The following is a 144179-nucleotide window of genomic DNA, read 5'->3' as shown; positions in this document are numbered from 1 at the left end:
GCGCGTTGAACGGCAATTTCAGTCTGGGTGTATGTGGGTAGCAAGTATTTACAACGGCAGTTAGTTAGGGTGTGTGAAAACAACGTTGTAAAATATATTAAATAATTAAATTGAAGAGCTGTGATGAATGGGAATAGGAAATTGGTTGATAATCTTAAAAAAAATTAAATAAACAAAAGAATGTCCTATAGTAAAATTTAACATTTTTGTAACGTTGCGAGACAAACTCGAGTTAGTACCAATTTAGGCAACTTTGAGTTTGACGTAGGGTTTTTTTATATTTACGATGATTATATACTACTTTAACCTTAAACAACAAAATAGTCACTAAACTCGATAAACACGAGCTTTCGAGTTTAATCTAGATTTGTTTTTCTTATTTAAGATGATATCGTACCAACTTAACCTTAAACACAAATATGAACTCCAGTTTATGATAAACACGAGTTTAGGCTACTTTGAGTTTAACATAGTTTTTTTTTTATATTTGCGATGATAACATACTAACTTAACCTTAAACAACAAAATATTCAATAAACTCGAGTTTATGATAAACACGACTTTAGGCTAATTCGAGTTTAACACAGTTTTTTTTCTTCAACTTTGAGTTTAACATAGTTTTTTTTTATATTTGCGAAGATAATATACTACTTTGACCTTAAACACCAAAATAGTCAATAAACTCGGGTTTTTGATAAACACGAGTTTAGGCTAATTCGAGTTTAACATAGTTTTTTTTATATTTACGATGATAATATACTAACTTAACCTTAAACACCAAAACAGTCAATAAACTCGAGTTTATGATAAACAAGAGCTTAAGCAATTTTAATTTTTTTTTTTATTTACGATTATAATATACTAACTTAACATGAACACTAAAATAGTCATTAAACTCGAGTTTATGATAAACACGAGTTTAAGCAACTTTTATAACAGACAAAACAGTTAGGAAACAACAATACTAATACATTGCGGGACCAATTTTTTTTTCATAGTTTTCATAACTCTAGTTTTTGAAAAACACCAGTTCAAGCAACTTTTATAACAGAGTAAATAGTTAGTAACGAACCATAAATATCACATTCGGCTACTAAAATTTTCTTTTCCATAGTTACTATAACTCGAGTTTATGATAAACACGAATTTAAGCAACTTTTATAACAGGCAGAATAGTTAGGAAAGAACAATACTAATACATTGTGCGACCGAAACTTCTTTTCCATAGATGCGATCAAAAATTTATCCATAGTTTCCATAACTCGAGTTTATGATAAACACGAGTTTAAGCAATTTTTATAATAGTCAAAAGAATTAGTAAAGAACCACGAATAACATATTGTGCGATAAAAATTTCTTTTCCATAAACTCTCAGAATGTTTGTATTGAAAAAAAAATTTTTCTTTAATATTGTATGAGTAGTCTTTCACCTCAAACAACAAAAATAGTCGATAAACATGAGTTTATGAGAAACAAGTGTTTAAATATGTACGAAATTTTTTTTATTAACGCATATAATTGGTAAAACATATGCAACGAACCTAAAATGAGCCCAAATTTTTCCGCAGAGCGACCAAATTTTGCACTTCGATGACGTTTGATCTTCTTAAAATCTCAGAAAGGTTTTATTTAAAGCGAGTTTTCAACCGCGGGACCAAATTTTGTTATGACCATATTTCATCTCCTGAAACTCTCAAAAAGTTTGTATTTAATGCGAGTTTAACAGAAAAAAATTTGATGAAAACCATAAATTCGAGTTTAAGCAAGTTTGAGTTTAACAGCATTGAGCCAAAAATAATATTTCTTAGACACCAAAATGCTTAAAGAACTCGTATTTGGTGCAATTATTGCTTTCGTATTTTCGGATCTATAGCTAAGGTTAGCGTATAAACATTAGTTTAATTCCAATGTCAATATATTAAGTCGAACCTGAGTCGAATGTGCTGAGCTCAATTACGAAGTTTTCGAAAAATATACACAAAGCGACGATTAACAGGTTAATTTAGTTCGATTTATAGTGTTCACCTCGAGATCTTTTATGGGATGTTCCTTATTATTTTGAAATAAGTTTAATACCGTTGGAAATAATATTAAATATTAGAAAGAAAAGACCTACGTTGTTTAGATTACGTACGAACCTACAGTTTCAGAGACCTTTCTAATATTCATTTCGATAGATCTATTGCAATCCAGATGACGGAACAAGCTTATTATAACAATAGAGCTTATGTTTCAAAAATCTTTCTGCATTTCGATACATGAGATCTTTCGCAGTTCAGATGGATAACCAGGAAAGCTAGCGAAAAAATACATCTTAAATTCTAAAATTCTTTTCTACAATTCGATACATTTCAAATGATGTGGCATTTAAAGGAAAGAAGATGACCGATGGATAAATGTTATTTCTTCTTCTTCTTTAAAGGTATAGACAACGCTTCTACGGCTGTAGCAGAGTTAACGACAACTGGCACGCTCTTTTCTTCGCTATATGGTTCAATAAGAGATACCAAGTACAACGTCTGATAGTGTTTAACGTGGGATCCTGCTGGCGACAGCTTAACTCCACGGTGCTCAAAAGCACAACGGATCAATACAATGCGTCGATCAGCGTCCTGAAAACTGGGTAACGATTTTCAGTACTAATCGGCAGTGTGGCATGGATACACTAACCACCTTGGTAGGGCTCGAGGCTTGAGGTGGGTTAACAGAAGAAATTTCAGATGAAGTAGTAATCGGCGGTTGTTTCTAAAACCTCTTGTGGTATTTAAAGGAATGAAGATGACCGATGGATAAATGTCTTCTTCTTTAAAGGTATAGACAACGCTTCTACGGTTGTAGCAGAGCTAACGACAACTGGCACGCTTCTTTTCTTCGCTATATGGTCCAATAAGAGATACCAAGTACAGTCAGGTCCTTCTCCAACTGAACTCCCCAACGGAAACCTTTAAAGCTGGAGTGTTATCTTGCATCCGGGCAACATAATCTAGCCACCGCTGCCGTTGTCTTTCGATTCGTTGAACTATGTCAATGCTGCGATATTCGCCGTTGCTATTGCCTAAAGGAACATAAATTTTCCGCAAAACCTCTCTCCCGAAGACACTTAAAGCCGACTCATCAAATGATGTTATTGTGCATGCCTCTAGAACACATAGCAGGACGGGCATAATGAGAGACTTGTAGAGTCTGGTCTTTTTTCGTCGAAAGAGCACTTATTTTCTCCAACAATAGATTGAAGAAGTCACACGACAGGGAGTCTTCTTGTCAGAAGCCTGGCTTGTTATCAAACGGCCAGTTGAGGTCCTTCCCGATCCTGTCGGTTCTTTTCCTGCTGTCAAAGGCGACTTTGATATCGGCGAAAAGTTGGTGTGTATTGATTTTTCTTTCACGAGTCTTTTCCAAGACTTGACATATGATGAAAATCTGACTGATATCCGTAGTAGAGTTTCCACTTCCAAAGGCACAATGATAAGGTCCAATTGGTTTGTTGACAATGGTCTTCTGTCTTTCACATACTAAGCTCAATAAGAGATTATATGCGACATTATGGCGGCTTGTCCACGGTAATTGTGGATTGAGCAGAACACACTTGTTCCAATCATGGCGCATGCTTTCATCCGACTATGTCTTGCGAAGAAGTTGATGCATGCATTTTGTCAGTTCCTCGAAACGTATTGGAATAGCTCGTCCGGTAATGTCTCGATTATTGGTCAGTCGCTTCAAACTTGAAAAAGAAACAGTAAAATTATAATAAGAACTTGAACATTCAGAAAAATTATATCTCCACCTTCTCTTCTTACGATGCTATTATTAATGAAATAAATTCTCTTGATCACTTTCACTTTTCCCAATTCAATTAGCTTGTTAAATATCTTATGAGTTCTGCAAAAAAGTTGTTGGAGTATATCTTCAGCGTATACCTCCTCTATTCGAATGCACCTTTGCGTCTCTCACTAATTTATTGTCGTAAATCACGTAAATATCATAAATTAGCAGCCAACCAGCTAGTACATTGACCAAGCGAATGCTGCACGACCGCCAGTTTCACTTCCATCGCCCTCAACTTGCTAAGATTTTTCCACCACACAACCGAAATGCGAAATGAGTCTTTGTCGCTGGTTGTGAACCTGTTTATTAGCTGCCTAATATACAATAATATTCATTGATGTCTGAGGGTAGGAAATTATTTCCATCCTTGGGGAATACTTAAGCCAAAGTAGTTAAGACTCTCGAGTGCAGCCGAGCTGAGCGGTATTGCGGCGAGTCCACTCGCCTATTTCGCGTCACATTCAATTCACCTAAAACGCCAAACAAATGTGACCTCTGCGCCGGTATACCAACAGCAGCCACAGACGCCGCCTCGGCCTCGCTGGCGGTCTTCGTAAGTTGCGACTGTGCGAAGTCGCTTTGAGCGGCATTGAATTACAATGCACGTCTCGGCTTTCAAGCGAAAATCTGCTGCCACTTCGTTATATTCATTTGCTACAACAACAATGCGATACAAATTCATAGCACTTAAAGGCTGATTGCAGGCGCAGGAGCTCCAGCCTCAATTTGGACGGGGTTGTTTGTTTGTCCCTGTGTCGCGACGCATTGAGATAAATCACATTTGTGGACTGTAACAATCAGTTCAGTTTTTGTAGGTAATAATTTTTACTACATTTTGATTTTTGTTAACGGTAAGTGATTGGTGTTGGGTTCGGCATGGCCGTGGAAATATGAAACATGTAGCACAATGAGCTTAATTCGAGCGGCTTAAGGCAGGAACCACTTACATTCGCGTGTTGAAAGCACATTTGGTTGAACCACATCAAATAGTCAATCCAATTATGACTGATTTGTAAATTGAGCGCGAATTTTATTCAAAAGTTTTCACTTTCAAATGATATGTGTCAAGTACATGAAGGGAAAACAGTAAGAGATTAAATCTGTTGAGATTATCTCAAATTTGCGGTAGACAGTTGCATCCCGCCATCCTTTATGTGCAGTTCTTCTGGCCCCATAGTAAAGGTTGGCTTGAGATTTGGAAAAATTCCGAAGATAATCGGTGAAACAATTAACTCGAAGCGTCTAGACGTCCTTTATGAGACATTCATTGTCTATATATCAATGATAGGCTTAAGATCAAGTTTTGTCTAGAACATAATAGTTAATTTTGGACGTCTAGGCGTCATTTATGGTACATTTTCTAGAAAAATTTCAGTAAACAAAGTGATGTGAGCCAAGTTTTGAGAGTCCTTCGAGAACTTCTTCTGCAGTGACTTCAATGTCATGATGCGTGTGGAGCAACCCCAGCCCAATCAAACTATCTTGAAGAATTTTCGTCCTCAGCCACGTTTTCATGCGGCGAAATGTCGTCAAATGAAGTGTTCAGAATATGCGAAGGAAACTATGAATTATGGGGTATAGTTCTACATACATCGCAGTTCTTCAACATTTCCAATACAGTAGTCGGTAACTTGTTGTCTTTTGACTGCTGCGTCTGTCCTCAATGGCACTGCTAGAGGTCAAGTTTACCTTTCAGCTTCAAACGTCGCACGACATTGTCATCATCCAAAAGGCCTTTGAAACCAGCTATCAAGCAGTCAATACGATTTTCCATTTCTTTGGTTTTCAAAGCACATACTTTTTCTGGAAGCAGCAATCTCAGTTGAAATCCATCCAATACTTCTACAGAAAAGCGCATCTTCAAATCATTGCCGATTATATCCAATAGAGAAATGTACACTGAGACCCTGCAGTATTCTTCGCAAGTTCTCATACAGAAATTTTCGCGCTTTGTTTGGCGGCCGCAGATTCTTGGCTTTTCTTCGTAAACTTTCAGTTCTGCTCCCATTTTCTTCGTGTCTAAATAAATGAATCGAAAATGTTCTTCAGCTTTTTGTCTTCGATTTCGGAACGTTACAAACAGCATATCTATCATATTTGATGCCTTAGTCAGATCTTGATACTTTCTGAAGGTAACTTCAGAACTTGTAACTTCACTGGTATCTCAGCAGTACTTCTTATATTCAAAAATAAAGACAGTCTTTAATTTTGTTTCTGAAATGAAATAGCAAAATCCTGGATTATATTTCTGTTATTTTATATTTATTTAGAATAGTAAAATAACTAATAAGCCAAAGGGCCCTTGGGCCTTTGGGGAGGAAACTTCCCCCCTTTCCCTCCTCTGAATCCGCCACTGCATATACTTGTGATCAAATTGAAAGGTGAATTTTTGTATTAATTACTTGTTTTTCGAATCGGTACATTAACTTGAGTAAAATTGAGATATCATGATGAAACTTAGTACATCGTATTTCTTGGCTGTATAAGAAGGTTAAGTTCGAAGATGGGCAAAATCGGCCAACTGCCACGCCCCCTACAAAGTTTTTTGTACATATCTCGGAAACTACTATAGCAACCAAACTCTACAGAGTCGTTTCCTTCAGGCATTTCCATATACAGTTAAAAAATGGAAGAAATCGGATAATAACCACGCCCATTTCCCATACAAAGGTTATGTTGAAAATCACTAAAAGTGCGTTAACCGACTAACAAAAAACGTCAGAAACACTAAATTTTACAGAAGAAAATGGCAAGAAGCTGCACCCAGGCGTTTTTTAAAAATTGAAAATGGGCGCATGAGTGTCGCCCACTTATGGACCAAAAACCATATCTCAGGAACTACTCCACCGATTTCAATAAAATTCGGTATATAATATTTTCTTAACACCCTGATAACATGTGCGAAATATGGGTGAAATCGGTTCACAACCACGCCTTCTTTCAATATAACGCTATTTTTAATTCCATCTGATGCCTTCTCTGTATAATACGAGTATACATTTGGAACCAATGATGATAGCGGAATAAAACTTTACACAAATACGGTATTTGAAAAATATGTAAATGACGGATAATGAAATGGGTACTAGCGCTTTATGCGAGGAGTATAAAATGTTAGGTGACAGCCAGACTTAGGACTTGTTTCTATAAGAAATTCTGAGGACACCGTTTTGAGCTCAATTGAGAATATATACCATCGAAAAGGCTCTGACGGCGTATCACGACGGAGAATTTTCCAAAGTGCTGCGATGACTGGTGTTCGTTTGCATAAGTGTATTGCAGCCGGGAGGGGATTACTTTTGAAGGAGATTTTTAGACAAAATTCAGACTATCAATTCAAGCTATGTATATGTATTTAAAATCTGCAAACGTTTTGAAGGAGATATATTCAGTCTGATATTTTGGGGGACAAATGACAAAATTTTTGAGCCCCATAGCCAAAATAGTTCTTCAGCTAACTAAGCATCCAGGAAGCCTTAGTAAGCGTTACATATCTTCCGTTCACAAAATAGTCAATATAAATTAGCTGGGACTGCATTGTATCCCATTTCAATCACAAATCAAGAGAACGAAGGGAAAGCTTCGTAGTCTAATTCATGATCTACATCCTTGACTATTGATGCCTTGTATGCTCAATTATTTGTAGAACAGGTCACTTTGCCTTCGGTAAATAAATAAATGTGTACTTTGTATCCGTAAAACTGAAGAATCTTGCTGCATTACATAGCCTTTGAAAGCGGTTTCATTGTTCTATAATAAACGTATAACGACCTAATATATGGCTGACCTCTCTTCTACTTACGTCGTTTCAAGACGAGATTTTTAGAACAGATTGCTTCCCTGCAGCTTCTTATATGGCCTTAGAATTGTATGACTAAAAAATTAATAATAGGTTGTCAAAAAGTCTTGCGGGAATTTTATTTATATTTATTTAATTTTTTTTTATATTTTTTTAATTTTTTTTATTCTTTTTATATTTATGCTCTCGAGTTTGTATTAACGATAGTTTTCAATGTTCACATAACGGTTGTTTGTAAGTCCTAAAACTAAAAGAATCATATATAGGGTTATATATACCAAAGTGATCAGAGTAGAGTCGAAATCCGGATGTCTGTCTGTCCGTCCGTCCGTCTGTCCGTCCGTCTGGCCGTCCATCTGTCTGTCCGTCCGTGCAAGCTGTAACTTGAGTAAGTCGTTTTCTTCAGGCATTTCCATATACAGTTAAAAAATGGAAGAAATCGGATAATAACCACGCCCACCTCCCATACAAAGGTTATGTTGAAAATCACTAAAAGTGCGTTAACCGACTAACAAAAAACGTCAAACCATATCTCAGGAACTACTTAACCGATTTCAATGAAATTTGGTATATAATATTTTCTTGACACCCCGATGACATGTACGAAATATGGTTGAAATCGAATAACAACCACACCTTCTTCCAATACGAGTATAACGCTATTTTGAATTCCATCTGATGCCTTTTCTGTATAATATACATATACATACATTAGGAACCAATGATGATAGCGGAATAAAACTTTACACAAATACGGTATTTGAAAAATATGTAAATGACTGATAATGAAATCTCGATTTTATTTTTTATTTTTTTTATTTTTTTATTTTTTTTTCTACTGCTTATGCCGGTCTCTTTCGACCAATTCAGCGGTTTTATCGTGGTTTTCGACGACAGGTCTTCCGGAGCGTGGCGTATCTTCGACCACCTCTACACCAGAACGAAAACGTTGAAACCATCGTTGTGCGGTCGAAATGGAAACTGTAACGGGTCCATAAACTGCACAAATTTTATTGGCGGCTTGAGATGCATTTTTGCTTTTATCGTAGTAGTACTGTAAAATATGCCGTATTTTCTCTTATGTTTGCGACGCTATAACTCACGAACGACTTAAAAGAAACGACAATCAATCAAACACATGTTAGCGCGTGAAATGAGACTTCCAAAAAGGTATAGCATGACCCGATGCGACGAATAAAACTACAACTACGCGCTTTCAGCGCCAACTAGCGAAAATAACGCAAGACTTTTTTGACAATCCATTATTACAGGCTTTTTGTTCGATTTGTTCCGAAAGTTTAAAGAGGAACTCGATTAGGATCGGAAAATCATTCCGACTGTCATATATCTTTACGAATGCAACATTGTTATAATGAATTATCATCAGTTGCGAGCAAAGCTCTTGGTGTAAAACGTGCTCCTGAAGTAAGACTCAGACCGTATCACAATACTAAAATGCTGAAATCATTCTAATTATTTCTATTAAGTAATTTCGAATCACTTCAGCTTCACATTAAATTATTTAGGCTACCTTTCGAATACTGGTATATGAGAACTGTCCTTAGAAGCCAGCTTCACTTTTAATATGAAGAACCACCAGTAAATTATTTAGGCTACCTTTCGAATACTGGTATATGAGAACTGTCCTTAGAAGCCAAGTGTCTGAGAACCCTTCAAATTGAGTACAAAGAACCAGCATTCTTAGAAGCTAAGCATCTTTGAATCAGCTGCAAGAAAACTTCAACAAAGTATCCTCAAATACTTGAAAAACTTGTGAGAATATGAAAGTCATCTAGAAAATTAGCTCATCCATTTGCTTCCTCATTTAAATCAAGTCATAAAATCTTTATCTTCAGTGAGGGTGTGTCTGTAGTTTACAAAAACACTTCACTTTTCCATATAACAATAATGCCCCACCACCTTACCCCGACAATTGTGGGAAACGGATTTAATATTTTTCCTTTATCCAAAAATTCATAATAAGTGGTAAATATTTTCATTTCGAAAACTGCTTTGTGGAGCAAAGTAAACCCTTTTTTGCGTTGGTTATGCGGCAAATGCTGAGAAGCAACAAAGCCAAACACATGAAGTGCAACAACAAACACCGCAAAAAGTACAACAAAAGCGGACAATAACAATACTCGACAAAATACTCATAATAACAATAACAATAAAGCGGGAATAGGAAGAGCAAATACACGGTAATTGCCGAAGGTTGCACAGACTCAACCGGCGTTTACCGCCCGGTCCGTCATTTACGACTTATGACACCAAAGCGTTTAATGTGCTGCGCTTGTAGCTCGAGTTTCTGACGTCCGACGTTAGACGAATGCGATTTGAATGAAGGCGAACGATGATTGCCAGCCGTCGAGGGGTGAGCGCAAAGACGGAGCGAACGATAAGGGCAATGAGGATTGTGAACTGAGAATTGAGAAGCGAGAATTGTGCGTGAATTTCAATTGTCGCCGCGGCAGCATGCATATTCGTACCAAATTACTCCAGTGGGAATGTAGCGGCTGCTCTCAATACGCACGAGCTTCAAACCCGCGTTTGTCTCAACTCGACAACGCCGCCCCGACAAGGGTGGCAAAGCAGCAAAACACACTGACGATGATTGCACTTGATGCTGCCGTGCGGATTGTGCTGATGCACAGCGCCGTTCTATCGAGATGAGCGCTTAAAGGCCGCCGGTCGTGGTGGTGAACTGCTGTTTTGGTTGCTGTCGCTCCTGTTGCTGTTGCTGTGTGGCTGGCCACCATTGCAATTGAGACATTTTGCCAAGCAATTTGTGTGGCCATGGCTTTGTATTGGCTTGAATTGATGCATATTGGGCGCATTGGCTGTTGCGCCGTTAACGTGCTGGGCGCGTTCATTGATTAGTCGATTGCCTTTTTACAGCCGTGACGCATTTGAGAGGCGCGAGGCAAGTGTGGTTGTGTGTGGCGTGATTGTGCGTTGGAAGGGCAGGCATGTGGTGGTGTAAATAGACAAGAGGAAGGTCATGTTTTTGCAGGAGGTGGTGTGATGGCCTGCTGTGCCAACGGAAATTATTATTGCGGTTCACAATATTTGTCTTCGCTGCGTTAGTGTCGAAGAATTGAGATTTCGAGCTGGCTGGATGTAACCGTGGGTCGTTACGGTTACATACAGTCGTAGTTCTTAGTTGTTATTGTTTGAAAACCGAATTAAATAAATTTGGCAAAAATATATTTTTGGACTTAAACATGTAAAAATATGTAATGTTAGACTTCGGATTAAGTATTGAGATCCCTATATAAACCTATTAAATTGGGAACTTTCGGTCGGCGATGTTCGAAATATTTCGAAAAGAACGTTCTTCATCATATGGACGCTATGAAGCTTCACAATGTGAACATTTTGCTTAAAACCCCCTCGCCTTCTGAAACCAAAAGCCACTCTCAAACTCTTTCCAAGGTCCAACTAGGCTTAAGATCTCGTAAAACCCGGAAGATTATCGTCTAAAAAGTAAAGAAAGTAGGATCAAAGTTCTTTTTTAAAATTCGTGATTGGACCTGATATCCGGAATACATTCCTTCGTTAGTCCGAAGCGTCAAAAAAGAAAATCTGACAAGTAGCTGCCATTGTTTTCGACATCCTCTTCGTCTAGCCTTAAGTAAGACACTTCGTCTCTTCAAGTAGTTCTTTCCCATGTCTTCTCTATTTAAGTAGTTCTTACGCATGTTTCTTGCGTTCTGTTCTGTTCGGTTCTGTAGCGAGATCTGAGACTAAGATAAATTAAGTCAAATGATATTACATTAGTTCCGATTAGATTTCATTAGATTAGATGATCATGGTCAGAACAGATTCGATTAGATTTCGTAGAGTTAGACTAAATTGAATCAGTTAAGACTAGTTGAGTTCTGATTGTGTCATATTAGATCGAATTAAATTTAACCTGGTAATAAAACTCCGAATAAAGAGGCTAGAGAACTAGGATCGTAGTCCTTTTTTTTTTAATATTTTACAGCTACTCATGAACCTCTTATCCAGTTCAAAGCAAAAGAACTGAAAAGGAACTGACTTTCTTCGTCTTGTAAAGCGCTTCTTTTTCATGTTACGTGGGTTCCACACGATACGTGACACTAAGAGAAGCAGGATCATAAAATATTAGACTCAGTTATATTAAATTAGACTAGATTGGGTTCGTTTAGACTAGTTGAGACTCTAATGAATTCTTCAGAAAAAGAGAAAGTCCATTGGTTATCGAAACTGTTCAATAGTTTAGCTAATGGCGCTCCAAAAGCGACCCGAAATCGAAAAAAACGTGAAAGTCAATCAAAAACCAAGATGATGCTCATAGTCTTCTTTAATTATCGTGTTTTGATTAAGCCTGATTTCATTTCACAGAGTCAAACGATCAATAAGGAGTATCACGTGGTCCTTTTACGGCGTCTACGTGATCCAATTGGTCATAAGACCGGATATGTGGACAGAAAATTCGCGTATGACACTAAAGACCATCCCAGCCGAGGCTTATATAAAGTGTATGAAAGACTGAATTAAGCATTGGCTTCCTTTTATTGGCTCAGAAGCAGCTCATTTAAAATATGGGAATAATATTTTTTTTATTAGACCGGATCAAATGTGATTAGATGAAGCACTCTAGGTTATCTTTAGGATAATTTGTTTTTATTTGCTTCGGGGAACGCGTCATGAGTCCAATGAAGCCACTAGGAGTCATTCGCTGATGGCACTAAAAACCATTCCAGTCGAGCCTTATAAATAGTCTATGAATTAATGGATTAAGCGTTGGCATCCTTGCATTCGCTCAATGGGAGCTAGTTCTAAATAAGGGAAAAAATTTTTTGTTGTTCCGGATCAAGTTCGATTAGATCAAGGACTCAGACTCACAACGATAACTGAGAACTGAGAACTTACAGCCTCAGAAATGATGCTTTTAGTTGAAAATTCCTGAATGAAGCTAAAATATCTATTGGATCACACATTTTTTTTATGAATGAACATCTAAACCGGAAAGAAATACAAATTTCTTATCGACTAACCGGCTTTGCTGCCAGGGTATACAGGTAACAGAGAAGCAGTGTCGAAAATGTCATCTCTCGTCGGGAATATTGAGCTTCAGATCCATGATAATTCGTTCAATGTTGACTAATGTGTTAGTGGTAATAGTATTCTACTACCTCGATAAGTAAGAATAAAGACATTTTGAGGTATCTAATAGACTATTGTTATAATGAAACTCGAACTCAATGAATACTCCAAGAAAAATTAAGACTACAAAGAAAAAGTGGAATTTTTGGAAGACTTACTAGTAATTTCTCAACAGAGCCCACGTTGAAGCCGAGATACTTGACCCAGCGACTATCTTATTTCTTCAATCCGTTTCAAAAGTACGTTTCAAGGAGGTCTTCAGAACGGTCAGAGGCTCCGAGTGGCCATAATCTCCTCATTCGATTCAAATTTTTGCTAGGTAAGTGACTTTTTCAGTTTCGAAGACAAAAATAAGTCGTACGGAGCTTATACTTGTTCGGATGGTTAGGGTTCTCAAAAAATAATATCACTCCGGAACCAGTTACGGTCTGCCATACGTATACGGATGTAAATTTTGGAATCTTCAAAAGTTTCCAGAATACATTCGCATATCAAATAGCTAACAAACCCGATTACTCTCGATTAAACCAACAGCTTTCCAATTCAAAACCACCAGACACCATCATCCTCAATAACATCCCTCCCTCGGGGTTGAATTTAATTTTCGTAATGATGAGATTCCGCCTCGCATAGAGCGCAACATTGTAACCGTTGCTGTTGTTGTTTTTATAAAATTATGCCCTTTTTGTTATTTATTAGCCTGCTGTTTGCACCGGTTTCAAGTGGCCGTGTGCGAAAACACTCCACTTGCAACGCCAGCCAAACACTTCACCCCCTCGACCAGGGCGCAGGCGGATGAGACGACCACTTGAAATTGTCAGCAGGTGCTTTGCAACAACACAGCTTCTTTTACTTACAATAACAACAACCAAATGTTCCAACAAATGGTCGGTGGACAAGTAGGAAAATGACAAAATCAACGTTTATGCAACATTAAAAGCACAACAAAAAGTAGCAATTTAATTCAATTGCATTTGGTTGGGCTGCGGATTCGGCATACGGAAAGAGATTGGGAGTGGGAATCGTTGTTGGAATTGGAATTGATTGTTTTATCTTGTCTGTTGAAAGCCGTTAACTGTGATCCGCCGAGTGCAATTAACTGTGTGTGGCAAGTTGACAACAGACGGCGACGACGATGACGAAGAGGCCGCTGGTGATGCTGGGCGTTGATGGTCATTAATTGTTGTGCGGGGTCATCGGTTAGATAATGTGTATACATTGTTTTTGCATTTAGTGCGCGCAATAAAAACGCAATTATCGAGGAACTAAAATGAATGCGGGTTGTGCGTGTGGTGATTTTATTTCTTCAACTTATTTTTTATAGTTGAAGAATGGGATATTTCCGATTTTGATAACTTTATCAGCAAACACTTCATCCTTGGTCCTTCTTATGTTCGTAACTTTGTTAGCGACTTCGTCTTCTTCTGTACTGGCGTTGACACTGCTTACCCGGTTATAGTCGAGTTTACAACTGCGTGATTGACGTTGTTTCTCTTCTCTGTTTAGCGCCAATTGGAGATTCCAAGTGTAGCCAGGCTCTTCTTTAGCTGATCTCTCCAACCGAGTGGAGGTCTTCCTCTGTTTCCCCCGGCAGGTACTGCGTCGAATACTCTCAGAGCTGGAGTGTTTTCGTCCATTCGGACGATATGACCAAGAAAGCGTTGCCGCTGTCTCTTAATTCTCTGAACTATGTTAATGTCGTCGTATATCTCGTATACAGGTAGTTCATCGTTCCACTGACTGCGGTAAGCGCAGCACCTTTCTCTCGAAAGTTCGAAAGGTCGACTCATCAGATGTCGTCATCGTCTATGTCTCTGCATTATATAGCAGGACGGGGATGATGAGTAACTTGTAGAAGTTGATCTTTGTTCGTCGAAAGAGGACTTTTCTTCTCAATTGTCTACTCAATCCGAAATAGCACCTGTTGGCTAGAGTTGTTCTGCGTTGGATTTCGAGGATGACGTTGTTGTTGATGTTACTGCGTTATTTCCAGAATAGAAATTATCTGACTTCGAAGTTACAACTGTCAACAGAGACGTGGGAGCCAAGTCGAAAAAACACCTCACCGAAAACTATCGCATTTTGTTGGATGTACATAAGTATGTATATGACGAACATGCTCCAGCGAAGTTGCCAAAAGTGGTAATTTTGGCTTGGAAGACGTAAAATGTCCTGGGCTGTCAAACGAGTTTGAAAATGAGGAACTGAAAGCATTACTCAGTGATGATTGTTGCCAAATAAAAAAAGATCTTGCCGAATCTTTGTGTGTCACTCAGGCAGCCAAACCAAGCCGTTTAAAAGCAGCCGGCAGGGACGAAACCACGATTTCGGACAGGGTTTTTTGAGGTGTTACTTTTATAGCGGGTGATCCATATCGAGGTCTCCTAATTTTTTAAAGAAAAAATACACAAAATTTCAAATTGAATGGAGAATGTTATTATCATTCGAAAGCACATTATTAGAAATTTGTTTTTTGAATAAAAGCTTTTTTAAATGTTGGCTGCGGATAAGTCTCAGATGATCCATTCGTCGAGTACAATTTTTGATAACTCGTTCGGGCTTTTCGACTGGTAACACGCGTGATGTTTTACTCCAAAGCCTGAATCGAAACAGGATTGTCCACATAGACTATAGATTTTACTTATCCCCACAGGAAAAAGTCGAACGGAGTGATATCACACGATCTCGGTGGCCAATCGACAGACCCAAAACGTAAAATTATCTGCTCAACAAAGTGCTCTTTCTCTAAATCCATTGATTGATGCGATGTTTGGGAAGTGGCGCCATCTTGTTGAAACCAAATGTCGCCGAGATCACGAGCTTCGATTTCAGCCATCAAATATTCGGTTATCACCGCGCGATATCGGTCGCCATTGACGGTCACTTTCTCACAGGCATCATTTTTTAATATATATGGATTCTATCGGTTCACAACTAACGGTTTTATGGACCAAATAGCAGCTCTTGATTCTCTTCAGATTTCTCTTTGTCCCGAATGCAGTTATTTTGCTTGTTTACATACCCATTGAGCGGCTTCAGTTCTTGTACATACAAGCTATATTTTGTACGCTTTCATTTTAAGATCTCGACATAAAATGCAAGTCGTTCCATATGTCCATGTCCGAGTTACTGTGAACGGCGCCGAATCGACTCTCAACGGTCTTCGTGTACACTTTCAGCTACGACTGCTATATCTTCTTCACTGCGTGCTGGACGTTGTTTATTCTGTCGAATATTCCCAATAATAAATGCTGGGTGTTAAGAGCGGTGATGAAGCCTAGGCAATTTCTTTCTAGAAATCATTTCCTTGAAGCCTGAAAAAGAAATCAATGGAGTGTTCAGACCACGATGTTTCGGTAGGCCAATTCAAAAGATTCTAGCTAGTTATTTTTTCGGGCTCACGGAAAGTCTAGCAGTAGCAGTAAAATCCCATGCATTCCGGGATTTAACCAAGATATCAAATTCTCTTCAAGCAAAATTTTATTCTCTCAAGGAGCCCTCTCGCATGTTTCATGGAAGCGAGTTAAATGAAATCAGAAGATATTGTGTTAGCTGAGAAGAGCTAGATCAGAACATATTAGATCAAATTAAATTGCATTCTTCATTTATGGAGTAAGTCCATCAAATATTCCAAATGACTGTATATTTGTTCAAGTTTTCGCTTGTCTAACTTCTGGGACCTTTTGGGATTTTTGGTACAAAATTTTATTGCGGTCCTGCCACTGAGCTTTCTTACCACTAATTTAAGTGCCACCAAATCACACGTAGACAAAGGGCTACACAGGCATATGTATGTATGTAAATATATTTTTATGTTCATAAAGCACACTTATGACATATTAAATTTTAATCAAAAATATTGCTTTTCAACTTTCCAATTACGCTTATCGTATTATGACATTTCGCAAACGTAAAAATTGATATTTGAATGGAAAATAAATGTATTCGAGAATTTATATGTATTTGTGTATGTACATATGTATGTATATATGAATATCTGTGTATATGTATGGCTCTATATAATGATGAATGTAGGTATGTGATCTAAGCTGAGTGCGGTTGAGTTATGCGAAATTCCCTTAAGTGTCCGGTTGACAAACGTTTACCGCTATAAAAGTACCGTGAGCAGATATCACATATCAAAAATACAAATGGAAAATTGAAATATCCAAACAGCAGCATTACAATGTCATAAATAAATGGATGTATGAAGAAAAGGGTTTGTCCACCATTTGATTGTCACACGCACAAACACACACACTCATACACATACATACATATGTAGCTAGCAAATATTACAATAAAAATATTGTAGATACAAATATGCTTTGTTTTTATACCCATAAAAGGATGTATTAAGTTTGGCACGAAGTTTTTAAGACCCAGAAGGAAACATCGTAGAGCCCTGACGAGCTGAGCTAAGTCCAATTAGAGTTATACGAGAATTAGTCCCACAGTTTTTGAGATATCGCGCTGAAATTTTGCACACATTTTTTTCTTTCCAAGCTGCTGTTCATTTGTAGGAACTGCCACTATAGCACTACTATAGCATATAGCTGACATACAAACTGAACGGTCCAAGTAAAGGTCTTGTATGGAAAACTTTTTTATTTGAAAAGATAACTTCACGAAATTTAATATAGATCATTATCCAAGACAACGGTAAATTTTACGAACAAATAGCTCTGATCGGATAACTATAGCATATAGCTGGCATATAAACTGGCCTATCAAAATCAAGTTCTTGTATGAAAAACTTCTTTATTTGACGAAATATCTTAATGAAATTCGGCATGGATTATTATCGAAGACAACTCTACAAGCTTCGAACAAATAGCTCTGATCGGATAACTATAGCATATAGCTGCCGTACAAACTGGCCTATCAAAATCAAGTTCTTGTAGGAGAAACTTTTTTATTTGACAAGATATCTTCTTAAAATTCGGCATGAATTATTATCCAAGGCAACTCTACAAGCTTCGAACAAATTGTTCAGATCGGACTGCTATAACATATTGCTGCCATGCAAATTGACCGTTCCAAAGAAGGATTTTGTATAAAAAACTTCTTTATTTGACAAGATATCTTCTTGAAATTTGCCGTGGATAATTACCCAAGGCAACTCTACAATCCTTGGAGAGATTGTTCGAATCGAACAAATATAGCATATAGCTACCAAACAAAGTGATCTAATAAAATCAAAATACATCTCTTTTAAGACACTTTAATGCTATAAAAAGGCAACCGTGAAGGGTATAATATGCGACGGTGCAGCCGAAGTTCTATTATTTATTGTTTTGTTGTTGTTGTATGCGCGTGTAATTCCCACGTCTATCATTTGTTCGGTTTTACTTGAAAATATTGCAATGACTTTGACGGTGTGCCATTTTCTAAGCGGTCGCTGTGTGTGTATGGATGTCTAATGGAATATACATATGTATGTTTGCGTATGTATGTGTGTGTTTTCAACTTAAGTGGTTTCAACGAAATTGTATTTTCTTCGTTTAACTGTAATAAGCATATGAAGGTGTAGGAAATTGTAAATGTGTGTGTGTCATATAAACATGTATATGTGTGCGTAAGATAAACATGTATATGTGTGTGTCATATAAACATGCATATGTGTATATATGTTTGGATATGTATGTATATGTGTGTGTCAAACGTCAACCACATTGCAATTTCATCAATAAAGCCATTTACTATGCATATGCATATCGCTCACCACTACCAACACATACACAAATATGAATATGAATTTCAATGTTTTTGACAAGTTGACTTGTAAGCTGTGCGGTAAAAAAGCTAGCAAACCGTTGTTGTACGTGTCCATATCCATATCTAGCACTTGGACGACATTCAATTGTAGCGAAAGCTTAAGTGGCGCGACGATTGATTAGAAGTGGGTGGAGTTGCTGGCAAAATCCGTTAGTATTTTTTTCTTTTATACACCTAGCAAACACACACTCATGCACATGTAGCTGTGAATACATGCCACTCTAATTCAGTCACGTTTTCGAAAGGATTATCACAAATGGATTGGTCTGGCGGGCGTTCTACTTATGCATATTAGATAGTTATGACTACATTTACACTAACTATTTCTTATCATTTATGAATAGCACACTAACAAACACACACATACACATATGTACATTGTATGCATGTTGTACACGCCCAGCATGGAAACTAAACTCATTTGAGTTGGGTAAAAAGTGAACGCAAATATGTAATTTATGGCAAATGGAATTGGTTAAGAAACGTGTTATTTACGACGTTACTACTCGTACACAGATAGTGGCTGCATGTGACTGCTTGACAAGCGCTTTCTATTTATTTGACAAAATTGAAAAACTAGCAGACTGTTTTCCATTTTCTTGTGTCAATTTTACAATGTTTGGTTGAAGAAATTTTTTATATTTTTTTTTTTAGAAAATTCTTAAAATTTGAATACCATTACCAACATATTTGTTCAATCAAACTTGCTCGATGATCTAGGTCGGTATAATATTTTTTTTTTATACTCTCGCAACAAAGTTGCTAAGGAGAGTATTATAGTTTTGTTCACATAACGGTTGTTTGTAAGTCCTAAAACTAAAAGAGTCAGATGTAGGGTTATATATACCAAAGTGATCAGGGTGACGAGTAGAGTTGAAATCCGAATGTTTGTCTGTCCGTCCGTCCGTCTGTCCGTCTGTCCGTCCGTGCAAGCTGTAACTTGAGTAAAAATTGAGATATCATGATGAAACTTGGTACACGTATTTCTTGGCTCCATAAGAAGGTTAAGTTCGAAGATGGTCAAAATCGGCTCCCTGCCACGCCCACAAAATGGCGAAAACCGAAAACCTATAAAGTGACATAACCAAGCCATAAATAAAGATATTAAAGTGAATTTTGGCACAAAGGATCGCATTAGGGAGGGGCATATTCAGACATAATTTTTTTGGAAAAGTGGGCGTGGCCCCGCCCCTACTAACTTTTTTGTACATATCTCGGAAACTACTATAGCTATGTCAACCAAACTAGATAAAGTCGTTTCCTTCAGGCATTCCACATACAGTTCAAAAATGAAAGAAATCGGATAATAACCACGCCCACCTCCCATACAAAGGTTATGTTCAAAATCACTAAAAGTGCGTTAACCGACTACCAAAAACGTCAGAAACACTAAATTTTACGAAAGAAGTGGCAGAAGGAAGCTGCACCCAGTCTTTTTTTAAAAATTGAAAATGGGCATGGCCTCGCCCACTTATGGACCAAAAACCACATCTCAGGAACTACTAGACCGATTTCAATGAAATTCGGTATATAATATTTTCTTAACACCCTGATGACATGTACGAAATATGGTTGAAATCGGTTCACACCAACTTCTTTCAATATAACGCTATTTTAAATTCCATCTGATGCCTTCTCTGTATAATACGAGTATATACTTACATTAGGAACCAATGATGATAGCGGAATAAAACTTTACACAAATACGGTATTTGAAAAATATGTAAATGACGGATAATAAAATATCGATTATCACTTTATCATGCGAGAGTATAAAATGTTCGGTGACACCCGAACTTAGCCCTTCCTTACTTGTTTTTTTTTTTTGCTTCGTTGATTCGTTTCGGCAATTTTGATGTTAAAGATGCAGCACACTCTGAAAGACCAAATGTTCGGTTAAATAAAGCTGGATACAAAAATAAGCTGGATATTTTAGGGCAACCACTGCCTCACAAGTTAAGCAAAAACACGCATAGACCGAGTTTCTGTCTGAAATCTCTGCTGAATTCCATCAGAATTTACCCATTTTTCAAGCAGGGCAGTTATTTGCGGAAAGTTTCTGCGCGTCATTCACTTGGAAGTGATCAAAAACTCTTCTTTTATATATGGCTCAAGCAGTTCACGACTTCCGGTCTTAGACCAAGTATCGTCTGGGTAGCCGAAAACATCCTTTTGACACGTAACACTACCAATGAAAAGACGAAAACAGCCCCGGATGAGAGTCCTCCTATTTCGATGAGACCACTGCAAACACATTAAGTATTACGATTTAAAACCATGCACCTGGAATGCCCAGACCCTTAATTGGGAAGGTGCCGTTGCCCAGCTGATTGATGTCCTCGTAAGAGTAAAGGCTGACATCACCGCCCTAGAAAATATGCTAATATGCACACACGCTTGGACGGAAGAGATAATATGTCTTCCATGAGCACTTGGAGCTGCCCCGCCACGATATCAAATTCGTGCTTGGCGATTTTAATGCTAGGGTGGGCAGTGAAGGTATCTTAGCACAACGGTCGGTAAATTCAGCCTTAGTGAAACATCCCCAAATGGGTTGAGGCTGATCGACTTCGCCGGAGCCCGAAATAGTGTTATCGGTAGTACTAGATTTCAGCATAGGAAAATTCAACAAGTTACCTGGCTGCCTCCGGATCGGAAAGCCACCAACCAGATCGACCATGTTGTGATAGACGGAAGCAAAGATGCGGCGACTAACAGAAGGTCTCAAGACTAGAGCATACTACTGTAGAACCCTCAGAAGTGATCTAGTGACTGATGCCCAGAGCACGCTGAAATTATGGAGGGAGCACTTCTCCAGCCTCCTGTATGGCAGTGAAAGTTTAACACTAGGAGATTATGTACTTGATTCCCCAACCGATGACGATGGAGCAGACGGTCCATATTCCGACCATGAAGCAGTTCGAATAGCAATTACTCGTCTGAAATACAACAAAGCGGAGGGGGCCGATTGCCGGACGAGCTGTTCAAATATGGCGATGAAGAACTGATAATCATCATACAAAATGTAGTCGCGCTCGCAAATTGACTCCCCCGTCACTGTTGACAATCATAACTTCGAAGTCGTTCATAATTTCGTATCTTAGAACTACCATTAACACTATCAACAACGTCAGCTGTCGACAGTCAGAAGACGTAGGTATGTAGATTATTTCGTTTATCTCGTAACCAGCAGATTAACTCTTGAAAATACGTGGTACTTCGAACTGAGTAGGCATCTTAGAAGTAAAGTGCAAGTTATTTATCATCCCCGTCCTACTATAAGGTCCAGAAGCAAAGACGATGAAAGCATCCGATGAGTCAACGTTACGAGTTTTATGAAAGAAAGGTTCTGCAGAAGATTTATGGTTCTATGCGTGTTGGCAACGACGAATACCACAATCGATGGAACGATGAGCTGTACGAGATATACGGAAACATTGACATAGTTCAGCAAATTATGAGACAGCGGCTACTCTGGCCAGGTCATGACGTCCGTATGGATGAAAAGATTCCAGCCCTGTAAGTATTCGGCGTAGTACCCGCCGCGGGAAGCAGAGGAAGAGAAAAACCTTCACTCCGTTGAAGAGATCAGGTGGAGAAGCATCTAGATACACTGGGTATCTCGAATTGGCTATAAAGTTGCAAGAGTTCCATTAGTTCTTACTTATTGACCTGATCGTACCGCGGATTGTTAAGTTAATTCTAACTCATCAAATACAACGATTAGATAAGTAATAAAGTACTACATAGCTTTATCCTGGTCCTGACAAGCTGGACTTATGACTCTATCGACACATCCGATGCAGAGCTCATTTAACAGGTTATATAATTAAGCTGAGCTTGCCTATAGTATGCTGGCTCTTGAGGTCGTTTTCGAAGCGTTTCATTGATGTATTTTGTCAAAGGTCACACTAAAACACGTTACCAAAAGTTTAGAAATGGGTTATCTTAATTGATCTTATGCCTATCTTTTTTGAAGCTTGCGACAAATTTGGCGTAATTGAAGATCAACTAAAACTACAGTTACTCAGCCTATAAAGCTACTTGGTTCTTGAATTAAATCTGTTGACCAGTTTTATGTATTCCTCAGTGCTACGGTGGCAATTAAACTGAGTGATCAATAATTTTATTTTGGGCTATTCAGGAGCCTATCTTACTGAAAAGGAGTCAAACCTGCTGCCATTTAGGCGTCGATCTCTGTGACCTAGTTCAATTCGCTATTTGTTGTAGCGAATATTCACATTTCTCATGTTTTTTGTTTGTCGCGAACTGACGGTGTCCAACTCAGAACTGGACAGTTGAGAACTACAAGTGAGCCCTACCACTTACATATAAGTTTAATAAATATGTTAGGTCAACATCTTTGTGATGTGCTCATAGATATTACAGCCACATTCCACATCAGAGTAAGAGATGAGGTTGTGCGTTTAGGGCTTCATCCTAAATTGAGAGGATGGCTATATCTTCAACGGCTAACCGGAAGACTCCCTTTTTGAGGTAAGCTAAGACTCCGTGTCAGTTTTGAACACCAAGTGCAGCATCAGAAGGCTGGGCTCAGCAGTTATTATCCGCTGTTTCTCACTGAGCTTCTAGCGGTCCGAAGCGTTTGCCAGTTCTCGGCCTCGGCTCCCTTACTGGTGGCGTGGTGTTTGATGCACTTTCTGTTCATCTAAGAGAGAGGTTGGGGTTTCCAAAATCCGTTTCCAAGTTTTCAAGAAACATCACAAGGTAAATATAGTTCGCTTTGTCCTGCTACTCCATGAAACGCTTACTATCAGTCAACCCATCTTTCTTGATTTTACAGCTCGGGCTTGGCACTAGCTGAAGCGGTGGATACCCGGTGTGGATAATTCGAAAGTGCAACTTAGTAAGTTCTTAAATAGCTGCGAGATATTGATTGAGTAATTTGAGTCTATATCGCCGAAAATTTCAGTAGAAACAAAAGCACCAACAACAACAATAAAAACAATAAAATTCTCTACAATATGTTGTAATAACAAGCTATCAGTTACTTTAAATCAATCATATTCAATTTGTTAATGTCAATTGGAGTTGTGTTGAACTTCTGACATATGCAGAAATCTACGCTACTCCCGCAATAACTGTTATTCACTTATAGTACCGAACGATGTTGCAATCATAACGCAATTGATGAAGAAAGTCACATGCACGAACGTCTGCAAACGAAGAGAGGTACCATCTCGCATGCACGAAATAATTTTACAACTGTTTGGATGTATGTTGCTGTGTACGTGTGTGTGTATTTGTGGAAGTATATATGTATGTACATATGTATGTACATAGTAGATTTAAAAAGTCAACTCTATTGCATTTCCTCGATGATCGATCACATCCTGTGGGAGTTAATTAAACAAAGTTAGCCGCCGTCAAAGTAAAGCACAGCGAAAGCGTATGATCAACAAAGATGCATATTAGAGTGAGCCAAAAAATTTAATTTTATTTTATTTTCTTTACGTAGTAGGAAATGCTGAAAAAGCACTGAAGCATATACATACATTTATACGTATATGCATGTACATTAGGGTGAGCCAATTTTACTATTAAATTTTAAAATCAAATTTTAACAAAAAAAAATAAATTTTAATTAAAAAAAAAATTTTTTTATTTAATAAAAATTGTAATTTAAAAATTAAAAAAAAAATTTTTTTTTTGCCCACCCTAATGTAAATATGCCTTAAAATAATTTTAAAAAAATGTAAAAAAAAATTGAAAATAAAAAAATATGCCTTAAAATAATTTTAAAAAAATGTAAAAAAAAATTAAAAACAAAAAAAATTTATTTTAATAATTTTTTTTTGGCCCACCCTAATGTGAATATATTTTTATGAGTGATCTTTCGTGATTTCAAATGATATTTTCACGGTATCTAAGGAATTTTCTTTAAATTAAAGTTAAACAAAATTTTTAAATTAATTTTTTAAATTAAAAATGTATACAAAAAAATTAATATTTATTATGGAAATAATTTTAATTAGGAAAAAAATTTAATTTAAATATTTAAATTAAATAAAAATTAAAAAAAAAAATTTATTCGAAAATGTAAATTAAATAAAAATTAAAAAAAAATTTTTTTTGGCCCACGCTAATATGTGTAAATACACGTATGTATGTGAGCGCTTTTTCACCCATTGGCATTTATGAGCATTTGGCTGCCCAGACCACCAGTCATCGCTGATTTATATATAGCCAATATAAAACAAGAAAATTTGTAGTAATATATCGACCAACACGCATACATGCTTGTACCGTTATTACTACTGACTACAACTACAACTATCTATTTATAAACTTCCAGAAATCAGCAATATCCGGTGTAATCCATCAAAGATTATAGTTTTTATATTGCCTTTGATCGCATGTCGATCGACTAATTCATATTTATGCGCAAGCGCACAAACACACACACCACACATATGTACACACATACAGCACATAGCGGCTTCTCTGACTGTCTGCATGATTTGTATATCCTTTAGTTAAGTTCAATTAGTTACGTTCGTAAAATATTACATTCGCATACACATTGTTGTTGTACTTACAACAAATTATTGTTATTGTTGTTGTTGATAAAGACAATATAGCAGCGTTCTTATAGGCGCTCGCTGCGGGTCTTTTGTGTGAATTAAGCCTAATTACGAAAGGTACTTCATAGCTCGTAACAGTAAATTCAGCTGCATCGCTGACAGCAGCAACACTGTGGACACACAAGCGCACCCTAAACTGTGAAAAATGCCGTTATGTGAATTTTTTTTTACGGAAGAAGTTTTCAATTCGGCATGACTTAGCGATATGAAGTGTGGCAAGGAGGAGAATTTCGTGACTTAAAGAAAATGCTTGATCATTCGCTGTGTACAGTGGTGGTCATACAATTGGATACGGCAAATAAAAATTTTAATCCTTTTTTTATTATTATTGTTATAAAACAGCTAACTTATTCGCCGTTGCCAAAGCCCAAAGGTCAATAAATCTTCCGCAGAACCTTTCTTTCGGAAAGTCGTAAAGCCGAGGTGATGTTAATGCGCTCCTTTGTTCCAATTCGGAGAAAGCAAAACTAACGGCGCCGTTGTACATATGCTCAATGATATTGATATCATCGGCGTACGCCAGCAGTTCCCCACTCTAGTAGAAGATTGTACCTTCTCTATTCAGCTCTGCAGCTCGAATTATTTTCTCCAGCAGTAGATTGAAGAAGTCGCACGATAGGGAGACGCCTTGTCTGAAACCTCATTTGGTATCGAACGGGTCGGAGAGGTCCCTTCCGGTACTGACGGAGCTTTGGGTATTGCTCAATGTCAGTTTACACAGCCGCAATAGTTTTGTTCAGACATCGTGGCATAAAGGCAGCTCCTTTTTGTGCTGTCGAAAGCAGTTTTGAAATCGACGAAGAGGTGGTGTGTGTCGATTCTCTTTTCACGGGTTTTTCTCCAATATTTGGCGCCAACTGATAAGATCCAATCAGTTTGTTGACGGTGGGCTTTAATCATTCACACAGTACGATCGATAGAACCTTATATGCGATGTTGAAGAGGCTTACCGCACGGTAGTTTGCCCTGATTGTGGGGTCTAACTTTTTGTGGATTAGGCAGAACACACTTAAATTCTTAGTTCTTCGCTGCCGTATTTAAATAGCTCGACCGGTAATTCACCGGCCCCGCCGCTTTATTGTTCTTCAGACGGGTAATTTCTATTTGAAATTATTCATCGCCAGGCAATGGAACGTCTGCTTTATCATCATAGATTGGAGAATCGGTTTCGCAATCTCTTGGCGTTATGCCTTCACTGCCATTCAGCAGGCTGGAGTAGTGTTCGCTTCATAATTCTAGTATGCTCTGATCGTCAGTCAGTAGATCACCTCTGGGGGATTTACAAGAATATGCTCCGGTCTTGAAATCTTCTGTTAGTCGCCGCATCTTTTCATAGAAATTTCGAGCATTACTCCTGTCGAACAGCTTCTCAAGCTCATTGTATTCACGCATTTCGGTCTCTTTCTTTCTTTGTCTGCAAATGCGTTTCTCTTCCCTCCTCAACTCTCGCTATCTTTTTTCTCTCCACTGCGACACGCTACTCCTCATCGTAGCAGCTGTTATTTTACTTTTTCGAAAATCAACGCTTTCGTTTGCAGCTGTACGTAAGGGTCTTGGGATTCCGTCCCGCAGTTCCCTTAACCGAGCTGTTGATGAGCGCTCTCAGAGAGCAGGAGTGGAAGTCGAGCAGAAAATCGTTCGGCTGTCTGTCTGGTTGCAGCTTTCTTACTCAGAACGCTATTTTTTTGCTATTTATCATTTAGTAGTTGACTTAATTATTCCACAAGCTCCGTAGCCCTAAATCAGCTATTTATTTTGATCTTGTTACTTAGTGTACTCCGTTTTACTAGAGGCCACGGAAGCATAAAAATTTTGTTGGTTCTGGATCAAAACTTACGATGAATCCATATTTCGACCCTGTTTACAAGGAGTCTCTCGAGTCTTTTTAAGGTCCAAATAAAATTCCACGGATTTCTAGATGATTTCTAGTCCCAAGAACTCTTCCAAATGGAATCTTATGATTTGTCTTAATTTTGAGTGACTCTAATTATATTTCCACGGGTGTATACACTCATGTTAAGAGCTGAAAATAAAAAAAATATATAAAATTGTGAAATTCTTAGAGCATCAAATCAGGCGTCCTTCCTTTTGCGCCCATCACTGTATGCATTTCGGAAAATATTTTACAGCGCCTGTCTTTTGATTAGGTCGTAAATTGTAGTTATCTAAATTAAATGCTAAGAAATTTTTTATTAACACTACAAATGAGTGAAAATAGAAATTTTAAACATTTCAATTATCGACTCCCAGCATTTGTTGCTATTGTTGTTGGCAATAAAGTCATATTAAAAATTAATAATTATTTTAATGTGTTTCGGATGATTTTAGAAGAAGGGGTGCTTGATTAGCGCTTCGTTATGTGGCAATTGTGTTGTTGTTTGTTGGCTCAAGATTGCTATCGTTCGTTTCAAGATTAGCTGAAACCGATATCACGCGATTTTTAAGCCGATGCAGAGTTGTCCGAGAAAGACATTTACTTTACTTTCTTCCTATTTTAGCTTCTGCTGAGATCTTAAAGTACCACAGGAATCATGAAGTTATTAACAACTAAATTACTGGTAGTTTCTGAGCTTACAAGCCGTCGGCTTTCAATATGCGCGTTTCATTTCTACATCTTCGACTGTGGAAACACGGTCAGCGCTCATGACACAGCAAATCAAATTCATTGGAACTCAGAATAAATCGATGAACTAGTTCTTCGATTTCCTTGAAATGAAAAATGTTACCTGTTGAGTGCCCAGTAACTGGTAATAACAGTAATTACTTACGTTTCTCTCGAAAACACATAACGCCGTCTCAATAGATCGTCTATGTCTCTGCAGCATATCGCAGGACGGGGATGTGGAGTGACTTTTGGAACTTGGTCTTTGTTCATTGAGGGAGGACTTTAATTCTCTATTGCGTACTCAGTTCGAAGTAAAATCTGTTCTCAAGAATTATTCTGCGTTGGAACTCGAGGCGGACGTCGTTGTTGGTGTTAATGTAGGTTCCATGATAGACGAAATTATCCACGACTTCGAAGTTATGACGTATGCGACAACTGTTTATTTGATGACAGGAGATATTTCGTCTTGTCCTTGTTCATTGTCTATTTGCTTCGGTTCCTTATGCAGTCTGGAGGGAGCAGAACTAAAGGCACGAATGTTGATGCCAATAATATCAATATCATCGTCGCACGCCATCAGTTGTACACTCGTGTAAAAGATTGTACCTTCTCTATATACTTATGTAGCTCTGCAGTTCGAATTATTCTCCGGGACTAGATTGAAGTAGTCGCACGATAGGGAGACGCCTTGTCTGTAACCTCATTTGGTATCGAACGGGTCGGAGAGGTCTTTCCGGTACTGACGGAGCTTTGGGTATTGCTCAATGTCAGTTTACACAGCCGCATTAGTTTTGCGGGGATACTAAATTCAGACACAGCGGCATAAAGGTAGCTCCTTTTCGTGCAGCTTTGAAATCAATATAGAGATGGTGTGTGTCCTCTAAGCCTAAGTCCAGTCTAAGGCTTTGCGCATGGTAAATATCTAGTCAGTTGTTGATTTTCTAAGCCTAGACCCACACTGACAAGATCAAATTAGTCTTAAAATTTCGTTGCGAGTGACTATCTCAAGTTTTGGAACAAAAAGAAGTCGTATTTACGGAGCTGAAGGTGTTGAATATGGTGGATGCAGTAACAATTCGTAACCCAGCTCGGCCAATGTGATCATGGAAATAATGTGAACCCTTGTCATGTTGTGGGAGAACATTTTTTCTTTGACAAATAATGCGGGTTTTTCTATATTGCATGAACATTTGACTGTAAAAAAAATTAGTTCACTTTGGATTCCACACAATTTGTCATTAGCTCAAAAAAGGCTCTTGTCGATTGAAGAAATGCTTAAAAATACTATTGCGGTGCGGAGATTTACGCGCATAAGCCCGAAAGTAAGCAGCAGTCTACAATATGGATGTTTCCAGATGACCCGAATGAGTCTTGAATCTATGCTTACGACCCGGAAACAGATGATCAATCAAAGCCGAATATCGTGGCAAAGGTGGAACGCAGCCGAAAAAAACCACGTCAAAGCAGGTCATAAATCAAAGTTATGTTGACAGTTTTCTTCGATTATCGAGATGTGTGGGTGCACTCCGCATTCCTTATGACCGGCCAAACTGTCCACAAGGAATCCTATTTGAGTGTTTTGTATCGTTTGTGTAAAACTTCGTAAAACGAGGAGGGAATTATGGCCAACAACTTTTGGTTTTGCATAGATTTTTCGCCAACTTTTAAACCAATGTCCTACCGTATTCGATTTTATTTAGCGCCGTGTGACTTCTGGCAATTCAGTAAACTCAAACGACCAATCCGGGGAAAACGTTGTAGTCAATTGAAAACATTGAACGTGAAGCGCTACGCGCATGGAAGAAGGCTATTCCGGAAATTGGCTCTAACAACGGTTTGGAGGATTGGAAAAAATGTTGCCACAAGTGTTGGGGCCAAGAGGGACTACTTTGATGGGAACGACATAAATTAAAATTATGAAAAAAGTCTTACTATTTCTTTCCCATAGTAGTATACCTAGCATACAAACTGACCAATCAGAATTAAGTTCTTCAATAGAAAATTTTTGTATTGGTTGAAGAATCTTCACGAAATTCGGCACAGATTATTGCCTAAGGCTTTGGCACACTCTTCAAAGAAATTGTTCATAGCGGATCACTATAGCTTATAACTGTCATACAGACTGAACTACCAATATGTTGCAATTCAAACAAACCAAATTTTTTTTTTTTTAATTTTTAATCTGAATTTTCATTTCAATAAATTCATTTTATTTATTTGAAAACAAAAAAAAAGTTCTTCATCATTTTTTAAGCTATTTACCAATTAATTAACATTAAATGAATGTACATGCTTGAATTATTTTAATTATACTTGTACAATAAAAACGTTTTCACTTAGTTTTGTTTACAATTAGATAAATTAGACTAAATCTTTGGAATGACAATAATATCAAAAGTTCTTTTTATTTTCACACAACCAACAAGCCGACACTTGTATGTATTTATATGCGTAAGTGCATTTGCATGCGTACATGTGTGTGGGTGTGTGTGCATCAATAAAATTCACGGCTAACTATTTATTTAGAAGCGAGAATTATAGTTTATAATACATACAAACGCGTGCGTACATGCATACATATGTATATACATACATACGTACATGTAAATTTACAATGCATATGCTATGTGTACACACATATGTACATACATATATACATACATGTGACAGTGTCCATTGTGTAATTTATATTTATATTACATGTATGCGTGCGCCCATTTAAGCTTAATGCACATTTATCGAGAAATTACGATATTTACTTACATATACAATTACAATTACATAAATACAATTTAATTATTTTTTACTACATACATATACATACATATATACATATGTATGTAGGTATATTACAAGGTAATCTCTAGGCAAATATTTACAGTTTACAAAATGCTAATTACTTATTGTTGTTGTTTGGAAAATGGCAAAGTTTCATAGAAGTAGTAGGAAAACTGTATGCGTGCAAATTAGAAATGAGTTTCATTATATAACTTGTTTTCTGCTTGCAAGTTTTGCTTACATTCTTATTAATTTATAAATTTTTTATAATTTTTATTTGATCAAGGCGAGCGCATACAGGGTGTAGCAGCAATTTTTTGAGTGTTTAACTGTCAAAGTCTTAAGTATGTTAAGTTTTGTTCTCTCTCTTAGTGACATTTTTTCGAGTTATACATTTTCTTGTACTTGTTGTTTTTGTTCCGCCATTCATTACGTATGCATTAGCCTTGTCATATTTAATTATTATAAATTTTTTTACTTTCATTTATTTTGCTGCAATGTGATTTCTTTTTTTATTTTAATTTTAATTAAATTTAATTTTGAAATTTAATTATTTTAATTTCTTTTAATCTTTAATTTATTTTATTTTACTTTAACTTGTATTCAATTTTTCTTTGAATGCTAATTTAATTTTATTTAAATTTTTTATTTTAAATTTAATTTAATTTTAATTTTGACTTTATTTTGAAATTTAATTATTTTAATTTCTTTTACTTTCATTTAATTATCTTTATTTTATTTTACTTAAACTTTTATTTAATTTTTCTTTGAATCTTAATTTAGTTTTACTTTAATTTTAATTTTTTATTTTAATTTTACTTCCAATTTTAATTTATTTTTTAATTTTAATTTTAAATTTTATTTTATTTTAAATTTTATTATTGATTTTTAATCTAAGTTTTAATTTAAATTTCTAATTATTTTCCGATCTATTTTTAATTTTTATTTTAATTTTTGTTTCCATTTTATATTTTAGTATAATTTTTTTCTGAGTTTTAATTTTTAATTTAATTTCAATTTTAAATTTTAGTTCTAATTTAAATTTTGATTTTAATTTTAATTTAGTTATAGTTTGAATTTACATCTTAATTTTTTATGTTAATTTCAATCTTAAATTTTATTAATTATTTTAATTTAAATTTTGATTTTAATTTTAATTTAGTTATAATTTGAATTTAAATATTAATTTCTTATTTTTTTTAGTTTTAATTTATTTTTTAATTTTAATTTTAATTTAATTAAAATTTTTGTTGAATTCTAATTTTAATTTTATGTTAATTTTAGTTTTAATTTCAGTTTTATTTTAATATTAGTTTTAATTGCAAATTTTATTTTATTTTCATTTTAATTTCAATTTTACTTTTAATTTATATTTCAAATTTAATTTCTTTTTAATTTAAGTATTAATTTTTATTTAAGTTTCAATTTAAATTTTGATTTTGATTTTGATTTTAATTTGAATTCGGAATTTTCACTTTTAATTTTTATTTAAGTTTTTAATTTTAATTCTAATTTACTTTCAATTTTAATTTGAATTTTATTATTTATTTTAATTTAAGATTTAATTTAAATTTTGATATGAATTTTGATTTAATTATAATTTAACTTTAAAGTTTTTTATTTTATATTTTTATTTTTATTTTAGTTTGACTTTTTATATATGTTTTTTTTTTAATTTTAATATGATTTTTATTTAAGTTTTTAGTTCTAATTTAATTTCATTTACTTTTAACTTTTATTTTAGTTTAATTTAAATTCTTACTGAATTTTAATTTAAGTTTTATTTTAATATTAGTTTTAATTTTAATCTAATTGTAATTTTAACTTTATTTTAATTTTTTAGTTTGGTTTTAAATTTACGTACAGTTTAATTTTAATTTACATTTTAAATTGAATTTTTATTCAATTTTAAATGTTATTATTGATCTTAATTTTAATTTAAACTAGCATTTTAATTCAGCTTTAATTTTAAGTTTTGATTTAAATTTAAAATTTAAGTCTTTATTGCATATTTTTAATTTTTATTTTAATTTTTAAATTCTTTTATTATTATTTAAAACCTTTTTTCCATTCATTTCATTTCCTTATTTTATTAATTAATTTATTTTATTTTATTTTATTTTATTTTATTTTTATTTTATTTTATTTTATTTTATTTTATTTTATTTTATTTTATTTTATTTTTATTTTATTTTATTTTATTTTATTTTATTTTATTTTATTTTTATTTTAATTTTATTTTATTTTATTTTATTTTATTTTATTTCATTTTATTTTATTTTTTTTTATTTTATTTTATTTTATTTTATTTATTTTTTTTTATTTTATTTTATTTTATTTTATTTTATTTTATTTTATTTTATTTTATTTTATTTTATTTTATTTTATTTTATTTTATTTTATTTCATTTTATTTTATTTTTTTATTAATTTTTTGCTATTGGTGGCGTTTATTTATTGTTTTTAATTTATATCATTTAATTTAATTTTAATTCATTTTCTATATTATTCCAACAAAATTTGCTCCAACTCTAACTTTTAAATAATAATTTGTACACACGAAATTATATAAAAAAAAGCGCAAAACTATTGCTTTGCTTTGGCAACACTGGAAATTTCGAAGTATTTCATTATATAATACAAATACTAACTGTACATGGAAATTCACGCAAACACTCTGCGCCCACAATTCGTCTTTTGCACCAAAATTTGAATAACTGTTCATATATTTTACATTTTATTGCACATAATCGTTGTTGTGGAGTGTTGTTGTCATTATTTGCTATTTTAACCCGCCCACTCGCTCCCAACCCCCTAACACCTTAACGCCTAATCGACTTGCAGGCATTCTTGCTGCATGCGCAGCTGCTGCTCTAATAATCTCTCATGTTGTTGTTGTAATTGTAGTTGTTGTCGCTGTTATTGTGCCTGTTATACCAACAACGACACCTTTTGGCAATTCATCGAAGCCAATTGCGTGTTGATGGACGTTGCAGCTGCCGCCGCCGCCGCCGCTGCTGCTGCTGCTGCGGGGCTCATACCGTTAGCAGTGAGTCCAGCACCGCTACTGCCACCGTGATTGTGGCCGCCCATTGTGGGCGTCAGCGCATCGTGTTGGCCCATTTGTTGCGCTGCCGCCGCCGCGGCCGCCGCCATGAACTCCACCTTGCCGCCGAGGTTGCGCTCGATCAGCGGTCGCAGGTCGGTATGTTGCGTCTCTTTGTGGCGACGCAGATCGACTTTGCGTTGGAATGATTTGTGGCAGAGTTTGCAGGCGAACGGCTTGTAGCCGGTGTGCTTGCGTGAGTGCGTGATGAGGTTGGAACTTTGGCTGAACGCCTTGCCGCAGACCGTGCATTTGTGGGGCTTTTCGCCTGCAAAGAGAAGAGAAAACGGATGGGGTTAGTTTAATTGAAGGTTTGCATTTGTGATACTGTGCTAAATTACATCCTTTGTATACAGTTTGTATAATGAAATTCATATTTATAACAAATGTAGTTTGAATAAAATTTTTTTTTTATCTGGTAATATTTGGTATATTGCTTAGAAGTTGAAAATTATCGAAATTCCTTAGTCAAACTTATAAGTAAAATTTCTAGTTTAGTTTTCTATAATCTATTTGAACATTTTTACATGAACTTTTCACCGTAGCTTAGAGTCAAGTGTTATTCCTAAGTATTTAGGTAAGAGCCGTATCATGTGGTATGTGAAAACAATGTTTTCAAACATAGCTTCAATGAGTGTTATCTGAGTTTTCTTTGCCCATTGTAGAACTTTATTGTTTTTGGAGATTAGTAGTTGTCTCGTGTTCACTACTACCAACAGCAAGCAACGCAGTATCATCAGTTAATGTGGCCGGTGTATAATTGCAGTCTACTGTCAGTTCATGCCTGAATAGAATATAAAGAAGAGAGCCCAACATACTGCCTTGTGGAACTCCTGATTTTATTGCCCTTAGAATAAAACACTGGTCTCTCTGTTTAACGCGGAAGTAGCGACCTGATAACTATGATTTTATGATATCATAATACTGTTTCCATAAAATCAATTTCAGTTTCGAAAGCAGTCCTTTCTTACAAACTTTATCGAACTATTTTTCAACATCCAAAAACACGATGGAACAGATTTTTTTCCTCGAAAGGCTTTTTTAATAATGTGTGCAATTCTGTGGATATTATAGGCAGAAGTCATATGAGCCTGACAGTATGTAGTACCTTCTACTATATACATATGTGTTTCTCGAATGTCTTCCATTGGTTAGGGACCGAAGATATTTTGCGAAACTTTCATTGTTAAACCTTCTAAACTTCCAATTAAGATCCTTAACACCTTATTTAAAATATATTTATCAACTGGGCAACGAGTTTAATGCCACTTATGTCGTAGTTTTCGTTTTAAATTAATTATTTCTTTCTTTTAATAATAGCTCTACGAAAGTTTTTTTTTTTAAATAAAACAAAAATGGTTTGGGATATCAATGAAATTATTTATTCTTGTGAAAGTACATTCGTACATTATTCCGTGATGATCAAGATCGGCACGTTACTCAATGATAACCGAATATTTATACACTGAACAGGGTATATTAAGTTTGTCACGAAGTTTGTAACACCCAGAAGGAATTGTCGGAGACCCAATAAAGTATATATATAAATGATCAGTATGTCGAGCTGAGTCGATTTAGCCATGTCCGTCTGTCTGTCTGTCCGTCTGTCCGTCTGTCCGTCTGTCCGTCTGTCTGTATATATACGAACTAGTCTCTCAGTTTTTAAGATATTTTTTTGAAATTTTGCGTCATTTTCTCTTCAAGAAGCTGCTCATTTGTCGTAATGGCCGATATCGGGCCACTATAACATATAGCTGCCTTACAAACTGAACGATCGAAATCAAATGCTTGTATGGACAACTTTCACATTTGACAAGATATATTCACGAAATTTGGTATATGTTATTTTTTAAGGCAACAATGTTATCTCTAAAAAACTTGTTTAGAACGGATTACTATGGCACATAGCTTCCATACAAACTGAACACATAGTTACTAACAGAAATGCACCTGTGAAGGGTATTTAGCTTCGGTGCAACCGAAGTTAACGTTTTTTCTTGTTTTGGCTCAAATTGAAAGATATGGAATTGGGCAATATGTGGTTCTAAAAAGACGGCTCCTTCCGGGATATTTTGGCGACAATGAAAAAATCTATCAGGTCCGGACTTTTTGGCTATCTGATGGCCAATATGATGGTAGGCTCGGCGGTGTTATTTGTTTACGCAAAACACCAGGTTATGTAGAACCGATTAACCTGAAATTCGTTGATAGTATTTTTTATAGATTTGTCTACGCTTGAAACGAATCGTATCCCCAAATTTCAAATTTTGCTATTTAAAAAATATATAACAATTAAAAAATGTTTTCAAAGTAGTATTTATCGAGAAATCACCATTTCCTGATAGATAATTTTATTTCCTGATTATAAAAAAACAACTAATTTTAATTGATTTTATTTTTTGAAAAAAAAGGTTAATTTTACTTAATAAAAAAAAGAATTTTAATTAATTTAAAAATTAATCTTAATATTTTGCAGATATATTTTCCAAAATATATAATTTATTAGAAACATGTTTCTTGTTTCGTAGAAAATAATTTTATTTTATGATGAAAAAAATTAATTTAATTAATTAAAAAAAATATTTTAATTAAAAAATTATTTTAATTAATCTTAATTGTTTAAGTTTTTTCGGATATATTTTGCTATAAAAATTTTACTTTTTAATGAAAATTTTTTTTTTTAATTTTTTGAAGTTGTTTTCGGATATAGTATTTTCTAAAATGTATACATACATATATTGTTATATTAATGCTTCTTGTTTGAATTTTAATTCATGAAAACTAATTGCAAAATATTTTCCTTTACTTTTTAAATTCCTTTTCCTTTAATAGTTTTAAACATTTTATTCGTTGTGTGTTTTTAAATGCGTTAAAGAGATTTTAATACATACATATATTAATTATTTTTAATAATATTTAGAAGAAATTTAATACTATAAATTTCCATATTTATATACAAATCTCTCACCTAAACAATGCTTCTTCTGTTTTTATAAACTTTTTCATCGTAAATGTATGTATGTATAAAAAAATTAATTTTAAAAAATACCGAAAAACGATTTTTACATTTTCTTAACAGAATTTCTTCTCATAAAATTACAAAACCGCTTAAACTAATCAATCTTATATTAATTATTTTAATATTATTTATTTTTTAATTTCAGAAATTATTTATTTAAATTTTTTTAATTTCATAAATTATTAATTTTAATTTTTATATTTTCATAAATTAATTATATGAATTAACTTTTTTAATTTTATAAATTATTTATTTTAATTTTTTTAATTTCTTAATTTATTTAATTTACTATTTCCCTCATACTCTATTTTTAAGCACAAAAAAGTCATTGAAAGTAATACATATTCACAAGCATAACTGAAATATTGCCATAAACCAACACTTATGCAGCGAACGTGTGCGAAATCTCAGGCTTTAAATTGCTTCGAATGCAAAAAATCGATAAAATCATGAAATCAGCGCGAAAGCTCGCATTGCGCTAACATAGTTTTTCTACTGTTGTATATTTTCACGTTTTTGTATTCGGTTACATTTGCTCGTTTCTGTTTGGATTTTCTTTATTTTCCCCATTTTCTTTTATTTCAATATTTTTGAGCTGAATCCCAACCGTTACTGCTTGCGCTTAGCGTTTTCATTGCATTTAGTTTTACGTTTTTGGGTTTTTATTTTATCTTATTGTTTGGAGAGCATGTACAACAGCAACTGCTATGCATGTGTGTATATATGTACATATACATAGTATATAATCTGCATTTTATCCTTAACACATACCGTCGGTTACGGGCATCACTTTTAGCTCAGATATCTCAGTTTTTCAGTATCATTGCTAGGGATTTCTCTTCTCAACAACAACATTCACAACCATACAAATAAAAATGTCTGCCAACTTAAGCCGCTCATACTTTACTCTATTTATTCATCTAACGGCTCGAGCAAGCAGCCAAGCATTATGCCATGTCGCTACCCACTGCCTAACGCCATTAACCCCACTGACATGGCGGCCAAAGCTGTGTGTGCTTGTGTATGTGTTTGCATGTTTGTGTGTGTGTTTGCATGTTTGTGTGTGTATGTCATTGCATGGTTGTGTGCGTGTGTGCTACACCCATTGCTCCAATTTACAGCAACCCCCCAAACAACATGCCGCAATGTAGCCACCCTGTGTCGGTAGTTGTGGTATTTTTATTTGTTTTTGTTGTTGTTATTATTTTTCTTCTTATTGCACCCCCTACTATATCGTTTCCGTTAGCTTTTGTAGATGTTTAAATTTCAACATGCGGATCATCTGCGGTTTTTGTGGTTTTATACACGTATGCGGAAGCGGCTGCGCTGTGGTGGGGGCAAGTTGAGTTGCGGCAAGCAATTTCAAGTGTGAAGCGCTTAAAGCTGGAAGTTTTCGAGGAGCTCTAAATTAAAGTTTTTGCTTAGAGGTTTTTATATTTATTTCAAAGCTGCAGTTGCTCTTGAGGAAGTATATAAGATGTCTATATACCATATTATATACATATGTTTTTTATTAAAACATTTATATGCATATATCGCACATAAAATGCAAAACAACGTATCATCAAAAAAAAACAAAAAACGATATTGAGTTTTCATCATATTACATATATGTATATAGCATAAAATTTTCGGCTTCTTCTGTCAAATTTAACTAGTTTATAACCAATGCATAACTAATTCATAACCAATATATAACTAATATATAAGCATTTTATAACTAGTTTATAACCAATGTATAACGAATTTATAATCAATGCATAACTAATTTATAACCAATATATAACCATTTTATAACCAAAACTCAAGTATTGCTTCAATGTGAGTGGTTTCTATTATAGCGTTTTTTTGTTTTCATCATATTAGATATGTACATATGTATGTGCATAAAATTTCCAGCTTCCGCTGTCAGATATAACCAATGTATAACCAATTTATAACCATTGTATAAGCAAATCATAACCAATATGTAACCATTTTATAACCAAAACTCAAATTTTGTTTCAAAATGAGTGGTTTCTATTATATCGTTTTCTCTTCGCCTGTAAATTTATGAAAAGTGATGTTACGTTATTTTGCATTTTAGATGACGATATACATATACTGACATACATATATGTATGTATCTATATATTTCATTTCTTATATCAGTACTGACCAAAATATATCATTTATATACATAAGTAGATATAAATTATACTATACTATATGTACCTTCCATCACATATCCATGCATTTTTTGACCGCTTTCTCATGCACATATGCATATGTATGTATATGTACATACATGCATTTGTACGCTTATAAACGCAATCAATTTAATCATTTCTAATGAAATCGCCGCTATTATTAGCCGTAAATGGTCTCTGATTTTATTGCAATAAATAAAACTTAACTACTTTCAATTATATGGTTTTATATAGTACCGTGCATACGAGTATATATGTTTGTATGCATGTACTCGTACAAATAGCTGATACTCGTACTTAACTTTAAAATACGCTGCCATAATCACGATAAGATTTTTTTTTTTTTTTTAATTTTATTGTTGGCTTTAATTTGCCAAAATTGTGAAGTAAGACGAGTACGTACACAAAGCAATCCTAAGAATGTCGGATCTCGAACCGTTCAGAGAGCCTGAAATCATCAATACTGTTCACCATTTTTATACTACTATGAAGGAAACAATGAAGAGTAACGCAAGTTAAGCGAAACCAGTGGAGAGCAGCAAGACCACCTGCGTCGATTTAGCTCGATTTTTATGTCCGTCTGTCTGTTTATACGCAAACTAGTTCTGTCGTTTTTTGAGATACCAATCTGAAATTTCGCACACGACCTTTTCTTACCAAGGAGCTATTCATTTGTTGAAACCGTCGATTTCGGACTACAGAAATACAGTCGAAATTAGGTTACGTTACACTTCCTACAGTCCCTTGAGCCTGGAAACTTCTAGATATCTCAACCGAGTTCCAAACATCATCCAATCCAACCAATCAAAATCAAGATATAGGAAATGCAGCAAAAGATAGGTTTGGTTACACTTCTCAAGTCCTTTGAACTTCGAAGCTCCTAGATTTCTAAGACGAGTTCCAAATATACCGCCATACAAACCGACCTTTGAAAATCAAGATATAAGAAATGCAATCGAAGTTAGATTAGGTTACACTTCCTCCAGCCCTTGAACTTCGAAGCTCTTATATGTATGTATATCCAAACCGAGCACTAAATAAGACCGACAATAACAGAGGAGCTTTTCCTGCGTCGTTTTCATGCCCACTTCCCTGCACTTTTTACATGTGTCATCGTCCATAATGCCTAACGGGCTCATGTACTGCCAGTAAGCTGTAGCCAACAACTGTCCTGCAGTCTTTTCGAGACCGTACGCTTGCCTTCAACACCCTGTTTTCTCTCAGTTCCCTTGCACAGGTTCTTGGCGTTTCTGCATGTATCTAAAGTATTCCTTCTCATCCTAATCCGTTTGACAACCCTTCGAAAATTCATTTTGCATCGCTCCTAGCGACTCTTAGCGAACGACAAAAGTCTTCTTCTTTATTGGCGTAGACACCGCTTACGCGGTTATAGCCGAGTTTACAACAGGGCACCAGTCGTTCTACCTTTTTGCTGTTTGGCGTCAATTGGAGATACCAAGAGCAGCCAGGTCCTTCTCCACCTGGTCTTTCCAACGGAGTGGATTTCTTTCTCTTCCTCTGCTTTCTCCGGCGGGCATTGCGTCGAATACTCTCAGAGCTGGAGTGTTTTCATTCATTCGAACGACATGACTTAGCCAGCGGGATAACGTTAGAGTCTCCCAATCAGTACAAACATCGTTGGCCTGAATATTTCAAAGATGAAGTCGAAACCTTGAATCAAACTCAGGAAGAAGAACGGCTATTGCTATGCATAGAGAAAGTTAATACTTTCAAATCTAAAATAAAGATCCACGTTGAAAGTGGAACCACAATAAAAGCACAATACATTATTTCCAGAAGGGTAAACTAATATTTCTTGGAAGAAATGACAATCTTCACTAAGAGCGAGAACTCATAACTAGATCTTGAGAGAGCGGTAAACTCTCGAACACAAATAAAAATTGGCTAACCAAGTGAAAGGCTTGCTAGATCTCAAAGTCAGTCTTGGTGTCTGGAGCACTGTAATTTAGAGCCCAAGAAAGAGAGTAAGACACAAAGTTGAAACCAATAGCTGCTCTTAGTGAATCATTAAACCTTCAAAGCCAAACTTTCATTGGAAATTTGAAAGGCCGACGTGCAGATAGAATATCCAAGACTGCACCAAAAATCTAAATAATATAAATCGAACTCTTAAATCATTAAAAAAATTTCGAGCAAACGTCCTTAAAAATTTACCAAAAATTTTCCGCCATTTTTATACAAAGCTTCGTAATCAATTTTCGTTCACTCTCATACATACATACTATACCATCCAATCAGTACATACTCCTCCTCTAAATAAACCTCCGAAGCAAAAATTGCAAATAAAAATCAGAACTTCAATCATCACATCTCATCTGCTCGGCTCATTCGTTTGATTTTTCGTCAATTTTTTTTTTGTTTTTTTCATACCAACTTCGTGCTTTTTTCATTGCTTGTGCACTGAATTGCTGAAAGCGGTAATGTGTCTTTCGGGAATGAAAACAGACTAAATCAATTTAATGTGATTTTATCACTCTACCATAACCGACGCTCTACGCTTTCACACCCTCCCAAGCTCTCAGCAGCTGGTATTTGGCCAGTAAAAACTAAAGTTTACTTAACTCTGATATAACGGATGGTGGCATGAAATTGAAAAGAAAAATGAAATGGATGTCAAGTGGAAGGATACAGCGACTAGATAAAACATGCCATGCATATACACATACGATTGTAATAGTACTGGTATGTATAAAAACAACAACAACAAAAAACAACGTTAACCATTTCATGTGGCTCCTATGTACTGCTATTATTCGATATATATTGTGGGTATATACATATGTATGTATTTGGTTTGCGAAAATTGTCGCATGTGACACAGGGTGACACCGAGTGGCCGAAAAGCCCAGAGATGGGAGTTCCTATGATATAAACAGCAGTTATCATACATTTGTATGTGTTTGTATGTGAGTAAAGGAATTGATATGCATCAACCTATTGCTGTTAGTGCGCGCTATGGCTTTTGTCTATATGTTCTGAACAGCGATGGTCAGTAAAATATGCACACTTTTAAAACCAAAAGAGGAATGTAAATGTAAAAAATAAAATTTGATGAAAGAAATGTTGCAAATGATAAAAATTAATTTAAAAATATTTTAAACATTTTTTGTAGATAATTTAAATCAGAAAAAAAAAATTAGGGCTGTAACAATTTTACATAAAAAAAAGTTGCAATTAAATTTTAAAATCAAATTTAAATCCCCAATTAGTAAAAAAATAATTAAATTAAAATTTAATTTAAAAAAATTATTTAAACATAATTTTAACTTTTTTTGTAGATAATTGGAATAAGAAATAAATTAGTTCAAATGAAGATCTTCTAATACAAAAAAAAAATCGATGGAAAAAAAGTTAATTTTTTCATTATTTATTAATTTTATACGACTTTGTCCTACTAAACCTTTTATGATTTTTAAAAGTTTTCGTATTATATCAGAATTTTTAACATTCAAAATACAAAAATATAAATAAATTATAAATAAAAAACATATGTACATATATAAAGTTTTAGATAATTGATAATGCGCTTTTTAAATTAAGATATTTTAATTTAAATTTTTGTTTCGAAAATTAATTATTTAAACTTACAAAATTTAATTAAAATTTCGAATATACATATATATGTATGTATATAACAAAAAAATTTAAAATAAATTTTAAAAATTTAATTCAAATAACCAATTTGTATAAAAAAAATCAAATTATAATTAAGTTAAAAATTAAATGATAATTACTTATAAAAAATCAAACTAAATCAAAAATAAAACTAAATCAAAAATAAATAGATAATAAAAGAGAAGAATATTAAATTATAATTAAGATGTTTAAATTGTTTTGATATAAGTTTTTTAACTTCGAAAATTAATTATTTAAACTTGTAAAATTTAATTAAAGTCTCCAATTTATAAAAAAAACTGAATAAATTTTAATTGGGATTTTTTTATATACATACATATGTAAAATAATTAAATAAAATTGTAATCTTTTTTATATGAGTTGGAGAATTTAATTCAATTTTACAAGTTTGAATAATTAATTTTCGAAAAAAAATTCGAATTTACAAAATTTGGTTAAAAAATTTATTAAAAAAAAATTTCTACTAAATTATCTTTACTGGAAATATGTATAAAAATAATATTTTCTGGTTCGCAAAAAATATATTTTTATATTTCTTTTCTCAATAAAAAAATAATTAATTTTAATTATTATAATTATAATTATGAAACTTAAAATATTATTTAAAATACGCCAATTTATTTAAAATAAATCACAATTAATTAATTAATTTTTGGTAATTTTTTGTAATTATTATAAAATAAATAAATTTCTTTAAAATAAACGCTGTTAATTAATTTATTTTTTATAATTTAATTATTATCTTTAAATTCAAGTATTTTTTACTAAAAGTAAAGTTTTGTAAACTAAACAAAAAAATATTTTCGAAAAAAATTGTTTGCAAAAAATATGCTGATATTTCTTTACTGGATTTGAAAATTATTAATTTCAAATTTATAAAATTCAGTTAAATAAATTTCTTATATCTCAATTATTTTCTTTTAGTTTTTTTAGTTTTTTAATTTAATTTAATTTTTCGTATTAAATTATATACAGAAATATAAAGAAAAAAATATTCTGCTTTTCAAAAAAAAAAAATATTTTGATCCCTCTTCCTTAATTCGAAAATTATTTTAAATTTATAATTCTAGACATAAATAAGACATCATTTTTTATAAAAAAAAAGTTTGCAATTAAGTTTTTTGTAATAAAAAATGTTGAAATTAAAGTTGCTTTTATTCAAATAAAACAAAAAAAATCTTTAAAATAAAAATATTAATTTTCTGAATTGGAAATACTATTTTATGTAATTATTTTCAATAACAAATCGTTTACGTAAGATACAAACTTTTTTAATGTTTGATGATTAAGAAAAGTCGGATTAAAATTTTTTGTGTAAATTTTCTTTACTACAAATAAAACCAAAAAAAAAATGTTGAAACGAAATAAAATAATTTTTAAATTGGAAAAAACATTTTATGTACTTATTCTTAATAAAATAATTCTTTATATAACATATAAAATTTTTATTGTTTGAAAATTTAAACAGTACCGTTATTTTTTATAGCTGATTTCGAATTTTTACAAAATTAAACAAAAATAAATAAATATTTTATTAAATTAAAATAATTCTTTACTATAACATATAAAATTTTTATTGTTTGAAAATTTAAGCAGTACCGTTATTTTTTATAGCTGATTTCGAATTTTTACAAAATTAAACAAAAATAAATAAATATTTTTATTAAATTTGCAAATTTTACTTAAAAGCATTGTACTTATTTCAATGAACGATGCTGTTATCACACTTTTGCTTATACATAAATGCACACATACATATGTATATACTATATATAATATATAAGAACGATTTCGCAAATATGTATGTATGTATTTTCACGATAAACACAATTTCCGATGAATCAGTATATACGATTACATAGTAAATATATATTATTATGCTATATGTACATACATACATACATACATATGTCTGTATACTTATAAGTATGTATGTACATACATGCCTACTTTTCCATGCCCGCTATAAAGGCCTACAATCAGAGTCACTTATACGAGTATCAACAAAGTCTCACATATGTATACTTTTATAGAAGTGTATGTATGTATTTTTTTATAAATTTAAGTTATATCTAAACAAAAATATATATATACTTCTAAAGTATAATATACATACATATGTATCTTCAGCTCGTTGTCTTCGCCAAGCAAAGATTTAAAAGAATTTCCGCAATGTTTTGCCATAAAGAAAAATCCTTGAAGAGTCCTCTCTGTCATGCTCGACAGCAAGCAATTTTCATGCTTCCTCTTCTGCTGATTTTCAGAATTTCTGATTTCATTTACTACACTATTTACTACAGTGCTTCAGCGCTCAAACGCTCCACAACTCGGCAAACTGGTGGGTGGCGCCACCCAACAATATATGCGGAGCGCACACGAGCATACTTGTAAGCACATGCACACATACACACTAGCGCATAGCAAAAGCAATCTGATACTCGGAGTACGCTGCTTTGCTTACTTTGGTTTTTATGAGTTTCCAAGGATAACGACGCTTGGAGTTGGCTGGATAATGCTTAGTGGAGTTCAACAGACGGACATATAGTATATATGTGTATATATTCATATACATATATAAATGTATGTGTATGGATATCTGTATGCAATTTCTTTTGTATGCAGGTTTTCGTTAGTTTTCCGCCCTTTTCGTCCACCCCCTCTCCAGCTTCGTGATAAATAATAAAAGCTGCTCTATAATCTCTGCGTCTACGTGACGTTATTTGTTCCGTTAGAGTACGTACGTGCGCAGCGTATGGACCACAATAAACCCGTTTACATATCGACACACATATATGTATATGTATATAATATATTCTTATATATGTATATACAAGTATGTATAAGCTTAAGGACCTGCTTGCGCTGCTGTGTGCCGGTCTAGCTGACCCTAGCGGCTCCGACTAGCTGGAAGCTATGGGACATATGCACGTGATAGAGCGCATACACACATATGTACATACATATGTATATATTAACTTCCAATTGCACTGTTGCTTTTATTGTGGCCTCTGCGTGTCTGTCAGGCACTTTTTGATTATTTTCTTCTGCCATTTCTTTGCAGTATATGCATACATATACATATGTATATGTATGTATATATGTATGTAGCTTTAGCACGTTCCTATATACATATTTACTTAGGCGTCTATATACATGTATGTAGCGCATTAACATTTGCCTTGCTCCTCTTTCTCTGCTTTGGTCTCGTCTTGTAGTTTTTACAATCGTTAGCCGCGTTGGCTCGGTCATGGCACACGATGAATCCGTTGCTAATGCTGAATCAGAGCACATCCCTACGGTCGAATGTTTCGCAATCACATCTCTGCAATACCATTATGGGATTCCACTCTGCTTCGTATTCAATGTCAGCAACGGTGCAGGTATGCCACCAATATACACTCATGTATATATACAAATACCATACATACCAACTTATGTTAATACATATATACATATGTATATATATACATATATGTATATATGTTATATAAACGTAGTAGTGTCTCTAGATTATAGATTTTTTCAGAGCGTTTAAATTTTAAGGCTTTAAAGCAAGTTAGATTTTCTGGTTGAGTAAGCTCCGATGGTAATTTTCTGTCCTTTTGGTTATAGAAGCTTAAACACTTTGAAGACTAGTTGCGTTGCAGCTTCTTTAGCGTCTTTCTTGATTCAATTTATTGACCAGGTTCAGGTATGAGTTGAAGAATTTAATTTACTTGCTGCTTTAAAAATTCAGAAGAAACCCTCGATCTCAAACATACATATATATAAACCGGGTTTTTGGTTAATTTTTATCTCCTTACATTAATTATTGAGAATTTGTTTGAGAAGCAGTTACTTTCTGACGCGAAGAGTTTGTGTTTTTACCATGAGAAAAAATTGAGCAACGAGTTTGCTTCAAATTTTGTGCTTCCAATGGAATCACGGCTACGGAATTGTTGAAAATGTTGCCGAACTGTTCTCGGGAGTCTATCAAGAACACAAATCTTGAGTCATCGAAAATTTGAAGTCATCGAAAATTTGAAGTCATCTGAAACTTGCCTAATTCGAGTCGTCCATCCGGCTCTATTAATCGAATGTGAAAAATCTAAAGAAAAGCTCTAAAATCGTCGTTTCGGCATCAAAGAACAAGCCTATCATCTCTTTTGGAGCGGCTCAGAAAATTTTGGTTAATGTTTTGGGTATGAAGCGAAAGCTAGACTTGACTCTTTTGCAGAATCGACGTACAGTAGAGGTCGCAAAAAAGATGCTTGGCAAAACCAAGTAGAGAACGCAAAAGAAAAGAGTGACAAAATCGACATGAAGTGGAGGTCGCAAAAAAGCTGCTTGACAGCATTTCTGAGGACCCTGTAACGAAACTGTTCAACAATGTACAGAATGACGCGCCAAAACTGAGCCGTAACCAAACAAATCAAACTTGGCTAATGCACTACGGCCCAACCCAGCCCGAAGCTTATAAAAAAATCGCACTTCGCTGAGGCACTGAAGACCATCCGAACCGATTTTTTTAAAAATTATATGAAAATTTGGCTTAAACGTTGACTTGTATTTGTTTAGGATACTATTTTGAAGGCGTTATTAGAGATTTGTATTAAAATCCATGAAAATGTATGTACATTTGCTCTCAGTCCGGTTCAAATTTATTCAGTTACATATAAGTTAATGGATTATCATCCATGTGATAAATAATGAAATACTACATATACATATGCCTGATATTAACCCCGTAAATTACAACTTTATGGGTATCTGAGCTGGGTTAAAAATATTGGAGCTCTTACTGCGGAGAATATTGTTTAGAACCGTTTGAAAATAATTTACTTTTTCTAAATCAAGAATTCCATTTATTACCAGATTGGAGCTGGATCTTTAAAAAATACGGCAAAGCAAGTTTTCGGAAAGTAGCATATAATTTACTTTGACGGTTTGAACCAACGGACTAATAATTACCATATAACTGGCTTGGAGATAATGGATCTGAAATTGACGTTATGCATCTCTGCTTTGCTTGGACCTCATCTACTTTCCTTTACACATAACCTCAAAATACTTCGGTATAGTCAACACTTTAAGGTTATGTGTAAAGGATAGATGTTGCTTCTTCCAACATAGCTATAATGATATATGATTGAAATCATTAAAATTTATCATCAAGTTGTTATTTCAAAAGCCATTAAAGTTTAAAATTTTGTATTCTAAAATTTTAAATTCTAATTCTAAAGCTACAAATTTAAAATTTAGATTCAACTAATTATTTTAAATTTCATTTTTAACTGAATTTGCTAAAAAAAAAAGTTGAAAATTTTACTGAAGATCTGTGAATATTTGTTTTTCTTGCTGGTCTATCTGTACGTCTGCCTCTCTATACGAGAACTAGTTCTTCCGTGTTCGTGTTTGAGGTATAGCTCCGAAATTTTACACACTTCTTTTTCATCTCAAGAAACTTCTTAATTATTGAAACCGCCGCTATCGGACCACTGCAGCATATAGCTGCCATACAAACTGATCTATGAAAATCAAGTTCTTATATGGAGAACTTCCTTATTTAATGAGATTTCTTCAAAAACTTCAGCATATATAATTATCTAAGCCAACGCTACAATCTGCGAAAAAATGGTTGAGATCGGTTCAGTATAGCATATAGCTGCCATACAAACTGTCCCACGAAAATTAAGTCCTTGTATGGAAAACTTTCTTATTTGGCAAGATATCGCCACGAAATTGAGTATATATAATTATCCAAGTTAATGCTATAAGCTCTGAACAAATGGTTGAGATCGGTTCAGTATAGCATATAGCTGCCATACAAACTGACCTTTGAAAATCAAGTCTTCGTATGGCAAACTTCTTTATTTGACGGGATAGCTACACAAAATTTGGCATATATGTATATTTATGTAAGTCAGCGCTATAATCTACCAACAAATGGTTTATATCGAATTACTATAGCATATAGCTGCCATACAAATTGAACGTTCAAAATGAAGATACAGAGCTTTTTACACATCTTTTGCTATTACATATAATATGTACATATGTATCTGTGAACGGTATTACAGCTTATTAGATTTTTGTATTTTATTTATTTGTTGTTGTTTATTTTCCTTTTGAAGAAACTGTTTTTAATAGTTTAAACTTCTACTTTAATCCAGTTTTGCCAGTTAGTTGGAACCCCAGAAGCAAGAAGTGCTTTGCTTACATGATTGCGTTTTTTAATTAAATTTCTAAAAGTTTTTAAGAAATAACCTATTTATATAATAACCGTATTTACTTATTCAGAGAACTCATTCTACATACCTGAAATCTAACCTAACCTAAAATTTAATGTCTTATTATCATTCAAGCGCACCTAAACGCTTGCTTGAAGCCCTTTAAATTTCTCTGCCTCGTATGTGTATATGCTAGTAACTGTTTTACACCTGTTTCAACTACCCAAAACAAGCGCCAGTGGATATTGATTTTCCGACACAGTCAGTCAGTCGGTTGTCATAAATAAATCTGTGTGAGTGCGTAAACGGAAATCAGAAAATTTCATATAAGCATTTGTAACCAGCTTAGATGCGCTACGCATTTGAATATTTATTTCCATATAATTCTTTTTATATACTGAAAACATATTTCTAATATTCTATATATACTATACATACACATACTATACATACACATGGTATCTAGAAGTATGTTGGCATACAAAATGGCCACAAGCAATGAAATCGCTAGCAGATCAGAAACTAGCGTCAAGAAAGCATAAAAATATTTCGAAAGCTTTGCTGAAAAATAAAAACCACAACAAATTCACAAAAAAATCTCAAAAAATCCACGCGCTGACTTAAATCTGAATGTAAATGCGCTGCTGGCAACAAATCCCCGAGTCAAACACAAGCGACGCTGGCCATTAGCTGCCAAGTAACCGACGGCAGGGCAGTTTAAGCATGGAAATAGAGAGGGAAAACGAACACTGAGCAAAAATAAAAAGCATCGAAAGCAATCGAAGACAAAAACGATAAAAATGTCTGGCGGCCAAATGGAGCTGGCTAACAGCGACCGACGGAGCCAGTAGCGCCACTTGCCACTTCCAGTGGCTCATATACATATACACATATGTACATACATACATAGAGCTCACTGGCACGTTCGTTTCGCTTCGCTGAAGAATGCCGCAGCTCAAGCGCCGCATGCTGCAGCGTTAAAGTTATTATCTCTGCCATTTGTTAAACTGATTTACGGAAGTCTTCATATATTTTTGTTGTTGTTGCACGCATACACTATATTACATACATAGACTATACATATGTACATACATATGCTGTGGTAGTTGTTGTTTTTGTTTTTGCAATGCCCATTACTTGTAATTCTTCCCGCACGGCTGTGTTGTTGTAGTTGTAGCTTCAATAAGGAATTGGGAGGAATCCAGCGTCAAACTTGGCGGGTTTGCGCAAACTTCTAGGCAAACTAAAATATTTCCAGTGCTAAGCATGCCAAGCGCACTTCCTCAGCGCTCACAGCACCAACTCAAACCATATACTGCTTTCCCTCACACCCCGCACTGCTTCCCCTCACACTCCGCACTGCAGTCCCTCAAACCACACACTACAGCCCCCAAACCTCCCACAACATTCCCTCAAAACACAGGAAGCATTACCACCCTATCATTTAGTGTTGTTGTAGCACCCAAAATGGCAGCGCCAACGCGCAGGCACCAAAACTTCATGCAACTACAACGTTTTGTTAGTGTTTTTGTTGCCACTTCAATGCAGGAAATGGCTGCCAGAGGTCGTCTCACTGACTTTTAGCACTGCAATTGTATTTGTTGTTGTTGTTTGATACTGGCAATAGCATGTGCCAGCGCCACCTCCAAAACAAACTCAGCACCGCTGTGTGTATGTGTAGGTGTGTGTGTGTCGTCTTTAGTGGAGCGCGCCGTGATTGCTGTGAGCACATACTACTCCAAATGGGGTGTGTTCTCTCTCTCTCTGACTAATGGCATGTGCTCTGCTGCCGTGTAGCGCGCACACGCGTTTGAGAGTGACTGAGCGCGACTGCATTGAAAACATATGCCGAACAGCACGAGCGTAACTGCATGCATGGGAGTGTGTGTGTGTGTGCGTGTGTTTATGCGCTGCAGGAGCGTAAATTTCCAAGAATAAAATAGAAAATCAAAATCCCCTGACTAAATTTTTCATTGGTTGGCTGTGATTGCGCGCTCAGCGTGTCGGCTGATAGGCACACAAACATACGCATACATATTTACATAAATACCAATGCGCAAGCACACCCATATACACACAGGGCGACTCGCATACTGGGCAGTACTTCACGCTATTGTTGGTCGTGCCTCACACTGCTTATGTTTAATGCTTTGGTGGCTCAAGCTCACTACGTGCTTGTGTACGTATGTATGTATATATGTTTGCGTGTATGTGTTTTAAAACCAATTGCCATGCACTAGTATGTGTGTTTTTTGCATTTTATTCCACGATACAATTTTCCAGTGCGACTCTGATTTTTATCGCTGCCATTGATAGTTGTTGCCGTCGTCGGCGTCATCGTCGGTTGTTTAACAATTTGTTGAAAAGCACCAAAAAATATACATACAAATGTATGTATATGTACATATAACGACGCTTATAATATGTATATATGTATGTTTATACTTGTATGTATGTAAATGTGTATGCACACATACATACATTTACACATACATATGTACATATACATACATATGTGCAGCTATTTATTATGAGTTTGTGCGATTAGAATGGCAATGGCGTTCATTTCACGATAGCGCTGCTGCTTGTTTAGACTTATTTTAGAGGAAAGACGATTATAACGGTTTTTATCAATATGCGTATGTATACACTATGTATTATCATACATACATACATATACATATATTTATTTATGTATATTTTTTATGTACCACCGATAAAATTATGGCAAGTTCAACGCGTAAGAGAAAGATCTATGAGACTCTTGCTTAATAAATGAGTGAACATGCGAAGCTAACCTACAAAACAAAAAAATCTTTAACTTCGGCTGCACCGAAACTATAATATTCTTCACAGTTGCCTCTTTTGTAGGATAAAATGGTGCTGCAAGATTTTTACCTCGATTTTGTAATGACAATTTGTATGACAGCTATATGCTATAGTAGTTCGATCTGCGCAAAACGTTCTGAGATTACTGCATTACCTTGAAAAATAATGTTTTCCAAATTTTGTGGAGATATCTTGGCAAATAAAAAAGTTTTCCATACAAAGTCTTGAAATTTATCGTTCAGTATGTAGGACAGCTACATATGTACATACATATGTATATGTATATGGTCTGACATCGCCAGTTCCAAGAAATTAGCACTTGCTTGGAGAGAAATAAGCATGTGCAAAATAGCAGATCAATGTCTCAAAACTGGAGTACTAGGTTCGCGTATATGCTGACAGACAGACAGCCTCAAACCAACGAAAAAGTTGTTGAACCTGTCAGATATCAGTAACACAGATTTAAGAATGAATTTATACCGACGGCTTTTAATTTGCAGTTTTTTCAGTACTCGAATAGTTACTGAATGGCTTAGCAAAGAAATGGAGCTCAGAGTATTTAGCCAGATTTGACTAAAAACCCAAAAAAAATGCCTACAGCTTTTCAAATAGTTTCGAAAATTATAATTTGCAATATGGTTCGGAAAAAGCACAACTTTGACTAACAAACAACGCTCGAGTTTGTTATAGTAAATTGAGACAATTTTTGAATCCAGTACTAACAAGCGTAATCAAAATTTTAAACGCTAACTACTTCTGAGATCTCATAAAAATGAGTCTCACACACTGTTAAAAATATATCGATTTGTTGCATTATCCTGTTGTTGTTGTAGCGGCAGAAAACATCCCTGGAGTAATTTCTAGGAATGCCGCCTAGTGGAGAGACTTTGGCCAAATGAAAAGCCAGGTTCGTTATGTGGATCCACCACTACTGCGAAAATCTTTCTCATCTCCTCTCTAGAACAAAGTTTAATGTAAATCCAAAGCAATACCTGAAGTAAGTTAGAGAAACGCCCCCTTGTTGGCAGTCTTTGGACGAACAAAAATCCAAGTTCGTTACATGGATCCGCCACTCCTGCGAGAATCTTTCTTATCTCCCCTCTAGAACAGAGTTCAAGATTTTTCTACATCCAAAACAAGTTCGCAAGAGTTCCATAATCCGATGAATGAGTTTCTTGGAAGCCAGTAAATATTTGCTCTGTTGAAGATCTTGTCATACAGGCTTTCTATATTATAATCTACCTTGAGTGTTCTCAAATTATGCAACCCAGGCTTCCTTTAACCTAACTTCAATGTTGTCAAAGCGAAATTATGTAACCCAGACTTCTTATAAACTACCTTAAATGTTCGCAAAGAGAAATTATGCAACTTATCTTGTTTCGTCCAAATGTATGTAACCTTTCCTAACCAACGCTTCTTAAAGACAGCATACCATAGATCAGCACATAAATAGCTTCTGGGAGTTCTGTGAAAGAATATATTATGTTATTTCTCCAAACTGATTCAGGCATACACAAAAACGCTTAGTTCGGTAGCCCAGAAAGAAAGCGCGAAACCCATATTTTGATTCAGGATACAAAAGATCTTGCGTGTTTCACAAGTCTAACTAAAAAGCGCTCACTACCCTGTTAAAAATTACACCACGGAGAAGGACTAATTCTCAGATAGTCATAAAAGTAACTGAAATAGACACTCATTCACCGTTCCAAAAATCGTCGAGTTTACTTAAGAGGAACGGAGAGAATTTTTTTTTCTCGTCAAGGAGCTATGTATAACCCTTTAAGCTATCTTCTTATGGGTCTCAAAGCGACTCGTCCATTCGAATCTCTGTTACTGACGATAAAATCGAAGAAGTGAAAAAAAATTGTTTTTTGAAAATCGTTGTGTTGGCATCAAAGAGATAGCAGAGCATCTGAGCATCTCTTATGAATCGACTCAACACATTTTGGTTAGTGTTTTGGGTATGTCTCACGCTAAAATACCTGAAACTTTAGCAAAAACGACGCCAAGTAGATGACGCAAAAGAGATATTTGACGATCAAACGCACCATTGCTGGTGAGTAGACGTTGGTTTATGAATATGGCATCGAAAATGTTCAATAAACTAACGAATGACGCGCCAAAAATAAGCCGAACCCGAAAAAAATAAGTTCGCTACAAGCACTGAAGCCCGTCTTAGCCGAGGTTTATAACAAATGTATGAAAAATTGGATGGTTGAATAAGATGGTAAAATCCTTTGCCTTTTTTCATTTTGTAAGTGTATTGTATTAGACATTAATCCACGCCTGGCCCTACAAATGGATTGCCGACATGTTTAAGACCCCCCTTACCAATAAATAACTCACTTATTTGCATGAGAGGTATCTTTACATCAATAAATGATTAAAAAAACGAACTCTTTTGAAATTTGAGATTTCGCCGAGTCGGGTCTCAAACCCTTTACGCTCAAAATATTAGTTAAGTTCCGAACCAACTTACTTGCCATACAATGTACTTAGCATAAAGTTTTTGTTGCTTTAAAAGAATTCTACAAGTGCTTATAGCAAGTAGAGGATTTAAATAGCTTTCAAAACTTACCTGTATGTATGTAGGTGTGCTTCTTCATGTCGCTCTTCTGGTGAAAACGTTTGCCGCAATAACTGCAAGGATAAGGCCGCGTGTCGCTGTGTATCAGCAGATGTGTGGACAGCGTGCTGGAGCGTTTGAAACGCTTGCCGCATTGTTTGCACTCAAAAACCTTCTCCACATTATGAACAGCTCTAAAAGGGAGAGGAAGAAGGAAGGCAAAGAAGAGTGGGAGCATGTTAAAAGCGAGTCAACTAATATTTTATGCAAACTAAAAGTCTTTACGCGCCTTTAAGTCACTGACTTAAGAGCTGTAAGGCTGAAAGCCACATTAAACGCAGGTTTGCAACGGGCTGGGTGTGAGTGTTACATTTGGTTTTTAATTTAATTGCACAAGGCTAACAAATTAATTCATTTAAACAATGTAAGACTAAGCAGCGCACCACCGAGACCGCTGCAGACATACGTGGGCTCATTAAGTTTTCACACACACACACGCGCACACACACACACAGAGAGAAACACACATCGGCCGAATGTTTTCAAAAAGGCTTTTGGGACAAAGTTCATGTGAAAAACAACATACCTGTGTTGACTCAAACTAACTTCGTGTCCGAAAGTCTTGTTGCAGAGTTCGCAAGCGTACGGCTTCTTGCCGTGATGCGTACGCCGTGAGTGGACCTCGAGGCCGTGCGGTGTGGAGAACATCTTCTCGCACTTCATGCATGAGTAAAGGTCACTGAATTGCGGCAGGCCGGGCCATTTGGCCATGTGGTGGAAATGCAGATGCGGTGGATGTGGCAGGCCGAGATGGGAATTTGGCGGCAGACCAGACGCGTCGCCATTTTGACCCGCCTGCAGAGGCACCATCAGATTGCGCAGCCGAAAGATGTCCTCCTGCGAAGCGGGATGGTAGCTGTGGAGCATAAAGAGAAAGCAACAAATTTACATATGTGCTTTGAACATGAGCGCGTGGACTGGCAATTAAATATTTTGCCGCTTTTAATTAAGTTTTTGTTGTTTCAAGTGTTTTTTACAATTATTTTACACTTTAACCATTATACATATGTACACGAAATGGAGCTACTTACGCTGAGGTTAAACCAGATTGTTGACCCTGATGCAGCGCAAAGGCGGCGAAGAGCGGAAAGGCGGGCGGCAACAGCGGTCGTTGAAAGAATGGCGGCTCGTAGCTGGCAGCGCCTCCACCGCCGCCGCCACCACTACTGCTCACATAGCCGTTGCGAAACGCCTCGAAGGGATTCACGCCAGCCGGCAAACTCATGCCTGTTGGTGACTTCTGCAACGGTCGTACCACCGTCACGCCATGCGCTGCCGGCTCATCGCGCCGCAAAAGCGCCGACACTGAAAACATTTCAGACTTTTTCGGACTCGAACTAATTAAAAGCTCTGCGGTTGTTGGCGGCGAACTCAATGGACTGGTGCGACTGTTGTGTTGGTGGTGGTGGTGGTGGTGGTGCAAGGCGGGCGGTGGCGGTGAATCGACTTCGAGCTCGACGGAACTTGAACGTGAACGCGAACGCGAATGCAGCGAGCGTCGGCAATTGCTATCGTCATCGAGATCGATTTGTGATGAGGTGCGCGAATGACTGCGCGATCTGGAAATCATATCGTGTTCCGTGTAGGAACGCGGTTCACTGATGCCGCTGTCACTTAGCGGTTGTTGTAATTTCCATTGTAGTATTTGATTTTTGCTCAATATGCAGATAGAGTTGTTGTTGTCTTCGTCATGTTTCGCTGCTGTGTTGTTGGTTGCGCTGCTACTGAGTAACGTAGGCGGGTGATGACTGGACAAGTGTTCGGCTTTCACCAGACGATTGATGCTGAAGGCGAGCTCATCTGGAAGGGAAAAGGAGGGAAGCTTTGTTTATGAATTGAATTTTTGTTGGCGTAAAAGTGTTGCGTATATTTTTGGACTATAAAGTTTTTTTTGTATATTCGTATAGAATATTCACTCTTCTTCCGCTATCACCTAACAGCCTCAACAATAGTCATTATATGGCTTTTCCAAGGAGTAGCCGGCAAGTAGCTAACCGCTCTGCGGTGGCTTCTAGAATGGGGCCAGCACCCTGCATTGTAGTGGGGTCTCACACCCCGCTTCACACGAAGGAGAGAGTGAGTAGAGAACGACAATAGCAGCAGATAACAGAAATGTGCCACGCCAAGTTACTAATGGGAGGTTACAACCTAGCAAAGTTTAAAGATATGATCAACCTCCCCCGAGACAAACTCTACAGGCGCAAGAAAAACTTATCCAACACGGGCATAGTCTCTTGCGCAAACTACCGGTTTTGCGACATGGAACCCGAAACTCCAGGTCACCTGTTTCTAGATTGTCCCATTCTCAAGTCCGTTCGATCCTTCTACGTGGAAAGGGATCACATCACCTCCATCGCGCCCAGTAAGCTACTGGAATTGTTCATAGCGCTGGACCTTTGTGACCATATGTGATATACTAGAGGGCACAATAGATCATAGATCGTAGTGCAAACCTTCAATTAATTTCTACCTATCTATGCTTTTTCCATGTCTTCACATGTTTGCCAATTAGACCGTTACCTATTAGCACTACCACTGGAGTTCTTTTGTCATTCCTTTTCAATATTAATAGTCGACATGTGCGGTCCATATTCCATACGTGCTTGCTGAGAGATCAGGCATTGACTCCTTTGAGGCTCAGCTATTTTTATAACATTTATTTGTCGATTAAATATCTACGAGTCATACAAGAAACATTTAAATTCCCTCTTTTCCAAAGTCTAATTATAGGGTGGAGCCTGCTAGCTAGCTCATCTGCTTCACGGTTACCTGGTATATCACTATATCCCGGAAGCCATTATAGGCTTAGCGTTGAATAGGATATTAGAACTGCAAAGCATTCTTTCGATATCTTTGACGAAACCTTAGCAAACTTTAATGATTTCAAAGCGGCTTCATTCCTCCATCTAGACTATTTAGTTTGAGCACATCTTTTTCTAATCTATCTTGCTAATCTTTCTGTCTCTAATAACAGTGTATTCATACTTGCATGTCTAAAGTGACAGTCAAGCAGCAGTCACGGCAGTAACCTCGTATCGCATATCGGCCAGACGTGTCTTGGGAGGCAGTGCTGCATTAGAAAGTGTTGCCGGAAGCAAGCACTTCTACTGTGTGCCAGGCCACAAAGGCATCGAGAGCAATGAAGTAGTGAGCGAGATTGCCAAGTATTGTGTACGGCTAACAACCGAAAACGTGCATTGTCTATACGACGATCTCGACAGAAGCATGGTGAAGAAAATAAAAACCCGATAGAACGAGATGAATTCTTCCCCAGCCTTTTTACATCTAATATAAGGATTTTCGAAAATATCTTACTTAGTAAAATTAAGTGAACTTGTATGTACTATAGTTTCATGCCGAAATGGTATAAAATCGGTTCACGAATGACCCAGCTCCCATATACCATATGTAATGGTTTTCGTGTTATTGATTATAATGCTTTTTTACATAAGTTAACGTTCTAAAATTGCATGAAAACATATTCGCCAGTATATTTGAATCAATCCGAAGGTTTTTGCAATCAGCCGAGACCTTTCTCTAGCTAAAAAAAAACTTTAAACATCTTTTCTTCAGCGGATATCTGTGAAATTTTGAATGAAACTAAGCCGAAGCGCTTCCGTGTTTTGGGAAGCACTAGGTCTTAGTCAGTATCGTTAATATATTGATTTTCGATGCTCATGTTGGCGTTAGGTCTAAGCCCCATATCCTTAATGAAATATATAATACAAATATAGATTTTCGATTCTCAAGTTGGCGCTTTAGAACTTTGTCTTGATTTTCATCGTTCAGTTTGTATGGCAGTATATGCTATAGTAGTTCGATATGCGCGGTTTGGACAAGTGAAAAGTGGTTGAATTGTCACTCGAGGCTCCTCACGGCTTGTCGCGCGCCGCTTTGACGTTACTGGCTCAGGCGTCGTGATGCGTCTGCTTAGATATTCCCGCCTTTTCTCATTTTCTGCAATGAACCAGTTTCTGCGTTAACACTTGAAGAGTTCGTTCGCTGTGCCGTTCCGTCCTTATCGTCCATGCTGACGTTCTTTTGTTTTCCCATCGCCATCTTTCGCATATACCCTTTAACTTTTCTATGGATTCCTCTTCTGCTTCTCCCATTTGGGTAATGTATTCTTGTTTCGGCGAGTTCTGAGGTCCTTCTTTAGTGGCAGCTGGGGTGCTCTTCTCTTCTCCTTGTTTTGCCGGTGGTGGGTTTCCCTTGAGGCTGTCTTTTCTCCAGTTTTGTCTGCTTGTTTTGGGGCGACGGTGAGTGTAGTCGATCTAAGTATCTTACTACTTCTGCTGAAGACGGTCCCGTATTCCTCGTCTTGGCCATCTTTGTTAGTTAAGAATACTTTAAATCGCATTCATTTCGTCTCGAGTTCTCTATTTGCCGCCATAGAACATAAATTCATGCCTCATGAAGCATATGGCAAATAAATAAAAATAACATAAATCACCAAAAACATTATTTTCGCATTATGCACGCCAAAATTTCGAAGCAAAAAATTTCAAACAAATAAAATCTAGACCAATGTCCGTCCACCTGTATATGCACACACCAGCCTCACTCCCCGGCACTTGCGCATCTGTCAAACGCCGCTAATATTCTATTTACGACAAATCAATCTTATAGGCCCGTGTATATGTGTGAATGTATGTGTGTATGGTTGTCCGTGACGGCATCGAATTTCGAAACATAATTATTTTCGTATTCAATCATATAATCCACCTTACATGACCATTAATTCACCCTAATCAACCGCCCATCACATAAAGCACACGCATTTACACACACACGCATATAGATGAGTGAAGCGGCGATGCAACGAATCGGCAAATCAGCATGATCATCAACCGCCTCTCCCTCCCTCCTCGCTCAGTCAGTCTGTCAACGCCACACAGCAGCCACTGACTTGACGTCACAGAGCATACCTTCAGCCACCTTATGGTAAATTCAGACGCGCCATAGAAATAACAAGTTACAACAAAAACAACAATAGCAGTAATAATAATAATACGCGTTTAAATGGAACATCTGTTCGTCCACACACCCGAGGTAAATGGAGCATGACCAAACACAAAATACACAAACGCCCAGCAAAGCGACATTATGAAGGCGCTACAACAACAACAATAACAGGGTGCTATAACAACAAAAACATTAGAGATGTGTTACAACAACAACAATAACAATATTTTTATACAACAACAATAAGACATTACAACAACAACAACAACTCGCTACAACAACAACAACAACAACATTAAGACATTACAACAACAAATGGAACAACTCGCTACAACAACACCAATACCCATTTTTAGCAACAACAATAACAACAACAGCGCGCAAATGAGGCCCGCAAGCGATTTGCATTCATGGTGACATTGATATATAAACAGCTAACAAATTACAGCAACAACACTGATCAGGAGTATAATAATAGCGTTCTTCAATGTCATTGTGTTGGTGAAGTGCGAAGCAAAAAGCAAAAGGGGTATGGAAAATCTGCCAGCACAAAAGGACAATCACGAGCGAATTGGCGCTAACACACCACAGAGTCAACGCAGGAGAAAGGGAGAATATGCGATAAAAGTAGGAAGAGGGGGAGGCGGGCATTGGTGTATGCGTGACGAAATGACGCGTCGCGCTAAATTTGTAATTTCACAAAGGAAAAAATGGATGAAACGCATTCGTGACGCTTTGGAAAATCAAATAGAAAGCAATTGCTTGCGGAGACCAACACACACACAGGTGGTGTGTGGTGTGGTGTGGTGAAAAGGGTGCAGTGTTGAATGTGGAAAATTGATGTTAACTTTAGACACAGACGTCGAGGCGGTCTAATTGTTGCACAATAGGAAATTGATAAATTATATGAAGGAAAAGGTGTTGATGTCTATGAGACTCACGGGAGTAAGTGGAAGGAGGTAAAGGATAATCGGGTTATGTTGGCTAAGATGCACAGAGCTGCGACATTAGGACCTTATGTGAGTTTTGGAGAATTTTCAGTAGAAGTGAGATCTTTATTTTTGCCGCGCAAACCTAAGTATTGAAAAGTTTTGGATACCCTTGACCTCCAAAAAAAAGGCACTCCACATCTGCAGCTTGAAAAATTTTACTTCCTTTCTCAATTTAAAGCTGTAAAACACTGTAAAGCACTAATGTAGAGAAATCCTTCCATTCTCTCTACTATCTTCTCAGCGGTTGAACCTCTATAAGATATTAAAGCTTTATCGCTAGCTATGAATATTAAACCAGCTAGATTAGATGGGGTGATGGTAGTTACCAAATGCCAGATTAATTGAAAATCAGGGAAGATAGTGCCGATCTATTTCAGCTGATCAAATTTAACTCGGACTGATCCACTCAAATCGAGCGCAAGCCGTATCGATAAAATATTTTTTTCTAGAAAAAGAGGGTCCTTGAAAATCGTCGTTTTAGCATCAGAGAGAGGGTAGAGAATCTCAACATTTCTTATAGATCGACAAGACACATTTTGAGTATGAAGCGGGTCAAGCCGAATGGATGAGTATATTTTGCTAGATTGGCATTTGAAGTCATCGAAAACGTATCGTGCTTGAAAATCATCGTTTTAGCATTGAAGAGATGGCAGTAGATCTCAACATCTCTTATAGATCGTCAAAAACGACGTAGGCCAGGACCCTACATTCATTAAACGCATTATTAATGTCAACGAGACGTGGATTTATGCAGTAGCTGAGGACCTTAAGTTCATCAAACGCATCATTGCTATCGACGAGACATGGATTTATGAAATTAACCTCGAAACTGTCCAACAATCTCGAGAATCGCGCACTTAGAAAGAGCCAAAACCTCAAAAATCCGAATTCTCTGAAAGCACTTGAGGTCATCCCAACCCATAGTGGACAATACATTGATATGCTTGTATTGGCTCTAGATCCACCTTCAAGGTAAAAAAGATTTATATAAAAATACATTTTCACATGTTTCTGTGTTTAGTTTGGTAGTCCGCGTCTAATTTGATCAAGTCTTATAAGCGAAACTTTAGAATTGTGTAAGGCGACATAGAACTTCGAGAGATATACATTCAAGACAAGTAAAAATTTAAGTGTCAAAATCAAGATCAAGAATCAGATCTTCAATCATGAAACATTGAATACTGTTCGCCAAAGAGAGAAATTCTCCATACATTGGCGAGATCTACCTAAAATTTTCCAGTCAAACAGAAAATTAAGTCTCAAAATTAATGCTACAGATCTTCAATCATGGAACATTGAATACTGTTAGCCATACTTTCTCTCTTCTCGCTACAATGGCTATATGACATTTGAATCTTTGCGCTGACGTCATTTTAGCGAATATTTTTCCGAAACGAACACTGAGATGAGCAATCATCTTTTAAGTGAGGCTAAGAATTTTGTGGTAACATGTTGTTGCTTTTAGTATTTGCTTTCCGTAGCGTGATTCTATATACATTTTTCGCCTTCTCACCATTCCACAAAACCATTCGGAACATATTTTATGACTCCATAACAATAGGTTAAAGCCCATATGACCTCGAGTGATCTTTATTCCTCTTTTCATCAATACCAATCTTCATATTCGAACCTTAGGTTCGCGAGTGTTTTTTTTTTTCTTTTTTAGCATTCCATTCTTCATATTCACTAATCTTCTGAATCAGAAGAGTTTGCTATGTCTATTTGGTTGACCCTAATCAGAACTTTCGACAGTTTCTGATTTTTAAGTAGGTTTGAGCTGTAACAATAATGTCAAGCAAGCCCGAAACAGAATTTCATTGAACATACAAGTTTCAGAATCTCTTATTGAGCTTTATTTTAATACTTATCCGACTATTTTATGGATATATGTAACTCACGAAAGGACTGACTGTATAACATACATATTGTTACAGGCGAAGCAAAACAAAATTCGAGTTTTGGTTATAAAATGGTTATATATTGGTTATCATACATTCATAAAATAGGTTATATATTGGTTATCATACACTCATATTGAAACAAAATTTGAGTTTTCGTTATGAAATGGTTATATATTGGTTATTATGTCTGACAACGATTTTAAATTTTTTTGTGATGACACTTTGTTTTTCATTTTAGGTGACAATATATATTTCGGCATGCATCATCAGCAAAAAAAAATTATCATTAACAAAAAAAAGACACATTTTCAGATATTTCATAATCCTTGCAAGTCCTTTATTACCAAATAATTCACTTCGGGAACACACACACACTCATGACAATCCCATAATTTGATTTGTCTACGCTGAATCAAACGTGTCTATGCTAATAAAGAAGAAGAAGACGCTGAATGAACGTCGCTGAGAGCTCAATCAAGGGGGAGTATGAAATATATCCCATATTTACATATACCAAACTCCATTGCAGTGGACACCCTCAATGCGTGCCAAAACCGATAATTATTCGCTCATAATACTTGAATAAACTGTGTGGGTGTTTGTAACGGCATTGATGATGCAGAAGCAGATTTCTATATTATATGCATACATACATACATACATGAAATTATAACTTCATATACATATCTACATATACATACATATCTACATACACATACATATCTATCTATATAGGCCGTTAAAAAATTTACTCGCGCTATCTTCTTCTCTCCCTCCTTTATCCTATCTTATAGGTCATCGGCTTATAATCGGCAAGGCTCATAAACTTTTTTGCGCAAAACGTGACTCTATGCGCGGTCGTGATTCTTAGATGCAGCTTAAATTTAGTTTGCTCGCATTTCATATAACACGAGGAATTCTCTTTAATAAGGGTTGATGTGGGGATAATCAGTTTTTTGTTTGCTTGTATAAGTACATGGGCAGCGGCCTTGCACACCTCTTTTAATTGTTAAAGTACGCATATTAATGCAATGTAATTTGATTTATTCAAATGCTGAAGATAATTGAATTTTATCACGAGAAGGGTATAAATGGCACAGATTAATTGCTTGGTGTATGATATGGGTTGTATAGATGTTACACATCTCACGAAAAAAAACAACTATAATAACTTAGATAATGAGAAAATATGAAAATCATACTTTCGGTATCTGAAATGGATAGTCCCGAAAAATTTCGGTATTATTGATGTTTAATATTTTTCTAGCTATAGATGTTACACATCTCATGAAATCAAAAAACAGTTATAAGATTGGTAATACAAAAATTTGAAAATCGGATTTTCGGTAGCTGAAATAAAAAAATTTCGGGACCAACTATTTTCAATATTTAATTATTTTCAATATTTAATAAAAATGTAATACCAATTTTTTTAAAGCAATTAATTGATAAGAAGACCCGACATCCTATCCTAAAGTATTAAAATTTTAAGACCACAATTTCGGGATCGGAAATCGAAAGTTTTCGGGACCAATGATTTTAATTATTATGTAACTAATATTAGATAATATTCTTATTATTATTAGCTATTATTTAGAAATAACTGACAATATCGAATACTACAATTTGAAAATCGGATTTTCGGTGTCTGAAATTGACAGTCCCGAAAATTTCGGGATTATTAAATTTCAATATTTTTTTAACTAACATAATATTTTTATAAGGAGCAATTAATGAATAAAAGATTTAGCAACGTGAAACACACAAATTTTCGGTACCAACTAGTTTAAATATTTTATAATAATATAATACCATTTATTAGAAGAATTTAATTAAAAAGAAGGCTTTCGTGGTATATGAATCTAATGTGAATTTAATGGGATTTTATGTAACAATTATTATTATTAAAATTTGAAAATCGAATTGCAGGAATCGCAATCCCGAAATTTCGGAACTTTGAAAAAGTAATCGAGAACAAAGAAATTCAGGTGTTATGATTATAAATACTTAAATTACAAAATCACATTTTGAAAATCGGATTTCAGAGTTTTGTAAATTTACACAATCCCGGAATTTCGGGATTTTTAAAAAGTAAACGAGAACAAAAAAATGCAAGTCTAAAGATTACAAAATACTAAAATTAGAAAATCAAATTTTCGGGATCAGAAATTGACAATCCCGAAATTTTTCGGGATGACTTCTTCTTCTTTATTGGCGATGTGCTTACGCGGTTATAACCGGATTGAATGCTTTGCAATATTTTTGTAACTAGCATTTATTACTTATTAAGAAGCAATTATTGGATCAGAAGGCCTGAAAATGTCAAAGTTAATGTAAAGCTATAACATTTAGAAAACACAATATAATGCTGACAAAAAATTTTAAAATAATTTTTTTTCCAATTTTGCTCTACTAAGTATTCTAAAGGAGGGACAAAATGTACGTTTATCCGTCGGTTAAATCTCGAACCATCGGGTCTTCGGGAAAGTAAACGAGTGAACCGAAATTCAGGTGTCATAATTACGTACACAACTAAAATAAGTTGGATAATATTGAAGTTAAAATACTAAAATTTCAAAATCAAATTTTCGAGTTCGAAATTGGCAGTACCGAAAATTTTCGGGATTCCCGTTTATTTTCGTTTTGGCCTTTGTGATACCATTCTGAAATTTTGCACACGTTATTGTCTCCCCATTAAACTATTCATTTGTTAGAACCGGCGATATCGCACCCGTGAGTTTATAACCATAACCGATAAAATAACCTATAAAAATCTAGTTAATATATGGAAAACTGTTTTTATTTTAGAAGATATACTTACGAAATTAAACACAGATTATTGCCTAAAGCAATGTTGCAATTTCCGAAGAAATAATTCAGATCGGATAAGTATAGCATATAGCTGTCATACAAACTGAACGATCAAGATCAAGTCCTTGTATAGAAAACTTTTTTATTTGATCAGGTATCGTTGAAAAATTCGGCACAAATTATTGGCAGAAGTAATTCTACAATCTCTGAAGAAATTGTTGAAATCAGATCACTATAGCATATAGCTGTCATACAAACTGAACGATCAAAATCATGATAAAGACTTTTTATATTATTTTATCTTATAAAAAGCTGCTATAAAAAGAATTAAGGCTTTTTTACGGCCAACTTTAACGGTTTTTGCCGCTTTTTACGTAAAAAATATTTATTTTTTGCCAAAATGATTGACCTTGAAAAGTTTTCATAATTTTCTATACAGCTGCTTCATTTTCTTATACTTGTATTAGAAGATTTTAAAAGTTTTTTGAAGTGTCTTAATTTCCAGCGCTTAAAAAACCATTTACAGCAATAACAATCGGCTTAAAAGCATTTATTTTTCAGCTAAGCCGAAATAACTTTTATTTCCGCAGTCGAAAAACAGACATACACATACATACTTATATATAACACACTTCCACACACATTGAAAAGCATATTTATATTTTACTTAGACTGAGTCCATGTTTCGGCCATAATAAATGCCAAACAACCTGCCGCATGCACCCCCTACCGCACACTTGCCACACAAGCCTGCTCGAGATCAAGTGCAGACAACCGCCTGCGTGCGCCTTACAAGTGTACCACCAGCAAGAACAGCATCAGCACAGCTCAACACTGGAGGAGGGTTGTGCGGCGAACAGATGTCGACAGTCAGTGTCGTCGTCATCATCGTCGTCGCTGTCGCTGTCGGCTGGGAGTGAGCGATATATGGAGTGCGGTTGGGCGGGCAGGTCGAGCCAGACTATGTCTAATGCGTACAAATTTATGACTTGGTCCCGCGGGGCGCGTGCCGCACAATATTCACACACACACATACACGCCTTGCTAGTTGTATAGCTGCTCTAATACCTTGATAAGTTGGCAAAAGGGGCGGTTTATTGTTGTTGCTGCTGCTTGATGTTAATGATGACGAGGAGTTTGCCACGGCAGCTCATTCGAAGCGCTTTCGAATTTTATTTACTTTTGCCTGCGAGCGTCTTTGGGGTGTAAAATCGCCCAACCCGGTATCCCGAGGCCCGGGTGTGGGTTACAAAATCCACAATCCTTATTATTATCCTCGTTGTGCCATTTAACATTTGAATTTTGAGCAATTACCGAGCTTGTGTGTGTGTGTTTGTGTGTATGCTCAATTTCTTTGCGTGAGGGTGTTTGCGCTGTTTGGTGTTAAGCCTATAATTATTATCCGGTGGTCGTAAAAAAGGTGGAAATTAGAAAATCACACCCATTAAAGCGATTGCTGCTGTTTTTCTTCCGGTTTGTTCCGGTATGTGTGTGTACGTGTGTAGTGTAGTGCTAGTAAAATTGAATTCTAAATGAACTATTGTAAAGAAGTTGTTCACCTATTTATTAGTAGCTAACGGTTTATATGTTTTTACTTCGATATTAAGAAAAGTTTTTGGACATACGTTTGGAGAGTGCTTTGTTGTTGTTGTAGCGGCAGAATTCTGCCGAGTTGACAGTCCTTGGCAGGATAAAAATCTGGGTCCTTTCCGGTTACGTAGACCCGACTGTCGTGTGAACGGTTGAGAGAGCTTTCTTATGTGTTGATCTTAATCTATAAACATAAAATTTTATTACTCTTGTGTTCGAACTTATAAATCACACCGGCAATTTCCAATTCGGATGGGGTGTCTGGAGGTATGCGCTTCCTGATGCATAAGTCTTAACTTTCCAAACGTGGGACAGCAGTTTAAACGCCAACAGGACAATTGTCTGTTAAAAGCCCGTCAACTAGAGAGAGGCCTTACTGAGGGCAAAGAGACCACTAGAACTCTTGCGATCGATCTTGAGCCAAAAAGCTTTTGTGACAGCGCATGCACCGGTGATGGTCCAGCGCTTGTCAAGCCTTCGCGAAGCCCAGCATCTAGTAGTAGCAATACACAAGAGGATGCGGGACGTCGATCTACTTCCATTCTACTGATGGCGGTTCTGGGGTGCTTTACAATTGCTTGGGATTCCGTTATGGCTTGGCACCCAAACCAGTCTTATCACAAACACTGTCCGAAGTTGGATCGAACAATTGTTCAAACGCAAACACTGCCATATCCCCGAAGTTAAGCTCAGATGTCCAAATGATAGAGAACTCCTGATTCGTGTCTTGCAAACGGTGTTTCGGTCACGTTGAAAAAATTTATTTTTCCTTTTTTTTGTGGTCTCACGGTATGAAACACATGTAGAGGAGTCGATTGTGAGGTAAAACGGCATATGGCATCACTAGTGATCGAAACTGGTCTATGTTTGGCTCACGAAGCGACCAGACTAGCTTAACCACAATTAGGTTAGGTGCTAAACCATTAAAAAAAAAATCAACAGATACGTGTGACCCCATTTCTATATGAAACATTTGATAAATGCGCTGCAAATGCTTCTTATTTCTTTATGAGAAAGCCACCAATGACTAATACAATATCCGACAAATGCATTAGAAAGTCTGCGCCAACGAATACAAGGGTTAAGAAATCATGGCAATACTTTAGACTTTTAGGCTCAGAACATACTATAGTATGCTGTGCAAATTTTCTATAAGCCAGAGCTGAGGTTAACATAATAAGTACCGGGACACTCACAACAAGATCAACCAAATCAATTTCCATCAATAAAGCCTCTAGAAACATTAATTTCTTGATGTTCAATCAACGATAACAGACCGAAAAATTATATAACGTCTTTAACCAAGGATTTTGCCTGAAAATTTTTATTACACCTATAGGACTTCCCTCCTTAAGACTGTATGAGTCATGTGTCAAATATATTTCCTGTCAATCAACAAGTTGTTGGTATATTACACAATTGTTAACCTTTGAATGACTAGAAAATAAGAATGCCTATGAAAAAGCTTCAAAAATTCGCAATTTTTTACACCAAGCAAAAGAGGTAGAACTAAAAGCTCAAAGTTCTTAGGGTCAAAAGGACTCCGCATTGTTAGCATTGGGCTAAGACTCTATATAAACAACTGACAACTATTCTAAAAGTTACCAGATGAAAAAAGAGTTTAACAAAAAAATTAAAAAAAATGCAAAAAAAAAATAAAATAAAAAAAAAATTAAAAAAAAACTGTTATTAAAAAAATTGTTATTAAACCTTAATAAAACTAGTGAAAAATTTTAAAAATTATTTTCATTCAAAACTAGTCAAAATTTTATTAAAAAAATTATAAAAACAAGTTTATAAAAAAATTAAAAAAAAATTAATATAAAAAGTTTAAACCGCAAGAAAATTAGTAAAAAATTATAAAATATATTTTAGAAACCAATTTATGATTCTAAAAATTTATTTTGTTAAAAATAAATATTAAAAAAAATAAAAAAAAACTTGTATTAATAAAATTATTAAACCTTAATAAAACTAGTAAAAAATTTTAAAAATTATTTTAATTTAAAACTAAGTAAAAATTTTACTAAAAAAAATGAACAAAATATTAACTATAAAACAAATTAAAAAAAAATTAATAAAATGGTGAAAATTTTCAAAAATTATTTTACAAAGCAATTTCTGATTCTCAATATTTTTTTTTATTTTTTGTTACAAAAAAATGATTTAACGCATTTCTCTGAACATTTTATTTGAGCAATATCTGAAGACAATTACCATTTAAACCTTTCTAATCCATTACAAAATAAAGAAAAATATGAAATGCCTTAACATTTACTAGAAATGGCACTTTCGTCTTCCTAAATTTTGCACGATAAAAAACTATAAAACACAACTCAAATGGAATTTGCCAAAATAGTCACTAAACAACTCATCGCGTTAATGGAAAATACAAAAGGCAAACTTTGAACTGTAGCCTAAAAACGTCAGAAGCCAGCTCCGCAGGAAGCAATAAACAATGTACACATTTAAGAATAGAAATTTCAGCGAAAAAATCATTGATAAGCAATTATAAACTAATCTCGCTCTTCTCGGTTTTTAATACCCCGAACAATTTTTAACACCCTGCACTAAGAGTGCCATGACAGCCGACAAGCTGAGTTTACTCATTTTTTGAGATATCAGTCTGAAATTTTGCACACGTCCCTCTCTCAGTAAGTAACTGCTCATTTGTCGTAATTGGCGATATCGGATCACTATAGGTTATAGCAGTCATACAAACTGACCAAACCAAATCAAGTCCTTATATGGAAAACTATTTTATATGGCGAGATGTCAGCACAAAATTCGGTATGGTTTATTGTCTAAGATAATACTACAATCTTTGAATAAATTGTTCAGATTGGACTACTATAGCATATAGCTGTCATACAAACTGATCGCTCAGAATCAAGTCCTTGTATGTAAAACTATGTTATTTGTCGAGATATCTTCACGAAACTTAGCATGGCTTATTATCCAAGGCAACGCTAAAATATTTTAACAAATTGTTCAGATCGGACTACTATAGCATATAGCTGTCATACAAACTGACCGTTTAAGCTGAAGTCCTTGTATGGAAAACTCTATTATTTGTCGTGATATCTTCATGAAATTTGGCTGACATTAGTATCCAAAGCAACGGTGTAATCTCCAATGAAAGAGTTCAGATCGGGCCACCATAGCATATAGCTGTCATACAAACCAACAAATCAAAATCAAGTCCATGTATGAAAAACTATTTTATTTGTCGAAATAACTGTACAAAATTTGGTGTGAATTATTGTCCAAGGCAAAGCTATAACCTGTGAAGAAATTGTTCAGATCGAACCACTATAACATATAGCTGCCATACAAACTAACGGATAAAAATCAAGCTAAATTCTTTTTATACCCCTTTTTTGTTATAGAAAATGTATCTGTGTGGGGTATTATAACATTCGGTGTAGTCAAAGTTAATGTTTTTTTCTTTTACTCTATCAAAGCTCACTAAAATTGCTAACGTAAAATATGATAATATTTTTGCTGTTTTTTTTAATAGACACACTTCATTTTGCACTTTGTATTCAAGATATTAATGCAGTGTTAGCTAATATATGTACTTTATTATTTTCCACTTATTGCATAACAACAATGTAGCTGTTTTTGTAGATGTGCTTTTTGTGTGTATTTTTGCAAATTTCATAATGAAATTTCGATAAATAGCGCAGCAAGGAAATAGTTCGTAAAGCCATAACGACCATAAAGATTTCAGTTGTTCACATTTAACCATAAAAATTTATTTTCGTAACATTACTCGCTATAAAATCAATAGAACTTTTCGATAACTGTTTTTATTTTGTTTTATTGTTGTGTTTTGATATCTAAAATCACGCAAAATTTAAGCAAATAAGGGAGCTTCTACTGTAACAACTGTGCATGGCTGTAGTGTGCACGTATGTATGTGTATATGTGTATACCGTTATAAATAAAAGCGCGCAAAACACCGACGGCGAATTATTGATATTTTTTTGTTGTTATTGTGTTTCGATTTTTCGCTTGTTTTGCTTTTTTGAAGTTTTAAATTTTCCAAGCAATCGCAAGCTACCTTTTTCACCACCATCACACCACTGTGCAGGTGTCAACTAACCGTGTAACTAACTGCCGGTCGTGCGAGAGCAGTCAAGAGTCAGCAATCAGTATTGGAAATATCAACTCTTTGGCAGTATTTTTTGTTATTTTTTTTTTCTACTGCAACTTTGATGATGAAGCGTATATTAATGCTAAACAGCAAAGAGCAAACAATTAGTTATCAATTTATCAGTGGAAAAAAGGTGTAAAGTTTAGATAGACCCCTGATTTATGAGCGTAGATAAAGAATTCGTGCCTAGGCAGTAAGGTATAAATGTACATAAGCACATACTACATCTAGAAATAGGTTTGTCCATGTGTAGATGAGTTGTAGCATTCGTTGTTGTTGTGCTTATGCCCTGAATAGGAGTAGAAGCGTCTTGTTATATACATGAACTAGTCTTTCAGTTTTTGAGATATCAGACAGAAACTTAGCACAGGCTCTTTTCTACTCAAGTAGCTACTCATGTGTCGGAATCGCCGATATCGAAACACTATAGCATATAGCTGCCATACAAAGTTGTAAAGCAAAATCAAGTTCTTGTATGGAAATTTTTTTTATTTAATGAGATATCTTCACGAAATTTGACATAAATTAATGTACAAAGAAATGACAGAATTCCTGAATATATGGCTCTGATCGGACTACTATAGCATATAGCTGTCATACAAACTGAACGATCAAGATCAAGTCATGGTATGGAAAACTCTTTTGTCTGCAGAGATACTTTTACGAAATTTGGCATAAGCTATTGTACAAGATATCGTTATAACCTCCTCATATATCTTTCAGATCGGCTTACTATAGCATATACCTGCCATGCAAAGTGATCGATCAAAATCAAGTTCTTGTATGGAAAACTTGTTTATTTTGTGAGTTATTATTACGAAATTTGGCATAAATTATTATCCAAGGCAACGCTATAACGCCGTCTCATATCGTTCACATCGGAGCACTATAGCATGTAACTGTCATACAAAGTGTTGGTTCAAAATTATGTCTTCATATGAAAAACTTTGTTATTTGATTAGACATCTTCTCGAAATTCGGCACAGATATTTAACCAAAGCAATGCTATAATCTCTGAATATATTGTTCAGATCGAATCACTATAGCATTTAGCTGTCATACAAACTGACTGAACAAAATCAACACATAGAATTTTGTATACTCTTCTTGCTATAACAAATTCAATTGTGAAGGGTATTATGTTAGCCGAGAATTACGTTTTACTTTGTTATTATTATTTTTGTTATTATAATTTCTCATTTTTATTACCATTTATTTTTTTCCTTTCGAAAATTGCTTCTTCTGATGGTTGGCAACTTGGATATACACACATAAACTAAAAATGCTGGTGTTTTTGTTATTTCTATATTTTCTATTGTTGTTGTTGTTTTTCTGTTGTTTTTTGCTATTGCATTTTTATAATCTATATATCGCTTGTAACAACTATCTGGATCGATCGCGTTTTTCTGATCGTACACGCATACATACATACTTAAACTCATTCAAAACCACCACAATTTCCCAACACCCAGCGATCGTACAATCAGGAAATCAATCATATAAACTATAGCAGCCCATAACTCGGTTATAAGTGCATCTTCAAAGTTTACCGCAGCCAAACGAGCCACAAACAATCGATAGCAACTAATCGCTAACTATTTGCTTATTGCCCTTTGCATTTATTGCCCCTATATATAGTGCATACAATGTACTACATACTTATATATATGTATGTATATATGTTTGTATGCATATTTACTTTCACAATATTTGCCCAAAGCGTGTTATTGCTGTCAACGTTGTAAGCCTCATGTAATTACTTGTAAGAAAGTTGTTTGCCTACGCACTCATAAAGTGTCTTCGCGACAAATCAGCGATTCAACACGATGTTGTAACAGAAAATTATAGCGTGGCATTTCAAACAGTATTTTCTTTAAGGCAATAGAAATTTATACTTTTGCTCCTACTTCGGCTGTTCTCGGTCTGTAAGATTTATGATCGCTTTTGGCTTTGTGGCGGTGCTTGCCGCGGAGTCAATACTCGAGACTATTGAAGCGCTTTTATATCGTAGGTTCGACATTTTTGGATTCTCTCTGACATTCAATTATGTATCTCACACGTTGACCGATATTTTCTTCACTTTTTTCCAAGAGTATAATTAATGGAATTGTTTTTAAAAATATATAAATATACGAAAAAAAATATTATTTAATAAAATAACATTATAATATAACTATTTAATAATAAAAAATAGTATTTCATAATAGAAAAAAAAAAAAATAAAATTTTAAAAATTATATATTGTTTTTGTAGTTTTTTAAACAACTTTTCTTTAAATTTTTATATTAAATTTGTTTCGCTTAAACAAGTAAAAAAATTACATTTTTCTACCTTTTTTGTTTTTTTTCAAAATATTTTTTTGTTATCTAATAATAACATTTTTTTTGTTCAGTTTTAATTTTATTTTAACCAAAGACCATTAATTTGACAAAAATATGTATTTGAAAAACACATTTTTTATTAGAAATAAATAAATAAATAATATAATAATAAAATAAACCAAATAATATTTTATTATAATATAAAATAAAAATAAAAAACATAAGGAAAAAAGTTTGTATATGTATAAACATGTTTTTTATTTAGTTTTTAAATTTTTTTGAAGCAAATATTTATATATAAGCTTCATATATTAAAAAACAATTTTTTTATTTAAGTAAAAATGTTACTCTTTTTCCTCGCTTTTTGTCAATTTTTTATATACAAAAAGTGTTTTTATTTTTTTTATTAATAACAAATATTTTATAACTTTTTAATAGTAATGTATATTTTAATAATTTTTTATATATATATATATATATATATATGTATATATATATGTATATATATATATAAAAAAAAAAATAATCCAAAAAAAATGTATTTGGCAAAAACTTCAGAAATTTAAAAAAAAACAGTTCTTTTTTATTTTTCAAGACAAAATATTTTTTTTTTAATTTTTCTTGTTTTCTCAATTTTTTATTAATTATACATACATACATATGTATCTTTTTTGTTAATTTTTTTATATTTATCCTTATACAGTAGATGACCGCTAATCCGGATCAATTAAAACCAGCCCCTATCCGGAATATAAGGAAATCCGGATTACCAAAGACATATCAGAACTATTTATTATGAAAAAATATTTATAAATTTCTGTTTGTTTATTATAACAAATAATACACATGTTCCAAAAAAACAAAAAAAACTTAAACCAATAAAGCATAAAGCGAATGTAGTGAATAATAAACATGTGATTCGGATTAGGGAATACGGATAGAGAATTTCGGTCCGGATTACAAGGGACATAATAGAAATTTTGAGTTTTTTAACCCTCTCCGGATTACAGTGGAATCCGGATTAGGCCATGTCCGGATTAACGCGCTTCTACTGTATCTTCAAATTTTTTTGAACCAAAAACAAATTGGCTAAAAAAATAAATTTAAATATTTATAAAAAAAATGGTTTTAAATATAATTTTTTTTTATTATTTTATGAATTAGTTAAAAATGTTAAGTTTTCTTTTAATGTATTTGGCAAAACTTCATATATTTAGAAAAAACAATTCTTTTTTATTTTTTAATACAAAATGTTTTTTTTTCTAATTTTTCTTTTATCTTGCTTTCTCAATTTTTTATTAATAATATATATTTTTAAATTTTTATAATAACATCTTTTGTTAACATCTTTGATAATTTTTTAATATTTCATATCGTTATATCTTAAATTTTTTTAAACCAAAAACAAATTGGCTAAAAAAAAAATTAAATATTTATAAAAAAAATTGATTTTAAATACAAAATATTTTTATTTTATTTTATGAATTAGTTAAAAATGTCAATCTTTTTCCGTGCTATTTGCTAAATTTTTTTATTATTAATAATATTTTTTTTTTTTATTAATATATATTTTTTTAATAATTTTTTTTTTTAATTATTAATATATTTAAATTTTATTAATTAATTTTTAATTTATATTTTATTTTTAAATAAAGCAAAAATAATTTTTTTATAGTTATAAAATATAAATATGATTTTATTTTTCCTTTTTGGCATAAAAAAATTACTATATTTGAAGCAAATAATTAACTCTCACCACTAAATTTCTAGAGCCATCGACCTATTTACTTATCCGGTGGCAATTCAATGCAATCTTACTCAAATCAAAACACTTCAATATGACTGGTGCAATATTTCTTCAGGTAATCTGGTCAATATTTAAACATAAAAAAAATTACACGAAAAAGTAACATTTAAATCACACCAAACAACTCAATGGTGTCAATTTATAAAAATCGCAACAGTATATTCCGAATATACGGATAACCGAAAATTTATTTGTTAGTTTGAAAGCGATTGTAAATTTAATATATTTTTTTTACTGCATTGAAAGCAAACGACGCACTAAAGATAATATATAGCAGTGAGTGGCAATGATTGTTGCTAATGAAGAGTATAGCAATACATATGTGGTTATATACATATACATATTTATATAACACGAATATATAATTACCTTTAATTATTTGGAGAACATGATATACTAATATATTATATATGTATTTGTATATGATAGTGAATGTATGTATGTATATTTATGTTGTATATTATGTTGTTGTTGCGCTACCAAATGCTTCTATTTAAACATAATATACATACATATGTATACACTTTACACAGTTATATGTGAAATCAAAGCCTAAAATGCAATAAAAATAAACGAAACCACAAATATTTTTGTTGCTTTTGCGTGGTAAATCAACGAAATCAGCGTTTAAATAACAAAAATTAAATGAAAAAAATTCCAAACTAAAACTCCTCAAACAACAAACACTTGCACAACAACTCTGACAATGCGCGATTTATGCGCAGAACAATACTGAAAATATAGAAAAAAAATTAAAATAAAAATTATTAATAATAAATTTTATCTACTAAAAGTAATAACTGTAATAGCAAAGCCATAAAAAATAAATAAAAATAATTTTCGAACCGAAATCTGGCACAAATTATTTATTACGAACTTTTATTAAACACTCCAAGCAATTATGGTCAGTGATTGATATATAATATTATATAGATATATGCATATAAATATACATACATATGTATATACATACATATGTCATACATATTACCGTTAGCGTTACAAAAGTCGCTAAGAAGGCAGCACAGTTGCTGTCATATAAACAACTGTCACTCAGCCGCACACTCACCGGCGCGCTCACTAAACACTCAACTCCCGAACACACCTCAACGCTATCTATGACAGTTATTAGTTGTCAAAATAGTAAACTATTCAATTCCTGTCAAAAAATGACTTCATTATCAAAGCAATAGAACATGCATTCAATAGCCAATTCGGCGTACACTCACTGCTCACTCATTCGCTCAGTTGCTCTGCACTCACACAGCTATTGATTTATGAGCGGCAAACGCATGTCGCATGCAGTTCAGTTGCAGGTATTGGTCGGTCATAAATTGTCAAAAAACAAAACAAAAAAAACTTTGTAAAATTTTGAACATAATTGTGGCTAAGGCTTGCACCGTTCTGCGTCTAATAAAAGTTAGACAGCTTATATATATTCATGTTTGTACATACATGTACATATGTACATATGTTTGTATATGAGCAATCAAAATATTTGTATTGGCATTTTTGGCAGCCAAATACCAATGAACAAATATTGAATTACCAAATCCCTACCATAAAACATGTAAATGTTGGAAATGCACAGTGGGTCGTTTGCACAAGTATTGTGGTCAAAAAGGTTTGACTTTAAGCAGACAGATTTTTACATACAACTAAGTTTTTAAAAAATTATTTATTATTAATTATTATAATAAGTTGGAATTAAGTAACTTTTTTGATGACCTGTTCCATCGTTTCAACAGTACAGGGTTTGTCCGGAAAGTAATAGGACTTAAAAACTATCAAAATAAGCTCCTTCTGCCATTCTCCGGATTAGCCTTGAGAGCCTAGGTGCATGCTGCTTGGATCCCCTCTGTCGTCTCAAAATGCTTGCCTTTCATCGGCCTTTTCAGGCATGGAAACAAAAAAAAGTACGGAGGGTCACATCTGGGCTGTAGGCCATGGTTAGGTAGCTATTGACAAGAAAAGTTGTTTGAGCCGGGGCATTGCCGTGGTGCAATTTACAATCGGCTGCGATGTCTTATCGAACCAATTGACTCTTCGTTTGAGTCTCTTGGAGATTGCCACATAAAAAAAGGCGGAACAAAGTCATGGTGGATGATGCCTTTGATGTCAAAAAAGACAAAGAGCATCGTTTTCACTTTCGATTTGCTCATTCTTCCGATCTTCATCAGCGACCTCCGGCCCTCCAAAAAGGCCTGGTGCCACCGAAACACACCATTTCTTGCTAAAGCAACAGCTTGGTAAGCTAGCTTGATCATATCAAACATCTTTATTGCAGATTTGCCGAGTTTCTCACAGAATTTAACCACGTACCTCTGCTCTAACGAACGCTGCATTTTCGGCTTGCACCACTCACAGAAACACGTCTCGCGAAAATCTTTGTGCTGACTCACCAGGTGCTCGCAGACAACTGACCAGCCGCTCGTTTGTTATTTAGGAACGCCCTTTACCGAATGCAGTCGGTTCGCGCACGCTCCGAAATACAATCGCGGCGGAAGAAAATCAGTCCTATTACTTTCCGGATAAGCCCTGTATACAGTCTTGGCACATTAGGCCGCGCGTTGTTATGATGGAAAATTATTGCCTCGTGCCTAGTGGCAAATTCCGAACGCTTTTCGGCATTGGCTCGCTTCAATTTGATGAGTTGTTGTCGGTAGAGTTCCCCATTAATAATTTTACCCGATTTTAGAATCCTATAATTCCACCATATTATACAAAACATTACCTTGAAATTTAAAGAGATCGAAGATATTCGACTTTCCCGTTGATTTTTTCTGTGGGCCATATGAGATTTTACGCTTGAGGTTATCATTATGGATCCATTTTAAACCATACGTCAGAATCTGTTGCCAAAACGACTGCTTTTTGTAGCGTTCAAGCAGCACTTCTGGCAATAAGAATCGTCTTTTAACTACTCTTGACTTCGATTCATACCCGATGGCACCCGAGGACACTGTTGAATGGATCCGACTGCTTTTAAACATTTTGCAATGGCTGCTTGAGTGACCTCAAAAGCTACTGCGAGCTCTTCGTGTGTTTGACAGCAATTTTCATCGAGTAGTGCTGCCAGTTCTTTTTTCTTCAAAATTTGTTTGGTCGCCAAAGACATTGTTCAGCTTTCAAAATCACCACTTTTAAATCGTGCAAACCACTTCCGGGAGGTTCGCTCAACTAAAGCATGTTCACCATAAACTTCCACCATAACTGTCTTCCAGCTGACAATATCTTCATATTAAAGTGATGTAGAAGCACTCCCAGTAAAAACACTTTATGAGACTTCCGAGAATTAAGTGGAAAAATTGTTGTAGTTTACGCTTCATATGAACATATACTTCAAAAAGAACAAGGAAAGTATGTTCGAACTTTTAGAACAATGGAATATTAACCAAGTTACGCCAACACTTGACAAATCTTACGAATATAGCCAAGGCTCTAAACAAATATAACACACCTTTGACCATTTAGGGGGCTTGTTTACCTAAATTATACCCTTCCCGGTTGGCTAATCTAACACTTATAACAAATTAATACAACTTTTTTGACGTTCAAGTGCGCAGCTCCTGCTTGTATAGTTATTGGCGTATGTTCATATGTATGTATATGTATATGTGAGATTATATTTCGCAATTTTTCAAAAATAATTTATGACTAATAACGTGTCGACTCGAGTGTGTATTGCTTGTGGTACTTGTTGAGAACTGTTACTGTAGGGCCTAATCGGAAAGCAATCTGAACGAAGTATAAATGCATTAGGGCAATTCTTGACATACTTAAAACACACTTTTTAAATCTTAGATCCTTCGCCAATCATACTATACATACACTTGTAAGCGGTGAAAATTAAAGTCATGCTCGAAAGTTCTACGAAAAGATGCGGCGACTAACACAAGTTTTCAAGACCGTAGTATACTTTTGTAGAAATAAAGTGTTGATCTAGTGGCTGAAGTTCAGAGCATACTGAAATTATGGAGGGAACACTTCTCTAGCCAGCTGTATGGCAGTGAAAGTACAACGCCGATTCCCCAATCGATGACAATAGAATAGGTGTTCCATTGGCCGACTATGATGAGCTTCGAATAGCAATTACCCGCCTGAAGAACAATAAAGCAGCAGAGGACGATAGATTACTGGCCGCGCTATTCAAATACGGCGGCGAAGAACTGACAAAGTGCATGCATCAGCTTCTTTGCAGAATGTGGTCGGACGACCTCACAATCTGCGCCAACTACCGTGGGATAAGCCTCCTCAACATTGCATATAAGGTTCTATCGAGCGTATCGTGTGAAAGATTAACGCACACCGTCAACAAACTGATTGGAGAAATCAACAACTGACCAGATTTTCGCCATGCGCCAAATCTTGGAAAAGATACGTTAAAAGAGAATCGACACACAGCACCTCTTCGTCGATTTCAAAGCTGCTTTTGACAGCATGAAAAGGAACTGCCGCTATGTCTGAAGTTGGCTGTATAAACTGACGTTGAGCAACACTAAAAGTTCTGACAGCATCGAGAAGGACCTCTCCGAGCCGTTCGATACGAAGTAAGGTTTCAGACAAGGCGACTCCCTATCGTACGACTTCTTCAATCTACTTCGAGCTGCAATCTAATTCGAGCTGCAAACCTGAGATCCGCCGTGAGAAACAGAGGAAGAGGAAGATCTTCACTACGATGGAAAGACCAGGTGAAGAAGGACCTGGCTACACTTGGATTCTTCAATGTGCGCCATACAGCGCAAAGGAAGAGCGACTGGGACGCTGTTGTAAAATCGGCTATAACGGCGTAAGCGGTGTCTACGCCAATAAAGAAGAAGTGTCACCCTAATGTGTAGCAATATATCAATTTATTGTGCTTTAACTGCTTTTTTGTACAAAGTTTAGAAATTCCTCAACGACTAGTCATAGCATTTGTTAATCAAGCGGTTTGACAGCTTAGGTGATCAATCTGTCATTTAATTAAAGCGTGATTTGTCATGCAAAGTAACTGTAAAGTGTCAACTTGCCAAGCAAATACAAAGTGTATGCGATTTCTTATACATTTAATATGTATGTATGTGCTTATGTCTGAATATGTATGTATGAACTGTGTTGAAGGCAGCGCGTCGGCCCGTGCCTTCAAATCTAATCAAACTTACACACGAGCTTCGTAGCTTTTCCGAAAGCGTCGCAAAAATTAGATTTATTTTCTTAATTAATATGCGTAATTGTTCGAGTTAAGATATGAATTTTTAGTGTTAGAATTATACCGATGTTAGGTAGTAAAGACACATGCCGACATATATGTACATATGTATAAGTAGCTGTATGCATGTGTCGTTTAATGCTTTAGGATGGGAATTGTAACGGTATCTAGTATACGAAAAATCTCTGTATTTATAAATATATCGTCACTTAAAATGCAAAACAACGTATATTCAAAAAATCGAAATCTGCGAAGAGATGGCCAGTGTCATGCGGCGACCCATTGCCCGCTGGACATATTATACATTAGATATGTTAGGGTCTATTCTGAATAAGTTGGACTTTAACGAGAGTGACCTATAGTATCCAGAACGAAGATGCGCAAGCGTCACTCTCCTTTCTCGAGGCAACTTGAGCTCTTCGTCTGCAATGGGTGATGGTTTGATTCCAAATATGCCATTCACTGAGAGAAAGTCGGTGAAGTTGTTAATGACTCCACTGTGAATGGCGGTCAGTGCTCGTCGGAAGTTAGTTGCGTCCGAAGTCTGATCGGCGTATTGTCTGATGCCGTCGACCTAGTTGAGTAATGACCCCTTGATGCTCATAGGAGGCGGTTCCGCTCCAAGCAGCTGATCACAGGGATGATTTCTCCGAAAGCACCATAGCATGAACTGCTCCTTAACTAGGAGCCTACGGGTCTCACTATGCATGTGTTCCATAGGAGACATCAAGACGCATACTGTCGTAGTTCGGAGTGCAGTGTTCTAACAAATCTGGAGCTTCCTCGTATGTGTTTCACTTAATTCAGGCGACCTTATTGATGCGACATAATTTAAGACCGACCGGTCTATTGCCTTGTAAGTTGCCAACAACTCAAGTGATCCCTACTCATGATTCATTATTGAGTTCATTCCAAGATATCCGCGAAAATCTAGGAATGTTATTGTCACAGTTGAGGTTATAGTTCTTGGGAGCATATAAGTCAGGGTCCCTTTTGATTATGTAGTCTCGGAAATGATTTGCCACGAAGTTCTGGATTTCCTAGCTGCGATAAAAAAAATAGTACTGTTGGTGCTAAAGTGGGCAAACTTAAGAACAATCTTTGTCGAAAATCCACTTTTTATCAAAAATCTCAAATCAACTCTGCTCCATGACGTTATTTTCGATAGAGAACTTGACTTTTTTTTATATTATCTATTAATTATTTGAACTCTCACACTTCTCTTTGCGATAAATGAGCCCAACAGCCATAGACTGAGACGATTAGACAAGAAAAATATGTTAGGATGCTAGTTTCCAAATACGGGAGAGGTCTATGGAAGGGTGATACGAAAAGTTCGAGAGAAATCTTTGAAAGGATGAAACGCAAAATTCGTCAGGGGTCTTTCAAAGCGTGATACGAAAAAGGTATCTTTTGAAGTCGAGGAAGGGTTATTACACTACTGACAGATTTAAAAAAAGGTCTAGTATCACAAGATTGACCTCAACTTGTTGGCACATTATTAAATCTTAGGTAAATTCAAAACTTGCGATGAGAGCGAATATCTGTTGGATAATTATTATCACAGTCTCGTTTAATGAATCTGAAGTTGAAGGACCTTGTGGAAAAATCTTACAACATGTTTTTGAGAGTCTCGAAGAATTTTCTCGACCAAATCTAGGGCGAATATGCAAAAGCTGTTCAAATGCCTGCAGTATTAAATCTTGATAGTAATATATGTACATATGTAACTGTGGTCTTGGTACAGTTTTGGTATACGAGTTTTCTGGAGCAACCAATTAGCTTTGTAATCGTGACCATTTAACTAACGGATGCAGCAGTATTTGATGGAATATAATGCAGATTATTCTACACTATACGGAAAGAGTGGATTTGAAGCTTTCTGTAAGTTTTAGAGCAGTCCTAAAATTCCGATAAAAGGATAAATGAGGTTCTATAATGAAATTGCATAAATGAAAAAGTGCAAACTAAAGCATATACTTGTAAGTACATAAATGGTTCAAAAACATACATGGATCGAGTTTTGACATATGATCAAATTTGACCCGGACTGACAAAAACATTTCAATTATGTTGATAAAATCCGTTATAATTAGCTATAAAATGAGAATGTGCAAAGTTATAGCATATAAGTACATAAAGTGTCCAAAAACACACGTGGCACAAGATTTACCTATGATCAAATTTGACCCGGACTGGCAAAAAGATTTCAATTATTTTAATAAAAATCGTTATTATTAGCATATAAGTATATAAAGTGTCCAAAAACACACATGGCACAAGATTTACCATGTGATCAAATTTGACCCGGATTTACAAAAAAATTACCCGGATTTACAAAAAAATGTTCAACTATTTAAATAAAAACCGTTATTATCAGCTCCCTTTGAACGTCAGCATATTATATATGAGTTTTAATTAAGAAATATATTTACTCTTTATACCTTAATACTTTATTTAATACGCGCAACTACAAAAAAAAAACAATAATGAAAGCCTTTTCCAACTCCATTATCCCCTAGGCTGCTACTATCAACAAAGTTGAAATTTAATTACATCAAAAGGCCTGCAATATACATGTGTATGTAATCACGTGCATACCTACATATGTACGTGTGTATGTACGATATTTGCCAACACTCAAAGCGTATGACATGTGAAAGCAGAGCCTAGAAAACGCCCGCGCCGCAGCGCTTGGTGTGAATTGTTGAAAAGTAATCACATTTCAGTTGTTTAAGCCAGAAAGATTTTTTGGCAATACACAGCTGTCAGTATCACATGACAAGCAGGCAAAAAAAATGCAAAAAATATATAAAACAACAACAGGAAAAGCGCAAAAAACGCTATGTAACACATAAGTGAAATGGCAGCAGGAAAACCCAACACACATGCACAGCTACAAACACACAAACACTTGTTTATATGAATGTATGTATGTATATGTTGATATGTAAAAAATATATTTGCTGCGGAAAAAAGTGGCAACATAAATCCACGCTGTAAGTCCTGGATGAGCTTTTGCCGTGTGGCGACGCGGCGTCATCTCAACTTTGAGCGACAGACAAACTGTGACAGCGCGAAACATGCATATGTACAGATATATGTACATATGTTTATATGCAGGTATGTAGTAGTTATGTAAAAAATCATATTTACTCACACCTACGATTATCTATATACATACATACATATAAATATATGTATATGTATATTCTATATGTAAACAATATGTGCTACTAGTACTAACCTATGGAATTCATGGTTAAAAATTTACATTTATGTATGTATGCATAAAGAAAGAAAGTAAAGAAGAGCTCAGTTCGGTAATAAGCGTATGGAAACTCCAAGGATCAAAGACGTGAAATAACATCAGGTGCACAATGATACAGCTCTATTCGAAAAATACGCTCTCTCAATTTTATTAAGATAACTCATATATTGTATTTGCCGTAATATGCCGGATAACATTACTCGGATGTTCTAAAATCTTTCTAATAGATATGTATATAGGGGCTAAGATAAATATTTATCCGATTTAACCTATTTTTGATGTCCATATATATATTCTTAGAAGAAAACTCTCTCCTATTTTCAATTACATATCGCAAACATTGACCGATACTTTCGATAAAAAGTCAGTCATAGGCTCTGGGGTTCATATTTCCGTAATTTAGGTACTTGAAGAGTCGTGGTCCAATTTTGAGCATTTTTAGACCAGAGATGGCTTTCTTAAAGGCACTATTCGTGCATTCATTGGGGCTGCATTTGCTTCTTGGACAATGAACGCATCAGATGAAATTTAAAATTGTGTTATATGGGGAGGTACTGGGATATAAACATGTCAAGTTAACGTTATACACCAAACTTGGTTGATATCGGTCAGATGGGTCCTAAGATCGTCAAGTTTCAACTTGTACACATAAACAGATAGACGAACGGATAGACAGACAGTCACTCGGATTTCAACACGTCTTATCACCCTGATCATTTATATGTATGTAATCCTATATCAAATTCTATTATTTTGAGGTTAACCAAACACCGGTTAGGTGAACAAAACTATTGTACTCTGTAGCAACATGTTGGTACATGAAAGAACATATACTAACTAGTTTCAAATTGTTAAAAATGGAACCTAAATATGGACGCTTTCAAAGCAAATTTAAGTCTCTTTGAAAAGCCTCCATCATTTTCAACTCGAGGTAATAAAATTATTAAGAAAGAACTCAAAAAACCATCATCTGAGATCGCAGCAGTAGTAAAAGAGACATCTGGTGTCGTTGTATACTCCCGTACTATCCGCAAAGTGCTAAGCTGCGCCAGTTATAATACCCGGTTTGCAGAAAAAAGCACTTTATAAGCAAGGCGAACAAAATGAAGCAAGTTTCCTTTGCGAAAAGGCATTTACATAGTGGAATTCGACTCTCGGGATAAGGTAATATTTTCGGAGGAAAGTAAATTCTGCGTGTACTGATCAGATGAACATCTCTTCTTGTCGATAAGAGAATGACATTCCTAAATGAGAAAAATATTCACACTACTGTTAAGCTCGGTGGGGCTGGTGTGAGGTTGTATGTCAACAACAGGAGTCGGTAAACATATCTTTATAAAGAATATTATGGACAAACATGTGTACTTAAATATTGTAAAAGAAAATTTGGTAAAAAGTGGCCGAAAGATCGGTATAGAATCCTAATATCACTTCCAACAGGACAACGATATCAAGCATATCGTCGAAATAATTTGCTTGTGGATTTTACAGGTATCTAATACGTTTCACACCTTAAAAACACCACCTCAATCAACGGATCTAAATCCGATGGAGCACTTGTGGGATCATCTGTATAGACTACAGAACATCTTATAACATCAAAGAGTAGACTTAAAGAGGTGCAACTAGAAGAATGGAGAAAAATCGTGTTCTGATGTCACGAAAAAATTGCTACAATCAATGAGAAGCGCTTACAGGAAGTCATAAAAGTGAAAAGGCAAACAAGCTTAATATTAAGAACTGAGATTTTACATTAATTTTTTTTAATTAATTGTAATTGTTGAGCACTTTTAGTCCTTTTAAGATTTCGTAGATATTTATCTTGTTTTATTTTTTTACAAACAATAAGAAATCAAATAATAATTTGCTTTATGTTGAATGGAAATAAATGAATTCGAATATCTTTAAAAGAAATTCAAAATTCGATATTTCGATTTTTTTGTCATGGTGGGGACCTTCCTAGGGTAACTAAACGTAATGTCGAACACTTTTGTCCATGTGTGTATGCAAATTGGAAACCAAAACACATACATACATACATAAATGCGTGCATATGCGCTTGTCAGTATGTAGAGTGTGAGAGCCAACGAATATCTCAGCAATCTAACTGTAAGTGTAGCGCACTGATAGGTTAGTCACCCACGCGCGCCATGATGGACAGCATGAAAATACGCCAACAAATACGCCATTTTCACAAATCTGTTGTCCTCGCAATTTTACTGCGCACAAGCTTACAATTAGACGTATGTACGTGTGTATGTATGATTTGTATGTGTTGGTGGCAATGCCACAAAAATTCGCCATTGCTGCTACATAATGCTATTTGCGCAACACTACAAACTTTGAAAGCGCGCATACATATCATAGCAATATACACGTTGGTAAATACATACATATATATTAATGTATTAAAGTCTGTATCCGAATATATGTATGTACATACATATATATTATAACCACTCCAGGCATCCGCTTTCATTCATCCTGCTGTTATGGATTTTTCAATCAAAAAATCTTTGCATATTCGCTTTTTTGTTGTTGTTTTGGCGTCGCATTGCTTTCTTATACCCTAAACAGGGCATATTAAGTTTGTCGCGACGTTTATAACTGGCAGAAGGGAAGCGGCGGAGACCCTTTAAAATGTATATATGTATGTGCGAACTAAAAGCTCAGTTTCTGAGTTATCGATCTAGAACTTTGCTCACTTTCTTTGCTGCTCAAGCAGCTGCAGATTTGTTTGAGCCGCCGATATCGGACTACTATAATATATAGCTGTCATACAAACTGACCGCTCAAAATCAAGTCTTTGTATGGGAAACTTTTTTATTTGATGAGATAACTTCACTCAACTCGGCATAAATTATTGCCAAAGAGATGGCTATAATCTTCGAAAAAATTGTTCAGATCGGATTACTATAGCATATAGCTGTCATACAAACTGGCCCTTAAAAATGAAGTTCTTGTATGAAAAACTTTTTTATTTGATGAGATAACTTCACAATATTTAGCACAGATTATTACTCAAAGCAGTTCTATAATCTTGCAATATATTGCTCAGATCGAACCACTATAGCACATAGCTGTCATACAAACTAACCGCTCAAAATCAAGTTCTTGTATGAAAAACTTAATCATTTTATGAGATATCTTCACCAAATTTGGCATAACTTATTTTTCAAGACATTTCTACAATATCCGAAGAAATCGTTCAGATCGAACGACTATAACATATAGCTGCCATACAAACTGACTGCTCAAAATCAAGTCTTTGTATGAAAAACTTTTTTATTTGAGCAGGGTATTATAGCTACGGTAGTTTTTCTTGTTGGTTATTGTTTTTGTATCCCATTGTTGTGCTTTTTTTCAACGCCTTTCGCCTTATTTCACGCCATGTCCATGTCATACGCTTGGGAGATTTACGCTTGCCAGCTCAGCGCACAATGATCCACAAACGGAATAATGGATTTTTGGATTTGCTCTTTGTCTGTCGCTTATTATTGTCCTGCTGTATATATGTACATACATACAAACACATATATCGTATATACACATTATATATTTATGTTTGTATTTATGTGCTCAGCGTTGGCGGTTGGCGCTTTAAAATCACACATTACTCAAATTAATTTTAATTTTTTTCTCGCTTTGCTTTGTCCATTTCGCTTTATGCCACAACTTTGCTGTTGTCCGTACATACATATGTTTGTTGTTATGTGTATGTGCATACATTTTTGTTTTCTGCACTCTGGTAACGCTGTCAACGCCTGGCTCATCGTCGCCAGTTTTAATTAACTGGGGAGTACACAACGGCTCCGCAGGCAAGTTCTGTGCGGCGATTTGATGAAATGCTTGGCATGAAATTCATCAGGTGTAATGTGCGCGATATTTTAAAGTTTCAGCAAATTTAATTTCGTTTTTAAGCGACGATTATATTATTTTTAAGATGAAGTAAGATGTTAATTATATTTTAGCAGAAAAAAATATAATTCGCAACAATAATGTTCAATTTAAGTATGAAAAAAAATCCGAAATTTAAAATTCAGTAAAAAAGTATGAAATGAAAAAAAACGCCAAATCCAGGTAAAAAAAAACTAAAATTTAAAATTCGGTAAAAAAATATTTTGTTTATAAAAAAAACACCGGAGGCGTTATATCCACCCTAAAAAATGCCTATCTTTATGATGACTTTGTAAGTGGAATTTTGTTTAATAAATAATTAAAAACTATATACAATTAATACAAAGGGTGATCCAAGTGGAGGTACTTTTTACAATAGCCTTTTTTGACAGTTCCCCATTAAATCTGAAGCATATGTGTTTTTTCTTCAAAAAATTACGGAACCTCGAAATGGATCACGCTTTAATAGTCTGCGAATCACTTTAAAAACTTTTGGATTCTCTTGATACGGTAGCCGCTTTTAAGGAGTACCACCGAAAATATTTTGTTTGCCAAAAAAAGTATTATAACGATTCTTAAATACAGTTAATGCTCACTTGAACAGTGAAAATTTTGATTTTTGAAATGCGGTCATGGCTTCCTAAAAGGTCCGTTTTTTTGTGAAAAAATCGATTCCCTGAATCGTGTATCGACAAATATGTCTAAGAAAGTTAGGTTAGCTAAGCTGACTGATCCCTCCGCGTGACGGGGGATCATTCTTAGACTGTTATGTATGTTAATTTGTGAAGCCAGATGAAAAACTCCTATAGTTGGATATCAGCTATTGGAAAAACGTCCGAAGTCTATCAAAAATCTAAAAAAAACTGAAATTTAGAAGTGCATATAACCCTTAATGAAAAAAAAAACAAATATATTGCTCTGATAATTCCATATACAAATGGTCACCTAAACAGCAAAACAGCATATCATCAAAAAAATCGAAAATCACTGTCAGATATAGTAACCAATATACATATGTGACCTGGTCTACGAAAGGGGAGCTAACGTGCGAAAACTAGTTTTCTGGGAAAAGCTGTTAAAAATAATCGTCAGTTTCTCGTTATCTTATTAATTGTTTTCCTTTTTTTGACACCTAAGCCCCCTTTCCGTACACCAGGTCACATACATATAACCATTTTATAACCAATACTCAAATTTTGGTTCAATTTGAGTGGTTTCTATTATATCGTCTTTCCTTCGCCTGTACACTTATGAAAAGTGATGTTACATTATTTTGCATTTTAGGTGACGAAATATATTATTTTATCAATCAAAATTAGAAAAAAATTCTAAGGTTTATTCAGTTCTTTTAGTGGAACTAGTAATTTGTTTATAAAACTTAACATTAGTTTCGATAGAGCAGTGCTTCTACGCCTAAAATTTCTAAACTGTGATTTCTGTAATTAACTTTATTATCTAGTTTACATTGAGGTTATGTGTGTTCTTTGACTTAAAATTTGTGGAAATACTGAAACTCGATAAATTGGGGTAGAAGAGCTGAAATGGCTGCGAGCAAAATAATATACTGTTATCAGCATAGCATATAAAACACTTTTTGTTGTATTTTTTTTTTTTTGTAATTTTTTTTATATTTTGGTTCTTACTTTCTTTCTTGGGTTTAATAAAAAAAATTATGTACCCAAAAGCATTTTCTGAGAAAGCTTACTATAGTAGTGTATACATCAGAAATATAAACTTGTACTAAACACTAATAATTATTTTGATGCGATATTTGGCACAGATGTTATTGGTATTCATACCGACCTAAAAAAAAGATATTTCAACAAATGGGTTTTCGCGTGAGAACCGTTACTATTTATGCCCACACTTTAAAGAAAATAGTTAAACACGGAAAAAGCCCACCTACTTACAAACAGAAAAAAAAGTGAGCAAGTCCGGCTCAAATTTGATCAGGTGGTACTGGATATTGATTGAAAATTATGATTCTCTTACAATATTAAGCCAAAATAAGTTGAAAAAAAAAAACTTTAAAAGAGTTAGTTTAACCAAAATTTCATGAATGAAAACATTTTTTTTAATTGTAAATTTCGAGGTTATATGAAGACAAGTTAACACGAGAGTTGCAGATCCTTTTATTACCTAGAACTTTGCCATTCAACTTTTTTCCATAGGACTTAAACAAGTTTTGACGGAGATCCGGATGAACCTTATTTTACCCTTGAAAACTGAACCATTCACCTTTCAAAATGCAATTTAACCAATTCTAAAGAATATTCAATAATTATAAGATAATTTGTTTAATTAGATTTTAGACTAATATTGATAAAACTTGGTTTATAAACTTTTGTATCTTTTAAAGTTTTCGCCTTTTAAAATAGTTTTTAAAAAATTTTCGGTTCTTCGAGTTCCAAATAAACGAATAAACTGTTTAGTTTTTGGTTTAGATTTGTTTTATTTCCATGGCAAAGGTTCTAGGAAAGTAATTTTTGGTTTTACTTAAAAAATCCGTATACTGAACAATCTGTGGAGTAATACATATTTTCGATACATTTTTCGAAATCAAAAGAATAGACACATTTTTCGAAGTCAAAAATAGAATAGTCAGAAGAATAGAACTTCGGAAAATGTATATAATATGAAGGTGCAAGGTCTAACTGGCCTAATACACGGCACAAAAGATGCACTGAACTACCTAATCACAATAAAGTTCAGCTTCCTGGCCATGCAATAATATTTGATATTCTGAAATTTTTGTGGAACGCAAATTGTTAAAGTTTGTATGGAGGGAAGTGAGGCGAAAACAGCCCAGCACTTTCTTCTCATATGTCCAGTTTTTGCCAGCCTGAGGTTGAAACATCGCCGCAATCAGTTATTCGACGAACCAGGAACCAAACTAGCACTAGCCATCTAATTTGTGATAATTTCAAAACATTTTGTCGAATTATAAGTAGCTTTAAGATCAATACATATATAGACATTTTAGGTATGATAATGGGCAGGCGTTCTCTGCTATCCAAGTGGGAGCCTTTTTTGGAACGACCTTTTAAACTAGCCTAACTTAAAGGTACTAGAAAAATCTATGTTTAACTCAATAAAATTACCTTGAAACCAAGTGTGCTGAATTATTTTTTTCATGAAAATATATCTTTTTCACATTTTATTAAGCCTAAAATAATAGTTTTCGGAAAAAAATTTGTAAATAGGCCGAAGGATTTTAACCGCAAGAAATGTTGGCGCATAAATATTGTTTAGACCAATAGAAGTGATATAAAGGGTTTCAAAAGATGATCTTATTAAATTCTACAATACCTCTAGAATATTTTCCTAAATTTTCAAGTTGGTCCGAATAATAGTTTCGGAGATAGAGCCTTGAGAACTTGTGTACTTTGTAAATAGGTCGAAGGATTTTAACCGCAAGAAATGTTGGCACATAAATATTATTTAGACCAAAGAAATGATAAAAAGGGTTTCAAAAAACCATCTTATTAAATTCTACAATTCTTCTAGAATATTGTCCAACATGTTCAAGTTGGTCCGAGTAATAGTTTCGAAGATAGAGCCTTGAGAACTTGTGCGTTCGGGGTCGTGTGTCTTAAGTCGGTTGGCAAGATTTCTCGAGAACTACACAAACCGATCTTCATGAAATTTTGCACAGGTCTTTAGGATACAATTTTTAAGGACTTGGACAAAGGATTTTTTTCGATTACAACTATTTGAAAAAATTTCGCAAATTTTTCACTCAAATTTTCATTTCCACTTTTAAAGTATGCCAAAAAATTCAATTTTCAGTTTTTTTCCACGTGTTGTTTTCACTTTAGATAATCCAGTAAGGAGTTATCCTGCCAACACAAGCGCATCTTTTTTCCACGAGGTCACCGGAAATGGCGTCGCAATGGCCGAGTTTAAAATATTTGTTTCCAAAAATTTAAGAATTTTTTTGTTAATGGTGTATGTTTGTAACAATAAATAATTCTAATAAAATATTTAATTTTTCATATGAGAAAAAAATTTTTGAAAAAGGCTATTTTTCACCCGAGGAAACTCGTGTAACCCTATATTTATTTTTTGTAGCAAACATAGTCGCTCATCATCATTTTCCAGAAAGAAAATTTCATTTTCCAAATATGTTTCTATACGCAGAAAAACTGTTTTTGAAATACATTATGACAAAAAAGTACCCAAAAATTGTAAAAAAAACGCAAATTTCAAAGTAATCCCTACCAGATGTAATATATTACTGCAGACCTCGAAACACTTTTCATAAGCACTTTTTGGCACGGCCTTCAGCTCCTTCAGCGAATTTTGTTTTATCTCTTCTATAGACAGTCCTACCAACTTAGCAAAACAATATCCAATGCATAGTTACTAATTGCATAAATATTTTCTCTATACTCTAACTATTAACTCTATGAGACTCCACTCCAAAATTAAAATATAAATTTTAGCGCAAGAAATTTCATAATTTATAGTTATGGCTTAAAGAAACAGACTTGAACACGGTCACGTGAAATTTGTTACAAAAAAATAGAAAAAAAAAAATTTATTAAATATATTACCTAAAATGCAAAACAACGTAACACACTTAACATAAGTTTACAGGCGAAGTAAAAACGATATAACAGATACCACTAATATTGAAAAAAAATTGAGTTTTGGTTATAAAGTGGTTATATATTAGTTATGTATTGCTTATACATTGGTTATAAATTGGTTATATATTGGTTATTATATCTGACAACGATTTTAAATTTTGTTTGATGATACGTTGTTTTGCATTTTAGGTAACGATATTTAAATATGCACACTTAAAGCACTTTTCAAAAACTTTTGAGCTTGAATTTTGTTAAGGAATGGTTCCTAAGTGCGAGCTGCAAGTTCATACTAACACTTCATTACAAAAAATGTTTGCATGAGCAAATTGCTAACAGTTAACACACACATTCATTAACTTCACTAAAGTCACTGCACTTACCGTCGGCGATTTTCTTTTTCGGCAAGACGGCTTTGAAAGCCGATACCGGTTGATAATCTTGCGTTTGATCGCTGCCATGCTGTTGCTGTTGTTGTTGCTGCTGTTGCACGCGTTGTTGCAGTAATTGTGTTGGATTCGGTATTGTAGTTGCTGCTGTTGTTGTGATATTAGAGCGCATATTTAAATCGCGTAACGGCAAACTGGCCGCCGTGCCACCGTTGCTGCCACTAACAAAATTGCTGGGAAAATCAGCGGCAACAGCTGGCTTGAAATTACCCAAACTATAGTCGAGCGGTAGGTGATGTTGCTGTTGTTGTTGCTGCTGCTGCTGACGCACAGCGGCCGCACTGGCTGTTGGTGACAGCGTGTGCGTTTGTGGCACCGACGGCAATGCTGTTGTAGGCGCTGTTGTGGGTTGTGTGGCAGCCGACGGTGGGTGTGGTAAATTCGTTTCCATTTTCACAATTTCCATGTTCCGGTTTGGGTGTGTGGGGGGAGATTTGGAAATTACTTTTTGTTTTTCTATTTGGGAATTATTGTTTTTTTTTAATTTTTGGAATTTAAATTTTTTGGTTTTGGGAATTAGTTTTTTATAATTTTTAGAAAATTAATTTTTTAATTAGTGTTGGAAATACATTTTTTAATTATTTTTTTCAAATTAAATTTTTAATTATTTTTCGGAAATCAATTTTTTAATTATTTTTTTGGTAATTAGTTTTTTAATTATTTTTTCAAAACTATTTTTTTTTTGGTTTTTGAAAATTAATTTTTTTTGTCTTTTAGAAATTATTTTTTTATTTTTTTTTATTTTTATTTTTATTTTTTTTATATCACAGCAGCACTAAACAATATTTATTTTAAATACTTTTTTCTGATATACAGCACTTGCACTTGTTTGTTTGTATATTTTTTTTTTATTTAGCTTAACTATACTTTCTAATTGTTAGGAATTTTGAATAATTTTTTTCCGTTGAAAAATTTTAGTGTTAACTTTCTTTATTCAAAAAAAAATATTTTGAAAAAATTGTTTTTTTTCCGTAAGTCATGCCTGATTGAAATTGTTTAAATATTTTTTAATAACTTTTTTTGACCAAAAAAAAATATTATAAATTTTTAAAATATTTTTTTAATAAATATCTTTAATCTTTGAACGCGCGCGTTACATTTTTAAGAAATTTTTACTGTTTGACGTTCGCATTGTGCGCGCACGACATTATTTTTGTGTAGTTATCCGCCAGTTGGTTGGTGTGTCTTCAGCGTCATCTATTGTACTAACAGTAAAATTAATCACTGCTTCAGTGGCTACCATCTGCAACGTCGCAAACTGAGTGAAACTGATTTCCGAAACTGGCGCTGAGACTTCTCGTTGCCCTCATATGTCGCCATATGCGTATATACATACATACACATGTACACTTGTCGTTATCGTTTTATACTGCAACCCCCGCGCAAGCTTTAATGTCACAGTCACACAGTCACTGTTGTCGCACTCCTCATACCGTTCAACCTGCCAACGCAAATACACAGTAGCTGATGCTGTACATATGTGTATATGGGTGTGTATGCATTTATGTATGAATGTGTATATATGTGGCGGGTGTGTAGCTATGTATGCGTTTGTGTATATCTATGCGCGTTTGTGTATACAAGCGTATGCGTATGTCACGCGGTCCAGCGCGCTATATGTCACAGTTACCCCAACCGACCGCGGTAGCTGTGTGGTGCTGTGGTGGTGGCTGAGCGCCTCAGTTGTTTGCACAAACTAAGCGCACAAGAGCGCGGCTGTCGGTGCGGCGCGTTGGTGGAACGCGCGCGTTTAATAATGGCAGCGCAGCGCAAACATCCCCACCCAACTGGTGGAATAAAAACGCCAATCCGACGCTTCCAATTGATGCGATTTTTCGACTTAGATTGGAAGAAATCAAGAAAGCCAACTAACGGTAACGACGATTGCGTTTACGACAAAGCGTCTGTATGGGTCAACCGGGTGTACAACAGTATATGGAGAGCGAGAGCGCGCGCGTTAAAGGTTGCGGCGCCACAATGCGTCGTATAAGTAGAAGAGTTTTGGCGTTTTGGTAGCGGGCGTGCGCTGGCTATAAGTAACAACACACAGGCGCGCTTCAAATAAAAGAGAGCGCGCGCGATATATATGTAAATGTACATATATATACATATACTGTATATATATATTTGCTGATATGTACGTACTAAAGGATTCGTTTAGCGCAAATCTGCGCTATGTAACGGCATGCGATTTACCGTACCGCTTCTATTGTACTGCGCTTGTTTGTAACGCGGCGCTGTGGCGACGACCACTTACTCTGATACCGTACCGTTGAGTGCGGCACAAAAACTGATTGTGTACGCCACAGTGTCGGAGAGCAAAGCGATCGAACGCGCTGCAGTAGAGAGTGTATTGCGCGCTGCCGCCGCTAGCGCCGCGTTCCAGCGCCGCATACACTAAAAGCCACTTAATCGCGTGTAATTGTGGCGATAACATTAAGATAACAACAACAAGCCGCGCCACAACCACCAGCACCACCACCATCATTACCATCGCAAAAGCGCCGCGATAACACCACCAAATCAGTGGTTGACAAACAACAACTAAACATCGGCTTCCGGCACCCTTGCGTGCTGAGCGCGCTATACATTTTCGTTTCTTTTCACGCGCGCGTTCTGACTCCATGTTGTGCGCCTAACTGTAGCATGTGCGAGCGAGCAAGTTAAGCTGTTGCGCGTTATAGTTTTCCAATTGGAAGCGCTCAAGCAGCGCATTGTATTCCAATAAGAGCGCGCTTATTTTGCTGTGCGCTCTCTACATTTTCCGCTGTGCGGCAGCGAGCGCATTGTTACTGCTTGGTCTATTTCATATTTTTGTGGGGTGCTTAAAGCTGTTGTAGTCTCTGACCGTGATTATTCCAAGATTTGTGCGCGTTGTTATTGTTTTTACACACACTGTTGCGCAACCACTTCAGCCACTGTTGTTGTATTGGAATAACGGTATGTTGTGGAAATGGCACTAAAGTGTGAGTGAAATAGTGTGCAATTAATTTTGATTTTTTTCAGCTTTTAAGTGTATGCGCCATCTCTTTCGTGTTAAGATGACTGCCTGTTGCTTCGTGTACGCCCACTTTTCGATATGGTGGCTATAGATAAGCTGTTTTTTTGTGTTTTTTGTGATCATGCGAATATGTAGGTTTATTTTTCACTTAAATATAATTTAATTTAGTATTTTTTTTCTTTTCTTTTGAAATATTGAATCTTTATTTATATTTTTTCTCATAACATATGTGTATGCCCTTTTGACTGCTTTTTACCTTCGTTCGTTGTTCACGCCCACCTATTTGTGGTTTTCCAAAATATAGAAAAGTAGTGTAAGCCTTTTAAAGGCAAATCATTTTGTTTGTTGTTGGTGTTCTTTTAATTTTGTTCGCCGTACTTTGATAATGTTTATTGCATTTTATGAGTTTGTACTTCATTCAACTTCGTAGGCATTAGTTAAAGATTCTTTAGCGGTGCATAGAATATAATATTTTCCGAAGTTTAAAATTTTTCAAAGTTTAAAATTTTCGAAGTTTAAATATTTTTCGAAGTTTAATATTTTTCGAAGTTTAAAATTTTTCGAAGTTTAAAATTTTCGAAGTTTAAAATTTTCGAAGTTTAATATTTTTCGAATATTCCAAGTAATAGAAAATTGCTAAAAAGAAACTATTGGTTGATTTCTTGTTTTTTGTGCAAAAATGTCTTTTAACGGCAAAATAACAGTGTTTTGCTTGCAACTGACCTTGAGTACAATATGGTTGCAGGTAATTTATTGGGGAATGGCGTGTTTAATTAGTCGATATGTACATAGCTGATAATCAACTCAAAGTGCAAAACTGCTTTAAAACTAAAATATTCAAAGCAATATTTATATTAATTTTTTTTACCTTTCTTAATCAAAAACGTTTTTTTCAATTTCTAGTGCCAAAAACCGGTTTGAAAAACTAAAAATATATTTCTTATTCCAAATTCCAAATTTAACATTTATACATAAAATTATAAACCAAAGAATCGAATTAAAAATTAAAATTATATTTTAGTCTTAAAAAGCCGATTGTAACTTGCATAATAAATTTCTAATACCAAAAATTTAATTAAAATTTAAAAATTGAATACCGGATTTTTTTTTTGATTTTTCTTTTCCATGGCAACTAGTTAACATAAAATAAACTAACGAACATTTTTTTTTGCTTATTGTGTAATTCAAAAAACTAATGCAGCTCTGCGTATAAATTGCAGAGATTCTATCTACTGTATAAGGTAAAACCGTTTTTTGTGCATTTTTTCCCATTTACTTTGAGCCACAAAGAGCTCTGGCTTCAGTGTTCACATGATCAGAAAGTCTTTCCATATGAGACCCTGTATATTTGTTGATTGATGTGGCAACTGAACCAATTCCGTTCAAGATCATGACTGTAAACATACCAAGGCGCATTTTAAAAATTTGTTTTGGAATTGCTGAATTTGTACGACAGACCTAGGGCTTCAGTAGCCCTAAGTCCAAACTGGTCTGAACACCTGCTTGTAAACAAGAATATATGGATAGGGCAGAGTTTCTACCCAATAGTCAATACATGTTTCTGAATTTTATTTCAAATCCTCTTTTTTTTTTACATGTGCACTCCATCTAAGTTTTGTGTCCAAGCACAGCAACCAGTTTTTCCACAAGCTTTGAAAGTATTGGCAGGAGAGATATGGGCCGACATGAAGTAATGTCATGCGCTAGCTTTCCAAGTTTATTGAACATAATCTGCAGTTTTCGAGTAAATAGTTAGTTATTGTAGATTAATAGTAGCGTTCACTATAGCTGTTTTAGTACTTCGCTGGTAATAAGGTCAAACCCAGGCAGTGGCGTAGCTACAACCCCTTTATCTACCTACCTACAAATTTCACGAGGTGGTTCGAAAAAAAGTGAATTTTTACAAAATATCTTCGATATTAAGTATATAAAATTTAGGAACTAGAAGCCACGCAAATTCTGAAGTTCCAAAATTCTCTCAATACGGTTTTTGAAGAATTTGATAGTAAATTTACAAGACATCTTATTAAAAACCATAGAAAAAACCCATTTCGCTCCATATCTTGTACACTTTTGACACAATTTGCAGGAATTTTTGCCCGAATTGGAGTTTTAAAAATCAGCGAAGATCGTTTTGCCGCCCCCAAGACGTTGCGCCCGTTGTTTCATTTCTGCTGCATTGGAGGTGTCATATGGTTTGAAGATACCTTCAAAGTATACGGAAAAAACATTTGCTTTCTCTATATCGCTCTTGGGCCATGTCTGATCTGCTTTTCTTATACCATGATGCTGAGTTTTGGGTCGTTTTTTGTAAAGAGTTATATTTTTGAATACCTTTATCTTGTTTTCTTATTCAGCTAGGAATTACAACTTATTTTTACGTGATTATCAACATAGGATAGCATTTGATTAAAGTATTCCCAGTCGGTGTCTTTATTTGTTAGCGTGGGTTCTTAATAACAACATTTTCTTGTAGTATTAAATACAGGTATATTGCGAATGTTCAGAAATCATATTCAAAACGCTTTCTTTCCAAAAGATTATACTGAACGCAGTCATGTGAAGAGCTTAGATAAGAAATTAGCTGCATTTTTATTAAACCAGTCAAGCGAACAGTCGTGTCTTAGTATCGGGTTCTTTGAAGTTACTTCAGGAACGTTAAATTCAAGGTCGGCTCGAAGTCTCAAAACTTAGAAAATCACGAATAATAAGAATTTATAAGTTAGAAGAGAATACATAAGTTATAGAAAAAAAGGAAAACCAATAAAACAAAAACAATTCCGTTACATAAGTTATAGAAAAAAAGGAAAACCAATAAAACAAAAACAATTCCGTCGGAATGCAGGTGAAATATTTAAGATTAGGCACAAAACTTTAAATGTCAAGGCATGGCATATCACAGAGTACCGTTCCCACGACAATCAAAAACATAACCGAACATCACCGGATTCATCCGGAATATATGTAACCGGCAAAGTACTGTCAGTTAGATAGGTGGCTGTCTGACAACAACAACTTTAAGCCACTTCACTTGGCACTGTTATGTCCTCTCTGTACCGCTCTGTGCTTCTGATGAATTTCTTCAATACATACAGTTTTAGTTGTACAATCTCTGCAAGATCGTCAAGAGAGCAATAGTTTTCGGACAAAATTCATTCAAACAATCTTCATTTAGTCTATAGCCTATATACATACATTCATGCCACGTTTGCCTGCTTCCGTCTTCTCTAATTGTACGCTACGGTTAGTTCATCTATTTCACAGTTACCAGAAGTATTTATTTATTTTATTTATAATGATTCATATAACAAAAATAGTTTTATTATATAAATACATAAACGCAGCACTGGCTACGAGGCCTTCAGCTGTCTTGTAATTATAACTAGGTGAAAAAATTCTAATTGCTAAGGGTTAGTAAAGATGTAAGTTGCTTAAATATATTTTAACAAATCGTTGGTTTTTAAGAATATATATACAATCATCACGTTTTTTTCTGAAGGTTCACTTAGTAGTTTTATGATATCAATATTGCCAGAGTTGTGGGCTGTTGGGTGAAGCATCGGACAGAGTGTGAGTAAGTGTTTGATAGTAGCGGTGTCATCGCAAAGGGGGCAAATGGATGGGCCGATAGTAAGTGGGCGTGTGTTATGATAGTGTGTCCAATCCTTAATCGAGTATATGTCTTCATTGCGCTAGTTGGAACTGTTGACGAGTAGATTATACGATTTCTGGCTGGATTTATGACCGCGTAGTGATGTTTAAATGTTTTCCATTCGCTTGCGTTTTTTTGATGCCTTTTGTGCTTAATAAGGTTAAGAATGTCTTGCTTGGATGAGACGTAGTATGTTAAGGCAGGAGTCCTGGCTACATTTTTCGCAGCGAGGTCTGCAAAGTGGTTGCCTGTAATACCAGCATGGCCAGGATATTACTGTGTATTACTGTGTCCCGCAACCCATTTGTTGATTTAACGTTAAATAGGATGTTAGGTTCACTAAAAGATCAAAACATTCTATCATTAACTTCGATTATACCATAGGAGACTTTAGTGATTTCAAAACCGCTTGCCTATCAGTGTGTATAGATATATTCTTTTATACTTTTTTAAATGCTGTGGTCTCCCCTTGGAAGATACTGCAGTGTTCTGGTAGACGGCAGGCAATTCTGGTAGTTATCTAATCTTGCTTAAAAGTCACCATTCCCAACTCGATTATCTAGTTTGGACTGACAACTCTTCAGCATTCCTTAAAATCATTGAAATGGTTACTGTCATTACAACAACAACGACAGCAACCACAACGAAGGTATACCAAATATTTGCACGCGAAAACCCTTATGATGCGCAAAGGAGTTCAAGTGAAGCCCACTTCAAGTCTTGAACACTTATTTTAGCAATTTGTTGTAATATATTGAAAAAAATAATAATTTTACAAAGTTTAAGCGGTCAGTAGGGTAAACTGGCCTGTTTTCTTGACTTTTTTTCATAGAAATTTTTATTCTACAATAGAACTTTCTTCACATATCATGAGGTACTATATATCGTGGAGTGTATAAACACATTTTTTTCGGAATTTTTTGATGACGTCTGTCGGAGAAATGGCTGGGGGAACGAGATGCGTTTTTTCACTGGCGGAAACGCTGTCTCATATTTGGATCATCTGAAGCACAAAAACCCAATTCATTTTTAAAAAGTACGTGAATGGTTATCGTCCCTACTAGAATTATGAAAAAATGTTGATAAATAAAAAAGTAATTAACTTTTTTTTTTTAAATTTTCCCCATGTTTTTTTACATAAATTTTGTCATAACATTGTCAATAAATTATAAAAAATTATGAAATGGGACGACAGCCAGGCGTTTTGTGAAAATTTAAAAAAAAAATTAAGCAAATCGGTTTAGTAGTTCGACCGGAATCATGTCCGCCATCTTAAAAAAGTGTGTTTTGAGAAAAACGCGTTTAAAGTTTGAGGTGTGCACTCCGAGCGCTCCGAACGTCGAGCGGTATTATTATATTTAGGTCTTTTTCGAAACCTTCCAATGATAAAGTGGGTTTCTACATTGATTCTAAGGGCATAAGGGAACAGAAAGTGCAGAAAAAAAAAACAAAAATTTTGGAAAAATATTACCCCACTGACCTCTTAAGTAGAAAATTTCCAATAGCCGAAAAGTACAGAAAACATAGTCTAGATATGCTATTAGTAATACTGTACTAAATTAACTTAAATAAGCCTGAATTTTATACATTTGCTTGCCATTGGGCTCTTGACAAACCTTATCTCAAAAGACAAGAACGTAACGGATGAATATAGCACTTATTTTTTCTTACATATATCAAAAGTTCTACCTGAACTTCGAGGACAATCACTCCCGGGCCCGGACTTCGCAGGGATTGTCGATGCTCTGCAAGAATTTCTTGTAAATTTTTTCTTCGAGAATTCACCAAAATCACACTATAACAAAACTCAAAGAAATGTTAGGGGTACTCACAAGGTGTGTTGAAGCATCTTGAAATCATCAAATCATTAATTCTTATACTAGTTTAAAAAATTTGTTGTTGGATTGCAACTAAAATACGTTTACGCAAATACGACTCTGAACGTTATGTTTTCGGATCGTTATAACTTATAACTTTATGAGACTATGTGAAACCGCTAGTTGTATTTTTGTCATTTTACAACAACTAAATTCGAAGAATTGTTGTATTTTTGCCATTTTAGATTTTTTTTGTTACCTCGCAACAACAAGAGACAGGAAAAACTTTCAAAACTAGTTTTGGTATTTTACAACAACATATCTTAAAAAACTCTCCAGACATAATTTGTATTTTTTCATTTTACAGCAACACATTACAGAAAAAACGTTCCAACTTCCAAACAATTGTTTCTATTTTACAACAACAAATTAAAGACAAAGCTCGCCAAACTCGTTTTTGTTTTTACAAAAACACAGTATAAAAAATCTTTCGAAAAAATGTAAGTTTTGTGATATTACAACAACAAATTACAGAAAAACTTCCCTACTTCCCATCGGTTACAACAATATATGTACTAAAAACAACAGCAGAAGAAGCTCAAAATATTTTTTGTAATTTTGTAATATTACAACAACAATTTACCGAAAAAATCTTTCAAAAATATTTTACAACAACATATTTGGCAAATTTTTTGGAATTTTATAACTTTACAACAACAAATTAAAGAATTTTTTTTACAACAACTTCCAAAAACTCTCTAAATTTCTGTTTTCTTGTTGTCATCTGCAAACTAGTTGCCAAACTAATTGCCACACTGTAACAGAAGCTGCCGTATGAGCTTTAAAAAGTAATGAAATATGACCTTCATGAAATCTCATGCAATTAACACATGTTTGTAAACACTGCCGACGCCAACAGAAATATTAATATGCGGCGCAATGTAAAAAGTACAAAAACAAATATACAAAATCAGAAGCATTAAAAAATGACAACAAAAAGATGCCAACAAAAAAATTAAAAAATTACAACAACAAAAATCATAAAAAAATTACAACAAAAAATCATAAAAAATACAACAAGAAAGACATTAAAAAAAATCATTAAAAATGGTCAACAAAAAATTGTGAATAAACTCGTCAGCTGCGCGCACTCATTTCAACATACATATATACAAGTAAATACATACATATAAATTCCTAAAAGTTTTGCATTTTCCACACAGATTTCAGAAAGTATTTTTTTTTAAGTTTTTAAAGACAAATATGGAGCAAATATGGAAATGGTGTCAACATATGAAAGCGATTTTCTAGCAAATAACACACTTGATTTACTAAATGTGAGTGTTAGGCATGAAAATACAAAAAAACGTAAGTATATGTATGTATGTATGTATGAGAATATATGCACATTTATATCTATATGTGTGTATTCATGTTTATATGTATTTAGTTCAACTTTATGGCTCGTAGGCGTAAATCTGTGACGCATATTTAGTGTTGCGTCTGCCCCAAACCCACAGCATGCCATAACACAAACACGCACATACAAACACTAACATAATTATGTATTTATAAAGCTAGACATGCTTATAAACGCATATGTGGCAACGCCAAATATGCATGAGCGCCAATTGCTTGCCTCAAGCCCATTAGGGCTGTGCTTTATGCGCATATATGTATATACACATACATACATACATATATATGTACATGTGTGCTTACAGCGATATATTAAAGTAGTAGCTGTCACAACTGTCATACAGTTTGCCTCAAATTATTAACTTGCGCTTAAACAACATGTGGCAAATGCAACATATTGTTGCACAAACATGCTATGGCGCTCAGATACACATACATACATATGTATGTACATGCTTATGCTTAAATATATAGTATATAAATTTGTTTGTGTCAAGTTAACTTGGTGCTATATGCAAATTAAGCTCTTCTATTTTCTATGTTGGTTCATTTTCTTTTTTATGGTTTTTAATGGTTTTGTGCTAATGCGTTGACGCAGTCTTTTTTATACCCTGAACGGGGTTTATTAAGCTTGTCACGAAGTTTGTTACAGCCAGAAGGAAACGTCAGAGACCCCCAAACTATATATTTAGATTGGCAACACGAGCTTAGTCGATTTAGCCATGTCCGTACGTATTTTGCCGAATTAGTCGCGGCTCTGGCATAGACTCGGACCACTATCTTGTTGCAGTGAAGTTACGCACCCGCCTTTGTGCAGCTAAAAACGCACAACAGCAAACACAAGAAAGGTTCGATGTCGAGAAGCTACAACCAAGACAAACGGATGGGATAGATACCAAAAGTTGAAGACGGAAGCGAGAAGTTCGAATACCAATTACCCGTCTGAAGAACAACAATGTGGCAGAGACTCAAATATGGTGACGAAGAATTGATAAGGAGCATGCATCTACTTCTTTGTAGAATAAGGACTAAACCATACCCGACGATTGGAATTTATGTGTGCTTTGCCCAATCCACAAAAAGGAATACCCCACAAAATGCGCCAATTATCGTGAAATAGTCCTCCTCAACATCGCATATAAAGTTCCATGTTGTCCGTTCCCACGACAGTCGGGTCTACATAACCGGGACGGACCCGGAGTTTTATCCAGTCAAGGTTTGTCAACAGCAGAAGTCTGCCGTTACTACAACAACACATAAGGTTCTATTGAGCGTACTGGTGAAAGTCCCACCGTCTGATTGAACCTTATTAGTGTGACCTTAGACCTGGAAAGTCTTCAACTTAACAGACTTTTACCATGCGTTAAGTCTTGGAAGAGACCCGTAAAACGAAGATCGACACGCACAACCCCTTCATTGATTTTAATGCCACCTTCGATAGCACAAAGGTAGCTGCCTTTATATCGCAACATCTGAATTTGGTATCCTCGCAAAGCTAATACGGCTGTGTAAGCTGACGTAGACCAACACCTCCGTCCTCTTCGTGCCGTTCGATACAAAGCGTGACTTAACATAAGGAGTCTCACTATCACGCAGTAAAACTCTTGACAACGGGTGTTACTTCGGACTGAGTAAGCAATTGATAGTAAAGTCCTCTCTCGACGATTGAAGACCCCACTCTACAAGTCACTCATCATCCCCATCCTGCTATATGGTGCTAAGGCATGACGATGACAACAGCTGAGGAGTCGGCATTACGAGTTTTTTAGCGAAAGGTTCTGAAGAAGATATTCCTTTGGCATTCGATGAAATGAGAAGCTGTACGAGATATACGACGACATTGACATAGTTCAGCGAATTAAGAGGCAACGGCTACGCTGGCTACACCATGTCGTCGGAATGGCTCTGAGATTATTCGACGCAGTACCCGCCAGGGGAAGCATAGGAATAGGAAGACCTCCACTCCGTTGGAAATACCAGGTGGAGAAGGAGTTGGCTACACTTGGAATCTCCAATTGGCGCCAAACAGCGAAAAGTATGAACGAATGGCGTGCTTTTCTCACAAAGAATATGTTCATTTCTTGGAAACGCTGACATCGAATCACTATAAGATGTAGCTGTCATACACACTGAACGATCAAAATTCAGTCCTTGTGAGGAAAACTTTTTTATTTGAGGATATATCTTCATAAGATTTGACATAGATTATTTTTCAAGGCAACTTTACAATCTCCGTATAAACTTACCTTTCAAAATCAAGTCAAAGAAATGTGTATACTCATTTATGCTATAAAAAGTGGAGTTGTGAAAGGTATTAGAGCTTCAATGCAGCCAAGTCAATGTTTTTTCTTGTTTTTTTATTTTTTTCTTCTCAAACTGGGTCACATGTTGCGCTGGTGCTTCATAATTATAAGGCATTCATTGTTCAACACTTCATAAAAAAATATAAATAAATACAAAAAAAAAACATATTTTTAATTCATAAATTCGCATTTCGCTTTTAATTTGCTTAGATACATATAAACACATATCTTTACTATATACACATATATGTACATATATATTTTAAACACACTTCTAATTTTTTCTATTATCATAATTAATTATTTTTTTAATTTTTAATTTCCTCAGCTACTTAAGCTCAATAATCGTAAATATGTGGCAATTTAATGGACATTTTTTATTCAAATTTCAATAATTTTATTGTTTTTGTTTTCTACTAGCACCCACTGAGTCACTTTGTGTGTCTGCCCATTTGTCTGTTGTGCAGCTTTAGACTAATGCCTCTAAATATTACTCTATTTATCATATTCATCACATCTTAAATATACTTACATATGTATATATATAGTACATACATACATAAAGATGCGCATAACTACAATTAATTGTTAATGGAGCAGAGTCAGCGTCAACGTTAGACTCATTGTCTGCATTAAATTTGGCGTAATGAAAATAAAATTGTTCAATTCAAGCATAATTTGGTGTGTGACTGCTGATTCATGGCTTCGTGCATTAATTTATTGAGTCGAATTTCAAGTACTTACATACATATGTACATACATATATACATGAGTATAGACAAATAGTACTTACAAGTACATATGCATATATGTAGTTATAAGATCCACTTTAACAAATATTTTTGCCTTGAAGTGTAGCTTTATTTTGCCACAACTAGAAGGATCAGCTCTAGGAAAAATATGCACCGGTTTGACAGATAACTTGTTGTTATTTTGAAGGTAATTTCAACAAGGCACTATTATAGAAACCTTCATCCCTACAACCCTCATTGTCAACATTTTGTGTTACTCAACTTTCACAAGCCGCTCTTGAGTCGAATTTTTCACCAGCAAAATTTATCACCATAAACAGAAACAGGCAATAAACAGTTGATGCCAATTCCAAACTATCCGGTGGATGGTAAAAACCTCCCAAGCAAGCTCCCGGCGCTTCAGACGCCTCAATGTCGACGTGTGTGGCCTGGTGTTGTTCTGACGGAACACAATTCTTCTACTATTCGTCAAAGTTAGCCGGTTTTGGGCAATTACTTCCAACAGATGGTTCAATTGTTGACAGTACATATCCGAATCAGGAGTCCGACACGAGGGCGGTTATTCCTTGCCATCTAAACACATGGCAAAACCCTCCTTGCTGTCAATCTGAGCTTGGCCACCATTTGAGCCGACTCAACGCGTTTCAAGCACGATCGTTTTCTTTAAAGCTGTTTTAAGTTACCCACTTTTCGTCAGCAGTTGGCAACTTCACCCGAAATTTACCGATTTTGTTGCTATTTAGCAGTGATTCCCACATGTAAAATCGATTTTAAGTCAAATAAGTTTCTAAGTAGAAGCAATTTACTGAGAATGTGAAGCGTCTGACAACTGGTAGTTGGCTCCATATTGAGCTCAACTTATGTCTAGGGCAAATAAAACCTTAAAGTAAGCAGTACTAGTTATAACAAAGTATCGATTGTACCGCCTCAACTTAACCTCAAAAACGACTAAAGGAGTTTCTGACTTGCCTTCATGAATTCTTTGCAATGAAATCAAATGACTGCGTAGTGCTTCCGAATTTTTTCAATGGTATTTTAAATAGTCTCTAACATCACGCTTCAAGTTATCGTGTTTGAAAACTGCTTTTTTCCAAGTACGTTTCGTGGATTGAGCTTTGAAACGTACTGTTTGCTCTTCATATATTAAATTATATTTCTTTTGCTCTATTGCTCCAAACACTTCTATTATCAATAGTCTCGATTCAGCTAATAGGAGAATTCTTTTTCAGTTCATAAATTTAGTAAAATTTCATCACCACCGGATTCCTAAAAGAAGAATGCAAAATTTCTTAAAAATCAACACAAAATTTAATAGAAGGAATATTGAAAAAGTGCCCTATTATCCTCGAATGGATGAAGAGATCCTGTTTGTTAGAAAACCGCCTCTGTAACCACCGCCACCATCAGGCTCTGGAGGTCATCCTCAATATTCTGTCAATACATATCTAAAAGAAATATGATGTGGGAATTACGGTAAGTAGACTCAAGGTTCTAGGCCATTATAGCCAAGCTCCACGTCACTGCGTGTATGATAATGTATTAGGCTCGACATTGCTAAAGAACTCAAACTAGATTGCCAGTATGACCGAGAAAATGAGATCTTTGGGTAATTAAACATAACCTCTTTCATTCCCACCAGAGAAAAATGAATATATGGTACTGAAGTCGATAGTACCAATGACGAAATGTCTGTATTCACGCTGTTGGATCCAACAATCCGGTGAAAGAGAAAAGGCAACAGGCTTCTTCTGTAGTAATCTATAAACAGACGACAGCTTCAAATTAAATTACTAGAATTCAGTATTTCAGGCTGAATTGTGGGCATAACCGAAGGTGTCAACTGGGCCTCTACTCTAACCAGCAAGTTCATAAACCTTCAGATAGGCAAGCGGCAATAAAGTTCTCCGCAGCGGCCACAGGTAGTTTCACTGCCTAAGATTATGTTTGAGGGCATTAACTAGACTTTTGGTATAAAACTCGGTGAACGTCATCTGGTTACCTATATTGGACATATAGAAACAGAAAAAATTAAGAGGCAGACAAGTTGGTGCGTCGGGGCAACCGGAAATGTAGGTCATTTAAGCTGCTCTAGATCATGTAGTACTTCAGCATTCAAGGTTGCTTGGAACAATGGACTCTAGAGGAATAGCACAGGTTTTATAACACTAACGAAACAGAGCACACCACTTTGGGTGAGTTCCGATAGACCAAAAAGTTTTTAGCTTCAGATAAAAGGAAACTAAGCAATCTTATAGGGGTCATTACAGATCATATGTACATATGTATACCTCTAGGAGCTCAACTTCAGAAGCATGGTAAAAGGAATCGGCAGAAGCTAGAGCTTGCGCGGTGGATGATGATTTTACCGCTGAACGTCTCCCAATTTCTTTACTTATAACATATTTTACAGTTATGAGTAAAAAAATCAGAGTTTTTGTCAAATCCACCGAGTTTCTGAATAAGGCTTAATTAGTTACCAGCACAATTGGCCTAATGATGACTCAGATGCGGCCATATACGGTGAGACGCTCTTTCCTTTTCAATCAACCATCACAAATTTTTATTGTTCAAATTTACCATGACTAAAAAACATGGCGCCAGATTAACCGTACCTTGATTGATTGATTTATAAACGTAATCCGCATTATAATAAACCGCTTTAATCACTTTGCTAATCAAATTAACATTTGATTGAACGCGATTTCTCTTATCAAATCGTAAACGAAGAAATTCCTTAACCTAAAAAATTTGATTTCACTGAGATTATGAAACACCTCGCAAATATTTGATTGGAATGTGATGCCGGTGGTATTTTGTAAACACGCTTCGAGCTTGATAATGAAAGCAACGAGCTCGTCCGGAGCCTAAAGGAACTTGGAGAAAGCTGAGCCAATGCTATGAAGTGGCAAGTTTGCTCTCAGTAAAATTGACTGAATTCTATATATTCAGACTTTAGAATGTAGATATGTATTGAAGGATGGAGTCAAGACTTCCCATCTTAGACCAAATATCCTCTGGATAGCCAAAAGACATCCGTTTGAAGGCGAGCTAAAGTGAAGAGGCGAAACAATATTGTTAGGGTTGTGCGCTGGGTTTCTGACTCGCCACCTAAAAAAGACTTCCAATGAAAAGAAAGTCTCTCATCCGAGACCCCTGCAAATGAGTTACGGATGATGACTTTAGGGTAATAATGGCATTTTTTTGGAATGTCCGGTCGCTTAATCGGGAAGTTGCCGCTGCCCAGCTGATTGATATACTCGTTAGAGTAAAGGCTGACATCACCGCCCTACAAGAAATGCGATGGATGGGACAAGGACTAAGGCGCGTAGGTCCTTGTGACATTTAATACAGTGGCCGTATAAAGGAGTGCAAATTCGGCGTGGGATTGGTGATAGGAGATATATTCCGTCACCGAGTCCTGGCATTCACCCCGTTGGATAAGCCTCTAGCCACAATCCGCACCAAAGCGAAGTTTCTTCAGCATACCGCTGATTTGCACTCACGCCCCGATGGAAGAGAAGGACCATTTGACCAAAGATGCCTTTTATGAGCGCTTGGAGCGCACCTATGAGAGCTTCCCCCGCCACGATGTCTAAATTGTGCTTGACAACTTTTACGCCAGCGTGGTCAAAGAACGTTTGGGAAATTCAGCCTTCATGAGGAAATATCCCCAAATGGGAGACTAATCGACTTCGGAGGGGTCCGAAATATAGTAGTAGATAGTACTAGATGCCAGCATAAGAAAATTCATCAAGTTACCTGGCTGTCTCCGGATCGAAAGGCCACCAACCAGAACGATGATGCTGTGATAGACGGAAGGCACGTCTCCAGGAGTTTAGATGTGCGTACACTTCGAGGTCCTAACATCGACTCGGACCACTATCTTGTTGCAGCCACGATACGCACCCGCCTATGTGCAGCAAAACACGCACGTCAACAAACACAAGGAATATTCGACGTCGAGAAGTTGCATTCACAACAGACAACCGAACGATTTTCTACTCGACTGGCACTCTTGCTCTCTGGGAACACTCAACAGCAACTTGGTATAAGGGAACAGTGGGACGGCATTAAAGCTCATTTCAAACGAAACCATTGATTTTCGGCATAGTAACAGCCGGTACGGTGAGGAGCGCCGTGTCGCATTAGAGAGTAAACAGACTTCCTACCTCACAAAAATAGATACTTAGAGTTTAAGAGGGAAGCGTGACGTATTTGTAAACAAAAAAGGAGAAAGGCCGAAATGCGTGAGTACAAAGAGGCAAAAATTCTACGAAGAGATGCGACGATTAACAGAGAGTTTTAACACCGGAGCATACTTTTGTAGAACCCCCCGAGGTGATCTAGGACTGATACCCAGAGCATACTAAAATTATGGAAAGAACACTTCTCCAGCCTGCTGAATGGGAGTAAAGCCAGAACACCAAGAGATGGTGAAGCCGGTATCCCAATCGATGATGATGGAGCGTTCCATTGACCTACCATGAAGAAGTTTGAGTAGTATTGACCTGTCTGAAGAACAACAAAGCGGGGGAGCCGATGCATTGCCCGCCGAGCTATGAAAGAAGACTTCCACGCCGTTGAAAAGACCAAGTAGAGAAGGACCTGGCTAAACTTGGAATCTCCAATTGGCGTCAAACACCGAAACAGAAAAACGACTGGACGCTGTTGTAAACGCGGCTATAACCGCGTAAGATGTCGAATTTCATAACTTTTTATTCAACTTGCGAGTCAAGAATTGGGCTCAGCTTTTATTAAATCAAATAAATTGGTGAATTGCTTGCATGTGCATATGTGTGAGCTTCTATATATTCTGTAAATATACACGACTTCTGGACTTCTATGAAATACGCAATCGATCGCTGTAAATATATATGTATATACATACATATAAAGTTCTTAACTAAACACGTTTGGTCATATAATGAGCAAACAATCGCGAATACACGAAGACACACACACTCACATATATATGAGTATATACATACACAGCACTCTACATAATCTTGCCATAAAATAAATCGAGGGTTTAGATCGATCTACCTTGTATATGCGCAATGAGGCGGCAAAATCAAAGTCGCTTATGGTGTGGTTTACGAGTGCCATATTGCACTATAGCCGCCAAGCACCGTTATCATTAATGGTGATACCCTGATATACGGTGATATTATTAGTTTAACTATCATATACTATACTATATATGGATGGTAATCGTATAGCTGTCGTATATAATCGGCGAAGCGGCAGTAAAAGTAGCGACTGCAGCAGCAAAAGCTTCTACCGGATGCCCCTGCTTCTGCTAACTGCCGCTTGCCGCTTGCCGCTGGCGGCTAATGGAAAAGAGCGCAGAAAAAAATATAAGTATAAAAATTAATAAAATTGTGGTTGTTGTTGTTAACGAACATACCAAATATGCATCGTGTACTCTTATTATTAGCGTAGTTGTTGTTGTTGTTGGATTTATTACAGCTAGAAGTTGATTGCTTGTAATCACCTGGTAAATATAAATATTTACACTGGACGATTAGCAGAACGGCATCGATGATCGTGTAATAAGAGTCAATATACACATATACATACATGTTTGTGTGTATGTGTGTGTATGCTATTGCAGACACGTAAGCAGCCATGTAAAGAAAGTGAAAGGAGTTGAAAAGAAATATTGTGTGACATTCTTCACTTTGCGACACATCATTAGCGCGGTAAGTAAATATACATATGTATATGTATGTTTGTAACAACAACAACAAACTGCATTCTTGAAACGCGCATTAAGTAGATTTTTCCGATTAGATAAGCCACACACCAAAAACACCGCCGTCGTCACGTTTGAAAATATTTAGCTGCCAGAACAACAACAGCAAAAAGTTATATAATTATAACAAGCAATGCATTAATAGCAAATCCATCAGTTTTATAACGATTATCCAGCCAAATGTGATACGGCGCGTTTATCGAATAAATGTTTGGGCACTAAATCAATAGTAAGGAGTTATAAATAATGCTTAAAATGCTTACATATATGCATACATATGTTTGTCATATACATGTATGTATGTATATATATGTATAAATTAATAGTATATTGTATATGCATAGCATTATACTAAGCTCTGCGCACCTGAGTGATTTGCTAGAGGCAGCTAGTGCTTACTCAACTGAAATTTTGTTTTGTTAGGCAATAAGTGTGTATTAGGGTGTGTCAGAAAATTGCAGAACTTTATTTATTTGTATTTAGTTTATTTTTTATTTTAAGTTTTTAATTTGTGTAATAAATATAAGTAATGAATGAAACACATAACAAGTATATAAGTCTTTTTAAGAAGAATTATAAGAGATAAATTTGATTTATAAAATAAAAACTATGTAAAAGAAGAAACTTCAGCTGCACTGAAGCTTGAATACCCATCGCAGTTGCATTTCTTGTGGCAGAAAAGGGTTTCTTAATATCTTTATTTTGATTTTGTTCAGATAGCTTGTCAAATAACAAAGTTTTCCACACAAAACCTTAATTTTGTACGACAAGTTAATATGGCAACTATATTTTACAATCGCCCAATCTCAACGATTTGCTCATAAATTATAGCGTTGTCTCGGATAGTAATGCAGACCAAATTTTGTGAGTATATCTTGTCAAATGAAAAAGTTTTCCATAGAACAACTCGCTTTTGATCGGTCAGTTTATATGCCAGCTATATGCTATAGTAGTCCGATGTCAAAAATTTGTTCAGTACTTATAGCGTTGTCTTGGATAATTCTCTATGCGAAATTTCAGGAAAATAATTTGTCAAATAAAAGTTTTCCATACAAGAACTTTATTTTCATTGGTCATTTATATGGCAGCTATATGATATAGAAGTCCGATGTCAACAATTTATTCTCAGACTGTAGCGTTGCTCTGGATAAAGATCCACGTTAAATTTCGTGGATATATCTTGCCTATTAAAAAGGTTTTCCTTACAAGAATTTGATTTTGATCGGTCAGTTAGTATGGCAGCTTTATGGAATAATGGTCCAAAATCGTTGGTTCCCACAAATGAGCATTTTCTTGGGTAGAAAAAGACATGTGTATGATTTTAGATTGATATTTCAATACTGAGAGACTAATTCGTGTGTATACAGACGAACAGACATGGTTAAGTGGAATTAGCTAGTCACGTCATACTTTTATGTATACTTTATAGGGTTTCAGATATTTCTGGGTGTTTTTTGGCAGTTTTGATTTCCTTAGATGAAATTGAATTTTTGGCAATCTTAATCTACATAAGATGAAAGTAGATGAAACATAAATGATAATTCTTTCTTTGATTGGTTCATATAATTTTACATTCGTCGGAATTTTGAGCTCCTTAATCCAAAAGTTTGTCCTATAACGATTATAAAAATATGTAAAATCTCAAGAGGATGCGCTTATGTAATGCAGAATCCTCAATAAATTACGGCATATTAGATTTTTCTCAATTTTTTTAATTTAATTTATTATTTTTTAAAAATAAATTTTGAATTACTAATTGTTGTTTTATATTTAATTATTTTCTCTTGATTTAAGTTTTTGGAAAAAATTAATTAAATTTTTAATTAAAATAATTTTTTTAATATTTTTTTTTAAGTTTTAATTAGTTTTTTTTACCCAGCGCACAACCCTGCGAAGGGGATGTTTCGCCTGCTCACTTTACCCAGAGGATTTTCTCTTGATTTAAGTTATTGTAAAAAAATTAATTAAATTTTTAATTAAAAAATAATTTTTTAATATTTTTTTTTAAGTTTTAATTAGTTTTTTTTACCCAGCGCACAACCCTGCGAAGGGGATGTTTCGCCTGCTCACTTTACCCAGAGGATACTTGGTCTAGGACCGGAAGTCGTTTTCTCATATTTTATTTTATTAAATTATTTTTTTTAATATACTTTTTAATTATTTAATATTTTATTTTTAATTATTTTCTCTTTATTTCAGTTATTAAAAAAAAATAATTAAATTTTTGTAATTATTTTATTTAATTTAAATTAATTTTCAATTAATTTTTTTTTTTCATATTTTAATCAATTTGTTGACCAGTAAATATTAAATATAAATTCTACTTACGATCTATCAAGCCAGATTATTGCTTTTAGGTTAGGGTTTGTTAGGTTTTGATAGGTTCTACAACTGACATTAGATTTTTCTAAAATTTTATTAAATTATTATTGTTTTTTAATATTTGTTTAAATATTCAATATTATATTTTTAATTATTTTATTTTTATTTAAGTTATTTTAAAAATAAATTAATTAATTAAATTTCTTAAATTATTTAATTTAAACTTTTTTAAATTAATTTTTAATTATTTTTTTTAAGTTTTAATTAATTTTTTAACCGTGATTATTATGACTAAATTATACTTACGATCTATCAAGGCAAATTATTGTTTTATTAAATAAAAAATTAATTAATTAATAATTTTTTTTTTATTTTTAATTTTTCTAATCTATCAAGCCAGATTACTGCTTTAAGGTTTGGGTTTGTTACCTTAGTCTGTTAGTTGCAACTTAATATGATTTAACTTATTTCATTTTCTTTAATTTTAAATAAACATTAGTTATTTTTAAACAATTTCATGTAACTTTTTCATTAATAATACTCAAATACTTGTATATAAATTTGTAATTTAAAACTTTTTAAACTTTAATTTAATTTTATTAATTAATATCCACGAAAATACGTTCGCACCCTAATGCTTAATGCCATTTAGCTTGACTTTTCTGGGTTCAATTGGTTTTTTCGGTAGATATGCTGGTAACCAAAAATTAGCACTTCGTGCTGCTGATAACGGCGCAATGCGTTGTGGAAATAAAATCGTCAATTGTCGATTGTGTGCTGATAACCGTGTTGGTATTAAGGCTATTAAAATTCTGATTGAAAATTCATGTCAAAAAATATATTTTATTGTCGGTCATAAATGTTCATTTTCTCTCCAATTCACAGCAACAATAATATACATACACACCAGCGTTAAAGTTGAAAGTGTTACTAAATTTACTAACGAAATGCAATGAAATTATTGATTTATAACAAAATACTTTAATACTTAGTAATACTTAATTTTCAGTGAGAAAGTTTGGATTTTTTAGATTTATATGAATAATATATAGCAGCTAGATCTTTGTATCTCTATTGTCTGCTATGTAAATGAAAAATTCTATACATTATTTGAGACGTGTGTTCGTCGTAAAAATTTTAAATAATCTTTATTTGTGTGGTAATCTATACATTTATATGTAATTGTGGTACGTATGTATGTACATATGTACATATATGCTTAATATGGTCATTTAAGAATGAAAATAGCGTGGGATTTAAGCTATAAAAGACTTCTGAAATTGTGAAAACGCAATGCTGACACACACCATAGAGAATAACTATTCTATAATTGTTAATATGGTAGTACAGTTAATTTCCGTAAACCATCTGATCAAATTTGACCCGGACTGCCAGAATAATATTTTTTCACGTATTTTCATACAAATATTTATTATCGTCTTCAAAGTAGGTACCCTTTGAGTCAATATTAGGATTCCGCTGAGCTGGCTTTCGGTGCCTTAAACGAATTTCCCTACAGCAAAGACAGATGTGAACAGAATTGAGAGAGCCAAATTGTACACGTTACAGCCAAGTACTTCAGGCCCATCCGCCTCTCTTCTTTCTTTCCAAAGGAAACGCTGATGGACTGGTACATAAGTAGGCGCATTCCGAGGGACCATTTATCTGGAGCCCAACATGATTATTGTAAAGGTGGGCTAAGGGATACGGTACCGCATACTATCGTGCCATGGCTTGAGGAATCCATTAGATTTAAAAAACTCGCTGTTGGCACCATCCTTAATATTAAGGAAGCGTTCAATCACGTCCCGCCGGAAACAATCCAACTGCTCTGAACAGTTTTTGGGGTTGAATGAAACCCCAAACATCTCATTTTCAGTCTTCTGTGCGGCAGAGTAATTGAAACGAAAAGGGGGCAACGCACGTTCACGACAAAATGTGAGTAGTAGAACACCACAAGGTGAAGTTCTCTCTCCTCTTCCGTGGATCTTAGTCGTTAACGACCTGCTTAAAAAACTTGAAAACCGAGATGGTTTTATTTACTAGAAGATACAAGAGCCCGGTGGCACCGCTGCAGCATCGTCTCCAACCGGCGAAAACAGTTAAATATATAGGGCTCATCCTGGGCAGGTAACTTTCACTTAATTTTCTTCGAATAGTAAACAAAGGGAAATTCCAGGGTGAAGATATATTTGAGAATAACAAAAAGCAATATACGCTTCTTCCTACGGTCTCCTACGAGCGATAGTGATTCTAAAACCTAGTGCTTCCTGAATAAAAGTATAATTCAGGCTGGACTTGCCTTCGAGACGGTTGCATATTCCGACCGCCTGCCTGTGCCTCACTTTTGGCTTCACGCTTTTTTGCTTGGCTTCTTACGGGGGCCTCACTTCACGCCAAAGTTGAAACCCTCGGTCGCCTGCACAGGAGAGAGAAGAAGTTTCTCTTCCCTTTCCGCGTTTATGCTTACAGCGCTTTCTTAGTCCGAGTCTTCATGGACTGTGACAGCCGTGAGCTGTAAAGATGGTTTGGCAGTAGTACGAGTACTACCTTGTACAACTACCCTAACCTGCTCCCGTTGCAGTGGAGGTGTAGCCGCTCATACGATCGCTGTGCCGCCGGTGGTAGCAGCCTCGTCTCCCACCGGCGTTTTAACCGATATCCCGGTTCGTTTTGTTCCTTTGTTGTCCTTCATTTTGAGTTTTTGATTCGGGGCCCAGTGTATTTGCCATTCACATACTACTGAGGATGCATATAAAGCAGTCCAGCATAAGAGGATGATTAGGAAAAAACGTCAGCCTTAGCTAGGAGTCGCCTGCCTGCAATGTAATGCCTCTGACAGAAGCCAGCTTGAGATCATGGCATTGTAAGCAGTGACACCCATTACCCAGTCGACACTTGCGCGGAGGATACAGTTAAGAGGAACTTTTGACCGACCCAATAAGATCTTACATACAATTGGCTTGTACACTGCAGTTTCCGAGTCTTGATTTGTCTGGCGGCCTACTTATTGTCTAAGTTTGCTGTAATATTCCGCCCAACGCTGAGGTGTGGTTTCTGGAATAACCACACTAACCGCACCTGTCTGGAAAAAGAATTCTACATAATGTCGCATTATGTTGAGTGCGACCAAAGTCTACTACCGTTACGTATGATTTATGGAATTCCAATATTTGTTTTATCTAAGTAGGGAAATTATTTATTTGATTCGTTTTTCGGGCAATAATAATTATGAAGTCTACAGGAAGTGCATACAATAAAGACGCAAATGGGTGCGAAGTGCAAACGCCAAACAGTAAATTTCCATGATTTATGCAACAGCAGTGAGATAATATATCACTTATTGTTTAATAAATTATTTGTGTATGCAAATAAAATAACTCATTGGCCAATATGCTTAAGGGCAAGCTGAAGTACGCATATATATGTATGTGAGTATTGTATGTTTGTATGTACTTATATATGTCCGTATATACTTATGTATGTATGTGTGTATATATTGCGCACTCTATTCACTGTTTAAACGGTAATTTTACAATGTCAATGAATGCCTACTAGGCGTGGCAAAAAACAATAATGGTAGCTGCAATAAATTATAAAGTAAGGCAACAAGCCCGCAGTAGATATACAACGAAATAAAAATAAACAAACCGAAAAACTTCAAAGCAACACCGTAGAAACGTACAAAAAAACTTTAACTTCGGTTATACTACTATAATACCCTTCACAAATTAAAGCGTTTACATACAAGAACTTGATTTTGAACGGAGAGTTTGTATGACAGCTATGTATGTATGTATGTATATGCTGTAGTGACCCGATCTGAACAATTTACTCAGAGGCTATAGTGTTACCCTAGACATTCATGCGTACCAAATTACGTGAAGATATCTCTTAAAATAAAAAAGCTTTCAGTACAAGGGCTTGATTTGGAACGGAAAGTTTGTACGGCAGCTATATGTTATAGTAGCTCGATCTGCACAATTTGTTGGGAGATTATACGGTTCCCCAGAATAATAGTCCATGACAAATTTCAAGAAGATACCTCATTAAATAAAAAAGTTTTTCATACAAGCACCTGATTTCGATCGATCAGCTTGTTATAAACTTCTTGATAAACCCAATACCGCTTGTTCAGGGTATAAACATAACTCAACGAAATAAAAAAAATGTCAAAATCTACGAACAAAACTTGTTAAATCAACAATTACCACCATTAATAACCATTTGTATGAAGCTAACAACTCGAATGACTTACTGATACCAACCGCCACACACACACACACATGCACAAGTTGTGAGCCTACTACGAACTCCAAACGCTAAACTAAACAAACACAATTGACACGGATTGTCATAATTTGAAATCGACTTCAATTTCGAGTGTGATAACGTCAATCCAGCCGATAATGGCTTTGTTATCAATCAAAACAGACAACCGCTGCCGCACGAGCTACTAAATGCAGGGTGCGACCGTCCGAGCAAGCGACAGACAGACGGACTTGAAAGTATGCGTCAGAAACGCGCGGTGGGACGCAACGCATAACCGACCAACATCCCTACGCAACGACGCACAGCACGTGGGCGAGCGACAGCCGACAACGGCGGACGAAAGCAACGCTGTGATTGGCTCAAGCGCTGATTTTCTATTGAATGCTAAAGGAGGAGCGCAACGCAATCAATTAGTCTGCTGCCCTTTGCACACGCCACACACACATCCACCGAAACATGTTTGTATTTCCAACACACGCGCCGCTGCGTCTATATGAGTTTTCTAAGCTCAACGCAAGCGGTCGCGGCAGAGCGAACCAATCACAAACCTGTTTCCAGCCATTTGCCTACAATTATGCGGTGTTAGTGCATGTTAGTGCTTGCTCAGACACAGCACCGAGTAGGTGTAGTAAACAGCCATGCACAAACATGCACACGTTTGAAGGTATAAGTACATGTAGTTCGGTTCTCATACTCACACTCGCTGTCGCTTGCTTCTGCTATCAATCTGGCCAATAGCACTGGTTTGCGTCGCTGCTGGCGTTGTAGGTGCGCGAAGCATTTGTTGTGCGTTAGACGACGATAGACGACAGTGTGATATTGCGCTGTTGCATGCCGTACGGCGCCTACGAGTGAGTGAGAGCAGCGACGTTATGCCGACAAGTGTATTTGTTTGGGTGGAGCCATTTTATTTGATACGAAAAGGTGTGTACATATGTGCTGTAAATGCGATTTTATAACGATTTTACTTGCATATATGTATGTACATATGTATGTATGTATATCTATATTATTTTATGTGCATACTTATGTCTATCTGCTGTTTTAGCAAATCAAAATAATAAAGCGCAAATGTTAAAATGCACAAACCTACATACAGCCGATATAAATTGGGAAAACCATCAGGAATTGCGCATTTCATATACTTACATACATACACATGTACATATACACATAAATGCTGACGTTGAACCCTTATATAAATATTATATGAAAGCTCAAAGGCCAAAATTGTTTATTTTTCTATAGCAAAGTGTGTTTTGCTGTGGCGAAAAATACCAAAATGATTGCAGCATTCAATAATAAATATAACTTTTTAGCTTAACAATTCGAAATTAGATTTGACGCGCATGAAAATATGGTATATATGTACATACATACATATTTTTTTGTAAGTAGATACATATGTATGTATGTATGTATGTGTACCTAGGCTAATATAAGAGTTGCGTACATTTAAAGCAATCTTTAATTTTTACTGTTAAAGCGTGCGGTTGGCAGTATAATGAGTTATATTTAGTTTTTGTTATTAAGGAAAAATGCATTTATTTAAAATTGTATAGAGCATTTGACTTTTCAAAAGCTAGACCATTAATATGGGTTCTTGACTATCTTCCACTGGGCTCAATACTTCAGATTTTTTCTAATTCCGTAATTTTTGGAAGTTCACTAGTCACAATCCATTACAAAAACGGCTTCTTTTTGTAGCATTCAAACGCCTTTTCTGATACTATGTAAAATCGTCTTTCAAAATCTCCTGTGAGTATGAAATTAACATATTGCCTAGATGGAAAACAGGACCTCTATAAAGAAATTATAATCACATTAATTTATCTCTTGAAATTTAGTTTCTCGCCATGAATGCCCGCTTTTCTACGCTTTTGCTTGGACTTCCCTCCTTCCTGTTCCGGCTGGTCTTCCGCGTCTTCATCTTCCGTGATTATGCAAGTCCAGCCAGCGATTGCCAATTACAGCATTCCATCAGCATTGCTAATAACACTTTGCCAGAATATAAATACATACATATGTATTTGCAAGTAGATGTACGAATTTCCTTTAACTCCGGTTGGAGCGTAGGATTAAAGATCGGCATATTGATTTAAAGACAACGGTTGAGAAAAAAGCAGCGGAGAGCTCGCTAGCTAACATCTAAAATAGGCTAATGGAGTTGGTGACCATCAGCGTGGAGGAATTTTCTAAACCCTTGTTAGTCTAAAGGCAATACCGGCAGCTCCGGAAATAAATAGAAGGCTCTTGAAAATCACAACCAAAATAATAAAAGATATGTTGTGAGCTCCTTACTGACGAAATAATGTTTCCTTATACCAAGAAGATCAACCGGACTACGTAGAGGATGTGGATTGATTTAACCTCGTCAACTACTTAAAGTGGTTTACTACTTTAGGCGTTCGGAGATTATGAGCGAATCGGAATATTTTTAACAAATCTAAGAAACTCGAGATGATTATTGATGGTTCAAAGTTAAAAAGAAAGGTAGTAAATAAAATATACATTTTCGGACTTTCTTCTTAGTTAAAGCTTAGACTATATAGTACAAGCAGAACAGTTATAGTCTTTGGGAGAATATAAGACATTAGAGAATCAATTGACCCAGTTGGCTCACTAGAAATAGTTATTTTGATGACCGGTAGAGTTTCTGTATGTTTGGGACTGTCTTTCTGCTGGAAACATTTGTGTGTAAACTTAATATTGACATGATGGAAAATTTACATATACATATATATTTTACCAGCTCTTACAAGAGCTTCTACGGCTGCATGCTAAGCCGAACTCCCTCAGTGGACAGGGCAAACGCAAATATACATACATATATACGTCAGGTTGCATGATCTACTGAGACTATTAGATCTCGGAGAGTGATGCTGTCAGTTTATCTTGAAATGGAATTGTTGTTGTTGTAGAGATAGAATTCACACGAAAATCGGGTCTACGTACCGGAACGGACCCGGATTTTTATCCGGCCAAGGACTGTCAACTCGTCAGAATTCTGCCGCTACAACAACAACAACAAAAAGGAATAGTCGATGATAAGGATGAAGCAGTTATCTTCTTTGGTATGGCAAAATGTGATTTTTTTTAATTTTCTTTGGCATTTAGTTTCAGTTACTTCAGAATATATGCTTGAAGTTTAGTTTCCGCACCCGTAGCCTAGCTTAACTGACTCTCATATAATAGTCTTGCGAAAGACTGTTACAGAGAATATAAAAACATCGCCCTTCTATTTGCGGATCTCTACATACTACAACTCACTCACACAGGGTCATTGCATGCACTTTTTGACCAACCAACAATAAATGATAACATCAATGATAATCTATAAATGTACTTAGAAGCATTGCATTTTGAGTCTAAAATATTTTTAGCCGACACGCAAGGTCTGGCAAATAAATAAAATTTAAATTATAAACACATACATATATACATACATACATATATAGGTTTGGTAGCGGCATCAGTGCCTACAAAATGCTTATAAAATTCTAGTTAAAATTATTTAAATGATCCCCTTGACCGCTTGGCATATTACGCAAGTACGGATTGACGCGCATATGGCCTGTTGGCCTGATGGGCTGTTTTGTTGTTTACTCACAGAGCTTAAGGGATTGATTTACTTCAATTAACAGACGCAACAGTTTGCTTGAACCCTATTGACCATTTTCATATACATATGTACGTGCAACGACAAGCAGCCTTTGGAGTGCCTTGCCTACCAACGAAAACAGAAATCTGTCAGATCTGTTGGAAGGGCGAGTCAAGTCGCCACGCCGCCACCAACGCAACAATTGACGGTACATGAACGGCGCAGAAAGCAAAGCGATTGCGTGACTTGGTGTCATCTGGTCGGCCGGAACGGATTCCAATATGAATTTAGTAGATTTTTCGACTTATTTATTATAACTGTTTTTTTGTTGTTTTCTTTTTAAACTCAGCTCATTCCTTGGGTTTTTATTTTCATACGGTTTTTTTATACCCTGCACTGGGTATACAAGTATTAAGTATGAAGAAAGCATTATATGTTACAGCGTGAACTAACACCTTATTTTTGGAGTTATCGAGCTGAAATTTTAGACACGTCATTTTCTCCCCAAGAAGCTGTTCATTTGTTGGAATCATTGATATCGTACTGCTAAATCATATAGCTGGCATACAGATTTACCGATCCAAATCAAGTATTTGTAGAAAATAGTCTTTAATTTGAGCAGGTATCTTCAGGAAATGTGGCACATATTTTTATTTAAGATAATTCTACATTCTTGGAATATATTCTTCAGATATGGCCACTCTAGCATATAGCTGCCATACAAACTGACCATTCAAAATCAGATCATTGTATGGAAAACTTTGTTATTTGACAAAGGTATCTTCACAAAATTTAGCACAGATTCTTTCCATAGGCAATGCTATAATCTCACAATAAATTGTTTAGATCTGGCAACTCTAGCTTGTAGCTGCAATACAAACTGACCTCTAAAAAAGCAAGTTCTTGTAAGGAAAACTTTTTATTTGACAACACAACTTCACGAAATTTGGCATAGAATATTTTCTAAAACAGCGCCACAATCTCCCAAGAAATTGTTCAGATCTGGCCACTCTAGCATATAGCTGCCATACAAACTGAGCGCTGAAATGCACCTGTGCAGGGTATTATGGCTTCAGTGCAGCCGAAGCTAACGTTATTTCTTGTTGTTTTAGTTATGCGCAGCTGCTCAGTCGTTCATTCGTTTATTAAATCGACAATTGAACAATTGTCGAACGCGATCGGTGCTGTAAAAAGCAGGATTCCGCATGCTATAAAGTGGCTGACTTGACGAATTTCGGTGCTTTATTGGTTAAGGGCTTACTACAACTAAGCTTTATATACACATACATATATATATATATGTATGTGTGTGTGTTCAACGTGTCGGCATAAAACAATAGCAAATGGTGCAAATGGTACGCGCAATAACACCGATCTTCTCCCCGCAGCTGCGCCGTTGTTGCCTTTGTAGGCTTCGGCACATTGCTCATGTGTGTGTATGTGTGCGTGTGTGTTGCCCAATTAATTGCCATTAAGCGCATTTGTAGATTTTTAATTAAAACAAAATCTTCTTAATTTAAATTGATCGCCCCCACTGCTTAATGACGTTGTGGTCCGCCGATAAGGCGATGCGTGTGCGGCAGCAAAGCAGCGAGTTCACAAGCACCGCCAACGCCACGGTCGCCAAAAAAAAGAGCAAATAAAGCAGTAGGCAAAAGTAAACTGTCTTACACGAAGTGGCAAGCAACATATAGCGGTATATATTCTTGAATTAAATTCCACTGCTTTATTGCTCAAAGTCGGCTGAGTTTTATTATTCGAAGAAAATGACTTTTGGTTTAATAACTCTATTGGCTTGGATTACTTTTGATTCTACGACTTATACCCAAAATGGGGGCTTTTAGTTCTAGGACTGCTATATAAACTCAAAAAATAACTTCTGTATTTAGATATTATTATATTATAGATCTGATCAAATTTGACCCGGATTGAAATCCCTATTCTTCTTCTTTAATGGCGTAGATCGCGCTTACGCGGTTATAGCTGAGTTAAATCATTATTATCGCTGATTGATTGATTTTCCTTTGTTCTTTCTTTATACAAATTTACCGCTCTGAGTCAAAGTAGATTAGATGGCATATCGAAAGAACGCCTCGAATCAATCACAAATCTGCTAAGGCGTTTATTTCTACAAGTATTCCCTGTCGGCTAACAAGCTTAACTAAAGGTGTGAGAAACAAAGGTTTGCAATCCTGATCTAAAAAGCCGGAACTGTCAAGAATCTTACTGAAGCTTCTAGTTCTTCTTCTGCTTCTAAAGGTGTGAAAAAAATAGTTTTTGTCGCTTTGATCTCAAAAGCCGGAACCGTCAAGAATCTTCCTGAGGCTTTTAGCTCATCTTCTTCGAAGAATTGGCTTTCGATATAATTTTTAATCTTACCACGGAGACACGAATTCAATAATGACCAAGTGAACCTACATTTACGGTGGGTGAAGAGATCACTGTTTCGCTTGTGATTTACATTGGGCCAGAAGGATCTTGCAACCGGGCGGTTACTAACGATTGCTTAGTGCTCTCCAAACTCCTGCGCTATGACTTCTCTTATCTAAGGAACTCTCCCGCAACACATCTGTTAATAAAACTTTCTTTTGCGATTCCTGAAGTTAAAGTTGTTCCTTCCTTGCAATTCCTATGAAAGGGTGTACTTGAACTGAAAGCGCAAGTGGCTTTTGAAAATTCTTTTTCATCATACCTATAAAGTTGAAACTCTGAAATCTCGATTGGAGAATGAGGAGCACTTTACGAGATGGTTTAGAGATCCGTTCCCAGTCCAATATACTTAGCCGATTTGGATCCGGATCTTAATTCGTCCAAAGACTGTAGTGTAGTGTGACAGTAGACAGGGGAAACACGAGAAATGAAAATGTTGCAAGAATAGCAGTAAATTTCTCAAAGGGAAAGAGACTATTCCAACTCATTTGAGGCAAACTCTACTCGATTCTCCAACTTCTTTAATACATCTGACATACCCGTCTTCAAAGCAAGTCTTTCCAACTCATTTGAGGCAAGCCCTACTCGATTCTCCAACTTCTTTAATACATCTGACATACCCGTCTTCAAAGCAAGCCTTTGTGGCGACATTAACCTTCTGATTCGACTCGAATTCTGCTCGAAAGAAGTTGAAAGTTCATAGCCTAGTTCGACTGCCATAGTAGACGAGCAGCTTTTTCATCAAATAATTTTCCTCAAATAAAAGAGATAGTTTTCATTTTCATCGGAGCAGGTCCAGCAGAAGAAGGGCATTATTGTTGTTGTAACGGGCAACTAACCCCGTTGGGATGAGAAGGATTAGATAAGTTGTCGTCGACGCCATCTAATGATATGCCCAGGAAAGGTGCTGTTTCGACAGGGCAGGACCAAAGATAGAAAGGTATCAGATAAGTAGTGTTAGTAGGGCATGCAAAGAGGTAGCCAGTATCATACGGGGTCCAATTGCACGCTGGACATATAATAGATATGTCAGGGTCTCTTCTGGATAAGTAGGAGTTTAACCTGCTATAGTATTCAGAACGAAGCTGCGCAAGAGTCACTCTCGTTTCTCGTGGTAACTCAAGCAGTTCGTCTGCAATGGGTGGTGGTTTGACTCCAAGTATGAAATTCACTGAGGGAGTCGGTGGAGGTGTTAATGACTAAACTGTGAACGGCGATCGGTGGTTGTCAGTAATTAGTTGGGTCCCAAGGAATGGCCTCTTGATGCTCCTAGGAGGCGATTCCGCTCATGTTAGATGACTGCAGGGATGAATTCTGCGAAAGCATCCCAGCAGGAACTGCCTGGAAAAAAGCAGTTTATTATGCTCCTTAACTGTTAGAACCCTTTGGTTCCATATTTTTTTTCGTATTTCTTCAGAAAATACTTCAGATTTTGTTTACCAGTGTCTCACACTGCTATATAAAAAGTTCTTCCAAGGATTCAACGTGTTCACCATCCAGCTGCAGCATTGGTTTGGTCGGGAATCGCCTGTAACAGCGTGGCAACGCTTTACTTCTATGAAAAAGAGTTTAAAACTGAGACAAAAATGTGTCAGGAAAATGGTTTGAAAGACGTGGTAAAGTAGTTAGGCAATACGCTCTTTCATGGAGTACATTGGATTTTCTAGCCGGACTTTGTGCCAGTCCACAGGTCAAGAAACACCCGGCAGTGAACTAAAAGCAGTGTTCCCGGTTTCATAGCTGCAGATGATTGACCGTCTGGAAGTTCAGATTTGAATCCTTTAGACTCCAGTTTGTAGTGAGAGTTGGAGAACATGGTCTGTGGAATATCTCACAGCAGTTTAGACAGTCTCTAAAAGACTTTGGTTCAAGCGGCGTCGTCAATATGAACAAAAACTGTGCGTGCTGCTATTGATCAAGAGCCAAATCGTTCGAGGGCTTGTGTGAAGGCAACTGCTGATCATTTGGAATCAAATTCTGTACAACGCTCATTGAATATATACATTATTAGACAAAATTAGCCTTACTGAAAAATGTGTTATAGTCACAATTCTATAACAGCTTGATTTTGTAACAGAACTTATGGCAGTAGAGTGGATAATACAATGGAGATATTAAAGTTTTTTTTTTTAATTAAGCTAAATTTAAGCCGAATTTGCACATATAAAGATAGTATATATGTAATATCTGCTTATCCTTGACATCACTCACGCATTTATTTAGCTTTAACATACCATTCTTTGTGTCCTATTTCACGACAAAGCAACCATGAAAAAGTCTCATTTATTTTCTCATTGTTGGCCACGTCAACACCACATGGTTGCATTAATTATCGCAGCAAAGTGTTACTCCTACATTTGAGGCAAATCTACAATTTCCATATAAACTTTCATATATGTATATGTGCACATATATGTATGTACATATATACACAATTCTATTATAAGCTTTTACACCGGCCTTACCATTAATTACACTTAATTTACAGTAGTTTTGCATATTTAATATACTTTTTAAATAATCTGAGCTTAACGGAATTGCCAACTAAGAGAGAAAAAAACAACACAAATATTTGATGAGAGAGCGCACATGTAAATGGGAGCAGTACGTTACACATACACATGTGTATAGTCTGTATGTGTGTTGCAATATATGATCTAATCGCATAGTAGAAGAAAAAAGGCACCCAACCCAGTCCCCAGATGGATATTTATTTTAGTTAAGCTGCTATTTGGGCGTTGAAAAGCGATGACAACAATGAATTGCTACAATAATATGCAAATGTGTGGAAAATGCAGAGGCGTGCAAGTAAAATTGTGTGTAACCTACAAACATATACTTACATAGAGGCGAGTGTGTACTCAAGGGCATCTGAATTTAAGGGATTTGGTGGTTAAAGATAAATTTAGAAATTCTGTAAAACCTTACAATACCCTACACAGCAGCATTTATTATAGTATAAGTGGTATAAAACGATTTTTCTGGTTTTTAAGCGGTCAGTTTGTATGACAGCTATATGCTATAGTTGCACGATCTACAAATTTTTTTTCGGAGATTATAGGGTGGTTTCAAAAAATTATTTGTGTGAAATTTTATGAGGATAACTTGACAAATAAAAAACTTTTCCATACAAAGACTTGATTTTGAACGATCAGTTTGTATGGCAGCTATATGCTATAGTTGTACGATCTAAAAATTTTCTTCGGGGATTATAGAGTTTCGATGGAAAATAATTCGTGCCAAATTTCGTGAAGATATCTCATTAAATAAAAAAGTTTTTTATACAAGAACTTGATTTCGATTAGTTGGTTTGTATGACAGCTATAAGCTATAGTGATTCCATCTAAACTATTTGTTTGGATATTGTAGCATTACTTTAGACAACAATGTATGTCAAATTTCGTGAAGATATCTTGTCACATAAACAACTTTTCCATACAAGGACTTTATATTCATCGGTTGGTTTGTATGGCAGCTATATGCTTTAGTAATTCGATCTGAACAATTTCTTCCGAGATTATAGAATTGCCTTGGAAAATAATTCGTGCCAAATTTTGTGAAGATATGTCGTCAAATAAAAAAGTTTTTCATACAAGATCTTGAATTTGATCAATCTGTTTGTATGACAGCTATATGCTATAGTTATACAATCTGAACAATTTCCTCGGATATTAAAATATAGCCTTGAATTTTTAATCTTTACAAAATTTCGTGAAGATATCTTGACAAATAAAAAACTTTCCCATACAAGGACTTAATTTGGATCGATCAGTTTGTATGGTAGCTATACCGTATAGTTAGCCGATAACGGCAGTTCCAACAAATGAGTAGCTTCTTAGCAAGAAAAGGACGTATGCAAAATTTCAGATCGATACAACAAAGACTGAGCGACTAACTAATAACTGAAGGACTCAGACGTACATCGAGTTTCCTTAGAGCTCGGTACATAAAATTTTCAGGCTAATTACTGCATATTTGTTACGAAAAACACTTGTTTGTTGCTTGATACTCAGAAATATGTTGTTTGTGGACTGAGCAAGTCCCTACTCGTACCCTCCAAATATAATTTAACGAGCCACCACTGTCTCCAGCACACGCCTACATACCGCCTTGCAATGCATTGTTATGTGGTGTGAATTCACAAGCGCATGTTGCATGCCACATACTGAAATATATTTAGTTGCAAAACACTAAATACTTTTTAGCTTGATTTCTTTGGGGAATTTCAAGGTGAGCGAGCCACTCAACGTGTGGCTTACTCAAGCTACACCTTAATGTACATACATATGTATACATTTCTAAGCACATATGTATGTATGTAATTGTATGCCTGTAATTTTGTTCAATTTTTTTTAGTTTAGTTTTGTAATCACTCCAACATTTATAATTTACTTAATTACTTTGGTGTGTTGCGTCGAAAGTCCCACACAATTGTAGCCTATCTCAAGGCGCGCGCGTATACCAACGCGACGCTTGATTTTGTTGTACTCGTTTCTCCGCTGTGTCACATATGTTTACATAACCAAAGAGCGCTAATTAAAATAAGTACCCTTTTTCGCTAAAATAAAAAGTAAATAAAGTAATAATAGTCGCTGCTGATACATATTCAAGGTTTGTCCCATATTTCGTTTCGACGCCTTGAAGTGCGCCCTCGCGGTTTCGCACAAATCCATTTTAGTAGCATACTTACAGGCTTTACTTGCTTTTTTTTGCGCTTGCTCATTTGCGTTTCGCGTCCATTAGGCTGACATGTGTTGGCTTTCGCGTAACGGTTAACTGCTGGTTGCACTATTGTGCCTGCTGTTTGTTGTTTCTATTATTATTTTGTCATATGTGTAACGAAGCGTAAGCGATACGTTTAACCCGCCCACAACAGAACTAATCAGCGGCTGAATGTTCACTTATTAACCCATATTATGCACGTTCTTGCATAATTCTCTTGGTACGAGGTTAGTTTGATAAGTCTGTGAAATTTCGCGAACAAAGCTTGCTTAGAACTCGGTAGAGTTAGTTTTGGCACAAGTGAACGAGAGTGGTGGGGAGATCAGGACAATTCCTCCAAGGCCCTGTGAAATTTCGCAAACAAAGCTTGCTTAGAACTCCGTACAGTTAGTTTTGGCACAAGTGAACGAGAGTGGTGGAGAGATCACGACAAATCCTCCCGGGTCCGAAGTTTTTAGTTGAGATCCAGTTCTCTGCAAGAATTTTTTCAAATTTTTTTTACCAACATTTCACTATAATAATCCCCGGGTTCCTGTTGGCTCTTTACGACACTCTTTGAGGTTATCTGTAGCTTTTTTGTGTCAGCGAGGAAACCTCATTCGATCCGTTTGGATTAGGAAACAAGTAATTCTCGGGAATATGTTGGTTAGGGACTAAGCAAGTCGTTACGCAACTAATAGTATTCAGCTTCAGTGAAACCGACTAATAGTATTTAGTGTCAGTGACCTCAGCGGCTTATTAGAAACGCTCCAGAGCTCTCAAATACATATATGTATATATCAGCCGTTTCTATTGGATTGCTTAGAGAGGTCTACAGCATTGCTGTTCCAACGACTGCGAGATTCTTTTGGCAGACTTTTTCTCAACTACTTGCTCACAGCAAAGTTCATCTTGTCGTCTGCGTAAGAGTTCTTACTGGACATTGTCCAGTAGGAATTCATGCGGTAAGGCTAAAAATCTTTTCGGACGCAAGTTTTCAGAATTGTATGGAAGAATGTAAGGTGTAAACATCCAGTCACTTTCTTCTTCATTGTGCAGCCTTTACAGGACTAAGGTGAAAACATCTCGGCAGTCTTACTTTCGGTGAACTAGGAGACCTCACTAAATGAACCTGATATTAGCCGCCTTTGTGATAGACCCAAAAAGCCTTTAGTAGATTTATGAGAGTTTATGATCATTATTTTTTTAAGGACCGCAATGGACTGGCGTTCTAAGTTACTTCCACGTTATACTAATAATGAGTTATGATGTAAAACGAGGAAGTGAGAACAAAATAGAAGGGCTGGAGCTATATTTGGTTCATAATTGATGACCTCCCTGGTTAAAGTCATCACCCCGTCTTTATAGAAAATTCGACAAAAATTAAATTGAAGCTCGACAAAAATCATTGAGAAACTGAAAGTTTGCTAATCGTGATATCATTTATAATATGTATATATGGTTTGGTCCAGAATGAAAGCACGACTTCTTTAGTGTCAGTTATAATGATAGAATCTAGTCTGCCTAAATAGAGTTTGTTTGAGACCTACTGATATGAAGCTTCCTTTGACTTCAGAGCCAAATTTTAAGTCAATTCGATACAGCAGGGTATGAGTTCCGTCCTTTGAAAAGTATTAACTACAGAATTCCTAACCAGATTATATTCACCAAACCTTAGTTTAAGTTAAGAAGTTGATCTTAACAGGGTTCTCATTAGCACAGCATAGAACGCTGGTCCATTGCCTCATTATCAATATATTTAGCATGGTATTGGCTTGATGGAACACAATTCTTCTTCTATTGGCTGGCTGGCAGCTTTCGGGGGATTACTTCCTTCAGTCAGTTCAATTGTGGCAATACAGCTCGTAATTAAGAAAGAATTTCTCATCTACATAGCTATTTCTGTGTCCGGATAGTCGACTTCTCCACATTTGCGACTTGTCCATAAGTTTAAATCTCTTATAAGTCAGGCCGTCCATCTTCCGCGAGTCTCATTCTCATTTGCAAGACTCATTCTCCCATCTTCGTTGCAATGCGAGTATCGTATCTTTCTTTATTCAGGCAATTGGTTATTTTCATCTTCTTTAGCTCCCACAGCGTTTTTGTTTCGTGCACTAGAAGATCAATGGGAGCTTTATCACTTAAGTTTAATATTACATCACCTGACACAGTTCGGTAAGCTGCTGCATTTCTGAGAGCTGCGATGCGCTGAACTCTGGCCAATACCTTACGCCGATTTTCCTTTCTTCGCACATCTGCCCAAATCTCTGCTCCGTATAGTAAGACGCTGATGGTTGTTGGCATTAAGAGCTTTATCTTTTCTTGTTTGGGCCGGTCTTTGTTAGCCATTGGTCTAAGATAGGAGGCGATTTTCGCTGCTTTTCCTGCGGAGTGCTGGATTTGTACCCAGAAGGTTAAACTGAGGTCCAATCTTACGCCTAAGTAATCCACAGCTTTTTGTGTCCTTAGAATAGGAATGTGCTTGTTTGTCGGCAGTAGAAGCTCTGTTTTTTCTGTGTCCAACTGGAAGTTATGTGAGTCAAGCCATGTTTGGCCCAAATCATAACTTGATTCGGCTTTCTTCGGGCTTCTTCCATGTCTCGGGCTGTGATTACTGCTGCTATGTCATCCGTCTAGCCGATTAAATATGATTCGTCTGCCATTTCAAGTTTTGGTATTCCGTCATAACTAATGTTCAACAGGTCTAGGCCTAAAATGGGCCCTTGTGCTGCTCCTGACGTAACTTCTATTTATCGTGGTTCCTCTCTAATCTGGTACAGCAGTTTTCTGTTACAATACTAAGTTAGTTCCGGTCGGCATTAAGGTAATCGGGGATTCTAAAATTTTTTTCTAAAGTGTCGATCATGTCATCTCGCGCTATTGAAGGCGTTTCGAACGTCTAAAGTCGCCAAGAGAAGTAGTATTCGCTTGTATTTGAGGCATAGCTACTTGCTATGACTTGCTACAAATTGACATTAATGCCGCACATAAGCTCACTTTAGTATCAAACTACCCTCGTACACGCTTACACGTTTATGTAAATTGATATACATATATTCACGTAAGAGAGGGTTGCAGCATTGCCCCTGAAGGGTTAAATGTATGTTTAGATGCGCAACTATTTATTGTCTACTAAAGCGTTTGTCGTTTTCTCTTCGACCTTTCGTTTAATTCCTTTCATTTTTCCCTGTCGAGGCGCAGCAATTCAATAGTTATGCATATCTCAGCGGCAGATCGAACATTATCCCATAATTATAGGGCTCAGCGCATGACACAGTTACTCGTTACAACATAAAGGCGGCAAGGAAGTCGACGCATTGTGTCATCATGCCACGTGCCACATGGTGTCTGCTTTTTGCCTTATGCTTGCAACATGTTTATGTATTCATCCGGTGGTTTACTCCTGCCTTCCACCACAGCAGCTTAATACTATTTATGCAACAATTTAACCACAGAAAAATTTATTCACGATTTCTAGCCTATATCTATAAATAAATAGCACATAAATGCTGTCCGCCCCCTTAATTGTTGTTGTGGTTGTTATGAGTGAACTTTTTGTTGTGTGTAACCCTTTTGTTGATGCTAAAATTGCTATGCTTCCATATGTTGTACGGATATGCAGGCAATTTTCGGATTATCAGCTGGGAATTTCATTAAATTGGATTCTTCAAAGTGCCTGTGATCTCTTTAGTAAACTGCAACTACCGTTACAGTGGCGAAATTATTTCCAAAAGAAAATTTTATATAACTTAATAACCAATAAATAACGAGTCGTGCTGAAATATGAGTGATTGTAAAGGGTAGCGGGTGGAAAAGTATGATGTGTGCTTTTGTAACAATTACGTGCTGCCGATTCCTTAAAATAACGGTAATCCTCAAACCGCAGAAATTCGATTTAGCTTCAGTGCTAATACTTATTTATATAAAGCCTTTCGTTTTAGTAAAAATAATGCCGCAAAAAGTGAGGCCGCATTGCTCAAGCAGATCGTCACTCTTCGCGAAACAAACACGAGCAAACAGTTTCGTGTTCTGACAGCATGAACTCGTTGTTTCAGTGTTACTCATCGTGTATTTTGTGGAAGCTCGATGCGTCAACTTCATTATCAGAAGAAGGTAGAAGGCAAAAAATCGATCTGGCAACAGCTTCTTGGGACTAATTCTGTGTAGTTATTGAAATCATCTGTGCAAAATCCGAAAAAAAAATTACTGAGTTGATCCACAAGAGATTTTGAGAGTCTTGGCTGCCTCGCTAACGTTAACATGATGATTGTCGATCGCGAAAAAGAAATATTATATGTACATATATTAGTTTAGATGCCTTTGCGTTTGGAAGATAGACATCCAATTTCAAATTTATTATAGTTTTACATTGAATAAGTACCATGAACTCTATCCGAGCTTACAAATTTCTTTTGTAGTATTATTTTTTTTTGTATATATTTGCTTCCAATCTTTATTTATTGGCTTAGTGATGGAGATTGGGACTAGATGACTAGTGCGAAGAACTTTATTTTGAAAAGATTGAATAGCTTTGAAGCAGCTGAGCTCCGACAGATATGAATTCCGACCAGATCAGCCCGATTATTGTCTTATATACTGTATCAAAGAAGTTCGAAAAGCAATTACCAGCTGATTGATTACCTGCCGAGCTATTCAAATACGGCAACGAAGAACTGACATGGTGCATGAATCATCTTCTTTTTAGAATATGGTCGGACGAAAGCATGCCCGACGATTGGCCAAAAAAGGTAGACCCCACAATCTGCGCCAATTACCATGGGATAAGCTTACTTTATATCGCAGTGTAGTGTGTGAAAGATTGAAGCTCATCGTCAACAAACTGATTGGACCTTATTAGTGTGGCTTTAGACCTGGAAAATCTAGTACAATCCACCAGATTTTCAAAATGTGCCAAATAACCAAATAATGGGGAAAACCAGTGAAAAGGGGATCGACACACACCACCTCTTCGTCGATTTTAAAACCACCTTCGACAGCACGAAAGGAGCTGCCTTTATGCCGCTGATGTCTGAATTTGGTATCCCCGCAAAACTGATATGGCTGTATAAACTGACGTTGAGCAACACCAAAACCTCCATCAGGATCAGGAAGAACCTCTCCGAGCAGATCTTTACCAAACGAGATATTTCTGCAGAAAAGAATACGAGCTGCAGAGCTAAATAGAGAAGATACAATATTTTATAAGAGTGTACAGCTGCTGAGGTATGCCGATGATATTGATATTATTGGCCTCAACAAACGCGCCGTAAGTTCTGTTTTCTCAAAACTGGATTATGAAGCGAAGCTTAAGGGTCCGTTTTCTCTATCTGATCTATCTTGGAACCAGCATTAACACCAACAGCAACGTCAGTCTCGAAATCTGACACACAAACAGACTTGCCAATAGGTGCTTCTTTGACCTGAGTAGGCAATTGCAAAGTGAAGTCCTCTCTCGACGAATAAAAACCAAACTCTATAAGTCCCTGATGATGAGTCGACTTTAGGAGTGTTAGAGAGAAAGATTTTGCGGAAGACTTATGGTTCTTTGCGCATTGGCAACGGCGAGTACCGTAGTCGATGGAATGCTGAGGTGTACGGGATACACGGCGACATTGACATACTTGTAGTTCAGCGAGTTAAAAGACAGCGGTCTTACTAGGTTATGTCGTCCAAGTAGATGAGAACGTTCCGGCACTGGCAGTATACGACGCAGTACCTGGCGGGGGATCAGAGGAAGAGGAAGACCACCACTTAGTTTGTGGACACCAGCTGGAGAAGGACCTGGCTGCACAAGGTATCTCGAATTGGCGCCAGATATCGAAAAGAAGAAAGCCGCGCAAGTATTGTCTACGCCAGAAAAGAAGAAGAAGAAGATATAGATACGTTGCTGTATACCTCGAAACCAAGTTGTTGAACATCAAAAGATTTTTCTACAGAAAAACTATGCCACAAAAAACTTTTGAAATTCTTGTCCGAAATATCGGGAAGCTGCGATGATATCTTTTAATAGCAAACCGAACCAAGTGATTATGACTCTACTTTTGTTTTGATGAGCGAAACGAGTCTTTAACTTAAGGCCGGGGTCTTAGGCTGTTGACAGCTAATATACATATGTACATACCTATAGTGTGTACATGTGTATAAAAAGGATTATAAAAATTGATATTTCGATATAAAATTTGAAAACAAAAATTTCCAGCAGTCACTAAGTCTACAAATCGCTATGAACGACCACACAACAACAAAAGCGAAGTGAGCACCAAACTGACTAAATTCCAGTTAATAAAGTCATCACATTGCGATGAAGCAGCCAAACATTTCAATTTAATTGAAACTAACAAAAAAAAAAACAACAATAGCAACAAAAATGAGGCAAGTATGCTGCATGCCATTGAGGGTAATAAAAAAACATTAATTCCCCATTCATACTTTAGTTTCAGCGTTGTTTGGCCCAACTCGTTTGGCATAATTAGTTTTTAATCATATTTTAATTTTTATGCCCTCAACTCGACAGCTTTACACACATTTTTACTTACATACATACATGCATATCTATGTACACGTTCGCGACACACACGCGCTTTGAAAGTGTTCTATACAACGCTTTTTGGGCGCTGCGTCTCCAAATTGTAGAACAAAAAATTAAAAAAAAAAAAATAGCGGCTAAAGTTTTGACATAAAAGGCGGTACGAACGCACCAAACCATTAAATTTTTTCGATCAATTAAAAATTACAGTTTTACGCGACACAGACGAACTGCTACTATTTATAAGTATGTATGCAGCAGAAGTAGTGCTCGGCTGTTTTGAGTTTCGGCAGCGTCATAAATTTTCATTCATTAATTTCTTTTTCGATCCAGATATTTGCATGCGTATGCTCATACATAAGCAGATATTAATAAATATACATATCTTCTTCTTTACTTGCGTAGATATCGCTTATGCGGTTATAGTCGAGTCAACAATAGCGCGCCAGTCTTTTCTTCTTTTCGTTATTTGGTGCTAAATCGAGATACCAATCCTTCTCCTCCTGATTTCTACAACGGAGTGCAGGTCTTCCTCTGCCTCTGCTTCCACCGTTGGCTACTGAATCGAAACTCTTCAAAGCTGGTTTGTTTTCTTCCATCCGAACAGCATGACCTAACCGCTGCGCTGTCTCTTGATTCGCTGAACTATGTTAATGCCGACGTATATCACGTACAGCTCATCGTTTAAACGACTACGTTACTCGCCGTTGTCAATGCGTAAAGAACCATAAATCTCCACAGAACTTATCTCTCGAACACTCTTAAAGCCTAACCATTAGATGATGACATTATCCATGCCTCTGCACCATACAACAGGCCGGGAAAGATATGAGACTTGTAGAGTTTGGTTTTTGCGCGTTGGAGAGAACTTTACTTTACAATTGCCAACTCAGTCCGAAAGACTGGTGCTACGTTGGCAAAAGTGATTCTGCGTTGGACTTCGAAGCTAACCTTATTATTGGTGTTAATGCTGTGGCAGCCAAGTCGCGAATGCGACGTCTGTTTGTTTGAAGACAAGAGATATTTTTTTCTTTTTTTCTCGTCACTACCAGACCCATTTGCTTCGCTTCTTTGCCCAACCTGAAGAAATCAGATTCTTCTTGATCGTATCTATATATAGATACTCTTTATTTACGAAATCGTTCGATGTGAAAGTAGAAACCTTCAAATCTTCAAATGATTTTTATGACAAACTATTCACATCGAAATTAGAGTTTAGCTTTTTGAATCACGCTTGCGTTTAGGTTTGCCAGATGTAGAAGAAGGAAGATGAGTTCGAAAATTCTCAACACTTACTTCTTTATTGTCCCGGTAGTCGAGCTGGTTGAAATAGAAACATAGGGTGATCTATTTCAATGTTCCCTACTTTTTTAAAGAAAAAACACAGAAACTTCAAATTTAATGGCAAATGATTATTACCATTCGAAAGTACAATCTTTGGCATTTATTTTTTGTAGATAATCTCTTTCAAATGTTGGCCGCGGCTACGTCTCAGATGGTCCACTGGTTAAGTTCAATTTTCGATGACTCGTTCGAGTATTTCGACTGGTAACTGGCAAATGACAGGCGTAATGCTTTGCTCGAAGGACTGAATCAAAGCGGGATTGTCCGCATAGACTTTAGACTTTACATATCCAAACATGAAAAAGTCTAACGGTGTGATATCACATGATCCTGGTGGCCAATCAATTGACCCATAAGGTGAAATTATCTGCTCACCGAAATATTCTTTCAATGAATCCATTGATTCATGCGATATGCGGGAAGTGGCGCCGTCCTGTTGAAACCAAATGTCAGCGAGATCACGAATTTCAATTTCAGGCATCAAATAATCAGTTAGTTTTCATGGCGCGATAACGGCCGCCATTGGCGGTTAAGTTTTCCATTGAACCAGAAATGGGCCTCATTGCTGAACAAAATTTGGCTTGAAAATGTCAGATCTTTTTGGAACTTTTCAAGAGCCCATAGAGCAAAGCGATGTCGCTTGGGAAAGTATTTTGAACGCTTTCAATTTTAGATCTCGATGTAAAATGCGCCAAGTCGTTCCATACGTCAGTCCCAGTTGCTGCGAATGGCGCCAAATCGGCTCTCCATGGTCTCCGTGTACACTCTCAGCTACAGCTGCTGTATTTTCTTCACTGCGTGCTGTGCATGATCTATTCGGTTGAATATTATCCAATAATGAATGCTGAGTCTCAAGATGTGTGATGGTGTTGCGAATAGTAAGCTCGGTAGGGCGATAGAGAAAATTTATTTTTTTATTAAAAAATAATAATTAAAAATAATTTTTTAAAATCCAAAAAATTTTTTTTTATAGCAAAATTTTTTAATTAAAAAATGTTAAGTAGTAAAATAATTGCCTATTTCGTTTGAAAAAATAAGAATGAAATTAATTTTAATGGAATAAAAGGCAGTACGAGGAAAATGGTAACTACGAGAAGGATCACATTACTATATATGGAACTTTAACTTGCATGTATGTTTATGTATACATGATTGTGCATAAATGTACAAGCACATATTTGCATTTCCCATAGGCACCACTGCAACGCTGTATTTACAACAATTTTCGACTTAGTTGAACATTTTCACATTAAATTAATTAACCCTTTGCGTGCCAAATGGTTCCGCTTCTCTGATTCCACGGCAGCAGATAGCAAACAAATACATAACTAAATATACATATATACATACATATGTATGTAATATATAAGTCACAACCATATGGTGCGAGCGATAAGTGTTCAAATTGCAGGATTTCGCTGGTGGAAAGAGCGAATTTTCCTATAGAACTAAATAGAGGATGAGTGCATATTTTATTTTATTTTATTTGCTGCCATTTAATCCTTTTTTCCACTCGCACACACATACATATACACGAAAAAAGCGCTAACATGAACTTTGATGTGCGGAAAGTCGAAAGGCGGCGTGGGTAAGGACACCAGTTGAGGTGCGGTTCAGGCACTTACCGGCACACATACATACAAAATAGCAGTAAAAAGTATTTACGCACACATATATATACATATGTACATATATATATCTAACTCTTTCGAAACACTGCCATGCAAATGACTTGGGTGCGCCCGCCTGCTTTTCTAGCGCCCCACTGTTGCTACTTCTTGCTTTGCATATTCATATTTTCTCGCATGCTACTTTTTTTTCCTCATACTACTTTTTTCTCTTCATACTACATGCAAACACTTGCGTATCCACTCATCTATTCCATGCGCTGCGTGTCTTTTGACCCTTTACGTGGCATGATTGGAACCTATGATAATCAACTTGTGCCGAAATCACGCGCCGTCTGCGAGTATTGAGGAATTTTGCTTTAACTTTTGTCATTTTAACAAATTAGCATGTTTTGTTCATAATTGTCCGTTCGTGAAGATGTCCAGCGGAGATAAAAATTAATATTTTTACTGATTTTTTTCCTTTTCATTGTTTGTTGTTTTTGTTTTTCTTGTTTCTCCTTTGTTTGTCACACGTGCGCTTTTGTGTCGTGCTGTTTATTACCATTATACTTTGTTAATTTTATTAAAATGCTCTGATTTTCTTTTGTTAACATTTTTATTTTTATTTTGCGTGTCGTGAATGGCCTGTAGCGGTAGTTATGATTAGTTTGTCCTTGAAATGAAATATTATTAAATGATACATATATAATGATTTATATATACCATAGGTACTTATGTGTCCGTGTATATACGTTTACATGTTCTTTCTGGTTCAAGGGAAAACTTAACCGTACATGTATGTATGTATGTATGTATGTATATATAAATGCGTATGGTTAAGGTAGATATGCACCGTTGGGAATATATTTCTTTGACGATTTTTTGTCTGTTCCGAGAAACTTTTATATATGTATATAAATCTCCTTGGTTTGCCGATCTGGGCCGATAAATGCGTCAAGATCTTATTCAACGTACTTAAGAAACAGATTAAAAATTGACAGACAAACGCCGAACGTAATTTCATAGTGAAAACATTTTGACTGAAAACGACTCCAAGCAAAATTTATCTCATAGAAGCGCTCGCCCTTATGGTCTTCTCTTGAGAGGAGTTTTTCAGTTCCAAAATCATTCGCCACAGACAGAAAAAGGTAGTAATTAGTTGATGCAAGGTCCAAACTATGGTATACTATAAGTAGGATGCATAAGAATCTTCCGACTAAGGTTCCAAGCTTTTGAAAAAACAGAGGAAGTATTTTTCACCAGCACAAAAAGGCTAGAAACGTAACGCAGTAACGCCAAATTTATTGAGGTACCTTGACGGTTTGATCGATATGAGGCTCAATTTCAAAGCACATATAGAAAAAGCCTGTGGTAAGGCGGCTACAGTAACTGCGGTCCTGTCGAGACACATGGCAAACATAGGTGGCACAAGCCAAAGTAGGAGGGTTCTAGTAGTTAAATTAGCCAGTCAATGCTTATATACTCACCTCAGATGTGAGGAACGGTCTTGCGTCAAAAAGCATGTGTCAATAAGGCAAAGCCTGTGACAATAGACAAACTGTCAATTTCGGTGAATATAATGGTTGTTCATGAATATTTTTGGGGATTTTCTTCCCAGCAGAATCGACAATTCTGTTTATTTACCGCATCACTGAGATGAAAGTGAGCCCTATCGGAGAAGATGATTTTCTTAAAAAAATCGTTATCAAGATGTTCCAAGGCAAAAGCAGAAAATTCACGACGTTTACGGTAATTCGATGGCATCAGTGCTTGAGTGAGATCAATTTTATATGGATTGGGACAATCCCAACTCTTGAGAACGTCTCCAATTCGACAAATTGTGGTCTTCAGCAAACACTTGCCTGAAGGGCAGCAATATTTTCAGCGGTTCTTTATCTTATTGGCACTTGTCGAAAATGTAAACTTTATTTTATGTTGTAGTCAGCTCTTTATTCTCTGAATGATAGTAGTACCCCGTGATCTTTATTATTCTAATGATAAGCATCTTTAGTTCTATCGAAAAGAAGTTGCCTGTAGGTTGCTGGAGCTTGTTTATCTTGGCACTGACCAGACAAATGGTGTACACCAACGTAGGAAGTTGCAAAACGTTGTGTTTCAGAAGTTCTTATCAATGGACGAACGGCCGCTACAGCTTTATTATGTTCTACCATATGATCAAATTTGACCCGGACTGAGAAAAAAAACTACAAAATCATATTAACAACTTCCAAATAAGCAGTATTTCGATGTTATCGTCTTTAAAGATTGTCGCCTCACGACCTTCACTTAATGCTTTATGCCATTCAAATACTTCTGTTCGTGATAAAGTAGACTCTCCATAACACTACTGCAAAATGGGTGATACCGTAGTCATGATTGTATTGAAATCAAAACATTTGAAGCAAACTCCTTGCTACATTTTTCCCATGGTAAAAATCATTCGACAAACTCATCACATTCAAACAGCAGCCAAATTCACATGAATTGACATATGAAGATCAAATTGCACACGAACGAGAAATCAACAAAATCTTTGTAACAAGAAATCAACAAAATCGGCAAATCGGTTTGCGTATGCAATTTATATGGACCAGTCCGGGTCAAATTTGATCAGCCGCTATATGCCCTCATTTCGTAAATGGATTATCATATATGATTTACACATGACAAATGTACAATATATGTTTTATTCTAAGCTTAATTCCACCAACAACTTTCTCTGCTAACAAACGCCGCCATAGCGTATGAGTAATGTGCCATCCGACGACCTAAAAAGTGTAAAAGGGCACTTACTAAGGCCAACGACTTAAAATTAAATGAAATTTCTAAATTTAGCCGCACTCCATAAGGCACACAATGAATGCGTGTTGCAATCAAATGTGTCAACATGCCACAAAATTTGTGCTGTGGGAATCCGCCGAGATGGAGCAATCAAGCAAGCAACAAAAGTCATTACAATGCACACATACATGCCAACATATGGCAGTGTGTGTGTGCAGCCGAAGCAGCAGCTGAAGACGCACTAATACTAAGCACAACAACAACAAAAAGCAGCAATAACAACTACTTGTTGCTGTTAAATGTGTCACAGCGGTTAGTTGTAAGGCATGGCAGTGCTGCCACCCTTTCTCACACACTGTGAACACACGCATACGCACCCAAATATGTATATGTATATATGTTTATGCGCACTCTTGTAAAAGTAAATAGTTGTTGTTGCAGTTCTTGTAATTGAAATCTTAGACGCCGCTGCCGCCTATCGTGTGGGTGCCGCATGTGTATGGCAAATGTTTGTTGTAAATAATTAAAAATATGACTTGAGTACGACTACAGATTATTGTGCACACATAAAAGTTGTGGTTTTTGTTGTTATTGTGCCACAACAAGCAATGATGTCATAACTGTGCGGTCAAATGAATCATGCAACGTGCGACTGAAAGCTCGAAGCCAGCAAATAATGAACGAATTTTATGTAGAAACATACATATACATACAGTGGACCAATAAAGTTTACATACACCTAATTCCATTAAATTCCGACACGTTTATTTGTTTCAAAATTAATAAATTTTGTGGTTTTTTTCTATCCATTTCATGATATGTATATTTAGCATTAAATATAGCATATCAAAATATTTTTTTTTTTACACAAATAAAAAAAATTTAGGTTAAAGCTTAAAATGAGCATAATTTATATCAAAAAAGTTTACGTACACTTATGATTGTTTATATAAATCAAAAGTAATTACAATACTTTTATCGGGTTTTGGCCTCCATTTTGTTGCTATTAGTGTCCCTAGACATCGTTGTATGCTCCCCACTCAATTTCTAGTATTATTTCCGGATATTTTGACCCATTAAGTCCATGTTCCAGCTTTTTGGCCTTATTTTGATGAAATTCGATGTTTTCGAATACGGTTTTCCAAAAAGTTCCAGATATTTTGAATAGGATTAATGTCTAGTGATTGCGGGACCTATGGAGTTATTTTTATTTCCATAACAACCATTCACGTACAAGATAAGTTGTGTGTTTTGGGTCGTTATCCTGTGGTAAATAGAAATGGCTGCTATTAACAGCCGATTTAAGCACACTTAAAATTTAAATCTTTTTCTTAAAATGCTCAGATACATATGCTTATACATTTTTGAAATGTACACAAAAAAATAAATCCCCAAACAGTAAGGAATTTGTTGAAGAGTGCTGGTTATCATAGACGAGTCGCGCGTCGTAAGCCATACATATATAAGGTTAATAAAAAGAAAATGTCGGCGTTTGTTAAACAATATTTAAACAAACCGTATTGGTTTTGGGAAAACATTGTGTTCACCGACGATTCAAAATTTAATAAATTTGGTTCGAATAGATCACGAAAAGTGTGGAGAAAGATCAATGAAGAGTCGCAAGGACAAAATGTATTGCCAATGGTAGAGCACTGTGGGGGTAATGTTATGGTTTGCGGGTTTATGGTTGCATCTAGAGTTGGACATTTGGACTTTATTAGTGAAAACATGGATAAGCATATGTATCTGAACATTTTAGGAAAAAAATTTAAATTTTAAGTGTGCTTAAATCGGCTGTTAATAGCAGCAAAACCAATATCCAACAGGATACCGACCTAAAATACATGTCTTATCTTGCACATGAATGGTTGTTATGGAAATAAAAATAACTCCATAGGTCCCGCAATCACTAGAAATTAATCCTATTCAAAATATCTGGAACTTTTTGGAAAACCGTATTCGAAAACATCGAATTTCATCAAAATAAGGCCAAAATGCTGGATCATGGACTTAGTGGGTCAAAATATCCGGAAATAATACTAGAAATTGAGTGGGGAGCATACAACGATGTCTATGGACACTAATAGCAACAAAATGTAGGCCAAAAACCGTTAAAAGTATTGTAATTACTTTTTTTTTATGTAAACAATCATAAGTGTACGTAAACTTTTTTGATATAAATTATGCTAATTTTAAGCTTTAACTTTAATTTTTTTTATTTGTGTAAAAAAAAAAATATTTTGATATGCTATATTTAATGCTAAATATACATATCATGAAATGGATAGAAAAAAACCACAAAATTTATTAATTTTGAAACAAATAAACGTGTCGGAATTTAATGGAATTAGGTGTATGTAAACTTTATTGGTCCACTGTATATATGTACATATATAGTATGTCCAAATATGTGCTTTCATTCATTTACTCATTCATTTGGTCGCAAGAAACCACTTGCAACAAATAACACGTTGTCTCTAATGCCTGCTGTTGTAGTTGTTGTTATTGTTTTTTCTTTCTGCTAACTTCTATCTTCTTGTTCGCATTGCGAATTCAAACTATATGCCTACATACTTAAATATACATACATGCATACATACTACGTGTCTCTTCGGCTTCGAATCTAGACAGCATGGCCAATTTGGCCTGGTTTGGCAAATCAATTAAATTCAATTAATCCCCTCAACACTGTTAATGAATGATAATGGAAGGGTGACACAAAGCGTTATAGATCTTCACACACTCGGTCGGCCAGCTCATTGGTCCGTTTGGTCGGCTGCTTCGTCAGTTAGCCGTTTGGGAGCGTGGTGTTGTGGTATTTACACTTAACCAGGAAGAACTGCATGCAGTGAGAGAATTTTTTAGTTTTACTACAAAAAATTTGTTCAAAAATTTTGGATCCAAAGTTGGAAGATTGGGTCGAATTATGGACTTAAGCGGAAAAAACCCCTAATTTTCGGCTGCACCGAAAGTATAATACCCTTCACAGTGGCATTTCTTATAGCATAACAGGGTATAAAAATCGTCGGACATGATTTCATCCAACCATATCTTGCAAAGAAGCTGATGCATGCACCTTGTCAGTTCTTCGCCGCAGTATTTGAATAGCTCGGACGGTATTCCATCGGCCCCTGTTACTTTGTTGTGCTTCAGGCGGGTAATTACTATTCGAACCCCATCATAGTCGGACAATGGAACATGTATTCCATCGTCATCGATTGAGGAATCGAGTTCGCCATCACCATAACTTAAGTATCCTCTGAACATCAGCCAGTAGATCAGGACTTTGGGTCCTACATCGCCTAGCGATGTAGCGGAACCACCTCCTAGTCGCCTCATCTTCTTGTAGAATTTTCGACCATTACCCCTTTTGGTCAGCCTCTCAAGCCCTCATACTCACGCATTTTGGTCTCCTTTTTTTTTGTCTGCATATGCATTTCGCTTCGCTCTTCAAGTCTCGGTATCTATCTCAGCAGGTCTTGTTCTCAACGCCCGCAACATTGCCAGGTAGGCTGCATGCTGTTTTAACATTGCGACACGACAGTCCTCATCATACCAGTTCTTCTTTCGATCTTTACAAAATTGTTTCTCTTATGCCGAGTTGCTAATGAGTGCTCTCAGAAAGCAGGAGTGAAAATCGAGTAGAATATCGTTTCGCTGTCGGTTGTGTTAGTATCTTCTCGACGTCGTACCTTCCCTATATGTATTGACGGGCGTACTTTGCTGTACAGAGGCGGGTGCGTATCTTCGCTACAGCAAGATAGGGGTCCGAGTCGATTTTAAGTCCTCGGAACTT

The 144179-nt window shown here is 35.6% G+C and overlaps 1 protein-coding gene across 1 annotated transcript; it reads right to left on the bottom strand.

The window, feature by feature from the left end:
* Positions 1 to 33051: 33051 nt before the first annotated feature.
* Positions 33052 to 92570, bottom strand: LOC120769678 (transcription factor btd). Its single transcript, XM_040096798.1, has 5 exons — positions 92032 to 92570; positions 55189 to 55957; positions 54684 to 55013; positions 54110 to 54291; positions 33052 to 33896 (listed from the first exon to the last, which is right to left on the bottom strand). Exons 1-5 carry the CDS (start codon positions 92501 to 92503, stop codon positions 33454 to 33456), a joined length of 2196 nt encoding a protein of 731 aa, XP_039952732.1. The 5' UTR covers positions 92504 to 92570; the 3' UTR covers positions 33052 to 33453.
* Between the last annotated feature and the right edge of the window lie 51609 nt (positions 92571 to 144179).

Source organism: Bactrocera tryoni, chromosome 2 (assembly GCF_016617805.1).
Source record: "Bactrocera tryoni isolate S06 chromosome 2, CSIRO_BtryS06_freeze2, whole genome shotgun sequence".
Classification (NCBI taxonomy): domain Eukaryota; kingdom Metazoa; phylum Arthropoda; class Insecta; order Diptera; family Tephritidae; genus Bactrocera; species Bactrocera tryoni.
This window is presented reverse-complemented; position numbering and strand designations above follow the sequence as displayed.

Excerpts from the sequence above, each read along its gene's own strand:
- LOC120769678 (XM_040096798.1), bottom strand. The coding sequence starts at position 92,503 with ATGGAAATTGTGAAAATGGAAACGAATTTACCACACCCACCGTCGGCT. Across the intron at positions 55,958-92,031 it reads GAAAAAGAAAATCGCCGACG|ATGAGCTCGCCTTCAGCATC; the intron begins GTAAGTGCAGTG and ends TTTCCCTTCCAG. Across the intron at positions 55,014-55,188 it reads CAATCTGGTTTAACCTCAGC|CTACCATCCCGCTTCGCAGG; the intron begins GTAAGTAGCTCC and ends TATGCTCCACAG.